This window comes from Homarus americanus, unplaced genomic scaffold (genome assembly GCF_018991925.1).
Source record: "Homarus americanus isolate GMGI-L3 unplaced genomic scaffold, GMGI_Hamer_2.0 scaffold43243, whole genome shotgun sequence".
Taxonomy (NCBI): domain Eukaryota; kingdom Metazoa; phylum Arthropoda; class Malacostraca; order Decapoda; family Nephropidae; genus Homarus; species Homarus americanus.
The window spans coordinates 1-120,000 of NW_024721459.1; the positions used below are offsets into that span (position 1 = coordinate 1).

General features: G+C 39.7%; 6 protein-coding genes and 1 non-coding gene across 14 annotated transcripts; 2 read left to right on the forward strand and 5 right to left on the reverse strand.

Moving 5' to 3' along the window:
- Nucleotides 1-4,101: 4,101 nt before the first annotated feature.
- On the reverse strand, nt 4,102-9,096 carry LOC121861704 (uncharacterized protein K02A2.6-like). The gene is made up of 2 exons (XM_042359606.1): nt 7,393-9,096; nt 4,102-5,754 (listed from the first exon to the last, which is right to left on the reverse strand). The coding sequence occupies exons 1-2, from the start codon at nt 7,813-7,815 to the stop codon at nt 5,179-5,181; spliced, it is 999 nt and encodes a 332-aa protein (XP_042215540.1). The 5' UTR covers nt 7,816-9,096; the 3' UTR covers nt 4,102-5,178.
- A 274-nt stretch (nt 9,097-9,370) lies between these two features.
- LOC121861703 (pre-rRNA-processing protein ESF1-like) lies at nt 9,371-19,844 on the reverse strand. The gene is made up of 12 exons (XM_042359605.1): nt 19,714-19,844; nt 18,125-18,197; nt 17,591-17,770; nt 16,691-17,066; nt 16,054-16,280; nt 15,209-15,458; nt 14,211-14,425; nt 13,292-13,477; nt 11,782-12,318; nt 10,911-11,084; nt 10,255-10,407; nt 9,371-9,777 (listed from the first exon to the last, which is right to left on the reverse strand). Exons 2-12 carry the CDS (start codon nt 18,152-18,154, stop codon nt 9,667-9,669), a joined length of 2,439 nt encoding a protein of 812 aa, XP_042215539.1. The 5' UTR covers nt 18,155-18,197; nt 19,714-19,844; the 3' UTR covers nt 9,371-9,666.
- A 647-nt stretch (nt 19,845-20,491) lies between these two features.
- Trnag-ccc lies at nt 20,492-20,562 on the forward strand. Its single transcript has one exon. It is a non-coding gene; the product is annotated as a tRNA-Gly (tRNA).
- Nucleotides 20,563-21,854: 1,292 nt separating this feature from the next.
- On the reverse strand, nt 21,855-36,342 carry LOC121861706 (bolA-like protein 2). 4 transcript variants are annotated; one of them, XM_042359616.1, is made up of 3 exons: nt 36,137-36,338; nt 28,848-28,942; nt 23,406-23,757 (listed from the first exon to the last, which is right to left on the reverse strand). In XM_042359616.1, exons 1-3 carry the CDS (start codon nt 36,200-36,202, stop codon nt 23,661-23,663), a joined length of 258 nt encoding a protein of 85 aa, XP_042215550.1. In that variant the 5' UTR covers nt 36,203-36,338; the 3' UTR covers nt 23,406-23,660. The 4 variants fall into 4 exon arrangements, with proteins under 4 accessions (XP_042215548.1, XP_042215550.1, XP_042215549.1 ...); XM_042359614.1 differs by lacking the exons at nt 28,848-28,942; nt 36,137-36,338 and adding an exon at nt 25,224-25,267 and having other exon boundaries at nt 21,855-23,757; XM_042359615.1 differs by lacking the exons at nt 28,848-28,942; nt 36,137-36,338 and adding an exon at nt 24,624-25,217.
- LOC121861707 (PAXIP1-associated glutamate-rich protein 1-like) lies at nt 27,690-38,926 on the forward strand. The gene is made up of 4 exons (XM_042359618.1): nt 27,690-27,815; nt 37,066-37,190; nt 37,774-37,927; nt 38,384-38,926. The coding sequence occupies exons 1-4, from the start codon at nt 27,706-27,708 to the stop codon at nt 38,580-38,582; spliced, it is 588 nt and encodes a 195-aa protein (XP_042215552.1). The 5' UTR covers nt 27,690-27,705; the 3' UTR covers nt 38,583-38,926.
- A 2-nt stretch (nt 38,927-38,928) lies between these two features.
- On the reverse strand, nt 38,929-50,877 carry LOC121861705 (acyl-coenzyme A oxidase 3, peroxisomal-like). Of its 5 annotated transcripts, none has more exons than XM_042359612.1 (14): nt 50,801-50,877; nt 48,071-48,163; nt 47,523-47,702; nt 47,035-47,242; nt 46,338-46,509; nt 45,295-45,458; nt 45,025-45,188; nt 44,364-44,497; nt 44,074-44,186; nt 43,765-43,919; nt 43,027-43,222; nt 42,308-42,430; nt 41,303-41,446; nt 38,929-40,877 (listed from the first exon to the last, which is right to left on the reverse strand). In XM_042359612.1, exons 2-14 carry the CDS (start codon nt 48,136-48,138, stop codon nt 40,725-40,727), a joined length of 1,974 nt encoding a protein of 657 aa, XP_042215546.1. In that variant the 5' UTR covers nt 48,139-48,163; nt 50,801-50,877; the 3' UTR covers nt 38,929-40,724. The 5 variants fall into 5 exon arrangements, with proteins under 5 accessions (XP_042215546.1, XP_042215542.1, XP_042215543.1 ...); XM_042359608.1 differs by lacking the exon at nt 50,801-50,877 and adding an exon at nt 49,367-49,468; XM_042359609.1 differs by lacking the exon at nt 50,801-50,877 and adding an exon at nt 49,315-49,444.
- A 2,167-nt stretch (nt 50,878-53,044) lies between these two features.
- LOC121861708 lies at nt 53,045-99,840 on the reverse strand. The gene is made up of 4 exons (XM_042359619.1): nt 99,060-99,840; nt 68,573-68,761; nt 66,533-66,637; nt 53,045-57,160 (listed from the first exon to the last, which is right to left on the reverse strand). The coding sequence occupies exons 1-4, from the start codon at nt 99,148-99,150 to the stop codon at nt 56,151-56,153; spliced, it is 1,395 nt and encodes a 464-aa protein (XP_042215553.1). The 5' UTR covers nt 99,151-99,840; the 3' UTR covers nt 53,045-56,150.
- Between the last annotated feature and the right edge of the window lie 20,160 nt (nt 99,841-120,000).

Sequence of the window (120,000 nt, forward strand, 5' to 3'; positions counted from 1 at the left end):
ACTACTTTTCAGGAAAATGGACCTCGATTTTCAGGGGAAATATTACCCGTGTTTATGATGCAATTTTCCCGTTTTCTGATAATCTACTTCACAAAATTAGGTCATTTTTCCCAAAATCGTTAATCTGTACCACCAAAAAGTCGATCTGCTTTCCCGAAAAGTAGATAATCTACTTTTCGGAAAGTAGATAATATTTCCCGGAAAGTAGATATTTCCCATTTTTATGATACAAATTTCCGTTTCTGATAATCTACTTCGCAAAATTAGGTAATATTTCCCCCAAAAATCGACAATCACTTTCCGAAAATCGATAATCTACTTTCCCGAAAAAGTAGATAATACTTTTCGAAGTAGATAATAACTTTCCCGGAAAGTAGATATTTCCCATTTTTATGATACAAATTTTCCCGTTTTTCTATGATAATCTACTTAACAAAATTAGGTAATATTTCCCCAAAAATCGGCAATCTACTTCCCGAAAAAATCCGATAATCTACTTTCGAAAAAGTAGATAATCTACTTTTCAGAAAATGAATAATAACTTTCCCGGAAAGTAGATATTTCCATTTTTATGATACAAATTTCCCGTTTTCTGTTCTACTTCCGCAAAGTGGGTCATTTTCCCAAAAATCGACAATCCTGCCCCCAAAGTCGATATCTACTTTCCCGAAAAGTAGATAATCTACTTTTCGGAAAATGAATAACCAACTTTCCCGGAAAGTAGATATTTTCCCATTTTTATGATACAAATTTCCGTTTCTATGATAATCTACTTCCATAAAATTGGTAATATTTCCCAAAATCGACCAATCTCTTTCCCGAAAAATCGATAATCTACTTTCGAAAAGTAGATAAATCTGCTTCCGATAGATAACCAACTTTCGGAAAGTAGATATTTCCCATTTTTTATGATACAAATTTCCCGTTTTCTATGATAATCTACTTAACAAAATTAGGTAATATTTCCCCAAAAATCGACAATCTACTTTCCCGAAAAATCGATAATCTACTTTCCCGAAAAGTAGAAAATCTACTTTTCCGGAAAGTAGATAACCAACTTTCCCAAAAAGTAGATATTTCCCATTTTTTATGATACAAATTTCCCGTTTTCTATGAAAATCTACTTCACAAAATTAGGTCATTTTTCCCAAAAAATCGATAATCTGCTTCCCCAAGAAGTCGATAATCTACTTTCCCGAAAAGTAGATAATCTACTTTTCCGGAAAGTAGATAACCAACTTTCCCGGAAAGTAGATATTTCCCATTTTTTATGACACAAATTTCCCGTTTTCTATGATAATCTACTTCGCAAAATTAGGTCATATTTCCCAAAAAATCGACAATCTGCTTCCCCAAAAAGTCGATAATCTACTTTCTCGAAAAGTAGATAATCTACTTTTCCGGAAAGTAGATAACCAACTTTCCCGGAAAGTAGATATTTCCCATTTTTTATGATACAAATTTCCCGTTTTCTATGATAATCTACTTCGCAAAATTAGGTAATATTTCCCCAAAAATCGACAATCTACTTTCCCGAAAAATCGATAATCTACTTTCCCGAAAAGTAGATAATCTACTTTTCCAGAAAGTAGATAACCAACTTTCCGGAAAGTAGATATTTCCATTTTTTATGATACAAATTTCCCGTTTCTATGATAATCTACTTCATAAAAATTAAGTTCATTTCCCAAAAAATCGACAATCTGCTTCCCCAAAAGAATAGTAATCTACTTTCGAAAAAGTAAGATAATCTACTTTCGGAAAATGAATAACCAACTTTCGCGGAAAGTAGATATTTCCCATTTTTTATGATACAAATTTCCCGTTTTCTATGATAATCTACTTCGCAAAATTAGGTAATATTTCCCCAAAAATCGACAATCTACTTTCCCGAAAAATCGATAATCTACTTTTCCGAAAAGTAGATAATCTACTTTTTCGGAAAGTAGATAACCAACTTTCCCGGAAAGTAGATATTTCCCATTTTTTATGATACAAATTTCCCGTTTTCTATGATAATCTACTTCGCAAAATTAGGTCATATTTCCCAAAAAATCGACAATCTGCTTCCCCAAAAAGTCGATAATCTACTTTCCCGAAAAGTAGATAATCTACTTTTCCGGAAAGTAGATAACCAACTTTCCCGGAAAGTAGATATTTTCCATTTTTTATGATACAAATTTCCCGTTTTCTATGATAATCTACTTCACAAAATTAGGTAATATTTCCCCAAAAATCGACAATCTACTTTCCCGAAAAATCGATAATCTACTTTCCCGAAAAGTAGAAAATCTACTTTTCCGGAAAGTAGATAACCAACTTTCCCAGAAAGTAGATATTTCCCATTTTTTATGATACAAATTTCCCGTTTTCTATGATAATCTACTTCACAAAATTAGGTCATTTTTCCCAAAAAATCGATAATCTGCTTCCCCAAAAAGTCGATAATCTACTTTCCCGAAAAGTAGATAATCTACTTTTCCGGAAAGTAGATAACCAACTTTCCCGGAAAGTAGATATTTCCCATTTTTTATGATACAAATTTCCCGTTTTCTATGATAATCTACTTCGCAAAATTAGGTAATATTTCCCCAAAAATTCGACAATCTACTTTCCCGAAAAGTCGATAATCTACTTTCCCGAAAAGTAGATAATCTACTTTTCCGGAAAGTAGATAACCAACTTTCCCGGAAAGTAGATATTTCCCATTTTTTATGATACAAATTTCCCGTTTTCTATGATAATCTACTTCGCAAAATTAGGTCATTTTTCCCAAAAAATCGACAATCTGCTTCCCCAAAAAGTCGATAATCTACTTTCCCGAAAAGTAGATAATCTACTTTTCCGGAAAGTAGATAACCAACTTTCCCGGAAAGTAGATATTTCCCATTTTTTATGATACAAATTTCCCGTTTTCTATGATAATCTACTTCGCAAAATTAGGTAATATTTCCCCAAAAATCGACAATCTACTTTCCCGAAAAATCGATAATCTACTTTCCCGAAAAGTAGATAATCTACTTTTCCGGAAAGTAGATAACCAACTTTCCCGGAAAGTAGATATTTCCCATTTTTTATGATACAAATTTCCCGTTTTCTATGATAATCTACTTCGCAAAATTAGGTAATATTTCCCCAAAAATCGACAATCTACTTTCCCGAAAAATCGATAATCTACTTTCCCGAAAAGTAGATAATCTACTTTTCCGGAAAGTAGATAACCAACTTTCCCGGAAAGTAGATATTTCCCATTTTTTATGATACAAATTTCCCGTTTTCTATGATAATCTACTTCGCAAAATTAGGTCATATTTCCCAAAAAATCGACAATCTGCTTCCCCAAAAAGTCGATAATCTACTTTCCCTTAAAGTAGAAAATCTACCTTTTGGGAAAGTAGATAACCAACTTTCTCAGAAAGTAGATATTTCCAATTTTCTATGATAAAAAATTCCCGTTTTCTATAATAAAATTTCCCTTTTCTATGACAATCTAATTTTCGAAAAATTCTGTGATCTACTTTCCTGAAAAGTAGATATTTCCCATTTTCTATGATAAAAAACTTTGTTAAAAAAAGTCCCGTTTTCTGTCAGAATTTCCCATTTTCTATGATCTAATTTTCTGAAAAATTATATAATATATATATATATATATATATATATATATATATATATATATATATATATATATATATATATATATATATATATATATATATATATATATATATATATATATATATATATATATCTTAGGGTGTAAGAAAATCACAAATTCAACTTCTCTTTGTATTACAGGTCCAAGGAATAGATCCCACCAAAATCATAACCTCATTACTATGGGGTATATTGAAATACATGCAGTAGTTTTAATTACAGAATATATTATCAAACAAACAATAAAACAAATATATCAGTATGTACAAAAATAAACAAATACAAATTAAATCTGATCAAATAAATGACTCAACCGAGTGACAAAATAATGAACATAAAAGTAAAGACTTATTTAGTCTAGAAACTACCAAGAACAACGTGGTCTATCCACCACACGAAACCTCATAAACAAGTAAGTTATTTTCCATGGAACTCTAAAATATGATTAACAATAATCTTTCACAAATAATACTTTACTTGGTGTTATAAAAGTCGAGCAAGGTTTACACGTTATACCACTAGAAACATATTGTACAGTAAGAAAGGAGATACTCTGTACTTAACTTATCACTGCCGGCCCCATACTGGCGGTAAACAAAGGGAATGGAAGCGGGCAGAAATGACGTCACAAACAAAAGACATTCACGTTGCGAATCCACAACCAACCATGGAACTCTCACTCGTAACATCTCCCCCTTTAATTTAAAAGTTTAAGCTCTGACTAAACTTTTTTACTCAACACGAGATAGAGTGTCGGCAATTATATTATCACAGCCCTTTATGTTTGATTTCTATAATATAGGGTTGAAGAGCTAATGACCACCATAACAGTCTTTGATTCTTATTTCTCATATTATGAACAAACTGAAGTGGATTATGATCTGTATAAACTATCACTGGGTAAGGTGATCCAATTACATACACCTCAAACTTTTCCAGAGCTAACAAAAGGGCCAATGCTTCTTTTTCTATTGTGGCATATCCACGTTGATGCTTTTTCAGTTTGGCCGAGAAATAACAGTTCGGGTGCAATATTCCATCTTTTCCTTTTTGCATTAACACAGCACAATTCCTGTGTCACACGCATCCGATTGTATCGCAAACTGTTTCTTAAAGTCTGGGAGTTGCAGTACAGGTGCCGTCGCCAACAGCCCAAGAACCTTTTCGAATGCTCTCTGGCATTCATCAGTCCACACAAACTTTCTTTTTGGGCTGACCAAATCTGTCAGGGGATTGACCACCCTGGCAAAATTTTGACAAAACCGCCTGTAGAATCCAGCCATCCCGAGAAATCTTCTGAGAGCCTTTCGATTGCGAGGTGTGGGTAGATTGAGAATATCGGCAACTTTGGCATCAATTGGAGCAATTTTCCCTTGTCCAATGACATGACCAAGGAAGATTAAGGTGGCATGTCCGAATTCACTCTTGGGTAGGTGTACGGTGAAGTTGAACTCTGCTAGACGATTGAAGAGTTCACGGAGTCGGCCAAAGTGTTGTACCCATGTGTCACTGATGACGACCAGATCATCTAGATAGGCGTACACTCCAGGCAGGCCTGATGTCACAACAGGGTATATGCATCGCTCGCTGAAATGTTGCTGGTGCTCCTTTGAGGCCGAAGGGCATAACTTTGTATTGCCAAAGCCCCTCCGCAGTGACAAAAGCTGAAATCTGCTTTGCTTCTTCCGAGAGTTTGATTTGGTAGTAGCCTTTGAGAAGATCCAGCTTGGTGACAAATGATGCTTGACCCACACTATCAATGATGTCGTCGATGCGCGACAATGGATATGCATCAGTACGTGTCACCAGGTTGACCTTCTTGTAGTCAGTACACATGCGGACACTTCCGTCGGGTTTAGGCACCAGCACACAGGGTGACGCCCATGCACTACTGCTCCTCTCCACTAGGTCATGTTCCAGCAGATACTCCACCTCCTGCTTCAGCTTCTCCCGCTTATCAGGGCTCATTCGGTAGGGTGCATGCTTGATGGGAGATGTGCCAGGCAGCAGTACTAGGTCATGTTCCAGCAGAGAACACTGGCCCAGCACATCGTCGAAGAGTGGCTTGAACGACTGCAGCAGTTGCACCACATCCTGAGACTGTTGTTGTGAAAGATGGGATACTTTAGAGGTAGGGTCACACAATATACTGGAATTACAGATTTTTATGGGGATATCCACTTGGAAATCAGTATCTGGGACCACCTCCTCTCCTCCTGCTACTGAACAAACCACTTCACTCCAACCAAAATACGGTTTCAACCTGTTGATATGAGTCAAACTCTCCAATTTTCTTTTACCTACAGTCGCTATGACATAGTTGAGGTCATTTAATTTCTTGACTATAGTGAATGGACTCTCATATTTAGCTTGAAGGGGATTTCTATACAGGGTTATAAGTGCTAAAACCCTATCTCCAGGCTTAAATTCTCTAGCTTGACAATGCTCATCATATTGCTTTTTCATTTTCTCCTGTACTTCTGACAAATTTTCACAAGCAATCTCACCTACTCTCTTCAGTTTCTCTTTAAACTTCTCTACATACACTGACAAAGGGACTTTTATTTGATTACTTATCCAACTTTCCTTCAACACAGTCATAAGACCTCTTACAGCATGACCAAAAATCATTTCAAAGGGACTGAATCCTCGGGAATGTTGGGGACTCTCTCTTATGGCAAACAACATACTGTAAGTGGCACTCCTTCATCTCAATCCTTATCAGACTCCATACAGTATTTCCTAAGCATAGATCTAAAAGTCTGGTGGAATCTCTCTAGGGCACCTTGGGTTTGAGGGTGGTATGCAGAAGCTAAGTATTGCTTAATACCCAATTCATTCATCATCTGCTGGAAAAGGAAAGAAGTGAAATTAGTACCCTGATCCGACTGTACAACTCTAGGACTGCCACATTTAGTGAAAAAGTTAGTCAGAGCCTTTACCACACTCTTTGCTTTGATGTTTCTCAATGGTATAGCCTCTGGGTACCTGGTGGTAGTACAAATGATTGTTAACAAATATTGGTGGCCACATCGAGTTTTTGGGAGAGGACCTACACAATCAATTATAACCCTGCTAAATGGCTCATCTACCACAGGAATGGATTTTAGGGGGAGCAGATTTTATGACCTGATTTGGTTTACCAGCCAACTGACATTCATGGCAAGTTCTACAGTATCTGGCAACATCACCTTTCATTCCAGGCCAGTAAAAATGCGACAAAATCTTTTTGTATGTTTTCCTAACTCCTAAATGTCCTCCCAAAAATTTGTGTGCTAATTTCAAGATTTCTCCCCTGTGACATCTGGGAATCAAAACCTGATGCACAGCATTCCACTCATCAGCAGGATCAGATACAAATCTGAACTTCCTCATAAGTAACCCTGAATCCATGTAGTAACAAACAGGCAAGTGAGCCGCTTCTTCCATATCCACAGCCTTCCTACATAGTTCAGGTAATTCGGAGTCACTCTGCTGATCATCTATCAGTTTTTCCCTAGTGACAGGTATTTTCTGAATGGTAATGTTGTCACCAGAAGAGAGATCAGCTTCAGATTTTGGGGAATGAATGTTAACTGAATCTTTAGCTTCACTCACATCTCTCCCACCAATGTCACTATCAAATGAATCATCCTGACTGTCAAACAGATTCTCAATACCTAAATCATTTTCATCATTGCCAGGTGTACTACTATCAGCAATACAAAGCTTAGGGTCAACTGAAGGAATGGTCTGTACCTTATTCCGAAGAGTCTGGCTCCTTGTAACTGCACATAAAGGAAATAAATCAGGGTATTCTTCTTCAATTAAACCAGTATTATTCTCCACTGTAGGGGTCGAAGATACCACAGGATCTGGCACCACGCTGGCTCCTGCAATAACATTACCCAGCAAAAAAGTAACCCCTGTCACAGGAAGAGAATCTTGAACACCAATAGTCACCCAACCAGTCACAAGTGGAGTTCTCAAAAACACCCTACACAAAGGAACAGTGATCACTCCAATGACACCCTTAAGCACCAAATGCTCTCCAGTATAGGAATCTTCCACGCAGGGAACAGATCCTCTCAACTGAATACTGTGGGAAGCACCAGTGCCACGCAAAATCTTCGCAGGGTACTGATCACCTGATTCTTCAACTGCAACTGAACAATCAAACATGAAAGGTTCAAAAGAATCCTCCTTCGATTTCTCACTAAAGTTTAGTCAAACTTCTCCAGAGGTTCGAATGAGAGCACTGGCTCTTGCTTCTTTGCTTCCAATTTAGAGCAATTCGCAATCACATGACCTGGTTTCTTACAGTAAAAACAGACAAATGCTTTAGTCTTGGCATAGGTCTTGGAAAGCTCACCCAAGTTTCCACGAAAATATACTTTACTAGAAGAAGCAGTACTACTATCCTGCCTACCACCCTTTTCCTTGGTTACAAAACCCTTTCCACCTGAATGATTTTGAGATTTAACATGATGCATTTTGTGAGTAAGGGCATAGCTATCAGCTAATGCAGCAGCTTTATGAACATTACTAATATCTCTCTCTCCTAAGTACAATTGTATATCTCTCGGAGTGGCTTTTTTGAACTGTTCTAAAATCACCAACTGAACAAGTTCCTCAAAAGTTTCTACCTTGCTAGGATGGTAGTTGGGATGGATAGTAAGGATGGTAGTGAGGATGGCAGCTGGGATGGATAATGAGGGTGGCAGTGGATGGTAAGAGGATAGAAATGTTAAAAAATATGTGCAAGGAAATTGAGTACTGTTTTAAGTGCATGCTACGAATGGTACACATGTTGATCGCCTACTCTAACGTACCCAAATGTACCCTGATGATATGTACCTGTACACCAAATAAAACTCAAGTATACTGTGTGAATATTAATCTCTTTCCATTATTCAATAAAAATTTACACTGAAACCAACACCGGCATAAAATTTAGACTGAAGCCAACATTGACATATGATTTAGATTGAAACCCGACACCCTACATATGACAGAGGCTCGTACCACTACAGTAAGGTGAACCAACGTTAGCTAAAGTACACCAGGAACATAAAAACAATAATTGGAAACTAATTAATTATGAGTGGAATTTTACCTGTCAGCCAGCAGTATCCAGTAACATCAGCCAGCAGTATCCAGTAATGTCAGCCAGCAGTATCCAGTAACATCAGCAGTGTTCACCAGAAGCAGTAGAGAGAGAAAAACGAGCTGATGTCCGTCAGCTGTCCAATGTAAACTGTTATAAGTTCACAGCGTAGCTTCGAGACGTGTGAATAAGGCCTTGACTCACCCCTACTAAACCATCTACCGTCTGAATCCCAGTTTACTAATGAAGATATGAACACTATTACTGAACCAAGGGCGAGAAAGTAATCTTAAGTAATAATAACAAACTTATTGGAGCTTATTTGCTTACTACTTTACTAAAAATCATAAAGGAAATTGATTTACTGTTTAGGGTTTCGTTCATGGCGTTTTGTGGTCCAGGTAATGACATCATCAGTGGGCGGGGTTTATAAACTAGGTATTTGGACTCAATTGATTGCTATGCTCATAATTATTTTGGCAACAGATGGAAATAATTGTAAAAATATGATACACTGTATTTGTTTATCAACTTATTCTTGTATTACCTTTCATAGGGCCTGAGCATTTCATATATATCCTATGAGCTTTTCACGATTATATACAATTATGGGGGGAAATTATATACATATTGTACAATAGTTCTGAAAAGACTGTATTTAACAATGTAAAACAATTTACAACATGCATCACAACTTGTAATCTAATTTAATTGAATATTCTGGATGATGGCATCAGTGCTGTATGTTCAGATTCTAATCTTTGTCTTTATGAACAGTTCACATGAAACCTGCAGCTGTGACACTCATGACTAATGTATTTTTTAGAAAACATCTTATTACTGCTAAGTCAACAAATTAAACAAAATATCCAGTAACTTTTTTCCTGATGTCCTTGTCATTTATTGATAACTGTATGAAGTGCTCACTAAGGCTTCTTCTTGGGTTTATTTGTCTTGCTCTTTACTCTCTTAACCAACAGTGATAATTCATGGTCTTTGTTCTTCTCTGAGTTTGTATTCTGCCTCTTGGCTTCAGGCTGAGAAGGAAACAATTATTATGATTTATCAACATCAACATAAACTTCAAAGATAACATTTATATCAAATACATAGTGTAACTGTGAAATAAAAAATGGGTAGAATTTACAGTTTTACATAATTAATAACTAAATTTGATCCTTTTGGGGGCCAAAGCTACTCACTGTTCTCAACATGACTACTGAGGCAGTGTCTTGTGTGCGTAATTGACACCTGTTCCCTAATGGTCATGCTGGTTCACAAGTGAATAACAGAAAAATAGGAAAAAATGGCATTTGAAATATTCAAAAATCCATTAACAAAGGAGAAGGAAGTGATATGAGTTAATGATTAGGAGAAAGTCTTAACAGCAGTATAATCCTTACCAAGTGAACTATTCTGTTAATTTTGACCAATCCCATTCAATCAACCAATTACTGCACTAGTTACCCATCATAACAAAACCGGAGACTGGGTCCAAATCATGCAACACTTACAACATTCTCAAAAGACTGTGCCATCCTCTTCTGCTGCACGGTACTGATGAGGTTATCCATAGCTTTGGTGCGCTTGAATTGTGGATGTGAAGGGTCAATGTTATACTCTCCTGAAGTAAGCAGTGGGACAAATCTTGGATCAGCGATATTAACCTGAAAATACCCACATGTTTTAATACACATAATATACATCAAACAACAGATCACCAATGTACAGTTCATGAGTCTTACTAATGATCCTTGAACCACATAAACACACAACATTGATTTATCTATGGTAACATCAACACAGCCAGACAGTTGTTATAAATAAAAGATCTTCCCAATTCACACCAGAAGGTTCAATGTCCCTCAGCTAAGACATCCACAATACAATACATATCACCCTATCTTGCTTACAGAAGAAAATGATTGAGTACCTGCAGTGAAACCTCTATTTAATGAACTAGATAGAGAGGAAAGTCCATTATATCAAGGGTTCATTGGATGTGAAACTCCCCAGCTCAATGAATACATGGAAAGAGAAGTACATTAAATGGAGGTTTCACTTTACATAAACTTTGCTTCAAGGGAAAAAATTGGATAGTAATTACGTGGGAAAAAGTTAATAAATTAAAAAATTATACTGGGTACCTGAAAACCTTTATGCTTCTTACCTTAAAATCATCTATAGCAGCTTGTTGTTCCTGTGGCTTTAATTGCTGTTTCTTCTGTGCCTTGTTTTGTCTTCTCTTCTTCTTCTTCTCTTTATTTGTCTCTATAATTTCTCTCATACTGAAGTGCTTCTTGTTTTCGGCATCTTCATCCATAAGCAGAAGCTCTAGATCTCCCTGTGGAAGTGAAATGTGGAATAACTTACCTAAAATACTTCATCAAAACTAGAAAGGGTCTTAAGAGCTTAATACAGCATATTACTAATTGTTCATGAATTCTACACACACACACACACACATCAAACATCAGCTTACAAATATATAACCATTCAAGTTCAGTTTTGGGAAATTGGCAATACATGTATTAGGTCTATATGCCAAGGTATTCCATATGATTGTCTTTTTTCATTCAACTGTAAGAGGACTCGCCTGAACTTAGCACCAAACTGAGGTATAATACTTAACACACTCCAGCTTACTAGTGCCCCCCCTCCCCTCCCCCCCCCTCACTCACACTCTCCTCTCCTGTTCTGACTGTGTATTCATCCTTTAATTGTATTGTACTCCTATTCCATTGCTAACTAAATATATAGAGTAATGGGAAGATTAACTTATGCCCGATGTGCCCACAAGTGAAACATGGCATACACACAACAGGAATACTTTATGCCTGTTTCCCTATGCTCATTAAAAACATCCACCAATGAAACTGCCTTCTCCAAATATGTTTCGACATTCACACACAGCATCATCATCATCAGTGTCATCATCATCATCCTCAACGTTTCATGGCCACTTTCCACACTTCAAACCTCACTGGAATATTTCAATACAAGCTAAACAGAATAATTCTAGAAAAAAATATCACATTCACCTGCTCGTTGCCTTCCTTCCCTTGAGTTTCATCTGAATCTTTCTTAGTTTTCTTTTTCTTGGAACTACTACTACTACTTGCATCCATTTTCTTCAGCTCGTCAGCAAAGAAAGGGTCATTGTACAAATCACCAACACCTTCTGGAAGTTCATCATCTGATATAACACCTTTTGATTCACTTTCTTCTTCACTACTAGAATTGACATTCTCATTTTCTTCCTTTTTCTTCTTTTTTCTTTCTTTTCTCTTAGTTTTTCTCTTCTCCAGGTATTTTTCAAAAGGATTGAGTTGTTCCTTTGTTTTTGATTCTTTTACCACTGGTTCTTCCTCCTCATCAGTGTCTTCTTTCAATTGGAAAGTTTCTTCCATATCAATATCTTTCTCTTTCTTTCTTTTGTCCTTCTCATCTATCTCACTTATTAATGCTCTGAACTTGGCTATTCGGGAAGCTTTGGTGGCTTCATCATCGCTGTCATCATCTTCCTCCTCGTCTAGACTATCCTCATTTTCCTCTTCACTGCTTGATGCCAAGAAGCCCTGAAATGACAAAGTATTTGTTCAACCATGTTGTTTTTACTCAAAATGTATTTCTGTACTGTTTACAGTATATATTGTATATGTGATGAATTCCCAATAAAATTATTAACTCAATCTACTTGAAATTATTTAATTGTGCAAAAACAGGAATAATTATAAAAAAAAACATGTTAATTAAGGATATAGTTTGGCAAAAATGGTAAACAAATTTTAAAGCCGAGGACCCAAACCTTTTTCCCCATGACCTCTAAGTTTGTGCTTTACAGATTTGCATATCACAGATATTTTCAAGAATGTATCCCCCAGTGAATGGCAAGGACCTGCTATATTTCAGCAAGCTTGTATTAAGAAGTGGCAGATAAGATATCCTTGCTTGCAGATCTAAAAAAAAGTTCAATGGTTGACCATCTCACCTCTACAGCAATCATTCAGGTTTGTATAAAGTAAGTGGGAAGAATGAAGCTGTAGTGTACAATGTGTAAATTCTGCTGTATTTTGTTGAATGTGAATATCTACCTTGACAAAGTATTTAATTTTTTACAGTAAAAAAAAGTTGTAATAATTTTTTCAAGTAAATAAATCTAATATAATTCAGTTTCAACACACTTTTGTAATGAAATTTGAAGTTATTTGAGGGATTACTGTTCCTCTCACTGCTCTCTGTATCTCCAACTCTGACTAAAGAAAAATCCAAATATGCAATACTGTACAGTACTTGTATATAAAGGACATAATACTTACAATAAAAAAAAATTAATATGAGGCATCTGCTGTGTGTTCTTAGTTGTTGTTTCACCACCTTGTTGCTTTGTACATCATCTCACACTATTCTACCATTTCCTTCCTTTCTTAAGAATTGTTTCCCTCAATCTAGCACATATAAAAAGTGGGAGAGAAGGACAGATAATATCCTTCACTTAAATAAATACTGTACAGGTGTGGAATTTAAAACTTGAAGGTTACATTAACTAACCTTCAAACAACCATCATCTAAATCTCCTCCTTTCATTGCTTTACTCATGGCATTTGAGAGAATTTTCTGTCGTTCAGGGTCAGTCTCATCCCAGGTCAAGATGGGTCGGGAGTCATGTAGAGCTGTTGTTGTAAAATTCTTGACTTCGTATGTCTTGGGAACCATTTCACAGACATCATGTGGCATCTGTAACCCGAGTTGAGAAGAGAGCTGCAGTGTTTATTGTAAGTACAGTAGACAAAAAATATGAATGATCAGATAAACTGGTCTTGAACTTGACAAAACAGGAAAAAATTAATACTGTACATAAATAAATAAAAATATAAACTTAAAGCAAACTAAGTGATTTTAAAATTATCTAAGAATAAAGATTTATGTTTCAGGATAAGGCACAGGTAATATGACTTAACTAAAAGAAAACCTGTAAATCTTGTTTGTTTTTTCCTGTCAAAACTTCTTTATCCTTGCTATTTTCTGAAGAAACTTGACATAACAAAGAAAATTTTAAACTATACTTTTGATGTGCCATTCATCAAGGAATCTAATGCAACAAGTCCTGTCCCTCTAAAATATTTCATCCAAGTTAAGAGGCATTCAGTATACTGGCCCTCTCAGCTCCCTCTGATCTTCATTATATCTCCTACTACCACTTTAGGGGACACACAGGCTACACCATCTTGGAACAAATCCTGTCCATGTGCTGCTGTCCAACACCACATCTGTATTAGGTTAACAAGACCAACCATCCTGCTGTAGTTTCCTTCTCTTTTTTGTAATGAAAGCTTTTGTTAAATGACCTATCCCCCAATGTTACCAAATAAAATCTCTTTCCATTGTGTATTTTCAGTTTTGGCTGGTAATTTCTCTCAATAAACCATTAATATTTATTATTATCAATGTTAAACCTATCCCCACATACCTCATCAAAAGTCATATCTGAAGGAATATATCTCAGATCAAGAAGAATTCCAGCTCCCTCATATGGCTTTCGATCACACTCTTGATAGAGAACTTTGGCAGTGTCAATAGAGTTGCACTCAACCACCGCATAGAAATAACGAAGACGATTACGTTGATATCGTCTCAGAGCCTCATAGTGCGTCTTGGTTGCTCCAGCATTTTCATCTAGTCTACCTGTTATTAATAAAAGTACAGTATTCAGTACAGGTTTATCAACTTAACATGTTCTTATCTACAGCAAAAAAAAATAATAAATAAAAATCCTACAAATTATTATTAATGTTCAATCAATAGCTTCATTCAACCATTAACACCTGGCAATGAAGAAAGACTACTATAAGAATTATTGCATTAAATAAAGAAAGTGCTATAACGAATCTAATTGGTTCTAGAACCATGTTCGTTATAGCATTCGTTCGTTATAGGATTAATACGTTCCAGGCCCCCAAATACAACCACTTAACACTGAAAAATATAATATAAAATTGTAAAAATTGTAAAAAAGTGCATAAATATGCATCTAAACTCCTCAAATAAAGAATATCATTAATACTTGTAATAAAAAACAATTAGTAAAAAAAAAAAAAAAAATACTGTTCGTTGTAGGAGTTTCGTTCATTATAGCATTCTCAATTTTATAGGTAAAACCGTGCATATACTGCACTGGTGATAACGTTACATTATTTTATCTAAACAGGCTATTGTTGAAGGAGAACATTTCCCAGTTAAACACAGGCCTTAAATCTGGTATAAAGTCAGAAAATATTGATTATCAATGTCAAAATAGATAATCACGGGTGCAGATGGTTACAACTTAAAGATCAAGTACAGTTCAGTATGTCAAGTCAATCATATAATATTCTAAAACTAATCAAGAAAAAAAATATACCCTACTATACATATTAACATAATACTTTTAACATGGTTCACTTGTGTCAGATATATGAACAACTTTACCTTTTTCAAGTTTATCAAGATCTACCAGGTTGAGGTCAGTATCCTTCGTCCCGCTACTAGGTACAGACTTCAGCTCCTGTGGTCCAGTCAGATTCTCCTCCACCATACGTTGCTTGCCGTACTCAGAGGGGTATATAGTAACTCTCTTGATGGATCCCCCCCTTGGACAGAAGGAAGAAAACAACACCATAATATCTGCTGCTTTAATGCGGTCCCAGTCAAGGTTACAAACGGCAATACGAGATGTTTCCTGAAATTGGAGATGATTTGTAAGGGCTTGTAATTCTCAGACATTCATTAGTCATTTAAATCACGTTTACTTACAGGTCACTTTGAGGTGCTTTGTCAGAATCAATGTACAGTACAGTATTAATTATCAAATGTCTTTCATTCTATATCTCCTAATTCTTTTCTTTTAGAGTATCAGGAGTAAATCTATACTTTTATACTGATCTTCTAAACATAATCTTCTATAGTGGACGTGGAAATAACACCACTTCTGGATATATTGTCATGAAGTCAACTTATCCATAAAACTCCTCTATTATTTTTTTTAGTACAAATTTATAATTATCTAACCCAAACAAAAGATACCAGACAGACAGACAGACAGACAGACAGACAGAGAGAGATGTATAGATAGATATTAGAAAGATAGACAGGTAGATAGATATGACAGAAATATATTTAGATAGATAAATAGATAGACAAATATATAAATGGATATACTGTATAGATAAATAAACAGATAGATAGATAGATAGATAGATAGATAGATAGATAGATAGATAGATAGATAGATAGACAGACAGACAGATAAACAAATAAAATATAAATCTACTCACTTCCACGTCACGATCATCATTATCCCACACGGCATCTTGGTCTAACTCTCCCCACTCAAACTCTTCGGTGTAGTCGTCTTCATCAGTTGTGGTGGAGTCGTCGTCCGAGGAGTCGTCTGAGAACAGCACCTCGCCTCTCGCATAGTCTAGGTTCAGGTCCTGCAGTCGTCTCCGCACTTCACGTGGTATTTCACTCCTTTCTTTTGCTTCTCTCTCTTTCCTGTTTTCTGTGAGATGGTTGTGTAACTATAAGTTCTGTAGCTTTGGAAGTTTAAGTTAGGTTAGGTTAGATTAGGTTAGGTCAAGTTAGGTTAGGTTTGGAAGTTTCATTATCTTTACTACTGGATATAAAACTCATTCCAGACACTTGTACATTCAGAAGACAATTCACAAAAATTCATCAGTCAGAACATGACATTAACACCTCATGCCTCTCCATACTGGGCTGAAAAACAAGATCTCACTATCGACAGTAAAAAAAAACAATTGTATATAAAGGATTTTTTATGACATTTTAGTAACTATAAAAAAAATGAGCATTAATCACCATGTTTAGTATTAACTCTCAGTATGAAGTCTAGGAAAACTTTAAACTATATATATTCAAAACTCTCAACACAATACAAAGTTCCTCTACCCTCATTAAGCAAGTTGTCCTCTTCTATCTGATTTTGGTCTGATGTCACCCCCTTTCTTTCTTCTGCTGGAGTGGGTATGTCTTCCCCATTTTCTTCATTCTGTTCATCTTCATCTACCACCACCTTGTCATCACTGTCCTCTTCTTCGCCTACTTCATCATCTACATCATCATCATTATCATCCTCTTGTACATTTTCATCTACTTTGTCATCATCATCATCATCATTTGAATCTTTTTCTTCATCTTCATCAGCCTCGTCACTTGAGTCTTCATCGGAGGACATGTGGTAAAATTTGAGTAGGTCTTCTTTAGTGGAATAGTTACCCTTCCTGCCACGTGGATCCATGGTGGATTTTTCATAGAATTTCTCATCCTGTCCAAGTTTAAGCAAATATTAGTAAGTACGCTTCCTTTGTAGTTATCACAGAATTATTTATTTTTTCTAATTTAAACCTTAAGTAGAGGCCATTATCAGCTGAAGTTAGCTGTAGGGACGTCCATCATGAGTAAATGTTTCATGTCCCTTGCATTACATTTTTTCACATCCATAAAGAGGTGGAGTTGGGAATTCACAGCTGCCAGATAAGGGTTAAATAAGTAACAGTGATCCTATATAGATGAATAAATGATGTGTAATCAGACTACTGCAAAGAGGGACTAATAATGATGTCTATTAACCGATACAGATGGAATAAACTGTCTGTCTATAGAGTGAAACAGATACAGATTTAACTTACTATCTATCAACAAACTGATAAGCAGACATGAATATATCCCCTTGGACCTTTTCAGTTAGGGAACCAGAATGAATTCAAATTACATTGATATTGTCATAAGAGAAACACTGAATTAAGATTTACAATTTAAACCAGAAAATGTGTTTGTTTGTATACTCACTGTCAGTACGGAATGGAAACGGCTGTCAAGTTTGATTTTGCGCTCCTCCTTGGGTACATGTCTAAGCTTCCGGTCAGAAGATATATGGGCAAATCTTGGGTCGGAGAGAATCTGATCCATGTCACTCTTGATATTTGAACCCTTTCTGTACTTCTTGTCTTTCTGCTTCTTTTTTGACATCTGTTACAGGTATAACTTTAACATTAGAATTCTTGTTACCACCATCGAAAATTCACACCCGATATCATGAAAACAGGAATAACCCAGGACATGTGTTAGTGGGTGTGTGTTAAACCAAAATTTGTCAATGGAAGTAATCTTATAATTTTGAATAATTTAAAACATGTTATGGATCATTACTACCCAAAGATTGTACATTTCTTTTATCAAGGTCACACTACCTAACTAACTAACCAAGGAACTGTTCAGTACATGGACTTTGCAACAATTATTGAAAAACATGTGACACTCATCCTGCCTGTATTGATTAATTTAAAGATCTAACACTTCAGTAAATTCTGTACAGGTACTTACTGGTTGAGTCTCTAATTCCTTGTCCGTCATCTTTGTCACTTTCTAGTTGCACGAGGCTGTCTGACACTGGTACCTTTGTGACGGAATAAAACAGAATAAATGGGGATAATATTCTCATGTCCGGTAAATCGTAAAATTATACAAGGCTTCGATCTTTTGACAAGAAAATAGATCAATTAAGCCCCCACAAAAAACAAAAAGTCTGGAATGACAGGATGACTTCTTCCAGAACTGGTGGATGCCTTAGATTATTATTTATTGTATTATCTATAATTATGTAAACTCTATGTTATGCAGTAAATACAATCCAACAGAAACCACTAAGGAATTCTTGTCCGAGCTGTATGTATCATATTCACTCTTAACAAACACATAGTTAAACCCCAAACAAGAAACTTCCGTCAATACAACGAACCAGTAAAGGTGGAAAAGATACTTACAGTACTACCAGAAGGACTTCATGGAATGGCACCAAATGTTCAGGAGATGTTGTGTGGGTGATACTGAGTACAGTAATAAAATCCAAGTGACAATATTGTAGTATTTTTTCTTTTAGCCAATTTCTTGATCATATAGTACTTGTTAGTGGGCAGGGCATAAGAGAAAGAGGAAATAATGGGGTAAAAACACTGTGAACACTGATCATATGGCAGTAATTTCACATCTCTACGTCCTTGTTGGAAGAAAAAAAATTTTACCGTAATTTTGGCACCATCGGATCTACCGTGGCGACCATGTTTTGGTTCACGTTGGCTGTTATGCGGAAACATTCACGGTCTTTATTTACACGTTGGGAAATGAACGACGATCTCATTGGGCGTATTTATGATTTTTGTTGGATTGCATGTGTTAATAATTTTTTCGAGTGATGCTGTTTGGATGACGGTAAGGTTAGGAAGTTAGGTGAGGTGAGGTTAGGTAAGGTAGGTGAGGCAGGTTAGGTAGGTGAGGTAGGTTAGGTAGGTGAGGTAGGTCAGATAGGGTTAGGTCAGTTTCTAATAAGTTCTGTGCACTCTCACTTCCATTTTCATGTTCATCATCAAGGCAAGAGTATCTCCAGAAAATCTGGTTCAACTTTGCAAGTTATTTCGGTAAATTTTTACTTTAGGCCACGAGTCCTTTGGGGTTGACCAATATGTTTTTCCAGTGTACTTTGGTGTGTTTTAAATGAATCTGACCTTCCAAAACTTGTAGTTCATAGAGATTGTGTTTATACAGGTTAGGTTAGGTAGATTTTTCTCAGTCTTGCACAATGTCAGCAACGGCACTCGTAATTTACACACGTTTTAAGTTTACATAAATGACTTTGAATTTACCTTAAAACAAAAAGACCATGAATGCCTTCACCATACTGAAGAAAAAACCTCACTAAACTATATCAGTACTCAGAGGTATACTTCTACTTAAATTCAGACATAATTCATTAAGAAAACTGTAAAGTAGTTTTGTCGTTGTTCTCAGCAGTTTTGGGCCATAGTATATAAAGCACCTTAAAAAAAATGGAAAACAAACCCTTAATTAGACAGCGGAGCCTCCGTGTTAACTGAAAATTAAAGGTTACTATGGAGTACGAAGTTGTGAATATTTACCTTATTAAATACCGCTGTTGATTCCTTTATGTTGACCTTTTGTGTTTAATTAAGGAGCAGCAGCACTAACACGCCTGACCCCACGTGTGACCTGGCCAACTGTTCCTTTACTGCAGGAATATAAATCGAATTGGTTTTACTTGCGAAAGTTTTATGCTCCTGTACGATGAACAAATTATCATTTCTATAAGTTCAGTTTGTATTTATTAATATTTTAATTACAAATTACCAAATTTTATGTATGATAAAATATAAAAATTTGCCTAAGCCATATACAATATAACCATTGAGACACATTGTTTACATGTACGTTATGGTAAATATCATTTCTATATTATATATATATAAACCTTTTTAAATGAACCCTTATCATTGTGATTATGTTATTAATGGTGAAAGTTTATGAAATATTTAAATACATAAAATTTTAACAATACGCAGATGGAAATATTTCACTTACTAGTTTGCTCTTATCAACAATATGCTAACTTTATTTTCAGGAATTATCAACAATAGGATTATGTTGTTAGAATTTATATGCTTAATGGTATTGTATAACATTAAGGCAGAGTATAATAGAAATACCAATACAGTGGATGTGTTTTCTTTAGCATTATATTGCGCATTTAATAAACGCAATTTCTTGTTAAGTAATTAGATAATTAAATATTGTTTTCATTTTTGTTATAAAAACAATTAAAACATAATTATCCTTCCTTCAAATGGAGATAATTAAATAATCAGATCATATTCAATACAACAGTTGCTTCTGTTAACGGCGCCGCTGGTGTAGTGGTATCATGCAAGATTCCCATTCTTGCGACCCGGGTTCGATTCCCGGGCGGCGCATTCGTTTTTAAAAGTTTATTGTGTTATTAAGAAGAAAGTTTTGTCTCATGTATTCACTGCGATTAAAAAAGAATATATAATACATTGTATTTTCAAAACAATTGAACAAAAGTCTCATATATATACAGATTCATAGTGGGAAACAAACAAATATCTTGAGCATTCATTGGTTGAATTAATTTACTGTTTATTATCATTTGCAAGCATATATTGTATTGTTTTCTTGCACCCATGATGATTTTTATTAATAAAATATTCATATTGATCTGTCAGGAAAGTCTTCACCATAGAGAATGATGGGTCATCCCCCCCCCCCCCGTTGGCCTCACTTTTCTGGAAAAATCCAGCCCTAAAAAAATAAACAAATAAATAAAATAAAAAATACATATAAATATAGGTCCTCCATTTCCCTTTAAAACAACCTTTCTTCATTTTGTTTCACCATTTAAAATGTCCCAGAAATATATCCTACCCCTTATTAATACACACAGACTATAGACTATTAGGAACTTGTCATCATTCCCTTATCTGGTCTAACATGAAATATAGTAAATTTCAAGCTTGCCTTTCCTTCTTCCATTAATCCATATCACTCACTGTTACATCACTATCTATACAGTATACTGTAGGACTTGGTTCATCTTGTACCGACATAAAATAGTCGACACAACCTCTCACTTCACACTACATAACTCATTTGTCACACTAATATTACAGCCTAACTTTAATTTGTCCATCTGTGTATTTAGAAACTTTTAACTTTCTACAGTACCTTACCTCTTCAGTTATGTAGAATTCTAAAGTAAAAAAAAAACGAAGAAACAAACAGAGAATCGGTTACTGTTTCCTCAGCAGCCAATACTATCCACGTAACTGAAGACTTTACCAAATAAGTTACCATTTACTTTCTCACTTTCATAAAGAGTGTTTTTACTTTGTCGACTACTGAACCATCCAGCCATTGAAGATACTGATTTAGGTGTTTATACAGGTGACACTGAGGCAGTTATTGGCTGACTAATAAGTGTAAGTGACTTAGAAAAAAAAAGAGAGTTTGAAAGACACATCTAAATTTAAGTCTAGATTAAACCACCAACTTTAATACTGTACTCTACTGTCACTACGGGGGTAATAACTGTAAATGTACTGTATTGTGTACTTAAATCTCTAATTGTACAGTAATTTGATTCTAAATAAAGCATCTGGATATACCTTTATCATTATACTGTAGTAACTCACCTTGTACAAATCATATAAAATAAAATATTGAAGGTTTTGGCTAAATACAGAAATGATATTAGTGATTTTATTGCCGTAGACTGAGTAGCACCTCTGTATAATGCATAATTTAGTGTTATACTGGAGTGATAAGTCTCCACCAATGCCATGATTCTCTGTAACTATACACAAAACTTATCATCCATGACTAATACTGAAACATCACTTTTATCATTATTCAGTTTATTATATTTGTGGACACAGACATATACAGTAAAGTTCTAATGACATTTAATATTAATTAAGGAAAGCATCGGTAAACAACAAGACCGTCAGAAACTCCGTTATACATGAATTGAAAAATATTTTTTTTTTTACAATTTTAAGTTAACATATTTTCTGAGACTTCTATGTTCTATCACAGTATGTAAACACAGCCATAAGAGCTGGCAGAGTGGATATTGATGCATGAACTAGAGATTACTGCACTAGTAAGTTTTAATACCATAAATATTCAACTGTTGTGTTAACTAGACATGAATGAAGCGAGATTGTTGTTACAAGAGTCCAGCAGCAGTCAATGAGGTTGGTGGAAAGTGAGACCAGGTGCACCTAGGGAAGTTGTCCACACTTGATAATTTGCATCTTCAAGTTCCTTGCGACAAGCAGTGACTTTATCTTCAGGCGTGGCGCGTCCTAATACAACAATGCCGAAACCACCACCACCTGCACCAGTCAGCTTGGCATTCAGGCTGTGAGATTTTGCGATGCTCATCAGGCGATCCAGTCTTGCGTGTGACACACCTAAGGCACACAGTAGTGCTTGATTTATATCTACCAACTCATGAAGTATGTTATAGGCAGAGTCACGTTCATTGTCATCTGTTGCAGAAGCAAGTTGACGCAACACTTGGAGACCACGGTCGGCAAGTACATCAAGTGACTCGAGGATTGGGTCCACAATTGGCATCAGTCGCTCTCGCCGCTCACGAACCCCCGTCACCAGTGCCTTTGTGCTGCGTGGCACTCCTGTATTGACTAAAAGCACTTGTAATGGTGGCACTTGCAAAGGTGAGCTATTGCCACATTTGAAGCTGACTGCCCCTCCATAAGTACAAATGGAATTATCTATACCTGATGGCGTCCCATGAACTATTTGTTCACATCTGTACGCCCAATTACAAACATTTTTCAGGTTACTAAAATTAGTAACATCAGTGCCACCGTCACCAGCTGCAGGAGAGGACAACTGGCACGGGTTCAGACTACCAGATATGTGGAGCAAAGCTGCAGACAAACATACAGCATAAGCTGCTGAACTACCCAGACCAGCACCTGTGGGTAACTGGCTCTTAACGGAGATGGTGAGGGCTACTGGGCAGGGTAAGATAGATAAATACTGATGCAAACATGTAAAGAGAGTCAGCTTCTGTGGAGAGGTCACCTCCTCCTCAATACCAAGGAATTGACGTAAATGGGATGCTTGGTCTGCCGACAGAGGCGTTGCATCGGATTCCTGTTTACACCCCAGTCGGCTCCAGAGGTCGTGCATGGTTTTCATCGTCCAAGATTCACTGACTCCAACATCAGGTAGATCCAGAGTGACAGCATCTCCGCCTGTGGTCAGTGTGAGATGTGTTCGGAGATTGAGACTGAGAGCCACTGCCTGTTTACCGTACACAACCGAGTGTTCACCGTGCAGGATGACCTTCCCTGGTGCACTCACCCTCACCACACGGGACCTCACCTCACCACCCTCATTACTTGTTGCCATGGTTACAATTCTCTTAGTCATATAGTTCTAAAATTCACTCAAACTTCCCTTTTAATGAGTTTCATATTGTGTCACTATAGGGTCGAGGAATCTTAATGAGGAGCCTCTACTTCTGCTGTTCTTCCCACTGTTCTGGTGTTAACGTCTTCATGGAAAATGCATGGATGGTCTTGAGTTCCTCCTGCAACACACCGTTCACAAGCCTGAAACATGACAAATAAATGTTACACTAGAGAAATATAAACTAATCGTATAATAACTCTTCTACTGCTAACATTATGATGAAGATGATGAAAGAGGACATTATCAGTAACAGGAGTAGAATATATTAGTATTCCATCAGCACCATCGTACATTATAAAACTGTCATTATACATTTACCCCACACTCCCATCATCCATTATACAATACACAAGCATCATACATTATTCATTACTTCACACTAAATAGCATCATGCACTATACGCTACTCATTATACTTTAATACATTGGTAACACTATATTAATACACGCATCATACGTGATAACACCGCCATCACAGTGCTGTCACCAACACTATCAACTCACTGACGAGATAACCAAAGTAACGTTATCAACTGTTATCAACGTCTCTGTCAGCTTCAGGACTCATAACACGGGAGTCTATGGTGTCTTCATTACAGAATAGTCACCAATAATATTTTAACAGAGATAAACATTAATTCAGTAATGTTATGTAAGTTAGCATTGATTCAGCGTGGATTTGGACACTGCAGGGTTCAATATACAGTACAGACGGGGGTCAAAGGTTCGTTCCCTCTTAAACTGAAGCAGTATCGACCCCAGATGAAATAAAACACACACACCCGCACCAGTCAGGGAGGGTAGGTAGGTTCCCGTGACTCAGTTTCACTACGGGGAGAGAACTTTTGTACGTGATTTTTTTTTTTCGCCATGGCAGTTACGTTGAGAGTATGGTCTATTTTAAGATATTGGAAATCGTCGAATATTTGGAACAATTTTCAAGTATTCTTTACAGAAACTCTCAGTCTTGATTTTTTTTCACGCAGGATGTGACTGAATGACTCACCCCCAGCTTTGTCGAATCACATGGTAAACTGTTTTGTTCGGTTCGTTTCCTGCATGAGTCTGCGTTAAGCTGTGGAGTTTCATGGAGTCTGACAGTTATTCCGTTATGTGGCAGCACCTGTAGAGCCCAGCCAGCCAGCAGCAGGTGGTCGACGTCACTGCCAGGCCTACGACACAGCTCAGTCGTATATCGCGTCCTCTGGAAGCTTCCTCTTTTATTAAAGTATGACACCAAAACACGATCCACAGTCAATCTTGATGTACATTTTTTGGCTTCACATATTTTTTTTCTGTACCCGGTCAGTTTGGCTTCTCTTGGGCAGCACATGAATCCAATCCAGTATATATAGTCGGTGAGTAATTATGCGAAATAAGGCAAAAATAACCAAGATATAAGCTTGTCCATATAAACACTGTACTCGACATGGCTCGTGCATAGTGACTTCACCTATCTACGGCTCCACTCACTGTAGACACACACCACCTAAGGAAGAGACACTCCTCTATTTCTTTTCACCCCCACCTTCAAGAGACATCCGTAATGCCTCTGACAAATTCACACTCGTCCACCTCCACGGAAGAGTACACACACAGCACCTACCCATCACGGGCTCCAGAGAGGAAGTGTTTGAAGACGACACTTAGAAGGCCCCGTTAACCTGTCGCGCCCGAGGATGCCAACGTTACATTATTTTTGTTTTTATTTACACCTCTCTCTCCTCATTCCTTATATTTTTTTTACAAACCGATAATTAAATAAAATAAATATTAATAATAGTTAAGTGAGGAGGATATTGATGATATATAAACACATTGACAACTGTTGTAAAGGAACGAAACAGAGAGAAAACAGTACAGAACCCACCTGACTTAGGCGAGGAAGGTGGAGTCCGGAACTACCATTACCGCTATCACTCCTCTCCACCGTCAACTTCTGCACCATACGCTTAATGCACCTCACCATAAATGAGCTCCGTGTCCAGGACAACCACCACAACCACTACTACCACCACTACTACCCCTAACATCACCACTATTACTACAACCACCACCACTCTTGATACCCCCTAAAGTACACGATACAGTACATTACGTTCAGTTAAACATAAGAACATAAGAAAATAAGGAGTCTGCAATAGGCCGGTTGGCCTGTGCATGGCAGCTCCTGTCGAGAGTTACTACCACTCTCTATCATCCATGAATCTATCCAGTCTCCTTTTGAAACTTTCCAGCGTTCCAGCACTTACTACATAGTTGCTAAGCTTGTTCCACTCGTCCACCACCCTATTTGTGAACCAGTTCCTTCCTATCTCCCTCCTAAACCTAAGCTTATCCAACTTAAATCCGTTGCTTCGAGTCCTATCCTGCTCGGATATTATAAGAACTTTATCTATATCCCCTTTATTGATTCCTTTCACCCACTTGAATACTTCTATCATATCTCCCCGCACTCTTCGTCTTTCTAGGGAATGCAAGTTAAGTTTCTAGGTTAGGTTAGGTTTGGTTCCGTTACTTTAGGTTGGGTCAGGTTAATTTGCTGTTAGATTAGCTTAACCAAAATTAGACTAGGAACTTTAGATTTGATTCAAGTAATTAAAAACACTATTAATATTCTCCAGTTGTTAACAGTTTAATCTCCCCATGCCACATGGTTACCCCCCCCCCCTCCAGCATCTCCTCCCTATCAACACTTCTTGTCATCACAGGCAGGGAGGAACTATCACCATTCTCTGCCTAGATGCTTGTCGTTTCCGCTCACAATGGCGTCATATTTCACCTTGTCTCGACCGACCAGTGTAGTGTGTGTGTGTGTATTACAGGGTACGAACTACGAACACAAACAAATATGCATTCAAACACACACACACATACAGTACATATACAGACATACAGACAGACAGACAATGCTAGAGTTGTTGTGGAATTTACATGATTTTCCCTAATAGTGCATAAATCAATCAAATGGCTGAGAAAATCTAAACAGAAAACTCCAAGAGGTGAAAAAGTCAACATAATACGTCGCTTACCACTTGGCTTATGAATCCCACACTCTCAACCTCTAAAGAAAGGGGCTTCATGATGCCACATATATCCTCAGAGATGAATAAATGTAAGGAAATCAATATATATATACCCCTTGTATACGTGGCCGGGTATATATATAAAACACACCTTACTTCCGTTTGTTAAAGGTGGAACGACGAACCTCTGTGAACATTAAAGAGCCGCTGAGGTAATGTGGGGTGAAGACTGTGTGTGTGTGTGTGTGTGTGTGTGTGTTGAGGCTCTTCCGTCTGGCACACGACACTACTGAACTGCACTATATAACCTGTTGAATATCTCTACCACCAATGAACCTGTACACACCACCACCACCAAACCATTAATACCAACACTATAGTACACTACACCATAATCACCAGCACTACTACAACACCACCACCGTCATCACACACAGCACACCACCACTAACACCATCACACACACACACCACCACTATTACACCACCATCACACACCACCACATCACCACCCTAAGGATTATCACCTTTACTACATTGCAAATTCCACTTGGCTTTTACTGAGTGACCTTGGTCGAGGACACCACCACTCAGGTCCCTGCCGGCTCATGGTGGGTGTTGGTTCAAATGGACCCCCACACCTAACAGGCCCCAAAGTAACCTAACCGGGGCCCACCTCACACACACAGCTGAGAGATAAGAGGACACCTTTACCTACACTAGATTCACAAGGACAGTAATTCCGAAGCTATTCTGTCTACCGTTGTTGCGTATATATTTGCGTCAGGTGGGTTCTTGCATCACACAATACGGGGAAGGAGGAAGAGAGGGAAATGAGAGGTGGTGGGAGAAACTCAGAGAATACGAATCTAAGAAAAGTTATCCTTGTGTCGTAACTTAAATGAATCCGTTAGATACGTTTTTATATTCTCAGTTAAAGACATTAATTAATATTTTTTCACTTAGTGAGTTATATTCACAGTTAAGGGTAAAAAAATAATAATAATAAACCCACGAGCCTTTTGAGAAACTGCTTCCAGGCGTTTGCGGTCACTCCCTGGAGATGTTATTATCGTCCGCTGCTGCTGCCCTCTACACTACACTGCGACGTCGGAAATACCGCCCCGTCTACCACCAGATCACCACCACACTGTACTCACCCGCCACACAAGGGTCTGTTGATTAACACTTGGTAACTTTACTCGTGTGTGTGTGTGTGTGTGTGTGTGTGTATACCACCCCCCCCCCTACACTATGCCACACCTAAGCTGCGAATACCAGCAGGAGCTTAATGAACAATACCAGGCACGCCCAGCACCGCCCCTCACACGCACACACACGCTTCAGAAATATAAATAGTCACACCTGTACCAGTTCCTTACCTGTGGCCATGTAATCCATCATCATTTCAAGGGAGACAACGTAATCAGTTATTCATATGTATGTATGTATAGTGTGTATGTATGTATGTATGTATAGTGTATGTATGTATGTATAGTATGTATGTATGTATGTATGTATGTATGTATGTAAGCATAGTATTGCCATTTTTCTGCTTTCAGATTTATTTGTGTCTGTGGGTGTTTGTGTGTGTGTGTAGGGTGTCGTGTGTGGGGGGTGGCGTGTGGGGGTGGCGTGGGGTGGTGTGTGTGGGGTGTCGTGTGTAGGGTATGTGTGGGGTGGCGGGGTGGGGTAGTCGTGTGTAGGTGGCGTGGGGGTGTCGTGTAGGGGTGGCGTGGGGTGGTGTGTGGCGTGGGGTGTCGTGTGGCGGGGTGGGTGGCGGGTATGTGGGGTGTCGTGTAGTGGCGGGGGGTGTGGGGGTGGGGTGTGTGGGGGTGGGTGTGGGGTGGGCGTGGGGTGGCGGGGGTGGTGTGGGGTGGTGTGGGGTGTGTGTGGGGTGTGGGGTGTGGGGTGGGGTGGAAGGAGGTGGGGTGGAGGGAGGGGGTGGGAGGTGGGTGTGTGGAGGGAGGGGGGGGTGGGGTGGGAGGGGTGGGGTGGGAGAGAGGTGGTGTGTGTGGGGTGGGAGAGGGCAGGGAGGTGGGAGAGGGTGGCGGTGTGGAGGTGGGAGGGTGGCGCAGGGTGGGTGGGAGAGGGTGGCGGGAGGTGGGAGGCAGTGTGTGTGTGGAGGGGAGAGGGTGGCGTGTGTGGAGGTGGGAGAGGGTAGGGGGAGGGGGGTTGAGTTATTATGTACACCTGTCTTCTTACCTGTGTCGCTGGAGGAGAGGTTTGCCTGTGAACTTGGGGGAGACAACCACCACACTAAACTTGGCCCCACATCCATCACTCTGGTCCTCCACACCCTGTGTAAAAAAGACAAAAACTTGTATTAGAAGAATGGCTTTGTAAAACACACTTTTTGATACCTTCTACTTTAAGCCACTAAAACTTGTTACTTACTGATATTATCCAAAGTGTGTTTATTAGTTCTGATTCATCTAGGAATATAAAATTGTGGGCTTCAGATTCATAAGTTGATGACAGTTGATTACCTTAAAGTAGAATTGGACAGAAGAAATAGGAACGAAAATGTAAACACGATTTTTTTTTGTCAATTTATTCTATTTTGTTCCCATCGTGTTGTCATTTACTTTCCCCATGATATTGTTTTTCTTTGCTTTTTACCATTGTTGTTTGTTCCTTTATGTTCCTTGCTTTTGGATATCCATGCAGAACAGTACCTCGTGAAAGTAAAAAAATTTTCAAGGTAACATCATCTCCTAAAAATCTAGAGGTAACACCTTAACCCCACAGATATAAGAGGCATCCAGTAGTGAAGAGGTTAAAGCTGGCTGTGTGACCTTTAACCCCATGGCACTGACCTTTATATTAAATGCAGGGATAAACCTCTGTTGGATGTCAGATGATGTAGCAAAATACCAAATTAGAACTAGAAATGTCAGGTATAATTCCCACGGGAGAAAATCTATTTCAGATATAAACTAAAATATTATCTGAGAGTTTCAACCCAGCCAATGACCTTCAAACCTGTAACCTTTTGACCTTAAGAATTCACACTAAAAAAATATGAAGGTTGAAAGTGTTGGAAGAGGATTCACTCATCATTGTTGACAGAGATACTGAGGATTTGTAATGGTCACTCATACTTTTTGAGACATCAGACCATCGATTATAAATATCTGTTAGAAGTGGGTTTATAAATATATATTCACCCATAAGACACACACACACACACAGACTGTATCTAATATACCCTATCATCATCAGGAAATATAATATAATTCATGATATATCCAAGATAATCCTCAGTAATGAATTCTTTTTAACTCTCTCAATCAACCTAAACTGTGGCATTCCCTACAACCAGATGTTATTGTTGGTGTTGAAAAGGTTAGCCTTGTGTCATTTTAACATTATCAACTTCTGTAGTCAGCTATTGAACTGTTCTTCATTTTAACCACTGGAGGTAGCCATTACAATATATTCCCCACACTCAAATAAAACAGCTTATGAAAAAAAAAAAGGACATTGGAAAATATATCAATAAAATATCTCATCTTGATAGGAAAATTAAATAATATCAAAGGCACTGGTGAAAGAAAAACAACAACTTTATTAATAATTAGTTCATATTTCTTATCATAAAATACAAACTTTGTACATTGATATCGGGTCTTATTAAAAGTACCATTAATAAAATCCCAACAACACAATCTCCAGAAAAAAATAAAAGTTATCTTGTTTTATTTAGTAACAATAAGCATCAAAAGAAGTAAACCTTTCAAAACAAACTTCATGTCAACTTTGTAAATATAATACAATACAGAGTGACCTAGAGAGCAGACTTGTATCTTTCATATCTTTGGTCTCCTCAACATTACCATCAGCCCGACAACATCTCAGGAGTGTATACTAATTAAAGTGGGCATGAATGTATATCTTATATTTAGGTCAATATCTTTTTAGTTTAAAGTATTTTCAACACAAAAGATCTGAATTATTCAAACAAAAGCTGATGTGTTTAACCTTTTGAGTGAATTAGTGGGTAATTTTTTTTAGTGTGTGTGTGTGTGTGTGTGTGTGTGTGTGTGTGTGTGTGTGTGTGTGTGTGTGTGTGTGAGAGAGAAGAAATACCCCACATGAACTATCCTATGACTGTATTATCTTGTACATTTTTATAGTGAAATAATACATCTATACCTTAAGTACTGTGGGTCTACCTCCTAAAAAATCTCCCCAAACACATACTATATAATACTCGACCTGTAATTCTGTACCATCACACATTGGTCCTCCATAAATACAGCACAGTACATACAGGTTGGTTGGTCAGTCCCTACAGTAAAGGAAACACATATATGGTCTTCTAAAGAGTACAGGAGAATATGAAGCACTGACTGGCTGTACGGTTCACATTTTAATGAAAAAAATTGGAATAAACACACCTACTACTGTTTCTTCTCTTATAAAAAGTTTCAACATAGTATTTCCCCATTGAGCAGAGACTATTTCACCCCCTGTATAATATAATCGATAGTTCATACCCAGTCTATGATACCTGTTTACAAATTTTTGAGGAAACTTGAATGAGAAAATCTTCCTCTAACCATCTTAGCTATTACTGTACTCCTCTTTACATCTTCACACACACTGGAATAAAAAAAAATGAACAATGCTTGACATGATAAAGCAAAACAGATAACACTAATTTCAACTACAAAATTAGAATGTTTAAAAAATTACAAGCCATTTTGTAGGAACTATCACCACAAGTAACAAAGAATACAGGTGAGAGAGTAGCAAAGGCATATCAGTGTAAGTAGTTGTACAAACAACAAATTATACAGAAATAGGAATGTCAGGTTCGTATATATTTGGTTAGGGAGAGTTAGGTTAGGTCAAGCTAGATTAAAATACTGGTAGCTAAGTCACATCAGGTCAGGTTAGGATGCCAGCAAATATACTAAGAGACTCTGAGTTGACACAGTACAGTTAGCTACCAGATGCAATTGTAGTGTAGATGAAATAAGACTACAATGACCATCAGTAATCACATATTGTTATCCAAAGTTTTGAAGACTATCCCATTTACTATGCTGCCAGGGGTCTATTTGTAGCCCAAATCTCCAGGTTCATGTGTTAGGTATGTTATGTTTAGAGGGAGACAAAGAATTCTGCTAAATGAATTTCAAATAGGCAAAATAATACAGTATTTGGACAAAGGAGAATAACTTTTGAAGAAAGGTTATACTGGTTATTTCAAATCATATACAGTAATGTAAATACCGCACTAATTAATACGATAAAAAAAAATTCACCTAAATATTAAATATATACATACAGTATAATTCACTGCACAGTTCTCATTTGTTTTTCATTAAATTTTAGGAATTCTAATAACATTTGCATAATAGCTCCTGTATATTCATATACTATACCAAACAATACAAACTATAAGTGTATTACAGGACAGAAAAGGAACAATGGTTTGGGATATGGCTTCTTAGTCCAGGCATGAGGGTCTACCAGGCCAAGGCTCTCAAAATCTTTTATATCTGGGTTTATTGGGAGTAATCAGGAGGCACTGCTCAATGCTGGCAGGCAGTCTAAGAGCCAATTCTGTTCCTAGACAACTGTAAATGTTATGGCTCTACTGCAATAGTCTTGCTACCAATGATGAGAGTTTCATATATAGCATTAATGTGTAAGTACAGTACTATTTTTATTTGCCAAGATTTTATACTCCAGCTACTGCTAGAGATTAGTTTAAGTATTGTACCTGGGGTGACAAAATTCTAAATGCACACCCTAGGAGACTGGTGACAGGTTCTGAGCAAGAAGTTCCTCTACGGTATTTCTAATAATCTGATCTCACTGTTATCATACCGAGTAGTATCTTTTGGATTAATTAACTGTAGTGGAGTTAGTTGCTATCATATTTAATTCTGATTTATCTTAAGTACATTACAGTCATATGCAATTTTGTATTATCTGAAGTGGTTACATTATTTCAGTTTGTATTATCTAGTTTGTCTTCATTTTAGATGATGAAGGCTTATTATACTTAACAGTAAACTGGCAGAAATGGAAGTAGAGACAGAAGAGACAGTAGTGAACACAGGAGTAAACAGAGAGGAGCACTGGGAACAAGTCTGGCAGCCTGGGTGGTGGAGTCATGGTCAGAGACACAACAGTCAGGGAAAAAAATCCGGCCAGAGAGAGACGGAAGGTCCTTTTTATCCATATCCAAAATGGATTCTTGGTGGATGGTTTTGAATGTGAGGAGCTCCCAGAATTCTGTCTAAAATGTAATATGGCATACAAAAGAACTGTCAGAGCAACCATAGGAACTGTCAGACCATCCTTGACCAGAAGAGGCAGCATACTGACAATGGACACAATGAAGAACCAGGTCACCATGAAGGGTTCCTCACTAAAGATCAAACAGGCAGGTATTGCTACAAGCAGGATGCTCTTCTCATGAACATGGTAACTCATCAGGAAGAAAACAAATGACCCGTTAACTAAGGCATAGCGCAGGTGTCTTGGTGTGGGATTTATAAAGAGGTGTATACTTGATGGAATCATGCATACTACTGTGGATAGCAAGCAGATCAAAGCCATGTTATTATTATCAATCAGTTTCTTCAGCTTCACCAAGACTGATATGCTACACCAGAAGCTGGCCACTTTGTCTTCAAATAACCCTCGGTCAAGGGGAAATAAGCGATGAACAACTTGTAACAGCACTTTTGTGTCAGACAGAAAAGGAGACCAAATAATACCAAAAGTTAAAAGAACAGAGATACCAATCTTAGTTATCTTGAAGATAAATCCCATTATGCTTCCTTGTTTGAAACATATTCCTAACAAATAAAAGAAGATTGGGAGAGCATGATACAACTCCATTTGTTTATAGTTCAAGGCTAAACAAAACAAAACTGATCCCAAACAATCTCGACCCTTTATCAAACAAGCAACTGCTCCCACAAAAAACCCAAGTGATGCATTATTGTACTGAAAATGACCATAGTCTATAAGGTATAATCCTGGGTAAAGGATCAGAGACAAATACTCTAGTTTCCTATACTTCCTTCTAGGGGGAATACTAGAGAGGGCACAGAGGAACATGTAAGCTGCAGGAATGTATATCAACAGATCTACCACAAAGACGGTGTACCTCATGAACAGCTTGTGTTCGTAACTCTCGTAACCGCGAGATTTGTGCAGTTCAACAAAGCTGGGGTTTAGTTTTCTTGCCACAAGTCCACACAGGTAACTATGATATGCAGTAAGAGGGGGGTAGTCCAGACCCCAGTACAGTAAATCATTGTTGGTTGAGTTCATGTACCACTCTTTAACCGGTAAGTTAACTGTCACTTCCTGCCAGTGACGCTGGGCTTCATAATCACCAAACATTGGAGGTTTACCAGCACCTGAGTATGGATAGAGTGACACACACCATCTCAAGAAAACTCCCAAAAGAGTTATTATAACTAGATTTCCCATTTTCTAAAGTTTTGAACTAATATGTTTGAATATATCTCTGAATATCAAGAAACTGCAATTACAAAGCAGAATACAACATCTATATGAATGTAGCTACTGTATGACTTATTCAGAAGTGCAAAAAACTTAACTGTATAAATGTCACAGAATTTTTTTTTGTGAAAAACAAACAGAATTAAGTTCCAGGCTTATTCAGGTACCGTAAGTCACATAGACACAAGGTGAGACAGTCAGTTTCACGAGAAGCTTATGTAATCTTATGCATTACATCACAGAAGAGAGTTGATGAGATGCCACTACAGAATTCTCTTTCAGTATAAAGATGATGGTGAGCTGTGCTTCATGTCCCTCATTCTTCTCAACACTCCCAACCATCCTAGAAACAGACAAAAAATCAGTTGGTTTAAGGAACATGGCAAATGATTTTCTGTCTATATCTAATTACCTTACACACTTCTCCCACTACATAGCGTGACCTGGATTCTTTAAGGGCTTCAGAACTGACCAGTACCCAGTACATGTAGCTACTTCAACCCTTGCCAGCTGAAATGTAACATCTTGGCAATTTTTTTATATAAAATATGTGAAGGAAAGTGGGTCCTATAGGCAACTACTGTATCTGCAAAGAACAGTGTGGATACAACACAATGTAGGGTACTGTGTAGTAAGCCTTCAATATGCAAGGAAGCAGAAGTCGTCATGTTTATAATCAACTAAGGGCCTTAGTAGCACCCAGAACCCCCAACCATTATTGAGAAGGACTGTACAGTACTGATTAGTTACAATAAAGTATCTCCTGGTACAGTATAAAAGATTCTGAAAGCCTATAAGAATGCACCTAATTTATTCCATTCATCTGTAATAACAAGTTGAAAGTCATTACAGCACTGAAAATTCCTCAGCAGCTACAGTAGGTATGTTCTCCTAACCTCTATTACAGTGTATGAAAACAAAACTATTATGTTAAGTTTTATGAACCTTGGCCTAAGGTACAACACACAACAAGCTTCCTCACATAACACATGCCTGGCCTGGGATAGATCTATTAACTCTTCAGGTAGACACTTTCCTCCCATAGCTATACATACATTCACAGTCACTCCACTACAAACACTGATCATATGGCAGTAATTTCACGTCTCTATATCCTTTAAAGGGAAAGAAAGAAATATTTATTGTAATCATGGCATCGTTGGATTTCCCGTGGTGACCATATTTTGGTTCACATCGGCTGTTATTTGGGAGCGTCCGTGGTCTTTGTTTACATGTTAAGAAATGAACGATGATCTCATGGGGCATATTCATTACGATTTATATGGAATTAATTCAATAATTTTTTCTAGAGATATTCTTTGGATGACAGCATGAAAATCAAAACGACAATGCACTGGTTAGGAAGTTAGGTGAGGTTAGGTAAGGTTAAGTAAAGTTACGTAGGTAAGGTTAGGTTAGGTAGATAGGTTAGGTTAGGTAGGTAGGTTAGGTTAGGGAGGTAAGGTTAGGTAGGTAGGTAAGGTTAGGTTAGGTAGGTAAGGTTAGGGAGGTAAGGTTGGGTTAGGTAGGTAAGGTTAGGTAGGTAAGGTTAGGTAGGTAAGGTTAGGTAGGTAGGTAAGGTTAGGATAGGGAGGTAAGGTTAGGTTAGGTAGGTTAGGTCAGATTCCAATGAATTCTGTGCATTCTCACTTCCATTTTTGAGTTCAATATCATGCAAATAGTATCTCCAGAAATTTTGGTTCAATTTCATATATTATTTCTGGAGCTAACTGTCTCATCCACCTTTACCCGATATATAGTATTTGATAACTACCATGCAACAGTTATAAGAAAGACGAGTAATATATGTTAGCAGCAAGACTCAAGAACAAAACTTCCATGCTTTTAGAAAATTAAATGTAAACTATAATCTTAAACTAGGAACAGCAGCCACAGTACGACGACAACAACGAAAAATTAAATGGCTTGTTCATCATCAGTTAAGATTTACTTTAACACTTTAAAACTGTTGCTTTAAAGGGAAGTTAACTTACTACATGAGTAGCCTCCAGTTCCTTGGTCAGTTTCTCTTGTATATACTCTTGAGTGTAGCCCGACATTACTCAGATACACAGTAAAGTCTGTGGTAATCACACCGACGTAAATCACCCGGTAAATCACAGTAATTCTTGGTTGACAGTTAGTGAAGATTACTCTACCATGATAACGCGGCAGTCACAGTGTTGAAGAAGTACCACGACCACAGTCAGTCAGCCTCAATCATGATATTTTTTAGAAGGCAGACCATACAAAATGAAACCTAACGTAACCAGATCACCATAATGTTCGTTGGTGTAGGTTTATTTAATATTGTGTAGGTTGTATTATCTGCTTTTAAGAAAAGAGATAAAGAGAATATGTAGTCGCCATGTTTATTTTCAACATAGCACATTGTGTCCAGACGCTGCAACTTCATTTTATCATAAATATGAAGAAAAAATTAGGACTAATTTCGATAGTAAAATAAATTACACTAAATTAATATAACTTTACGTTATCATTAATTTGTCATTGTTTTCATTGGTATTTACCATTACGTAAACCAGAACGTGATGTATTATATGTATGTAAATAATTATAATCTTCATATAATTCGGTAAATAAATTGTATTAAATATTTAAAACGTTTATTTCTCAGGAAGATTAACTAATAATCTTTGACGGCCAACACAAAAGAAATCCGAATACAAATCCAGGTTCAAAAACATTGAATTAGTTCATGTTAAAAGAACACTACCAGCTATGAAAACGAAATAAATTCATGGACGATACAAGACTAACTAGCTTAATAAAATCTATAAAGAAGCATTATATTAGATTTGATTTATTTATGTACAGCACAAATTATTTATTGCTTCCTTCATACCATTGTGAGTCTCTTGTCACCCCAGGTCTGATACTTCACCTTCATCTTACCTTTCAGCTGTGCTTCTAGTAACTGGGGGAAGAAAAACCCGTCAAATGCAGGAACAACCATGGAACAGGGAGACTTTAATATAGACTGTAGTGACGAAGAAGTCCAAAAGGAATTTACGAAGACTGTGTATGGTAGGTGTTGCCTGTGATTATTTCTTCTCAGTCAGCAATACTTAAGTTAGATTGCATGACACTTAAGACAATTCTCAGGTAGATGATTTAACCTAACGTATGCTTGAAAGGAGCTCCGATTACTACTAAATACCTCCCGAGATATGACATTATGAAAGCTCTGCATACTGAAACATCACTCAGATAACAATCAGGTGTCTCAGTTCCTCCAAGACCTGTGTTACCCCACAATTGTTCTCCCTTATGCATAGCAGCTGTGTACCTAGGCTGTGCAGATTATGTGGGTCACATATGTACTTGCCAGGATTTTTTTAACTTGACAGATTTGTATTGATTTTTTTTTGTTTATTTCTTTTATTGTGTGTTGTAGCAGCTTCCCAACATGTTTTCATTAACTTTAACCCCAACATACAACATCCTGAACCCTTTCATTTATGAATATGATGACTTAGCCTTCAAGTATGATGACAACCCCTTAATTATAATGATATCACACGGAATGGGATAGGTAGACGTATTGAAAGAGTTAATGAGATATAAATGAATTTATTTTAAACAAATTGTGTATGTTGTTGTGTTTCAGGTATTGAGCCGAGTCCCTCTGAGATTATTAGACTTTATGAGGCCCTCGCAAAGGATGGAAATCTCTCTATAAAATGGAAGTGGGGTTTGGGCAGACGCCTTCCTACACCATCCCAAAGTGATTCCGAGAGTGAGAAGGAAGAGTTGGCTGAAAAGTATGTTAAAAGCAATGTTATGTATTTCTTATGTTTTTAGAGATAGAATCGGAAGAGCTGTAATAATTCTTTATGTGCAATTAAATAAACTGTATAGTACAATATTTAGTAGTGAAATGACACTTGTTACTTTGTTCTAGTATTTATAGTTCTTCAAGGCTTCATCTCAAGACAACCACACGATTTAGTTTTTGTAGTTGCACCTGCATTTTTTTCCTGTAATTTTAGTATTTACTAGATGGTAAATATTTAGAGAATTTTTAGGGATGATGGCTGGTGGTACAGTATATGAGATATGCACATGAAGGGAATAATGATATATTTACTGTAATTTTAAATTTGTGTAATTTTTCAAGTCTTTTGTAATTGTGGAGGTGGTGTAAAAGAATAACAGACTCATGGGGAAAATATTTTATGAGAAAGGGTTATAATTGAAAAAAATATTCCAACCAACAGAGTTGACACTTCAGGATTTGACTTTGATGATGAACCTGCCTCTGTGAGATTCACACCTCGCCGTACCCCAGGCAGTGCTGGACCAAAGGGCAGTGCAAAGAAGAAGACCACAAATTTTGAAAACATTCTGGCAAGTGTTAGAAGACAAAAGAAACTTGAATTACGTGAAAAGAGCAAAAGTCGAAGAGACAGGAAGTAGATTGTAAGATAGTTGTTGTTAAGTCAAGATGGGTACAAAACTATTATCTAAGTGTGTAAGAAGTGTATAAACATATGAAAAAGCGATACTAACTAGGAATTCAAATTGATTGGACACTTTGGACAAAATTGATGTGTATATTGTTTAGTAAAGTTGGAAGTGTACAATAGTGTATCTTAGGAAACCTTTCACAAAAGCTCCAGTATTTACAAGAGCAGAAAAACTGTTAGGGGGGTTATATATAAAACTGTTTTCTAGTTCATTTTTTAGATTATCCCAAAGATGCATTTTGTAGCCAAAAAAATGTATATTTACATTGGAATAAAATGATAAAAAAACACAAATCTTTGTTTATTACCAAATGTTTATTTATTTTTTTTACACTAACTTATAAGTAATTGCATTGATAGATTTGTGGCTTTGCATTGCAACTGTTACACTGAAATCTTTAACAGAGCCTATAGCTACAGTTACAGTATGCTTCTCCCTCAGCCTGACCGTAAGGAGCACTTTAAGAAATAATCGGTTATCTTTTATGACAAAACTATAAAAAGTTCTTGAAAAGTCATGTATCATTACTAGTCTAGAGCATCTCCAATGGGTTTTGCAGTGGATGAAATGTTTTAAATCTCTTGCCAACTCTGACGGGTTCCCAGCAAAGAGTCCCCAGTCACTAGTGAAAGTGGAAGGGGTACCTTAGGATTAAACCCTGCCTGCCCATTTATCAGTGTTGGACTAGCTACTACACGAAGACAAGAAGTAAACAGATGCAATATTACGAGTTTCTACATATCATAAGGTTACTTGTATTGACGTAACAATGTCTCTTAACTAGTTTTTCTGGATATGTTAGACTCGACAACAAATTCGCTCATTGAGTGAAAAAATATTGCAACACATTGACTACAGCAAAATAACCAGAAAGAGAAATTTTGCTTGTAGGTTTTTTCCAACATCCACATTCCGTTGTTTTTTGTCGCTCAGTTAGATAATTTGTTCTTTGAGCCTAACAAATACACCCAATTCAATTTAATGTAAAGTGGTCTGGATTTATTGTCTGGGTGTTTTTAACATTTGTCTCATGAACTGATACTTAATGAAACTTCAGATAATATATACCATCACCAGAGAGTCTGTGATAAAAGTCACAAATGGAGATCAGATGTCGTAAGTGGCAGCAAGTATATGATGTACAGTACACTTATTTTATTTGGCACAAACCTGTCACCAATTCTCCACATGTGGCAACTGTCCTATTGAAGTGTTTACAGCCACCCAATAAGGATAATTATTTTGCAACTGTGTTTTTATAAAGTTGTAAAAAACATTACTGCCTCTGGTGTGTAGCAGGAACAAAGTTTGTCCACATGAGTACCTGGACAACTTTACCTATACCTGTAGTATCTCATAGGAGTTGGGTATAGTTCTCAACAAGGGTGGAGAGACTCGTGTTAAAATTAACTAAGCTTAATACACTTGATTTGTGGAGACTTGGAAAATATTGGTTGTGTAATTTTTACATCACAAAACTGCCAGCAAGATATTTTCACTACTATAGCCCTATTGGCACTTGAAAAAATACTTTATGTACAGTATAACATTAAGTTACTTATTTACATTCACCATTAGCAATCTATCTGTAACTAAGTTCAGTAAAAGTGAATTCCAATATACTGTACTGTAGTTTAATACAAAATACCTAAAGATAGAAATATTACTTAATATATTCTCAATAGTAAATATTATGACACTATCAGCAGTCCCCATAGTGAAACTTAAAAACATCTTTCTATCAAATATTCAATCATGCTAAAAGTTCATCAAAAACACAAAATAAAACTTTCAAAAGTTACCTGAAAAACACCATAAAAGTGGGTCACACAGGCTTGATGGTCTGTTCTGGGTAGAGCAGATATAACAAAACGACTACTATGCCATCAGTAAACAAGGAGGCAGTGTAGTGATTGCAAATCCCTTCCAATAGAAAACAATTTTGCACCAGAATTTCAAAGAGAAGAAGAAACTTAAAAATATTAGAACCGAGAGAAACAGAGATGTTTAAATTCAATAATCCTTTACCAGGTTATAAAATAATAACTATTGTTCACAGTAAGTAGAGTATTTACAAACATGCAATAAGTTCTACAGCTCACCCTGGTTATCCCTCACATTGTACTCCACCCAGTCTAGGGCAATGGGTGCAGATAACATTTGGTCACTTATAGCAAAGGCTTCAGAGAGAGGAAGAGCATCTGGCCCAATTTCCCTACACAAATCACGGGATACAGCAACAGCCTGGGGAAAAAAAAAGCCAGTAAGTCATTTAATATTAAATTATCATTATTAACAATACATTTATGCTACACATCCATTTCAAATACAGTCAAAAAGAAAGAATTAAACACACACACATACACCAAACCATAATTAAGAAGGTATTAAAAACCAAAAGAAAGTGGATTACCTTATATGAAACTATTAATGTTTTTAATCTTAGCTGTAAAAAGCTCTTGATGCAGCTCTGACATACAGACTTAGACTTAAAAAACTGATTCAGTCCTGTTCTTTAACTTAGAAAAACTAATATCCTTTTCCTTTCATTAGTACTGTAAATGTCTCTATACAGTATTTGATTAAGTCCTCTTTCAACACACCACAGAACACAAATAAATTTAATACAGTCTTCTACATGTTACAGACCAGAGACAGGTGCTGCCTACCTGTTTGGCTGCCTCTGGGGAAATCAGTCCATTGATAATAAAGCTGCCCATATTCTTTTCCAAAATGTCCAGAAGGTAAAGGTGATACAGCTTAGTCAGTGAAGGTGTCAGGCTGCTCTCACAAGTCTTAAGCACTTTTCCAAACTGTTGACAGTTGAAAGTGTATAATTTTTTTATAGTAAACTTCTTTTTTAACAAATAATGCATATGCCATAAAGAACAGTTGCAAGAGGACTCATGAAGATTTGGTATAGTATGACTGAGAACTAAACTGAATGAAAACAAAGGGATAAGGAAGGATAAGGAAACAAACTATGTGAAACAGATGGTATGATGTTACCAGTGCTTGAAAATGTATGCACAGGTAACAGGCAACACTGAGAGAAAGTTAAAAAGTAAGAAGCCATGACATTTGTGAAGGTACCAGGAGAGCAGAGTTAGGATCAGATAACCAGAGAGGTACTGAACAAATTACTCTCTCATGCAGAATGTTAAAGCTTGGAATGATAGTAAATTATGTTGTAAAGATTGGATGTACTGATTGTATCTTTATAAAGGGAAAGTTCTTAAGCATCGAGCACTGGGGGAGATGTTACATGGAAAGAACACCAGTGGAGAAGATGACAGATAACAGGTGGCTGTGTCAGTGAGAGCTTCATGGAGACAAGTGGCTGATGAAACAATCATTTAAAATATGGAAAACAATTAAAAATATATTGTAAGACACCAATAATCTGTTGCAACTGAATGTAAATGGAAAGTGTGTCCAAGAAGATAGCAGACAGATGTCACTAGCTATTATCATTTCTCTGTAAAAGTAAAAGTTAATTGAAATTATATAAAACAAATACTGAAAAGAAAGGACAAATCTGACTGACATAAATATATTTAAAGTGAATTATATACAGTACAGCATTGTATAATAAGAAATCATTTTACACCCAAGCAGTTATCATGAGACTTTAGTAATTCTGAAAAAAAGTAATACCGTAGCTGGTAACTTACCTGTTCAGAGATGAGCCTTTCTCCATAGGCCCAGGCAGCATCCTGAATTAAGTCAGCTTCTTGCATCATCCATGTATTAAACAGACCGGCCCTTCCTACAGTCTTCAACTTCTTCCCTAGTGCCTGAAGACGGGAAATTACTTTACTCCCCACAATACAGCACATACATCAACTCGGCTTCAGCAACACCAGGGTAAATAATATCTGACTTTTTAACATGAAAGGAATTACAAGTAAGTAAGATTAACATTTCCAAAGCACCACTGCTCTCTGCTGTGGCTGGGGTAGAACTAAAAACCCCTGCACCTGATTTTCTTTATGAAGGTGGAGGAGGCACATGCAGTTACTAAATGAGAGGTTCCAGATACCCGGTAACTCTGCTTAATTCAAATAAGTGTCAAATCATCAGAAGCATAATTAGGATTTAAAACTTTGTAAATCTGCTTGAGCTACCTGCAGTTTGAACTAATGACAATTCACACCTGTCATGTTAGAGTAAGTTTGTAATCTACTGAGTTGCCACTGAGGCTTATTTGACCAGTGACTAATTAACTTATTACTCTCCCATACTGAAAATAGTTACATCAATATTCACAAATATCCCTCTGAGGCCGCCAGGACTCTTAACAAATAACATTAAAATTTGCCAACGATATAAGGAGCATGATTAGTATTCTGTAACCGAGTAAAAACTTAAATACAGGGGTACAGTACTGTACCATGAAGTAGAGGTTCTCCCTTCTGTTAAGGAGGTCATGCAGGAACTGAATGTTGGTGGGGTCTTCTGGAAGGTCTTTGTTTGTAGCTAGAGGCTTGAAGGCTTCCAGTCTCTCTTTTGCTACTTTCTGCATGAGGACGCAATTGTCCCCCTCGGCTGTCATTGCTGCATGGGCTAGACCCAGGAAGGTGCCAAACCTAAGAAAGGAAAACATTCTCATGTTTAAGATCACATTATTTAATTTTTTTTTTCACTCTTTCATGTGCACTCTTGTGAGCTGAATATTCATCTCACCAACAATATGTTTTTCTTTGGACAACTAAAACTAACACTATACTATAACAGAGATCTGGATAAACAAGACCTTACCTGATCTATCTGTAACTTTTTGTGAAAAAAAAAATATATATTCTTAAAGATATTAAGTTCTGTATTTATGTTGGGGATACATTCCAGGAAAATAAGATATTGAACTAGGCAAAACAATGTAGAATTAACCCTATATTAATATTGGTTAAATGATAAAAAATTAGGAAGTGTTTATGTTCCCACATTTTGATTCATCACAAAATCAGTCTGGGCTACGAACAAGTCCAGTTTACTGAGGGTTTCCTGTACTGAAGAACTAGATAATCACTGTCAAACATTACTCCATGTACAGGACAAAAGGTGTGACAGGAGGATGGAGAAAAAGACATATGGTTGAATGGATAAGCCAAACATTATTGCCATGACCCACCTGTTGCATGAGAGGTATCCCTGTCCTCCACAGCGCTCCCGGCTCACTGAAACAACATTTTCTGAATTCCAAGATGCCAAGGGTTTGATGACACAGCACATTGTTACAACTTCAGGGTGTTCAGAGCCATCTGGTGCTTGGAATGCCCATCGTTCCTGTTGAAGACAAAAGCACATAGTAGAGGTATTGGAACGCTAAGTCATGTAAAGAGGATCTTGTAAGACAATTATTTAAGTTTGTATGGTGATAAATATGAAAGTTTTAACCTTGCCTGGTTTCCAAAGTTTAAGCAGTGGTGGATAAACTCACCTTCACATAGTCTAGTCCAAAGTTGATAGCATATGTCCTAGCCAGAAGAGGCAAAAGGGTTCTCTGCTGCAGCTGGTACTGAAGAATTGACATGTCAGATTTACCTGTTGGACCTGTTGACAGTACCACAAGATAAAAGTAATGAATGGGTGCAGGTGTGTGTGTTGACAATATTCACTACAGTACTTATAACAATTTGCAAACATATCATTTTTCAGGTACTTCTGACCTTTAGATTTATCAACTACTAATCAGATTCAAGTTAAAAAAAAAAAGTATACATAACTCACCAACGGTCAGGCGAGATGCTGCATAACGTAAGGCAATGGCGAGGGCAGCTTTAGAGACACCCATGGACATACTGGCAATACAAATACGACCCGACAGCAACTGATCTGCCACTGTGAGGAACCGAGCACGGGAGCTGAAGTCAGAAAAGAGCAGCATTAGATAACTTTCATATGTATTCCTGCAACTGACTTACAGGTATCACCGATGTCCAAAATAACGTAATAGAACCAAATCAGCAACTTGATGTATATTTGTGAAATGGTTAGCTATGCCTGCTATGGTGCAATAACCAATCAAATAAGTTAAAAGTTTAATGAGCTAATTCAGGTACGGTATAAAGGACGTGGAGTACACAAGATTATGAGGAGGTTGGTGCCTTTATTTACTGAAAAAATTCCTATTCTCTAATGTTGGTACTGAAGTAACCACTATCTCTATAATATAACATGTAAAGTACAGTATATGTAGATGAATTAGATTTGTGTAAAATTATGGGACATGAGGAATAGCAGCCTGAAAATATGAGCATAAAATATATAATGATGAGTTTAATGAGGTAGAGTACAATGTTTAGAAAGTAAATAACACATGGTACAGACCATGGAACAATATGTTATGAACTGAGTACTGTATACATCTAACACTGTAGAGTACTTGTACCTTTTAACTGAAGACGTGAACTCTCCTTCTGGTGACACATCACTGTATTTATTTAGCAGATTCTCTCGTGGCACTCGCACGTTATCAAACACCAACTTGGCATTGTCTACTCCATTCAAGCCCATCTTGTACCCCATGTCCTCCACACGAACATTTGGCAGCACCTGAAGGAATTAAGCCCCATTCATATTTTTGGTTCTAAACACAGTTATATAGCTATATAAAGGACAATTATAAAAAGTACTGTTTTACATATAAAACCCATCACACCTGTAAATTGTCATCACGAATGCGAACAAGAACACCGTGGATACCATGATTCACGCCCTCCACAATCAGCTGTGCAAACACAACAATGTGCTTGGCATGAACAGCCCCGTTGGTGATCCAGTACTTCTGTGCCAGAGTGCTGGGTGTATTCACAATAAATTCCTCTGAAAAAAGAAAATTCTTTGTAAATATGAACCTCAAGAAACTGTGCATTTAAAATCCCTTCATAAATTCATCATTTACTAAGAAATGGAGCCTACAGAAAGGAGATAGAACCTTATTTGGAGAAAAAATATATGAAACTATTGGAAACTTTTATTTGGGTTATTCTGCCACAAGTAAAATTAGGCATCTGGTTCACCTCTATTTGATGCTCGAAATGTCCTCATTAGGAAAGGATAGAGACTCAGCAAGGTGATATTTAAATGCTGTTCTCTATCATATATTAAACTTCAGATGCTGTACTCACACTGACGAATTTGCTATAGACATAAATTACACTCCATATACGTATTTGCTTTAATTATTATATGAAAGCTTGTACCTGTACGTAACCCATATAAATTCTTGAGTGTGAAATTTCTGTGTATGGGGGTGGGTGGGTGTGGAGAGGTGGGATAGAAAAACACCAACCAACCCCAAGAAAATCCTTGAGATGAGAATGGTTAACTTAGTGTATGGATTTGATCAGGTCCAAGATTTCAAAGATTTAGATCCACTGTAATTTAAAATCCTACCACATACAAAGTGAGTACAGAATACATATAATTATAGTTGTACCTTCGGGTAATTAAAATACAATTACGGTATTACTATCATCTTTGGATCATTGTTTGAGAGAGAAAATGAATAAATTAATAACATTCTGGAGTTACCTGGCAAAAAGACACAGGTTAAGTACTGTATCTAATTTTTGACAAATATAAACCCAGGCCTCTGCATAAGAAAGAGAACATCTTGCCTGTTGAACCATACAAGGAAATAGGAAAATGACAACAAGAGTAAAAGTTAAAAAGAACATGATCCAACAACGGTCATCTCACCAGTCTCCTTATCATAAACAGCGGTGGTCTCCATTTCCACGGCATTGTTACCATAGCCCAATTCTGTGAGGCCAAAACAGCCAACATCCTTCAAGGTATCAATTCCGGCGAGAAGTTTATCGTGGTGTCTCTTGGTGCCCAGCTTCAAAACAGTGCCCCCGAATAAGTTGAACTGGAATAAATAAAATAGTAAATACACGCAAGTTATTGGCTATTTTCAATTAACAATAAGCATGTTCCAAAAAGTATCATTATGAATTTGTTTGAGACAATATGACACAACGGACGAAGGATTTTGACAACCCTACCGAGGTGTTCGTTTTGAAATTCATCGGACCGTTCCGTAAAGATACCCTTAGGAGAGAGCGTACATGAATCAATCTCTAGACAATCACATACAGAAGGAGATTCTATTGAAGACCTCCTCAAAACTCCATAATCACAGTACAGTATATTTCCCTCAAGAGATTATCCCTCCTATAAAATTTTCAGTAAATTTTTCCATCCAGTATATTTCCTACATCTGGTTCTATTTATTCTTTTAATTTGTCTGTTTTCAATCTTATCATTATATTAAGTTTCCAAACATTACCCCTCCTTAATTCATTTGCTGAATACATGATATCCACACTAAAATCATTGCCATATTTAATATTTATATGTATACCACCAATGAGGAGATCTAAGCCAAACTCACCTGCACTGTCATCTTGGTAGCCATTGCAGGATCAATAATGGACGCTAACTCGTGGGCGGCAAAGATACGGAGTGGGTTGTTCTGGAAGTCGAGTACAGAGATGAACCCCGAGTCACAGATCCGTTGGAGTCGAGCGAGAGCTACATCACGCTCCTCATGAAGGGGGATGTTGTAGCGAGGTTTCATAACTGGATCGCTCATAAATTCTCTGCAATACAGTAAAGATGTTTATGATACTCGTCACATCAAGAGTGCAGATAGGACTCGGCAACTGTTTGTAATAAAGGAATTCTTATATAAAGACATTTATCAATTTGTTTGAGGATAATCTTACACATGATGTATTTATTAGTCTGTATGTACACTCCTGCATAATAAGTATGATTAGATGTGGATGATTTGTAGAGAATGGGAGAGAACAGGCAACCTTCATACTGACTAAATACTTCACCACCATGAGCCACATGACACAGTAGAGTGAAAATTACCTAAACTTGGTCCTCATCTCATGGTTATCATGATCAAGGAGTGCTGTCATTTCCTCAATATTGAAGTTACAAACACTCTGGGCTGAGCGCAGGTCCATAGGAGGGGACTGGTTGCTCAGTGACCCATGGGGGTGGGTGGCTGTTTCTGCTGTTGACAGCCATCTCTGAATATCTGTATACCTGGTAGGAAAATGCATACAATACAATACCTAAATATGCAGTAGGTCAAGTAGCTTATACAGTATATGGATTTTATTCCAAAAATACCAAATAAATGAATGACTATATATACCAGTAAGTGAACTTTCTGTTGGGAATAAAAAGGCAATCATAAGTCTGCCAATGATTACAAATTTTGGCACATTACTGGACAAAATATAAGGATATAAATAAATTGTATATATATATATATATATATATATATATATATATATATATATATATATATATATATATATATATATATATATATATATATATATATATATATATATATATATATATATATATATATATAATGTGTCATCAAATCATTCGTCAAAACCAACCTGGTAGCAGCTGTGCGATGGTGACGTACAGCTGATGAAACCAAATGTGACGACAGTGTACGGAACATGATGCTCTCTACTTTAATGTGTAAACTGGAAACAATTGATAGATTACAATACAATGGTTAGTACTGTAGCCATCTGTGAGTGAGTAAATAAGACAAGAAAGCTGAGTGGAAAATGTGGGGTCAAAATAAATGCAGAATTTAAAGAAAAAACATGGCCAATTGTGGGAATCACATTAAAACTATACAATAATGCTCGTTTGTGAATTTTCGGGACCATGATAAAATTATTGTCAAAAATTATCATGATAATATTACAAAAAATAAAAATACTCACAATTTTTTTGGATATTCTTGAGGTAATACAACAATTATCTTCTATACCACAAATCCCTAAATTTGCTGCTTAATCCATGCCGTTTGTCGCTGACTCTTCGAATTCCCCAGCCTATGCCTCGTGGTCTAAGGTTGGCAACCAGCGCTGCCTAACAAAGCAGAGGTCAACTATCAAGCCACTCCTACCTCCGCTATATAAGACCTCACCTCGCCGTGACCTGCCCCTTCTTCTAACTACAGCCACGCAGCACGCAACACCTCCTCTGAACACCTCACCAACCAGCTCTCTACTCCACGCTGCCACTTCCCAGTACCCTAACTGCACTGTACATCCAATACAATATGTATACACAGAGTGCATTGTGAGTTTCCTTTCTCCAACCCGTCCTGAGTGTGAGACAACATCTCGAAACCCCACAATACCTACCTAATCTACACGTGACATCGGGGTGATAAGGCTCTTTGTGTTACGTGCCTGCCTTATTTATTTTACAAGAGGGTAATAGCAGATGACAGTATAAACACAAGGCTGTACACTTCTGACTGTCCTTTATCTATAGTCACATGTTAAATCGACTGGACAGACATCTATCATGGACACTTCCATTCAAGAGTCAATAATGAAATATATTATATCTATTATATATATATACGTCAAATCTATAATTATTTGGGGATATTCATTACAGCCTGTTAGTAAACATAAACACATGTTATTTAAATATTCACAGCCTTTTAAATAACGTAAATAAACAAATGGGTCGTCGTATTTAAAAACCCCGAGGACGCATTGGGTACAAACTGAATTAAAACTTTATCGTTTCTCAACTACCAGTGATTAAAAACCCACACATCCTACCAAATACATCTACCAACGATTCCAAAACATTATCAAGTACTTACTTACTCAAATAAAGGAAGAATAATGAAACAGGAGATGGAGAAAGTTGGTTACCTGCGACACACTCAGTCCTGCTCCCTGGTTTGTTGACGACACTGATCAGCTGTTGGGTAAGGGAGCTACCTGCCCGGCGAGTGAGCTATAAACTGGCGAGATCGTTACGGGGCTCAAAGGAGTTTTTTTTTTACCCTTATCAGAGAAAAAACGAATTAACTCTTATTATATAAGACTACATCTTATTATATGAAAATTTAATTAGATAAAGGAAAGTCTCACAAACAATATTTATATATAATTCTGCACAGTTTGTAGCATTAAGTTTTTCCAAGATGAAATATAAATGATCCATTAAGTTTAAATATATATGCTATATTGTGTATAAATTCAGGAATGGTTTTACTGTTTACCTCAATGTATTCACTATCAGTTAAGCTACTCAATTGGTATCATAAATTTCGGGAGACATGCAAACGTTATATTTTCTTTCCGATCGGTCAGTGACTTACTAACCTTGGCTTCCTTATCACTGAGTAATATCAACATTGTGATAACCGATAAGAGTATAAGGGTGAAACTGTACTTAGAACTCTGACAAAAAACAATACATAGATATTATTACTGCATCTTAGAGTGGAGAGGGGAGGGAGAGGAGGTAAGTTTTCCTTGGTGGGATATGCGACACACCCCTCCCACGGACACGTACATCTCTGCAGTAATTCAGAAGAGTACTGTAAGATATAAATAGAGACATCTAAGACAACAGACTGGTGACAGTATGCTCCTGAAGGAAAAACAAAACAAAGTAAATTCAGGTTTTCTCTGTAGTAGTGTTGTGGGGTACGGGTTTGTTTGGTTCACACTCAGGATGGGATGGAGAAAGGAAACTCACAATGTGCTCTCTGTATACATGTTGTATTGGATGTACAATGTAGCTTGGTGCTGGGAAGTGGCAGCATGGTTACAAGCGTGATGTAGAGAGAGCTGGTTAGTGAGGGTGCTCAGAGGAGGACAGCTTGTGGGTCGCCATGCTCGCCGGCGGGAGCGAGGACCGCCAGGCAGGCGGAGGAGGAGGAGGTGTTGCTGGCTGGTTGGTGTAGGTCGAAAGAGAGAGATCACCACGAGGTCAGGTCTTAAATAGCGGGGGTTGGCGTGGCTTAGTAGTTGACCCCTGCTCCGTGGTGTATGGCGGCGCTGGTTGACCTAGACCACGAGGCACACACTGGGGAATTCGTGGGGTCGGCTAGGCAGCGACAAACAGCGTTTGTAGGGGAGAAATCCACTACAGTGTAACCGCCCCAATGAGCGACTGCGGAATAATTGAGACCCTTGCACGTAGGACTCGATTGTCTTTATTCGGTCAAAACCGGCAGAGTACAAATTACATATGTTACGTATGACATAATTAATTCACTCGTACGTTCCTTCACTATTAACGACTACATATAATTTATTTGAGTAGAGTACGGTGTTAAACCATATAAAACTTACGTGTTTCGTGTCTAATGTAGGACTTATTAACTCCCTGACTTGATGGCTCACTGGATGGCTAGAGACTGACTAGTTGAACTAGTCAGCCCGAGGCGAGGACAATCTGTTTCACACTTAACACCTCAGCAAAGCTCGTTGTAAACACTCCCTCCGTCTCTCTCCTGTCCCCCCCCCTTATCTCTCTCTGTCTCTCTCTCTCTCTCTCTCTCTCTCTCCCTTCTAGTTTATCCTACTGTGGCAGTAACAGTAGTATCACTAGTATGTCTGTTAGATCACTGACCATGCACGTCTTAATGAGGACTAGTCCCGAGATATGCTAGGGACTGTCAGTTGGTTGAAAATGTTCAAAGGAGGGCCACCAGACTGGTGCCTGCACTTCGGCACCTCAGCTACCCCGAGAGGCTGGAGCGCCTGAACTTGCCTAGCTTATACTACAGACGGGCAAGGGGCGACCTAATTGAGGTGTATAAGCATCTCCAGGGGCACTACTCAGACGAGTGTCCTTACTTGGAGCTGGCGGACGCTCGCCCCACAAGGGGTCACAGCTCAAGATTGAAGAACCCGCACGTCCAGAAAACTACGAGGGCAAACTTTTTCGGAGTGAGAGTTGTAAACTCTTGGAACAATCTGCCAGAAAGTGTTGTGACGGCACCGAGTGTGAGCTCTTTCAAAACCAGGCTTGACCAACACTGGAGCAGGTTCAGATACATTCAGTAGCCGGTGCATACCCAGTACTTGCCAACAGTTAGTAACAGAGACCTGACCGATCGCCCAAGCGGCTAACGAGCCGATCAGTGGTGAAGAGATTTTTTTTCCAGGGATTAGCTCACCCTGGCACAGGTCACTGACTCACATCGGGGCCTGGGGGCCGAAAATGTAATAATGATAAAATAATAATAATAATAACAACAACACTGATACTACTACTACTACTACTACTACTAAAAATAATAATAATAATAATAATAATAATAATAATAATAATAATAATAATAATAATAATAAAAATAATAATAATAAAGAACCATAAAGAAAAAAAATCAATAGTGTATGTATGTTGTGTTCTCAAAGTAAGAGAAACAATTGAGACCCTGCAATTGTGTGTAAATGAGGCAGAAAGTCAGATCATCAACCTGGGACTTGGTCACAATATTTGTGATGCCATATGGCAGCAGGGTCTACCATTAGACAACTCATTATGCTTCCAATATCTAGCCAGGCGGTAGTACCTCCCTGATTGATAGCTGCCTACTACCTACTTCCCATGCTAAAAGTAAAAGTAAAATATATATATCTTATCTCTGGGATGTAAACTGATGGCGTATGCACAACGTCTGAGAAATGGATTATACTCCCGTGTTACTGTTTCTGCTTACTTTTGGGCAGGTTCATAACACACGGTCTATTAACGCGTTGTATTAACTATAGCATCCAGTCATGTTAAATAAGGAGATGAAGACCTATCTATACTAACATGTGGCTTTCGTACGGGATGCTACTAAAAGTATTGTAGATTAGAAGTAAATATTGAGAGAATCTGACAAAGTTCTATTGAGTTTATAGCTCTTACTAGACACGCGGAGGTTGCCAAATAGAGCTAATTTTAGCATATTATGAACTGGTACCCTCTGACGTCAATCTGTCATTCACTAATCGTTACGTACCATGATTCTCTAGATACCATTACCACACAACTAATGCCGGTTATACTGTAATATAACATAATGATATGTATATATATATATATATATATATATATATATATATATATATATATATATATATATATATATATATATTGTTCCAACGGCAGTAATGTGAATAATAAAAGTTTATGTTAAGTCAATCCAATTTATTCGGTTGGCATCAGATCTTATTAACTCTAATTTGACTTAACTAGTTAGAAAAATGCCATCTCTTAATGAATCTCAGCCTTAATGATAAGGTAAACTTAGGGTCCATAAGGAACAAGACTTAACTGGCGCTCATTTGTTTTTATCTGAAACTTAATTGTTGTATTATATAATCTATTGACAAAATATAATAATCATCCATGTGTTTCAAATAATCCTGGTGTAATTTACGACACAAACATAAACTTTTATATTATTTTTGAGTTATTTGTTTAAATTTCTGTGTAACCTTAAGCGCCTTTAAATATTGTCTAATGATTAATTCCAACATTGCTTCTTAAATTGTACACAAAATTCTCCGGTCACAACTACTGGTAAATAAAAGACAAGGTTTTATAAGTGTTTATTTCAGGCATTACATAATAGTAACAAGATCACCTGAAGAATAGACACCCCAGATTATTTCACCTAATGAATAAAACACCGTAACGTTGTCTGGGTGGGCAAGTGTTAGGTTAGGTTAGGGTGGTTAACATTAAGGTAAAATAAGCTGGGGTAGCTAATCTTCAGGTGATCCCAATAACATAATAGAGACAACTTTGTAAATATTGACAAATAACACCGTCAGTCCGTAACTTAGTGAATAACTTTGGTGCTCTCATGTAGTACAGTACAGTGTTGCTGTAGTTATTACTGTGTGCACGCGTGACACAAGAGAGAGAGAGAGAGAGAGAGAGAGAGAGAGAGAGAGAGAGAGAGAGGCGTAGGATGGATACATAGAGAGAGAGAGAGAGAGAGAGAGAGAGAGAGAGAGAGAGAGAGAGAGAGAGAGAGAGAGAGAGGCGTAGGATGGATACATAGATAGTGCAATTCTACTCCTTGTCTCATTCATCGTTAATCGTCTTATTCGTTTATATTTGAGAGAGAGAGAGAAAGAGAAAGCAAGAGAGGGAGAGAGAGAGCGAAAATATCCCTATAGGTGGTATATCAAAACCCCGACAGACATAAAAACACAAACCATAAGTGTAAGTGTACGTCTTATGAAAAAGTGAAAACCGTATATATATATATATATATATATATATATATATATATATATATATATATATATATATATATATATATATATATATATATATATATATATATATATATATATATAATTTCCTATTCCTATAACACTTACAACTGTTACCGTGGATACTGGACACACACACATGCATTATATAACACTTCACACATCGCTCACTAGTATGCTTGCTGTGTCCGGTAAAGCTAAACTACATGCTATGATATTAAATATAAGAAGAGGAAATATTATAGCTGTGTGTTTGTTTTTTGAACGTTTATCCTAACTGATGGAGCTTTTCCCGCCTCTCTCACTTGTTTTCTTTAGTCTGTCCTCATTACGTCACTAATTCATTTTCTATGTTAACATCTGTTTATCTCGTCGTGCGATCGGTAACTTGTGTGTCTTAAGGCTGCACAATAGGAACACAAGTCATTGAATAATATTTTATGAGCGAGTGGGTAACAAGCAGGATGTAAGTATGAATGTTAAAGATAAATTATCATCATTTTTAAAATGTAATATGATAGTGCATTAGTGAAAGAATAGGTGTGGGAAAATAAAGATTGAAAATAGAATTAGATATATAATGTTCAAAGGGGAGACTGAGATATCGGATTCCTTCTGTTGTCACTTTTTACTTTACTTTTATCCTCTTCGCCACTGATCGGTTACGTCTCTGTCACGCACGGCCGGGTTAATTGTTTTGCCTTAGGTATGAGATCATAAACGCAGAGGTGGAGGTGGAATGTAGGTTCTCTGAGACCCCTGGCGTGTGAATGAAGGATTGGAACGGAGGAGGCGGAGAGATGAACCAGATGAGATAGAACCGGTTTTGTTGAATCGTCATGGATGGCAGCGAATTACGGTAGCGACCAAGGAACTTTTCGCGCCAGATGAAGGAGTGTAAATGAAATTGATTATAAACCTTTTAGCTCAGGAATGTTGCTGTATCATTGCACAACTAAAATAGACATCACATATGAACAAGAAGGTAGACAGGTAACCTTGTCTCAATGTGGCGCCAAGTAAGGAACACTTTAACACCGGGGAAGGAAATATAATTATTTTAGTTAAATCAACATTAACTTCATCAATATAGACGGAATGATAAATTAATTCAATCAAATATACAGACGGAGTAGCGATACAGATTTTACATATATATATATTTCTGTACCTGTGTAAGTTAAGGCACCTGTATGGTACCTTAATTAGTTACCATACCTCTGCTGGTTGTACATAGATTAAGGCACAAGTTTCGGCACACCACCACATGAAAAATATATCACCGTAATTATATAACAAAATCTATACTTAAGTTGTTGAATATAGTTTTGTGTCTTTATTTTCATTATTAATTAAAAATAAATACATTTTATAACTAGAACGAATGTAGATATTTAATATTTTTGTAATACTAAAAATGAGAGCATACAACTTCGAACTTTAGAGCTTAGGAAAATAGAGATGAATTTAGCTCTCCTGGAGATAGATATTAGAGTATTTTTGGAGATAGCATTTTTTTTTAATTAAGTTACGCAGCATGGTTCTCATTATAGACAGACAGACACAAACCAGCAGAGGGAAATGCTTTAACGTTCTTGCTAATAATAAAATGTACTAACAGATAATTGCCACAGGTACATGTGTGTGTGTGTGTGTGTGTGTGTGTGTGTGTGTGTGTGTGTGTGTGAGCTGAGAGGAGTAGTGTTGGTCACATGATCCACCTCACGTGAGATTTCGTGACTGACTTTAACATACAGGTATTCACTGATGATAGAACGACTTCTAAAGGATAGTGTATATAAGAGCTACTGGTGTCAACACATACACAAGTTTGCAGCAAGTTAAAAAAAATGTTAGAAAATTTTGAACTTAAAAGAAATTATATAATTTTTGGGGTCTATAACGTATTATATGTCTAATTTACATAAGAGTATATATATATATACATACATTAAAGTGTCACAATCTTTATAAATCTGTTTACAAAGTATTAATTATAAAACATGTACAATATATATCTTCGGGTCCACAAACACAACTTGGTGCTGTGTCTCACTGTGTTAGGAAAGGTGTCCAAGACTTCTACTGTACTCGCCTTGATCATGTTAACAAGTTCAGGAGGCAACACGGCCACTATCAGGTAGCAACACACACACACACACACAAACACACACACACACACACACACACACACCGTCTCTTAATGTAACCATACACTGTGTCTGTTGGTGTATAGTGACTCTCTCGTGTATGTTATTTCGTTTTATAGTTTTATCATTCAATGTTCCGGTTTATCTTTGGTACAGTTCTTTTGGGATACATATTGTGTTAACCTCAATGGCCCTTATCTCACCAGCGTTCATAAAATATCAATAAAATACGACTGATCCTCTGAAGAAGTGGACTCTCTTTGTTTTGATCAATCTCTCGTCACCTGGCCATCACCGCCGTTCCTCCGTGCATGCCTTACTCGATGACCCTTCACATACAGAGGCTTTGGTTTCCTGTATGCCCGTGTACGCTTGAAATTCACCATCTCTCGAGGTCGGTTAATGTAGAAAAACTTGTTACTTGTGAGAAATTGATCTGAGTTGTTCTTCTCGTGTTCTTCAGTTTCTTCTAGGAGTGAGAGTTTTATTCTCTCTTCGACTCGACGAGGTTCATGATTTTCAAGATGTCTGTTGTTGTTCTTCACGAGGTGGTCTACAGGAGTGTCACCTTGTATACTCTGGCCCTCCTGGTTAACGGCGGACGTACGGGCAGGTGTTGAAGTCCCCTTTTTCTCTTCGTTTCTATGTCTACCTTTTTTCCGCCTTCTGCAGCCTCTCCTGCCTTGTTTACGATCACTGCGGCCTCGAGGGGGTGCTCCTGCCTTTCCATCACCACCTTCAAGCTTTCGGTTTTTATTTCTGTTTCGTCTTCTCTTTTGGTTTCTTCTACGGCCCTTATGTCCCCTTCTATCCTTCCCTCCAACATTATCGTTTTTTTTGCCCCTTCTTCTCTCTTTCCTTCTCATGTATCTTCTCCGACAAAGATTTAGATCATCATCATCATCATCATCTGGAGGTGTTGATGAGGGAGACCGAACCTCAGGCCCAGAGCTGACGGCTGCACTAGGGCTCTCCGTTCTGGGGTGAGAGGCAGGTTTATCTGGCCTTCTGGTGATTCTGTCTATAGAGGTCGTCAGCGTTGGTGCCAGTCCTGTTCTGTTGGTAACTTCAGAGGTATCAGTCATCTCGATCGTGGTCATAGAAGTCGTTTGGACGGGTAGAGTCGTCGAGGTCGTGGTGGTCGTGGAGATAGAGGAGGAAGGTGATTCTTCATCCTCAGTCCGGTTAACCTTCGGGGATGTGATGGTCGTTGTCTTCGCCGCCGGGAAGACAAGCGGTGGACGTGTGGCGTAGATACCAAGCTCCTCCAGGTCATTATCTGAAAGTGAAGAGAGGGTTACACATTAGGATTAAACCTCAACTAAATCCTCTAGATTATCCAAGTAGACTGAGGACCTTAGAACAAGACACAATAGGGCAGATATTATAGCGGCAGTCACACCATTGAAAGGGCTGGGAAACGTGAACCCAGCACAGGAGGACACAACTACAAGCTCGCCAAGGTGTTATGAAGGACGAAGATAAAGGAATATTTCTTCACACAGAGGCTAGTAGACCTATTGAACAGTCTAGCAGTTGAGGCCGTGGAAGCGAGAACATCACTGGGCTTCAAACTAGTCCTAGGCAAAACCACTATTAACAAGGAGCTGACCAATACACACACAAACCAGTGACCATCTTCCTGCGTCATGGTCACCTCCAGATGGGGCGGTTATTAGGTTTATTAGGAAGGCAGGTGCACAAAATATCATCGAAAAACCTGACGAGTCAATTTAAGTAAACACATTAAAGTGGCATGGAGGTTTGTAAATAATGTGGAAATTTAATGATCCACTTTGTACACTGTCTGCTTTAAGTGTGTGTGTGTTTGTATGTGTGTGTGTGTGTGTGTGTGTGTGTGTGTGTGTGTGTGTGTGTGTGTGTGTGTTGTCGTTATCCTAGAGAGTCATTGCCTTAAGGTTTAATTGATCTCCCATGTATTCAGTCTTGAACTTTTAGTGAATAGAAGCTTTGTGGAGGAAAGGACTGGCAGGTAGTGGAAGTGAAGTGGTTGAATAACAGTCGGACCTCACACACACACACTGGGCCCCCCACACACACACACATATGAAATAAACCATTTTAGAACAATAGGTCCATCACCACCTGGCCCCTGCTGGGCTGTCAAAACACACAACCTGCAGTTTGGGCCAATAACTGCATACAACATGCAACTACTAGTACCTGGAGCATCATGCCGTGCCTCTGCCTCCCCACTCCCTCCTTCCCTCCTTCCTCCTACTCATACATCCTCCTCTTCCCTCCTTCCTTCCCTCCTTCCCTCCTCCCTCCCTCCCTCCTTCCCTCCTCCCTCCCTCCCTCCTTCCTTCCCTCCTTCCCTCCCTCCTTCCCTCCTCCTTCCTTCTCCCCTCCCCTCCCTCCTTCCCCTCCCTCCCTCCCTCCTTCCTCCTTCCTCCCCTCCCTTCCTCCTCCTCCTTCCCTCCCTCCCTCCCCTCCCTCCCCCTCCCTCCCCTCCCTCCTTCCCTCCTCTTCCTTCCCTCCCTCCCCTCCTTCCCTCCTTCCCTCCTCCCTCCCCCTCCTTCACTCATCCCCTCTATTCCCTCTCCCCTCCCTCCTTCCCCTCTCTCCTTCTCCCCTCCCTCCTTCCTCTCCTCTCTCCTCCTCCTCCTTCCTTCCTCCTCCCTCCTTCCTCCTCCTCCCTCCCTCCTCCTCCTTCCCTCCCTCCTGCCTTCCCTCCTTCCCTCAGGCCAAGACTATCGCCGATAAACCCGACAATTATTAACACTTAAAGAAAAAATGTAACTTCATGCAATATAATTATCATAATGGCTATAGGAAGAATATACAATAGGCCTATTCTAATTTTCGTCATGTTATTCAAAGTATAGGCCTAGCTGTTGTTGTAGACCTAAAGGAATCATGATTCTATATTTCGTGTTTTCTTCTCTAAATTGATGTTGAATGTTGGGATGTGGTTAATGGGATGTTTGGATGTGGTGGTTGGCTCTTCTCGCTGATTTAATAGAATAAGGTATAGTTTGAAGGGTTATTAATGTGATTGAGAATTGATGATTGATTGATAAACCATAGGCATGTATTGTACTGACATGTTCCTTATACCACATTACTGCCCCATCACACCATACCCACGCCCTCTTAATACTCCGCCCCCATCATACTATACTCCCCCCCCCCACCTCCTCATACCCCCTGCCTCGAGGTACAGCTTCAAAGGCACGCATGATTTTGTAATTTGTATTCAGCGGTGTGTGTCAGGCTGAGGGCGGGGGGTTGCTAGCACTCACAAGAATTTTCGCACCTCATATTACCGTCAACTACCTCACTTTACCGTCAACCACCTCATAGCAATCACCGAAACTTGGATGAATCTGGCGAGCAAAATTTTTTTATCAGAGTACCACATAGAAGGGTACAACCTTTTTCACAAGGACAGGGAAGGTAGGAAGGGGGGAGGGGTCGCACTCTTCGTCAAGGATACATTTAAATGTTGTACTAATAATTCAATAAAGGGTGAAATAGGAACCGAGTCTGTGTGGGTAGAAATTACGGTAGGAAGAGAAAAACTAATTATGGGAGTGATTTACAGGCCCCCAAGTCTTGGCAAAGAAGCAGCTTAGCCCATATGGCAAGAAATGAGTAGGGCAGCAAAATGTAACAACCTATGCATTATGGGGGATTTCAACTTCAGAAATATTGACTGGGACAACATTGTAGGCGACTATAAATCTGAAGACTTCCTAGACGCAGTACAGGACAATTTTTTGAAACAACTAATTACAGAACCTACTAGAGGTGACAATATATTAGACCTAGTATTAACAAATAAAGAAAATATTATCAGAGATATCACAGTAGGGGAAGAACTAGGTAACAGTGATCACAGAGAAATCAGGTTCACCCTAAATTGGGAAACGAAAAACAATGACAATATGGTCAGAGTCCCAAACTTTCAGTTGGCGGATTATCAGGGGTTAAGAAGGTACCTAGGTGAGGTCACCTGGGAACAGTCACGTCAGTTCCCAGTAGGAAGGGGTGAGGTCATAGATGACACAACAATTGATCATGACTATAATATATTCACTAGTATACTACATAAAGCACAAGAACAAAATATACCATACAGAAAAATTAGGTCAAATAAGAATGAGCCAAGGTGGATGACCAGAAAACTTAAACATGACATAGAAATAAAGAAAGGAATATATAAGAAATTAAAGGGAGGGGAGGAGCAGCTCAGAAACAGGTATAATGAACTATCTAGGAATGTTAAGAAAAATGTAAGGAAAGCAAAGAGAGACTATGAAATCAAAATAGCAAGAGAATCCAAGGCGAATCCCAAGGGATTTTTCCAGGTATATAGGACAAAGGTCAAAGACAAAGATGGGCCTTTAAAGTCAGGGAGGAGAGAATTGATAAATGGCAGTGAAAAAATAAGCAAAGCATTGAACAGCTACTTCTTATCAGATTTCACAGAAGAAATTTGCGATGAAATTCCAGAGGTGGAACTGATATTTAAGGGAAAGGAAGAAAAGAAATTAAAGAATATCACTATCAGAAAAGAGGATGTTCTTAAGAAGATAAATAAACTAAAGAATACAAAATCCCCAGGGCCGGATGAAATTTTCCCTCGAGTCTTAAAAGAGTGTAGGGAACAGATTAGCAGACCCCTCGTAAACTTATTTACAAAATCATTAGACACTGGAGTTGTGCCAGAGTTGTGGAAACAGGCAAATGTAGTACCCATATTCAAAAAGGGAGACAGAGCATCAGCGTCAAATTACCGGCCGATCAGTTTGACGTCAGTAGTGGGGAAATTTCTTGAATCAATTATAACAGATAGCATCCGATCGCATCTAGAGAAAAGCAAATTAATCTATGACTCTCAACATGGGTTTACAAAGGGAAAATCTTGTCTAACAAATCTGCTAACGTTTTTTAGGAAAGTCTTCGAGGTAGTAGATAATGACGAAAATTACGATGTTATTTACTTAGACTTTAGCAAAGCATTTGACAGAGTACCGCATCAGAGGCTTCTGAGAAAAATTAAGGCTCATGGTATCGAGGAAGTTTTAAATTGGATAAAATCATGGCTCACCGATAGAGGAGGTCAGCGTAGATGGTGTTAAATCTGAGTGGGGCCGTGTAACCAGTGGGGTTCCCCAGGGGTGATACTGGCCCACTCTTGTTCATAATCTATAAACGATCTAGATACTGGGATCAGCACAAAATAGGGCAAGATTAATTCAGGGCAGGATGCAAATGCATTACAGGAGGATCTAAATAAACTGCAGGGGTGTCTGAAAATGGCAAATGAAATTCAACACCAGCAAGTGCAGCGTACTTAATATTGGAAGAACAAATACTTATAATGTATACAGCCTTAACAACATCAACCTAGAGGTCGACTTGTGAAAAGACCTAGGGTACTATAGCCCGGACCTACGGCAAAAACAGTTTAATGTTCGAAATAAAACAAACAGTATTGGGTTTTATATCTAAGTGTAACAAGAGTGCAGAGGTCTTATTGCAACTATATCTTGCGTTTCAGTTCTGGTGCCCCTATTATAGAATGGATATAAATTCACTAGAGTCGGTGCAGCGATGAATGACGAAAATGATTCCGGGACTTAGAAACCTTCCATATCAGGATAGGTTAAAGAAACTTAACTTGCATTCCCTAGAAAGACGAAGAGTGCGGGGAGATATGATAGAAGTATTTAAGTGGGTGAAAGGAATCAATAAAGGGGATATAGATAACGTTCTTATAATATCCGAGCAGGATAAGACTCGGAGCAACGGATTCAAGTTGGATAAGTTTAGGTTTAGGAGGGAGATAGGAAGAAACTGGTTCACAAATAGGGTGGTGGACAAGTGGAACAAGCTTAGCAACTGTGTAGTAAGTGCGGGAACTCTGGAAAGTTTCAAAAGGAGGCTAGATAGATTCATGGATGATAGAGAGTGGTAGTAACTCTCGACAGGAGCTGCCATGCACAGGCCAACCGGCCTATTGCAGACTCCTTATTTTCTTATGTTCTTACCTTACCGTCAACCACCTTAGCTATGATTTATTTATTTTATTTATTTTTAATGGCGTTGGTGGAGTATTTGTTTCACCAACCATTAAAGTCATGAGTTCGAATTCCGCCCAAAGTAGAGGGTTTGACCCTTTTCCTTGTATAAACACTTAAATAAGGATAAAATTTTGTGTACAGTATACAGACACAAACAAAAGCACATCGAAAAGAGGATCAGATTCTACTTACTTTGTATAAACATCCTTGCCTAAAAAAACACATCAAGTGGAGGATCAGATTCTACCCCCTTTGTATAAACATCCTTGCCTAAAAAAAAACCACATCAAGTGGAGGATCAGATTCTACCCCCTTTGTATAAACATCTTTGCATACAGAATAAAACAAAAACAAATCGACTAGAGGACTAGATTCTCCTCCTCGCAAACAAATCCTTCTCTCCTTATATAAACTCTCAAATAGATGATAAAAAGAACCAAACACGTTCCTGAGAGGCAAAAAACCAACTTCCCCCAAAACCACCAGAGAGCGTGAGGCGACGATAAACTCACGCATGCAGAACAAATATCCAGAAAGCTTTTACGCTGCGTTAGACATCCAGGGACGAAGCGTCGACTCAGCATCCTGTTGGAGTATTTTCAGCCATTCTCACGTTCCATTTCACTTCCCGACTCCTGATCTCAGTTTTTGTAGAGTCTGAGTTATATTTCGATGTTATTTTAAATGTGTATCTTTGTGTTGTAGATATAAGAAGTGAATCAGGTTTATTTATTTTATTTACATTTCAGTTGCGTAGAAAGATCAGTGCCGTGCCTGAAGATAGTCCAGGCTAAGACTATATTAAGTACAATAGGATTCGTTTCCCCCGACATAGCCTCTATTATGGCGGCTTTAATGTGAATATAACTCTTAACGCTAATTACTCCGCTTTAGGTGGCAAGTACAGGCATGAAAAGAAATCCGACAGGTTCACTTACGCTACGACACGAGTATTGCTTGCCTTCAATGACGAGGAAATTGCTCTGAAACTGTTTTATAATTTAGGCACGTTGTCGCGAGTCATGAAGGAATGCTGATGCACCACCTACGAGCTTTAGTTGTCTGGTTCAAGGTGGTAGTTTTGTAATATTTTCCACTACTTACAAATCTCATAATTGGTTAAATAATATGATTGACTTTCGTTACCTCGGGTTTCAGTAAACTTAAATTGGGACATACAGATGAACAGACGGACGGGCGGAAAAATCAAACAGACTAATATATTCACATGTCCAGCAACAAGTTCATTGATGGGGGGGAAGTGTTGTAGGTGTAACACTGTCTTGAGGTTGACGCCATGTGTCTCTCGTGCAGCTGCTAACAACCTTCACTGGTGGGACATTAAATACTCTGGTGAAGAAGCCTCACAACACGTAAACAACAACAACAATAGATAAACAACATATACATAAACTAGACTATCTGTGTTCTGTTATCTTCCTGCGGCCGCTGAGGACAACTACAGGTCTCTCTCTGCAATATACATAGGCAAATCTAATACGTAAATGAGAGCATACCGATATATAATGATATATACGTAACGCAAGCATACATATATACATATTGCATAATACATATACTCATACACACGCTTCCTATACAATATTTTACACACATAATAGGTATTAAACAGGATGACGCCTTGAGGAACGCCATGACACCGCCTTTCTTTTGTTAACCATGTATTCAATTTCAGATGGATGACTACCAGACATGGGGCCGGAGCCAAGCCTCCTGGTTCGAAGCTAAAGCCGAAGCCATTGGAAAGTCACAAAGCTGAAGCCGAAGTCAACCATTTAAAATGCCATGAAGCCGAAACCAAGGCCATAACATAAGAAAATAAGGAGTCTGCAATAGGCCGGTTGGCCTGTGCATGGCAGCTCCTGTCGAGAGCTACTGCCACTCTCTATCATCCATTAATCTATCTAGCCTCCTTTTGAAACTTCCAGCGTTCCAGCACTTACTACAAAGTTGCTAAGCTTGTTCCACTCGTCCACCACCCTATTTGTGAACCAGTTCCTTCCTATCTCCCTCCTAAACCTAAACTTATCCAACTTAAATCCGTTGCTAGGAGTCCTATCCTGCTCGGATATTATAAGAACTTTATCTATATCCCCTTTATTGATTCCTTTCACCCACTTAAATACTTCTATCATATCTCCCCGCACTCTTCGTCTTTCTAGGGAATGCAAGTTTAGTTTCTTTAACCTATCTTGATATGGAAGGCTTCTAAGTCCCGGAATCATTTTCGTCATTCTTCGCTGCACCGACTCTAGTGAATATATATCCATTCTATAATAGGGGCACCAGAACTGAACCGCATAATCGAGGTGCGGCCTAACTAGCGCAAGATATAGTTGCAATAAAACCTCTGCCATCCAAGGCTTCACAAAACTTTAACACCATTATTTATTACTGTATATTGTGTCACCTTACATGTTGATGGAAATATACATAAGTTGCAGCCAGACTTTGAGATAAGCTGACTTTATTTTAAGCTGGGGGTAAACTTTGACTCTCCCTATACACTGAAAATTGTTGTTTATAGCAAAAATTAATCTATCAATTATATTTTATTATTTTTTTTTACTTTACTAACTTTTTCATGTTATTAATTTATTTCACTCAAAATAAATCAGTACGGTAAAACAAAATATACCCAAATAAATGACAACACATAAACTCTGTAATTTATAGTCAACAAATCACAGAGGAGCCTTATAACTAACCATCTTAAGACTTTCAAAGGTTTTGTCAGCCAGCCAACAGCGCCTGGTTGTGGGGGAGGCAGAGGTGGGACTTGTCCGGGGTTCAGGTTAGGTTAGGTTAGGTCAGGTCAGGTCAGGTCAGTGTGAGAATAGACCAATAATTAATAGAGATAGGTGGGATCAGCTGTGACGTCACCGAGGCTATAATACACACTTGGGCTTTCTTATCAGGTCAGGTCAGGTTAGGTCAGGTCAGGTCATTCGTAGTAGGCGGAGTAGCGAGGCAACTCCTACTGAGAGACAGTTATAAACCAGTGTGTAGAGAACGTTCTTAACGCCAAGATGAACTGCTTCGATAAGGCGGTGTTTATGACCTGTGGAAAGTTTTACTCAATATTACTCGTAAGTTAAAATGTTATTGGCCAATGTATGAAATATATTTAAAGGGTTGATGCTCATGTTTTCCGCGGGATAAATAATTGTTTTTTTCTGTTTATTTTATGTCTCGAGCATCATTTCCACAAGTAAATTAATTGTACTGTACTGCATTAAAGTTCCACTGACACACACGGCATCCGGGAGAGTGAGTTTAGGCGTCTGTCTGGTGGTGCCATCTGGTGTCAAGATTATGTACTGGTGGTGGCAGATGATACCAACCACAGTTCTACATCCCGTACCACAACCTACACCACTAAGTCAGATTATGTACTGGTGGCGGCAGATGATACCAACCACAGTTCTACATCCCGTACCACAACCTACACCACTAAGTCAGATTATGTACTGGTGGTGGCAGATGATACCAACCACAGTTCTACATCCCGTACCACAACCTACACCACTAAGTCAGATTATGTACTGGTGGTGGCAGATGATACCAACTGTGGACATTTTGAGATACAGTCTATGGTTGTGGTAATATTTGTCGAATTAACCAGTCACTTCCCGCCTCGACGCTGTAGACTGTAGAGTATAGACAGAGTCAACAAGCTTGAAGAGTAGGCAAACACAATGCTCACTTGTTACTTATTCAACAGTGCGTGTAAGGGATTTCTCTTTATCTTGTTAAAATTAAACTGACCTGACGCAAGGAATTATTAAGTAGAAAAAAAAAAGAATAACTCTAACATTATTCTTATATATGCAAGAGGAAAGAAAACGAACAAGACTTCATTTGTTTTCTTAGTGATAAAAGTTGAGATATCGTCAACTTTAACAACTGACGACTCATCCTGGCTGTGTAAAGGACCCAAAAAAATTCACCTCCATACCCAGGCAATTGTTTCCAGCGATATCAAAATGTTTAAAACAGTTTCAAATAGGAGCTGAATCCCCCAACACACTGTATACATGAATATATACGACTTGTCTTAACCAATCACTCGCTCGTCTATAAATCTTGAATGGTCGTCACACACAACCGCCACCACCACCAATTTACATCACTTAGGGAGGAAACCTTTTAACCAGTAATTATCGCCAAGGTGTTTTATTTGGAGACCTAGAGCGATATAAGGATTCAAGTAGGTTTTATAAACGATCCAAGGAGTAAACATTAAGTGCTTCATTATGCAGCGTTCATGCATATTCAAACACCAAGATTCTCACAGCATTTTCAGGTCTCTAACGTGACTCTTCATTATAATTCTATTTCTTTTATCCATTTTCTTTTTATTGAACAATCTAATTTCTACTAAATACTTAAAAAAAAGTTTGGGATGTTTTAATTTTGTATTTATTGAATATTTTAGCAGATAGATTGAATTATTCGTCATTTATACTAACTTTTGTTTTGGAGCTTAACACTTAGATGATAATGAGAGAGAGAGAAAGAGAGTAAGATATAACGAGAGAAAGAGAGCGAACAATATAAGTCACTCACTCACTCACCTGGAGGCTGTTTGATACACTTGCCGAAGAAGTTGACGAAGTCGGGGTGACACGCCGAGCAGTAGTGCTGACCCAGACACTCGACGCAGCCTCGCATAGTGCATTCTGTTAACATAATTCCTTCATTACAATGGTGAAATAATAAACATTACAACCGTTAAAATACTAAGCTATTGAATTAAACACCACCTCTTTATTATCCGTCCACTAAATTGACCCATAGATAAACATTTGTATTATAAAGATTACGATTTAGTTGGTATAAATAAACTATATACATTCCTATCACAATATAATGTAGATTTATATGAGGCTTGTATGAATATTACGAGTCATAACATAGGAATGATATTACACATCATCAATACATTGTTTCTTAATCACCTTAAAGAATTATAATACGTGATACAACAATAATAATATAACACTTAGTGAAATTAACCTTAATATAATTTCTCTTGAGTTTTAAACACTGATGGATTTAGTTTTTGTTATGGATCTTCACTCTAGGTTTGGTTAGGTTAGGTTAGGTGGGGTTAGGTTAGGTCGTTCCGATTATTATTGTTGTTAATGTTAAAATAAATAAAAGATGTGAGGTCTTCAATTACCCTTATGGTGGCAAATAGGTTACACACACACACACACACTCACTCTCTCTCACACACACACACACAGGAAGATAAGGAGACCAATTTCCACGTTAATTACCTGATAACAACACTCCCTCCCTCGTCTCAACAATATATTCAGTAAATTACACCTCACGAGCAATCTCAGCCAGTTAGTACACAGACCAACCTCACAGGAACAAAAATAAAACATAAATCAGACTTCAATTATCTTTCAGCAGACTGTATGTGGAATTCGCTTCCTTAATTCATGTTTACTTCATTTACCTACAGTGATTATGAACGAACGTCAACAAACACCTGAAGAATTGGAAGAATCGGTATTCGTATGTTTGTCATTAAGGAGAGGAAAAAACCCGTCGAGTTAACACGTATCAAGGGACTTTCATTTCCATGTTCCTCTCATAGCTAAAATGGCGGGAAAAAACCCCCCACCAAATTGTATAGTATGCGATTTTTTTTAAGATGGTTTCCTTGTATGGTTATAAAATCAAGTCGTTTTCTCTTGTGGTAATGTATCAGACGATAACTTTTACGTCTATTTGGGAAGGGGGAGGGGGGAGTGATGTCATTCCCGCGAGAAGTGTTGAACTCCCCGCACGATATGCTTGGTCATTCTGACTTCATAAAAACACGCACACACATACACACCTCCGGGTCAAGTCTCCGTAACATAGATTTACTAGCAGTGGCCAGACTGTTTACGAGGCTCAAGCTGGCAGTAAAGGTGCAGCCAAGTTCCCCACCACGCCACAATAACGTCTAAGGGCCGGCCCATAATTCTATACAGTAATGACGTAAACTAATGACTCTTCCCTTCTACGCCACAGCAAAGTCCAAGACGCCATAAATCAGTTCAGTAATAATATGAAATTGTTGGTCAGGCGTAAAAAAAGTGAAAGATCATGGTGTGGTGTAACTAGGGTAGAGTTGGATTAAGATTCCCTCCTACATCTGTCCCTAAAAGACGCAGGGCAGGGATATATGTCGTGACGCAAGAGATAAGACAATGGTGTAGTATTTTGCCCACATCTGATGGTGTCGGTCTAGGCCCATGACAGCTGTGATCTTGTTAAGTGGAGTTATGTTGGTGGACCTCCAGGAGATGTTGTCTACCGCCTGGGTGGAACAATGTGCTCTCTTACACCTGCTTGTGGTAGTGAGCGTGTTGATGTGGCTTTACTATATCACGCACTTGCCTGTTTATTGATCTCTCTCTATCTATGTGACTTTAATTTTATTATATGTAAATCTCACTATACCAGAACCAGATACTTCCTTTACTCTCTTCAGTTCTGTCCATTTCTTCCCCTTTATTGCTAAACTGCTTCTCTCTACATCTACCTGTCCAGTTACGCATCACCTTCTGAACCCAAATTACAGGTGTTGTAGATTACCACATGAGACTCACTGGCACAGAAACCATTCCTCTTCTTTTTAAGTTTGTAGAAGCCCCTGGGGCAGGCCGGGGTACAGGTGGCCGTCTGTCTCGTGCCCTCCCGGTGTAGCAGTAGGAAGAAGGGCGGCTTGCACGCCAGACACCCGTTGACGGGGGAACACTGTGTACACCCGTAGGAACACCCGACGTCCACCACCACACCTGTGAAGAGAGTGAAGGAGATTGTGAGGCTCTGAGACACAGTATGGACGCCTAGAACTACTGCTGAGAGAGAGGGGGGCTATGGGGTTCTGAGACATTATTTTAATGAGAGAGAGAGAGAGAGAGGTAAATTTATACATCTACATTAAACACAGCACAAAGCCATCATTAACGTTACGAGTCACCAAATATCAACAATATATCTTGTACCTTAAAAAAAAAGAGCATCGTGTGGGCTTGTGAGAGAGGCAGGAGGACCACACACACACACACACACACACACACACACACACACACACACACACACACACACATTAATCTGATAAATGTACCATGACGTTTCTTTATCTGATGTGTGGGTGACTGATGATGAAGACTCGTTTTAAATCACCTGAGTTACTTTTAAGTCAATCCTGAGTCAATTTAAGTCATACTGAGCAACTTTAATTCATCCTCCCTTACTCTAAGTTATTCATACGTCAGTTTTAAGTCAATTCTGATTCACTAAATTATCCCAAGTCATGTAGTAACCTGGAGACATTCACTGGCATTTAGTAGACGCCAGGAGAACGTTCGTCTGGCGTAGTTACCCTTAGAGAAGATGATGATCACTCTTATAGGTTTAAGGTTTGTTATTCCAGGAAGAACTGCTTTAGATTCTATCCAGCAACGGCGCTAAGACAATAACCACAACACCTCCTACTGTTACTCTTGTTCACATACGCCGAACTGACCTTGCCTGAATACTAAAAGGCAATGAACTCTCGTAAGAAATAAATTCACATAGTTTAGTTATAATTTAAGATCTTTTAGAGTTAATGGTTCGCTCTACGGTGTGATTAGTGTAAGTTGTGTTTAGTTCATGTTTGTTATAATTCACACACACACACACACACACAGACACACACAGAGCAGCTGACGTAGAGATATTGAGGCCATGTGAGGATTATAATGAACCTACAGGAGGAGATGTCAGCAAAATAGAGCACAGGAGGACAACAGCTGACGGTGACGCAGCATATTAGGGCGGTGCAAGAGGGATGGCTGATGTAAGTTAACACCTGCTAGAGTGCTTCAGTAATTCGTGGGTGCTTCAGTGACTAATATTTGGTGCTTCAGTTGGTGCTTCAGTAACTCCTAGAGATGGGTATTGGCTGTATTAACATTACATTAGGTTAGGTTAAATTAGGTCTGGTCATGTTAGATTAGGTTAAGTTAGGTCATGTCATATCAGGTTAGGTTAAATTAGGTCATGTTATATCAGACTTGGTTAGGTTAGGTTAGGTTAAATTAGGTCTGGTCATGTTAGATTAGGTTAAGTTAGGTCATGTCATATCAGGTTAGGTTAAATTAGGTCATGTTATATCAGACTTGGTTAGGTTAGGTTAGGTTAAATTAAGTCACATCTGGCCATGTTCGATTAAGCAAGCCAGATTAAACGCTGAGTAGTTACAATCACTTTGCATATCAACAAAAGACTCAGGTGATTTAGTGGCGGTGAGACTCTTCAAGATTATATCAGGTAAGTATGTCTATAATTACCTCATTATTCTCTCTATAATTATCTCTCCCCATTAACCTTTTATCTAAGTTTACTTTTAGTCTAAGCTTATCTCCTTTAGTCTCTTATTTATTCTTCTTTATCATTATTCGTTTATTTCGTGTTTATTGTTATTTTTATATGTGTAGTCGCAAGGTCTGAGGGTAAGGTTGATGTATGTATGTATGTATGAATGTATCTATGTATGTATGTCTGTATGTATGTATGTATGTATATATGTATGTATGAATATATCTATGTATGTATGTCGTTATGTATGTATGTATGTATGTATGTATGTATGTCTGTATGTATGTATATATGTATGTATGTATGTATGTATGAATGTATCTATGTATGTATGAATGTATCTATGTATGTATGTCTGTGTGTATGTATGAAACCTTAGTTGTTGGAGTGTAGTAATGCATGATGGCACATTGCAGAGTCCTTTATCAGGGGAAAAACTAGGGAAAATATGGGAGAACTAGGGAAAATATGGGAGAACTAGGGAAAACCCACAATATTTTCTCAATAGTTAGGAAGGGAAGGGATTTTTTCTTCATAAATTACTATTGGCACCTGGCATAAGTTATATGCACTTGATATAACTTATTTCACATGATATAACGTATAGTCACATGGTATACGTTGTAAGCTCCTCCTCACCCCACTCATCAGTAGTCAGCTCCGGTAGTCAAGAGGTACTGGCAAAACTTAACAGGCTTTTGACCGCATAAATATCGAAATGCTGACTCACTCCCATCCCATAATTCTCTTGAAGGGTTATTACGTGTACCTGATGGTTACCTGGAACACCTGATAGCTAATTATAACTCTTTTTCCTTTTTACCTGTAGTGTTTAGAGTGAGCTGGCTGGAACAACTGCCCTAAAAAAAAGTGAATTAATGCTATGAGTTTTTTTTTGTCGATGTTTGAGATGAAATATCGTATGGGTTTTAAAAAATGAGGGAGAATGTTTATTAGTCTGATGATGGATGTAATATGACACACACACACACACACACACACACACACACACACACACACACACACAGACCAAACCAAACAAAAACACAAGGACTCACAAACATACACCAAGCGGGTTTTGTTTTGTTTTGTTCTGTGTTTACAAGCAAGACAACTATGGGGGGTTCCTCCTCAACTCGTGTCTAGTGAAGAACCTCGACTTGCCTGACTAAAGTGCATGTAGGTGCAAAATATATGATGCTGGATATAACTGACACACACGCTAGGCTATCACATGGATGATGTGGGCCAAAACTACGTCGAGAGAGAGAGAGAGAGAGAGAGAGAGAGAGAGAGAGAGAGAGACTTACACTCAGGTGATGAAGAATCTTTACACTTGAGTAGTTCTGATGAGGGTCTTGATACTCTTTGCTGAGTCATGCGAAGAATTATTAAAGTCTTGCATATTGAAAAGAAGTATATATATATATATACTGTATATATTTTTTTCCTATGATGTGTGTGTGTGTGTGTGTGTGTGTGTGGCCCCAAAACGGCGAAGGTAGCAAGCCTCCAGAAGAGGTTTTAACACTAAGCGTCTGGAGGATCCAGTAGTAGCACCTGCTTCCAGAGAGCAGCTCGCACATGGGCTTATAAACAACCCGACAAAAAACAACGCGAATGCCAGTGCTGAATGGAATACTCTCAACACTGTTATGACAAAGACCTGCAGAGACCCTCGGCCAGATCAAAAGAATACACCAGGACTGGTTTGATGAAAATGACCCGGCAACCATAGTACTCATTGATGATAAATGTGCTGCTTTTACCACCGATGTGGATGTCTTGACTACCCAGCAGGTCCCTCAGCATCCAGAGCTGACCCACCTCAGCTATCCTCCATCCCTGGATGAGGTAGCTACTGCCATCAAACAGATAAAAAATAACAAAGCCTCAGGGCCTGATGGAATTCCAGCCGAGGTGTATAAAGCAGGAGGACCTCTGCTTACCAGCTGTCTCCACTCTCTGCTGGAGAATATTTGGGAAAAGGAAGAAATCCACCGAGCTCTTAAAGACACCTCCATTTTCAATATTTATAAGAACAAGGGCGACCGGTCAGACTGTGGCACCTACCGTGGGATCTCGCTGCTCTCCGTATCTGGCAAGATTATCGCCCGAGTCCTTCTAAACAGACTTCTTCTTGAGGCGGAAAATTTCCTCCCTGAATCTCAATGTGGTTTTAGACCATCACGTGGCACCACTGACATGATCTTTGCTGCCCGCCATATACAGGAAAAATGCAGAGAACAGCGTCGTGACCTGTACATGGCTTTCATCGACCTAACCAAAGCTCGACTCGGTCAACAGGGAAGCCCTCTGGTGGACCCTCAGTCGTTTTGGCTGCCCACCAAAATTCATTGCCATTGTGAGGCAACTCCACGATGGCATGAACGACAGTGTCCTGCACAACGGCACCCAGTCAGAGTTCTTCCCCATCCAAACAGGGGTTAAACAAGGGTGTTTACTGGTACCAACTCTCTTTTCCATCTTCTTGGTTGCCTTCCTTACTCGTGCCAGTGCTAATTACCGGGTGAAGGGGGTCTTTTCAACATAAAACGACTCCAGGCAAGAACAAAGGTGTCAGCAGCTTCCATTATTGAACTTCATTATGCAGACGACCTCACTCTTGTTATTCACACTGAACACGACCTACAAGAGATCCTGAACACCTACGCAGACGCGTATGCACACTTCGGCCTTGAGGTGAATGTACGTAAGACTCAGATTCTCTTTCAGCCAGCCCCTGGTTCAGCCACACCTCCACCATCCATCCAGCTTAACGGTACTACCCTCTCTAATGTTACCCACTTTCGGTATCTCGGCTCCCACCTGTCCACCAATGCAGACACCGATGAAAAGATTTAGCATCGGATCAGATTTGCATCTCAAGCCTTTGGCAGACTCCGAAATCGTGTCTTCAGCTGTAGGAAGCTGAAATTATCTACAAAACAGCACGTATATCGAGCAGTGGTCCTCCCCACCCTGCTATATGGCAGCGAGATATGGGTCACATACAGGAGGCACCTCAAGGTACTTGAAAACTTTCACCAACGTAGTCTACGTTCCATCCTCCGAGTTCGCTGGGAAGACAAGAGAACAAATGCCAGTATTCTTGCTGACACCAACTGTAGGAGCATCGAGGCTACCATTATCCATGAACAACTACGTTGGACTGCCCATGTTACTCGCACGGACGACAGTAGACTGCCAAAGCAGATACTTTACAGTCACCGAACGAATAGTAAACGTAACGCCGGCGGGCAACTGAAAAGGTATAAGGATAGTCTTAAGACAAACCTGAAAAAGTGCCAAATCGACCCCCTCACCTGGGAGACGATTACTCCACACCGTAACGCTTGGAGGAGCACCACACGAGAAGGTGTCAATACTTTCGAGTTAGTCAGACTGAAAACCGAGGCAGACAAGCGCCAACGCCGTAAAGACGCTGCCACAGCCCCTCCCGCAGTAGATGGAGCCTCCACGTGTTCAACGAATGTGAACGACTCTGCGGGTTCCGTTTCGGTCTCTTTAGTCACCTCAAAACTCCCCAACCTAGGTGACATCCCTAATAACTCATATCATTGTATCATAACTGGATGATCGTCATTCTCGATTCCGAGCTACAGCAAAGTAGTAGTAGTGGTGTGTGTGTGTGTGTGTACAGTATGGAATAAAACTGAATAAGGTTTACTAGTCAATAATAAAATCAGTGAACCCTTACCCTGGTTATCTTAATTAAAGAAAAAAATCCCTACAGGTAAAAACCCTCTAAATTCTATACCTGGCTCTCACAGCTCTCAGTATAGACCAGTCATTATGGTGGTCTGATAAAGGCAGGTGTGGGAGAGGTGTTCTACTTCCTCACCTGTGTTGAGATTATCCCTGATTAAAAGTTTCACAAGCATAGAGTATACCTCAATCATATCACACAACAGTAGTCCCCGTCTTGTGTATTCGAGTAAAAAAGGTAAAATTTGGCAGAGAATTAGAATCCTGAAGGGCATTTTTGTGTTAATTTATACATTCGAATCTACCTGGAATTATGGAGTTTGGTTGGACAGGTAGGTGAAGGTATACAGGTGTATGTGTGTGTGTGTGTGTGTGTGTGTGTGTGTGTGTGTGTTTTCCTTCTTCTCGGGGTATTTGTGAGTCAATTGAGTTTTTACGATGTGGTTAAAATGATGCCGCCCTTACAGGAGACCACAGGAGACAGGGTGGTAGGGAGACGGGGAGACAGAGGGACAGGGAGATAGGGAGACAGGGAAATAGAGACAGGGAGACAGGGAAGCAAGGAGACAAAGAGACAAGAAGACAGACAGGGAGACAAGGAGACAAGGAGATAGGGAGACAGGGAGACAAGGAAACCGTGAGACAGGGAGATAGGGAGACAAGGAAACCGGGAGACAGGGAGATAGGGAGACAAGGAAACCGGGAGACAGGGAGACAAGGAGACAGGGAGACAGGGAGACAAGGAAACTGGGAGACAGGGAGACAAGGAAACCGGGAGACAGGGAGGATACAAGAAAATGCTTGTTGGTTACCTCACGGGATTCCCAACTCCTCGTCTTGTGCTCTCTGTATACTGGTGTGGGGCGTGTTAGGGGGTCTGGGGTCTTCCTTCCTTCCTTCTTCCTCCTTCTCTTCTCCTTATATTCTTCCCCCTTTCTTCTTATTTCCTCTCTATCTCCTCTTTCCTCTCACCCCTCCCATCATCCTGCTTCCTTCTTTCTCCTCATCCCTCATCCTCTCTCACCTCCTCTCCCCCATGAGTGACAATCTTCCTCAACCCTAATGGCATCGTCTCTTAGGTTAGGTTAGATTTGGTTAGGTTAGGGTAGATTAGGTTATGTTTGGCTATGTTAGGTTTGGTTAGATTTGGTTAGGTTAGGTTAAAGATATTATTTTTTTGTTCTTGAATCTCGGAGACAAAAGGTAACGTTCCCCTTTATCTCTCGTTTGCTCTTAACGATGGCCCAATTAACTGTCTCGTTCTCTGCCCGTGATATTTTTTTATTTTTTTACTATTTTACTTCTCTCTCTCTCTCTCTCAACACATTGCATATTTTACAGTCACGATTCTTGGTGTCTTTTATCGCAGTCTTGGGCAAGTCCCTCCTCTTCCTCCTCCTCTTATACTTCCCTCTTTATCCTCCTATTGCTCTTCCTCCTCCTCGATTTATTCTGCAGCTGCTGTCTTCACCTCTTTCATTATCTCCTTCTCTCTCTCTCTCTCTCTCTCTCTCTCTCTCTCAGTCGTTAATCTCGAGTTATTTACAGCCACAAGGTGATGATCAAGCAGCCAACACAAGGAATAAGATGCTCCATCACTGAGAAATATGAGAGTTAAGCTGAGACACACACACACAGACACACACCTTTATGGCATTTATGAAGAATAACGACGGCTGCAATACGAAATACGTAATAAGATTAGACGTAATAAGTCTTAGTGATAAATGCGGGTTTTATTTTCTCACAACGAAGATTATTATTTCTTTTTTTCTTTCTTGAGAGAAATAATGGAGGAGGAGGGAGGGAGGGAAGGAAAGAAGGAGGGGGGGAGGGTAGGTAAGTAGGGAGGGAGGGAGGTGAGAGAGAGAGAGAGAGAGAGAGAGAGAGAGAGAGAGAGAAGAATATTAAGGTTTGGTCATGACTCATCAGTGACCTCTCTTCACCCAGCTCACCCGTGGCAATCACCCATCACACACTGAACTTGTCTACAGAAGAGTGACACATTACAAGGTCTTGCTAGGTCAAACGTGGCAATTCCTAGAGATTTGACCACTCTGTATCTGTATTTTTCTGGCTAAATAAACTGTTACAATTCAATTCCTCCGTGTACTACTACTACTACTACTACTACTACTACTACTACTAAGGCTCGGAACATAACGATAACTCAACCAAATCACAAAGAACAGATAAACGCGCCAAGCTGACCAACAACAGGAAGGAGACTAATGGACCTTCATACCTCAGAGAAGAAGCAGATAGGTAGGTAGGTAGACCCCAGCTAGCCAGCCCATGTCCAGATGTGACTTATTATGGGAGTCTCACCGGCACACGTCACCCTGGGGCCAGAGAGAGAGAGAGAGAGAGAGAGAGAGAGAGAGACTGTTTGCACCGTCAACCACCGTGCAAATTAATCACTCGTACACAACCTGGAGTTAAACAAGTGACGTAACCCGAGAAAGAATTACGAGCCTAAATTACTTTATCGTTCCTCTTAAAAATATCTTTTATATCGTCTATATATAATTTGTTATAGGTATTTGTTATAGGTGTATCATAATTATTGGGTAATCTATATATTTATAAAGAGTCAACGTAAGAATTATCTCCGAGTCACCTGAAGATTAGACACCCCAGCTTATTTCACCTGTTGCTACCTGGGTGAGTTAGGTTAAGGGGGTGAGGGGGAGGTGGAGTGGGGGGTGGAGGGAGGGGGGGGGGGAGGTGGTTATGGTTTTGGGAGAATAACTTGGCAAGACCTACACTTACGCAGCCTGGACCTGTGGTTGGCTGAATACTTCTAGTCGCGCCACATTTAATCCCCGCTTATACTGTGACGTGTGTTGATTGGTCCTCGCCTACCATAGCGTGTGTTGATGTGAATTGATTGGTCATCGCTTATACTGTGACGTGTTTCGGTCTTTGCCTACCATAGCGTGTGTGTGTGTTGATTGGTCCTGCTCATCACAGCGTGTGTTGGACGTCCTTGCCTACCATAGCGCGTGTGCTGATTGGTCCTGCCTCACCATAGCGTGTGTTGATTGGTCCTTTGCCTCACCATAGCGTGTGCTGATTGGTCCTTGCCTACCATAGCGTGTGTTGATTGGTCCTTGCCTACCATAGCGTGTATTGATTGGTCCTTGCCTACCATAGCGTGTATTGATTGGTCCTTGCCTACCATAGCGTGTGTTGATTGGTCCTTTTCACACAATCACACCTATTTGAAGTTAATATAATTCCAACTAATTCCAACCTAACCAAGCTCACTGCATATATATTAAAGATGTATTAAGTGTAGGTTTGTGGTTCTACTTCACTGCATCTTGGGTTCATGACAAGGCGAAAATTGTACGCCATTGGGTATGTGGAGAGGGTGAGGTGAGGTGAGGTGAGGTGAGGTAAGGTGGGGTGAGGTGAGGTGAGGTGAGGTGGGGTAAGGTGAGGAGAGGGTAAGGTGAGGTAAGGTGAGGTGGAGGTGGAGGTGGGGTGAGGTGATGGGAGGTAAGGTGAGGCAGGTGAGGTAAGGTGAGGTGAGGTGGAGGTGAGGAGAGGGTGGTGAGGGAGGTGAGGTGGGGAGGAGAGGGTAAGGTGGAGGTGAGGTGAGGTAAGGTGGGGGTGAGGTGAGGTGGAGGGAGAGGGTGAGGGGTGAGGTGGGAGGTGGAGGTGAGGGAGAGGGTGAGGTGAGGTAAGGTGGGGGGAGGGGGAGGGTGAGGTGAGGAGAGGGTGAGGTGAGGCAAGGGGAGGAGGAGGGGTGAGGTGGGGAGGTGACGGGAGGTAAGGTGAGGTGAGGTGAGGTGAGGAGAGGGTAAGGTGAGGTGAGGTGAGGTGCTATTATGCCTGTTGTGTGTCGTTGGTGTTGTGTTGTGTCGAGGGGTATAACAAATTGTATATATGCAGTCACTAACAAGGATGAGATGTTAATGCATACATACATCCATACATACATACATACATACATACATACATACATACATACATACATACATACATACATACATACATACATACATACATACATACATACATACATCCATACATACATACATACATACATACTCAGTGTCGGGTGTCTGAAGATGTGAATAGTCATGATGGTGCTTGGATTTTCCAGTGGGCATTTTAAGGTGCTTAACAACACACACACACACACACACACGACTGCACACACACACGACCCGCCACACACGTACACCACACACACGACCTCACAAGAAGAACTCATCCCTTCCAACTCATAAACAACAAACTTGACTTGTAAGCAATACTATACCACTACCCCGGCACACACACACACACACAGACAGGTAACTAGTGAGTGTCATCAGGCGTTAAGACCTCATCCACAAATTACCATATTAAACAAATTCGCTATTATATCCGGGATGGTGTTATAGCGGCCCAAACTAGCTAGTGCTTAGACACCCTACTGTTGCTTTAATGGACCTCCTGTTGTGTGTGTGATGCTTCTCCTTAGCTGTAAGAGGTTGAAGGGTAGTAAAGGACATAGATATTGATCATTTTGTTAATATTCATATTTGTAAGGTTGTGTACAGGGTCAACAGAGGTCAGGAGAGGTCAGTTGTAGGCGTGTTAACATAACATAAGAAAATAAGGAGTCTGCAATAGGCCGGTTGACCTGTGCATGGCAGCTCCTGTCGAGAGTTACTACCACTCTCTATCATCCATGAATCTATCTAGCCTCCTTTTGAAACTTTCCAGCGTTCCAGCACTTACTACACAGTTGCTAAGCTTGTTCCACTCGTCCACCACCCTATTTGTAAACCAGTTCCTTCCTATCTCCCTCCTAAACCTAAACTTATCCAACTTAAATCCGTTGTTCCGAGTCCTATCCTGCTCGGATATTATAAGAACTTTATCTATATCACCTTTATTGATTCCTTTCACCCACTTAAATACTTAAGAACATAAGAATGGAGGAAACTGCAGCGGGCCTATTGGCCCATACTGGGCAGTCCCGTTTACACCCAACCCCTATTGCTCATATAAGCATCCAACCTATGTTTGAAGCTATCCAGTGTATTCGAGTTAATGATGATATTTGGTAACTTGTTCCATTCATTCACTACTCTGTTTCCAAAACAGTGTTTACCTATTTCACGCCTAAATCTAAATTTGTCTAATTTAAAACCATTGTTACGAGTTCGCTCCTGGTTGGATAATTTGAGTACTTTTGTAATGTCCCCTTTGTTTAGCCCTGCCTTCCACTTATACACCTCTATCAGGTCGCCCCTCGCTCTACGTCTCTCGAGGGAGTGCAAATTAAGATGCTTTAACCTGTACCTATACTCAAGGTTCCTAATGCCCGGGATTAGTCTTGTCATTCTCCTCTGAATTCTTTCCAAGGATTCTATATCCATTCTGTAATACGGTGACCAGAACTGAACTGTGTAATCCAGGTGTGGTCTCACAAGAGCAAGATACAGTTTTAGGATGACCTCGCTAGTCTTGTAACTAACACTCCTTTGTATGAACCCAAGTACTTTATTAGCCTTGTTACGAGCAAAAACACATTGTTTACTTGGCTTAAGGTTCCTACTTATCATTACTCCTAAATCTCTCTCGCAGTCGGATTTCTCTATGGCATCGTTGTTCATCTGGTATCTGGTTTCCCTGTTTACATCTCCTATACTGAGTACTTTACATTTGTCCACGTTGAATTTCATCTGCCATTTTTCAGACCATTCGAAAAATTTGTTTAGATCTTCCTGTAGTTTTGCGGAGTCCTCGTCAGATTTAATAACACGTCCTATTTTAGTGTCATCAGCAAATTTGCTCATGTTGCTGTCTATGCCTATATCTATGTCGTTTATGTAGTTTATCATATCTCCCCGCACTCTTCGTCTTTCTAGGGAATGCAAGTTTAGTTTCTTTAACCTATCCTGATATGGAAGGTTTCTAAGTCCAGGAATCATTTTCGTCATTCTTCGCTGCACCGACTCCAGTGAATTGATATCTATTCTATAATAAGGGCACCAGAACTGAACCGCATAATCGAGGTGATAAGAGGAAGTACTGGTAGAGGAAGTAGTGGTAGAGGAAGTAGTGGTAGAGGAAGTACTGGTAGAGGAAGTACTGGTAGAGGAAGTACTGGTAGACCGAGCGTACTAAACAGAGCGAATATACCCGTGAGGCTAGAACCTTCTCTGCCTCTCCGGGGTTCTTCTATTAGACGCCTACGACCATTTTCTTACCCGAGAGGAATATCAACAACTACGATTGACTTAGAAGTTTATCACCACATTTTTCCCCTCCCGATTATGTAACCCACCTTTACGTCTCTCAACCTCGGGTCAACGAACGTACTATAACTACCTATTGTTCTTAGATCTGCCTGCATACATTTGTTCTACTGTGACGTGGATGTTTACGTGTCTGAATCTGTTTTGAATCCGTGTGTTTTTTTCTACGGTGTGAATGCTTTTGTTTTTGAATCCATTCCTTAAGAGTAATATATATATATATATATATATATATATATATATATATATATATATATATATATATATATATATATATATATATATATATATATATATATATATATATTTATATATAACCAATTTAACTTTCAATTCAATAAAACAAATGTTAGACAGTGGTTGAAAATTCATTGATAATTCTTAAAAGTCTAAGAAAGTATAAATAATTACTTAAAAATATACGAAACAAAGGACTTATCATTGTGACGTTTAAAACCTAACATTACGGAAGGATAATGACCATTTTCTGTAAAAAATAAAAATTGTAAAAGAAATCGTTAAATACATTGTGGATCTGAGGACAAACCAAACAGGATTTTCAGTTACGTCAACGAACTCAAGCTGGGAGTATTTACGAACAATTATATGACCTTCCTAAAGTACAAACAATAATAACTCGCCCAATTATATCTTCTACTGGTTCGTTTAATTACACCTATGCATAATTCCCGTGGTAATTTCCCCTCTGCTGACAATGAATGAGAATGCTATGGACACTTCTGATAACTTGGTGAAAGAAAACAGTGGAAGTAAACCAAGTACATAGAAAAACATAGTCAGTTTCCATTCTCAAATATTCCTCTCAAAGACACAATGAATATAATTACCGAACAAGTATGTAATAATAACAAAAATTTTAGCAAGACTTGACACAAACAACTTACGATTTTTTTTAGAAACAGCATGAGAGGACCGTGGTTATGTTCAGCCATGTTACGCATTCTTACACAGACTCGGTTAAATAATTATCCTCATAATGTTCAGTCGATAAACACAAAACACATATGACTCGTTTCTTCTTTTTGACAACCTACCATATATTAACCAAACTTTTTATTAGTTGACTTTAAAACATTCAAGCATTAAATTCACTTGCGAAGGAGAAAAAACCAAACTTTCCTAACTTATGAACCTTGAGACAATGTTCTGTGACCCGACAACTCTGAACAGTCCATTTTATTACGAGTGTTTTCCACAAATCTCCCTCCACCCGCTGGTTTTAAGACTCGGTTACAATATGTAAGCTTTACCCTGAAGTTATACGAGTTAATAAACGTCAAGACATTAATCAAACATTTATGTAAGATACGAGCTTAAATATATTAGATGAAGACATTAATCAACTGTTCTATTCGTTATGGTTACCTCGGTAATTAATTCTCAAAATCCTCAGGTAATTAACTGATAATAAACTTCAGCCCAGAACGTGAGGTCTGGTACAGGTGGTAAAGACATCAATGACCTCACCTGGGATAAGTGAGTGAAGTGTTGATGCAGTATAATGAGGTGTATTTTATCACTTTTTGGTAATGTATAACGCAGTAGTTCTCGTTTTGTATAATACAGTAGGATGTATGGAGAAGGGAGTAAGTTCAACACTCATCGTCAGGTTGTTTGCTGGTGGCGCTCGTTAACACCCACTGGAGAAGGACCAGCCGTTGTCGTGTGGATATATCAGGCTAGTATCCCCCTCCACCAACACCCTCCACTCGTTAACTCATCGTCCGCAGTTCGACTTGATCACCATTAACGACCACTTGAGTACTTCTCACTTCTTCAGTTGTAATTAATACACGTTATTCAAATTTGATAATATTAACGTAACCAACTAACTTGTTTTAGCTATTTTTTTCTAGTTTACCTCAGCAAGTTTTTGTCCATGTTCAATTTTTCATATTTTTTATTTTGTTTTTATGTGAGTTTTAACATTGTGTTTATAAACCGCATCACCGACTGACTCCTAACTTTAATTAGTTGTTTATGAAGGATAAAATTTTTCGTAAAGTTAAATTTATGTTTGATCAATATTTTATTCAGTCGTTTTTATCTCATACTGCCATGGATTGTGTATCTGTTAACATTATATTATATTGTATAAAAGAGTCATGTTGCTTAACCTAACTGGATATTATTCTTCAGTATTTGGCAGCAGATACAAATGTTACCACACTATAATTATGGCTCCTATAAGGCAGATCTCATAACTGTTATATATATATCTATACCTTAATCACCAGTACAGACTTGACTCTCACTAACACTTGATATAACTTGTCCTTTATCAGCTGTAACTCTTCCGTGTTTTTCTTAGTGAGACCATTTTCTATGATAACACAAGGGTAGACTACTGTATCTCTCTCTGTACCTGGCGCCTTAAACTGCGGAGAAAAACTTGCACAAATCCTCGTCTCAGGAGGTAATTGATGATATAAAAACACTTAAATAAGTTCTGTAAAGCACTACATAAGGATAAACACGAAAATAAACACCGAAACTGCACAAAGAGTTTATAATACGTTAGCTTATAATCTGATCGGTTAGACTCCGTTAGAGAACCAAGTCATGATGAATCTGTGTTTATATTACTGATAAGGATTCAGAGTCTCAGATTTTTATGCAATGAGTATTTTATCTTCACCTGTCGGGTAATAAAACACAGGTATGTGTAATGAGCTACTTAACAATGACACAATTTCAACACCAACTAGAGTCTATTATAATAATCTCTCTCTATCGCCCACTGAACCAGTTTAACTTGTTTCCACAGACGTAGTTAAAAGAGGGGGAGGGGTGGGGGAGTCAAAGTACGTAACCTTGAGAATCCGGTTGTTCTACCATCAACCGGATTAACACCAAGTCATGGAACCCAGCCATCGATCAAACCTAAACTGACCACCAGAGGGAGTGTTGACAAAAGAGAGTGTTGACGTCATCTCTGTCAGTTTATAAATTCTGTCTACGTAGGTATTATGCAGCGAGAGTTAAGAATTTATTGTTAAGTCTTATGGTCGTAAATATCAACAACATAAAAATCAATTAGGTATTTAATGACGAAAATATACAATGACTTTCATAACCCTTTCATAATTCGTAATATTATTCAAAATATTTAGTTAATATTTTTGTTTAGTCATTTTTATTATGTATTTTCCATAGGATATAACGAGGGGAAATCAGAACTATTACACATCTTTCTATTACTGTTAATCATTCACTTTAAATAGTTATTGCAAAAGACGCGTTCAAATTTGGTGCCCTACAACAAGCCGCGCCCTTCCCTCCCAGTCCACCAATAAGATGTTGATTTGGGTCCTGTCTGCTGCTTCACATAATCCAACACCACAAGTCGACAACAATTCCACCCAATGCTATTATTCTCCGTGGTAAATAACTAAATGCACCCCTAATCTTAATGGGGACGGATCTAATAGACTCGGTCGTAATAGTCTTCAAATTTTAATGGGCCCCAGTCCTAATGGTTCTTTCCCCTTAATGGGTTCAGGTCCTAATACTGTATGCACTAGTTGTAATTGGGTCCTTACTGTAATGATCTTTCTTTCTTTCTTTCTTCAGTCCTCTCTCTCTCTCTCTCTCTCTCTCTCTTTCCTCAAGGCAGCGTCGACCAGTAAGGTATTATTGGAGACAAGAAAATTACGATGTAAAACCAATGAGAAGAGAATAGATGATGATGGAAGAGAAATAAACGAGAGACCATTACTCCTGACGCTGACGAAGAAGAAGATATAAGGAGAAGCATAATGGAAGAAAAGATAATTATGACGATATACTGAGTTTGTGATGATATTGAGAGAGAGAGAGAGAGAGAGAGAGAGAGAGAGAGAGAGAGAGAGATATGACTAATTTATGGAACAGATTAGAACTACCTGTACAATATTTCATACAAATTATGTGGTTTGTTTACTAAAAGCTTTTTCGACTCAGGCTTAGCTAGAACCAGTTTATAGCATGGTAGTTCTTCAGTATTTTAACTATCGTATTTATATTATGATATTTCAAGGGATAATAACTATTCTGTATTGTTTTCTAATAAATTCTGCACTTAGAGGAGTAAAATATAGCATATGAAACGCCCGGGTAATAAAAATACCATAGAGAGAACACGAACACGGTTAAGATATTCTGAGTGATAAATTCCTTCTCGCATGCAACTGAAATTTTGCAATCTCTTCTTTTGTTCCCTTCAATTTATCTTTATTACCAGAACTAAAAAAAAAAAAAAACCCAGAACTTTTACATGACATATTTTACTCCCCAAAGTGAAAAAACTATCAGAGATCAACACGAATAGTTATTATGCCTCAAAATATTAGAGTATAGATACGATGAATTGAAAACTAAACAGGTGTAGCGAATTTTCGTTTGTTCGTTCGCCATCCAACCAGCGGCATGACTTAATAGCACAACCCCAGGCCTCAGTTACATGATTCTTGCGTACAGGCTGAACACTACAACACTTCCATGAATTAAAATGAAACAAAAAAAAAACGTTAAAAAAAAACCTTTCATGGATAACTAAACTAACTAGATAAACATTTTCCTTCCCGATCACAATGTAAATTTTGTGTTATGCATTAAAACGTAAGAGTAAACAGTGCATAAATAATGAGATGGTTGAATAATATCTAGTAAGTATGCAATGATTAGAGGAATATATACCATTATGATAATACTCGGAAGAACATTAACAATTATGATACAGTAATGGACATAATACCTGTACTAAGAATAATAATGTTAATATTGTTATTATTATCATCTTCGACTCTGTAGCTGTGGTCTTCTGGCTAAATAAACTTTTTCATTATCAATATTACTACTACTACTACTACTACTACTACTACTACTACTACTTCTACTACTACTACTACTAATAATACAAGAGGATAGAAGCGTACAGAGGTCGTGTGCGTGTGCGTGTGTGTGTGCGTGTGCGTGTGTGTGTGCGTGTGCGTGTGTGTGTGCGTGTGTGTGTGTGTGTGATTGTCCTTCATGGTTTTCCCAGTAAGGTCATCACCCCTTTTCAACATGCAACACACTGCCTCCTCCACCACCTGCATGGGGTGACCTTGGTCCATATCCTGTTGAGTCAGAACTACTACAATAATGAGTGTCCTGGGCTGACATATAAGTACCTACCACAGTCTGTTTGTGTACTGAGGTCAGGTGGTAGATGTGAGGGCGGGGGGGAAGGAGGAGGTAGGTGGATATAGAGATAGGCATGCATAAATATATAGGGTTATCTTGTGTCATCTGATTGAATTACCATCTCTCTCTCTCTCTCTCTCTCTCTCTCTCTCTCTCTCTCCCTGGTCTCAAGGTGTCCCTCTGGTGGCGTCAAGGAGAACAAGATCTACTAAGCAATTTTTTGTCGTCTTTTTTTAATCACTCCTACAGGATCTCTTACATGCCACTCGGTCACTGTCTAATTCACTCACTCACTCGCTCACTGATCGATAAGTGTTTGTTTACTCGTTACAGTCGATGGAACTAGAGTCTGTACATAATTGAGTTCGGTCAGTAAAAGTAATCAATGTTTTTGGTCCCTTGAGAGTACGTAGGTTTGGTTACTCCACTCTATAGAAGTTGGTTATTTAACGCCCAGCAGGAGATAGATGGTTAGCCCTTCGAGACAAGTAAAGGTTTGGTTCTTTCGGCAGTCTTAAAGTGTTTTGTTGACTAGTTGAAACACGTCTCCTCCGTTAGTCCGCTCCGGGTCCCTGTTACAAGAGTCAACCCGCCAAAATAAACAACATTTTCTCCCATTCTCGGTCCTGAAGGATTTTTTGTGGTCTCGTTGGGCGGCGTTAAGTGTTGGTGGCGAGGGTGTAGGGGGTCGGTCTTGGCAAATTATGGCATTTCACTCCTTCATTATGGCTACTCACAGACGGAAAGGGAAGGGCGGTGTTTTCCGGAGGCGAGAGTAGGGTAAGGCCTTTCTATAATCGAGTATGGCCCATTCATGACTTTACATAAGTGATAGGTGTGCCACTAGGGTCCTGGGGTTCTCCTCATGGCTTCCTGTCCACATGACGCCTCTCTAAACCATGGCTGGAGGCTGTCTCATGTGTGTGTGTGTCAGGTGCAACACTTACTAGGCAGGGGATTAAGGTCATGTTCTTACAACTCCAGCAATTTGTTCTAATTTGTAACTTATACACCTGAAGCTATAAATAACTGAGGTTGAACTACACGCACATGAACCTCTCACCGTCCTACACACACACACACACACACACACACACACACACACACACACACAACACACACACTGACCAGAAACCTAATATCCACACAGGAAATAACACAGATCCAAGATAGCGGTCAATAAATTTCACCAACTAAGCTTCGTTACGCCCTCACCAACCTTCGTCTTCCACTCGTAAAGGAAACAAGTCGTCAACTCCTCCTGCAGAAGTGACACCCTGACGTAATTTAAAGATCTCTGAAGAAAAGTGAGACTCCCATGACACAATTTAATCCACAGTAGAACCCGTATATGGCTGGGCGACGACAGTACTTTACGAAGAGACTGTCGCTACTGTGTTAGATATGGGTTAAGTAGGTGAGACAAGGTGAGACTGTCAGTGTGTGTGTGTGTGTGTGTGTGTGTGTGTGTGTGTGTGTGTGTGTGCATTATGAATCCATAAAATAATAAAGGGACATATCTTCGACACAGCTGATTGGGAGCTAAGTGACAAACAAACACAAGAGAGAGAGAGCTAAATCAATGTCACTCAATAACAACTTTAGCTGTGTACACTTAATGATTAATGGACACACGATAACAACACGTACACACACACACACACACACACACACCAGTAGTTTATCGTTTTCTTCTTCTCATCAAGTCCCAGAGGTCAGCCTTATGGATCCTCTCTCTCTCTCTCTCTCTCTCTCTCTCTCATCTGTCTGTCTGTCCATCTTCCTGTCTGTCTGTCTAACTCATTGTCTGTCTCTCTATCTCTCTCTCTCCCTCTATCCACACTTGACACTTGGTTATATGACACTCAAATACGTAACATTCTGATGATATGACACCCAATTCCTAAATATGTGACACTTTATCGTATTGTCACACCTCATTATAGTGTGACACCTCATTATATTGTAACACCTACACAGATCATCATCATCATCATTAACAACAACATATCATCATTAACTCACTAATACAACATGACATTATAACTACCTTCAACAACCATTAACTAAACAACCACTCAATAACATTCCAGTAGTGAGTCTAAGGAACTGTGTGTGTGTGTGTGTGTGTGTGTGTGTGTGTGTCTGTGTGTGTGTGTGTGTCTGTTGTTTGGTTTCGTGTGTATGTTTTGCTTTTCGTTTGGTAGTACAGTCAGGTAAGCACTTGGCAAGTTCATGACGCAGTTTATGCAAGTATGCGTCCCGCTGCGTGCCGAAAGCGTGGCCGTTAGGTCTGTGTGTGGATATGTTTTTGTTTCTATTCTTTTCTTCGTTTTCCTTATGTTTTGATTGCTTTTTTATTTGCTTGTGTGTTATCTTGATTTGTTTTGTTTGTTATCTTGGCTTGTTTGTTATCTTTGCTTGTTTGTTATCTTGGCTTGTTTGTTATCTTGGCTTGTTTGTTATCTTGGCTTGTTTGTTATCTTGGCTTGTTTGTTATCTTGGCTTGCTTGTTATATTGACTAGCTTGTTATCTTGGCTTGCTTGTTATCTCCCTTGGCTTACCTGTACGTCACCCTGACTGGCTTGTGAGGCAACGTAACTTACTCTTTGGCTGAACTAAATCAACTTTTATTCCAGACCCGAATACAAATGAACCCATCGAACTAAAGAACCAAAACAAACCACGAATCCGACTATGAATCCGTCTATGAATCCGACCAACAGGACATACCGTTACCAGCTATGTCTGTGTGTGAGTGCACTTGATTGTCAGAGCTTGAGGCAAAACAATTATAAGCAACACACATTTTCATTCCTTACACGTATAATTTCCTAATTACCCCAGGTAGTAAAATATGTTTTAGGATTGCACTTAGTCATGTTGTCTGCAAGGTTTATGAATCTGCAATGTCGTTTTTGTTAACGTAATCCGGTAGAATCCAACTCTATTGTCCGGGTTTGGTATGGGTGTTTTTGTGAACGTGATGAGTTAAGTTTATTATTGTTTTTGTTGTTGTTTTTGTTGTTGTTATTGCTGTTATTATTGTTGTTGTTGCTGTGGTTGTGGTGGTGGTTGTAGTTATGGTTCTGATTGTTATTATTATTGTTTTTGTTACCATTAATAAACAATGATACAAACAAGAGTCCACACACACACACACACACACGAAAGGCTTCACTCCCAGATCTCTTGGTGGCTAAACTCTATTTGTGTTATGTTTTGAAGGAAGAGTGGATGGAGGTAGAGGAAGAGGGTAAGGAGCAAGCGAAGGGTGGTGTGGGAAGAAGAGGAGGAAGGAGTGAGAAGAGGAGGAAGAGGAAGGGTGGGAGAAAGGGAGGTAGGGGAAGGAGGGAAGATGAGAAAAAAGGGAGGAAGGAAAGGGTGAAAGAGGAAGAGAGGGAGAGGGAAGAGGAAAAAAGAGAAAAAGGAGGTAGAGGAAGAAAGAGAGGAGAAAGGGGAGGAGGAGGAGAAAGAGAAAAAGGAGGAGTGGGAAGAAGAAGAACAGTAGGAAGTGGAGCAGAAGGTGTAGTAGGAGGAAGAAGCAGAAGATGAAGAAGAATATATACTCTCTCCAAAAGGCATCTTCACTATTCTGTGTGAAACAATATGACACAACGAACGAAAGATTTTGACAACCCCATCGAGACAACAGGAGTCGGAGTGTTCATTGTGAAATTCATCGACCACCTCCATATACACTGTAGATACTTGTTGGAGCGATGTAACCTAATGTTTATATTCATGGCCAAAATGAATATTCTAGTTCCAATGTTTCTTATTTTTTAGAGTACAAATGTATACTCAAACAAATACACAGAAAGAGAGAACTGGTTTAGTAGTTTTAGTGTTCCTGTGGATGATAAAACTCAGTTAAACCTATAAACCTTGTCTAGACTTGACCTGAAGCGACCTAAAGTGGATTTAAAGGTTTAGCCGGGGGGGAGAGGTGTGAGCGGCGAGATGCTAATTGTAACAGATACAAGTGGTTATCTGGAGGTAGCATATGGAGGAGTTTATGGCTGTTGGTCGACAATTATATGTTACCTCTGACAAATGCTTCAATTATCTCATCTGTAATGTGGAGTTATTATTGCTGCTGGAAGTTTTTTTTACAGAGAGAAACACACACACACACACACATTATACACACACACACATTATACACACACACACACACACATTATACACACACACACACACACACACACACACACACACACATTATACACACACACACATTATACACACACACAAACATATACACACACACACACACACACACACACTATACACACACACACACACATTATACACACACACACACACACACACATTATATACACACACACACACATTATACACACACACACACACACATTACACACACACACACACACACACACACACACACACACATTATACGTAAATATGAAGAATAAAAAAAAACTGAATCATTTTCCCTGACTAAAATAGCTAAGATTATTCTATTATTAACTACATGAATAATACTCCAAATGGTGACCAAGTCTTACTTCTTCCATCTGGCGGAGATGTCTATTACCATGAACCAAATGATCATGAGAGGGAAGAAGTTATTTAACTGTTCTAATTTGCCACTTAGGGAATTATGTGATGGAGAGGTCACGCTAGATAAAGACCCCAAGATTATAGGTGGCAGCGGTGGAAAGATGGGAGTCAACCGCGGGGTATAGCAGCTGGGTTATGAAGGATGAACTACAGCCTGTGACATACTGTGATCAATGTGTCAGGTGGAGACAGAGAATAAAGGAAGATTGAAAGTGATGCTGGATGATTGTGAGCCATCACCTGGATAATCTCGGATGATTCTAACCCATCCACCTAGACAATCTCTGTCTTGGATGACTTGTGCTGGATAGGACAATGAAAGATGAGGCGGCAGGAATTGAAAGTGGTATGACGAGGCACACAAGACTCTACCCCGATGATACGAATCGTCGGATGAAGAAAAGTAGATAATGAGAGCTCAAATAGATGGGAAAAAGGCCAAATTATGGCCTTCCTCTGATGATAGATAATTAGAATAAAGATAACAAGCCCCTTAAGGTATTTCCACTCGAGAATGACAGCTTTTGAGACGGTGGCGGTGGTGAAGAACATGAACTAGATGGCAGAGTCGATAATAAAGGGCAAGGTTATCATACTTTTGTGGTGCTGATGACAAGACTTCTCGAATGATTACAGTTCTTGAAGTCTGATATGTGTTTGGGGATGGGGGTGGTATCTGGGGTGGGTTGGAGAGTGGGTTGTTGTGAGTTGGGAGTGAGTTGGGAGTGTGCTGTGGTGGGTGGTGGTAATACTGGAGGCTACTGTAGAAGATATTGAAGGCATGACGTTGTCTCTTGTAGGTGGATAATGGATTTGGGAGTTAACGAGTACCTAACCTAACCTAATCAAGCTATGAATAAGGGTTAGATTTCCCTCCCTGCCTACCTCCCTCCCCCTCTCCCTCCCTCCCTGACCCCTTATCACCCCCCTCCCTCCCTGACCCCTTATCACCCCCTCCCTCCCCGACCCCTAATCACCCCCCTCCCTCCCTCCCTATCACACTGCTCAGTCACAACACCTACCCCCATGACGTCACGCGTTGTCATGGTGATAGTCGACAATAACAAACATGGCGCCACGTTATCAATGTAAACATATCAACAGGTATAGTCTCTGTGTTTCTCTGTGTTTTAAGTTTTAAAGTGGATAAAATCATGGTTCACCGATAGAACTCAGAGGGTCAGCGTAGATGGTGTTAAATCTGAGTGGGGCTGTGTAACCAGTGGGGTTCCCCAGGGGTCAGTACTAGGCCCACTCATGTTCATAATCTACATAAACGATCTAGATACTGGGATCAGCAGTGACATAAGCAAGTTTGAGGATGACACCAAAATAGGGCGGCAGATTAATTCAGGTCAGGATGCAAATTCACTACAGGAGGACTTAAATAAACTGCAGGAGTGATCAGAAAAATGGCAAATGAAATTCGACACCAGCAAGTGCAGCGTACTTAATATTGGAAGAGCAAATACTGTCAATGTATACAGCCTTAACATCAACCTACAGAAGTCGACTTGTGAAAGAGACCTAGGAGTACTTGTAAGCCTGGACCTATGGCCTAGAAAACAGTGCGTTAATGTTCGAAATAAGGCAAACAGAGTATTAGGTTTTATATCTAGAAGTGTAAGTAATAAGAGTGCAGAGGTCTTATTGCAACTATATCTTGCGCTAGTCAGGCCGCACCTCGATTATGCGGTTCAGTTCTGGTGCCCCTATTATAGAATGGATATAAATTCACTAGAGTCGGTGCAGCGAAGAATGACGAAAATGATTCCGGGACTTAGAAACCTTCCATATCAAGATAGGTTAAAGAAACTAAACTTGCATTCCCTAGAAAGACGAAGAGTGCGGGGAGATATGATAGAAGTATTCAAGTGGGTGAAAGGAATCAATAAAGGGGATATAGATAAAGTTCTTATAATATCCGAGCAGGATAGGACTCCTAGCAACGGATTTAAGTTGGATAAGTTTAGGTTTAGGAGGGAGATAGGAAGGAGCTGGTTCACAAATAGGGTGGTGGACGAGTGGAACAAGCTTAGCAACTTTGTAGTAAGTGCGGGAACTCTGGAAAGTTTCAAAAGGAGGCTGGATAGATTCATGGATGATAGAGAGTGGTAGTAACTCTCGACAGGAGCTGCCATGCACAGGCCAACCGGCCTATTGCAGACTCCTTATTTTCTTATGTTCTTTATTATCTTTAATCTCTCACACTTTCTTTCTCTCTCTTTGTGTCTCACTTTCTCGGTCACTATTTCTCTTACTACTTGTGTTTCTCTCTCTTTATCTCTCTGTCTTCCTCTTTCCTTATCTTTCTCACGATCTCTTCCATCTATCTATCTATCTATCTATCTATTAATACTTCCCCTTTCTATTCTTCATTTTCTCCCCTTCTTTCATTGTTTCCTCTCTTATTTCATTTCCTTCTCTCTATCTCTCCTCCTTCTTCTTTTTAACGTTCCTGAAATTCAACCCATAACACTGTCAACAGTCCCACCGCCACCATCTTGCCTCTCCACACACCCAACCTACATAACTTAAATGCTCAAGCTACTTCAGGCAAATATTCCACATAACCAATTCGATAATATACCATCCCAGCGACGACTCTTCTTTTCACCTTGTAAGTTTATTTTTCCATTTGTCTCACGTGTGTATGTATGGATGTACTGTATGTATGTATGCATGTAGTGTATGTATGTATGTATGTATGTATGTGTGTGTGTGTATGTATGTATGTATGTATGTAATAGGGTGTGTATGGCATCTACTTCAAAATTTCCAACTATAATCAAGGGGAGAAACGCTGAATCTAACCTAACCTAACCTAACCTAACCTAACCTAACCTAACCTAACCATGCACTTGTACTCTGATGTGCTTGAGATATGTGTGTATTGAGGATGTGCTGAGGTGTACTAGGCAGCTGAGGATACGACCAGAATGTGCTGGGACTGTGCTGGAGTGTGGATGACGTTACAGTGTGTGGGGGGAGTGACCGGTACTGATAAAACACCTGTCTGAGTGTCACCGGAGCATTGGGTTTGTCCTATGAGGTAAGACTGAAAGAATTTGTTTATCATTGCGTTTGTCTGTCTGTCTCTGTTTATCAAGAATATTACGGCTTAAACTTCCATTTTTGTTTATGTTATATTTGTCAGTTTAATTCTCATTGTGATTGTTGTTGTTGTTATTGTTTTTGTTGTTGTTTTTGTTATTGTTTTTGTTATTGTTGTTGTTTTTGTTGTTAATATGATTTTCTATTTTTATTACTATATCTCATTTGTTCCCTTATTTACCTGTAATATATGTCACCTCACCCGTTTACCTCACTCACCTGTCACCTCACCTGTCCCTCACTAACCTGTCACCTCACCTGTCCACCTCACTCACCTGTCACCTCGCCTGTCCACTCACTAACCTCACCTCACCTGTCCACCTCACTAACCTGTCACCTCACCTGTCCACTTCACTAACCTGTCACCTCACCTGTCCACTTCACTAACCTGTCACCTCACCTGCCCACCTCACTAAACTGTCACCTCACTGTCCACTTCACTACTCCCTCCTGTCCACTCTACCTTCCCTCACCTGTCCCCTCACTAACCTGTCACCTCACCTGTCCACCTCACTAACCTGTCACCTCACCTGTCCATCAATATTAATGACAGGTATTAACTCACTAATTCAGTTCATGAACACCTTTAGTGTTATGAGATTTAATTTATTGCTTTGACGGATGAGTGGTGGATGACAGTGATGGATGACAGTAATAGTGACAGTGGTTTGGAAGGATGGTGACAGTGTGACAGTGTGGATGACAGTGAAAACGGATGACAGTGGTGGTTGACAGTGTTGGATGACGGTGATGGGTGACAGTGGTTGTTGACAGTGATGGTTGACAGTGATGGGCAGTGGTGGTTGACAGTGGTGGTTGACAGTGATGGGTGACAGTGTTGGATGACAGTGTAGGATGACAGTGATGGATGACAGTGGTGGTTGACAGTGTTGGATGACGGTGATGGGTGACAGTGGTTGTTGACAGTGATGGTTGACAGTGGTGGGTGACAGTGGTGGTTGACAGTGATGGTTGACAGTGATGGGTGACAGTGGTGGTTGACAGTGGTGGTTGACAGCGATGGGTGACAGTGTTGGATGACAGTGTAGGATGACAGTGATGGATGACAGTGGTGGTTGACAGTGTTGGATGACAGTGATGGGTGACAGTGATGGTTGACAGTGATGGGTGACAGTGGTGGTTGACAGTGATGGGTGACAGTGTTGGATGACGGTGTAGGATGACAGTGATGGATGACAGTGGTGGTTGACAGTGTTGGATGACGGTGATGGGTGACAGTGGTTGTTGCTGTGATGGGACGATGGGTGACAGTGGTGGTTGACAGTGGTGGTTGACAGTGATGGGTGACAGTGGTGGTTGACAGTGGTGGTTGACAGTGATGGCAGTGTTGGATGACGTGTAGGAGGTGATGGATGACAGTGTGGTGACAGTGTGGATGACAGTGATGGTGACAGGATGGGTGACAGTGGTGGATGACAGTGATGGATGACAGTAATGAGTGACAGTGGTGGTTGACAGTGATGGATGACAGTGGTGGTTGACAGTGTTGGATGACAGTGATGGATGACAGTGGTGGTTGACAGTGTTGGATGACAGTGATGGGTGACAGTGGTGGTTGACAGTGGTGGTTGACAGTGATGGGTGACAGTGGTGGTTGACAGTGGTGGTTGACAGTGATGGGTGACAGTGTTGGATGACAGTGTAGGATGACAGTGATGGATGACAGTGGTGGCTGACAGTGGTGGTTGACAGTGTTGGATGACGGTGATGGGTGACAGTGGTTGTTGACTGTGATGGTTGACATGGGTGACAGTGGGTGACAGTGGTTGACAGGATGGGTGACAGTGGTGGTTGACAGTGATGGGTGACAGTGATGGGTGACAGTGGTGGTTGACAGTGATGGGTGACACTAGGTATGTACAAGCTAGAGAGACAAGTGATTGATAAGTAAAAATAAATAACAATAAATCACTAAGAATATAAGGTGAGGGTTAATTGTGAACTGACCATGTATTTAAGTTTAGTGTGTGTGTGTGTGTGTGTGTGTGTGTGTGTGTCCAAAACTCCCCAAAAGCGATAATTACAGAGCAGTTAGCCTAAAAATACAACAATAATAATAATAATAATAATAATAATAATAATAATAATAATAATAATAATAATAATAATAATAATAATAATAATAATAATAATAATAATAATAATAATAACCCCGGTCTCTTAACCTGGTCTATAAACACTTGGGGAAAAACAAATGAGTATCATATGTTTACGTGGTGTGTGATATACAACCCTTCATTAAACAGTAAGAATTGTTTAAAAAAAATACTCTTCCTCGTATTTCTCAAGCTTCATATTTTATTGCCTCTCTTGTATGATGGTTTATGGCGCCAGAAAGTGTGCTGCTGTTAAGAATCCACACACAAAAAAAACTAAATTTACGATCATACTAAATTTTACTTTTTTCTTTGGCAGCGATGTCGTGTAATAGGAAACACGATGCCATTCTCCTGGTAGAAACTATCGTACATAACAGGTCTGGCGGAGGTGCGACCAACTAGGCAATATACACGGTTATAAATGTCTTCATTTTCAAAGGAGCGTTTTCTCTCGATATCTTCCTCAAGAGTAACGTATAGTGAGTGATCCTATCTGGAAACACGATGGCACTCTTCTAGTTGAGGATATCGTACTGCTCGTTGGAGGGAGGGGAGGGGGGGGGGGTTGATCGAATAGGTGATATCCATTCTTACAAAGGTTTAATTTTCAGTAACTATTTTTTTTTATCTTCAGGCTACTGTGTCTCAACTCTCCAAGGTTGGTATCTACCTACCTTGCAACTCTCCACCACGGTCACACCACAACCAGCAGTCACCACAAATTCAATCAGTGTCACTTGAGGGACCGAGTGAGCATGACGTCGGTGTAAAGGCAGTCCAGTCACACAGTTAATATACCTACATACACATTTCACCTATAATTTCTTCACATATATAGTGAAAACTTAGTTGTCTCATGTTTTACGAGCGATAATATCAGTTTTCTCCCCCCTGACACTCTGTAATTAGCGGCAGTCAGACAGTCATAAGTACTGACCATTGGAGTACCTCGCGGGCAGTTATTTTCACCGCAAAATATGTATGTTTTGTTATGAGTGAGGACGGTGAGGGGGGGGGGGGGTCAAGTTAGTTATTTGCATCGACTTTATCTACTCTAGGGATGTGTTTTGAGATGTGAAAGATGTGCAGTGGTCAATTTTTTTAGTTACGGTAATAGTAGAGAACGGCGCTACGGCTGTAAGTTAATGGTGCTATTACGTTTGGTTAGATTAGGTTAGGTTGGGTTAGGTTAGTTTAGGTTAGGTTGGGTTCCAGGTCTCAATATGTAGCCAACAGTCTAACCATTAAATAATCTTATATTCACCACTAACACCTTCACATCTTGATACAGGTATTGTAAAAAATAACAACAACTCAGCTTAACGATGATTGAATGCACCTGCCTGATTCTGTTAACACGGCCATCCATCACCCACGTCAGGTAACAGGTAAGATCTTCAGCCAGGAATTAACTCTTTTACCGATAGAACGCAGAGGGTCAGTGTAGATGGTGTTAAATCTGAGTGGGGCCGTGTAACCAGTGGGGTTCCCCAGGGGTCAGTACTAGGCCCATTCTTGTTCATAATCTACATAAACGATCTAGATACTGGGATCAGCAGTGACATAAGCAAGTTTGCGGATGACACCAAAATAGGGCGGCATATTAATTCAGGGCAGGATGCAAATGCATTACAGGAGGATCTAAATATACTGCAGGGGTGGTCTGAAAAATGGCAAATGAAATTCAACACCAGCAAGTGCAGCGTACTTAATATTGGAAGAACAAATACTGACAATGTATACAGCCTTAACAACATCAACCCAGAGTAGTCGACTTGTGAAAGAGACCTAGGGGTACTTGTAAGCCCGGACCTACGGCCTAGAAAACAGTGCGTTAATGTTCGAAATAAGGCAAACAGAGTATTGGGTTTATATCTAGAAGTGTAAGTAATAAGAGTGCAGAGGTCTTATTGCAACTATATCTTGCGCTAGTCAGGCCGCACCTCGATTATGCGGTTCAGTTCTGGTGCCCCTATTATAGAATGGATATCAATTCACTAGAGTCGGTGCAGCGAGAATGACGAAAATGATTTCGGGACTTAGAAACCTTCCATATCGGGATAGGTTAAAGAAACAAACTTGCATTCCCTAGAAGACGAATGCGGGGAGATATGATGATAGAAGTATTTAAGTGGGTGAAAGGAATCAATAAAGGCGATAGATAAAGTTCTTATAATATCCGAGCAGGATAGGACTCAGGCAACGGATTTAAGTTGGATAAGTTTAGGTTTAGGAGGGAGATAGGAAGGAACTGGTTCACAAATAGGGTGGTGGACGAGTGGAACAAGCTTAGCAACTTTGTAGTGAGTGCGGGAACTCTGGAAAGTTTCAAAAGGAGGCTAGATAGATTCATGGATGATAGAGAGTGGTAGTAACTCTCGACAGGAGCTGTCATGCACAGGCTAACCGGTCTATTGCAGACTCCTTATTTTCTTATGTTCTTATGTTCTACCTGGCTGATAGCGCGTCAAGGTAAGTGATGGGGGGGGGAGGGGGGAGGTGAGTTTTGTGTTGTTTTAGATACGAAAAAACCCGAATCTAATTAGGTTAGAGTATCAAGGTAAATTAGGTTAAAGTTTCAAAGAAAATTAGGTGAAAGTTTCAAGGTAAATTAGGTTAAAGTTTCAAGGTAAATTAGGTTAAAGTTTCAGGGTAAACTAGGCTGAAGTTTCAAGGTAAATTAGGTTAAAGTTTCAAGGTAAATTAGGTTAAAGTTTCAAGGTAAATTAGGTTAAAGTTTCAAGGTAAATTAGGTTTAAGTTTCAAGGTAAATTAGGTTAAAGTTTCAAGGTAATTAAATGCCGATGATGACATTTAGATAGTCGTATTTGTGTGGCTGTGTAAGGTAAAACAGTTTGGATACATTCACATATATGTAGTTAAGATGAAGGAAATGAAAAATGAACGAGAATCTATTTTTTCTTTCTCTGCCGTAACTTAAGTAATGCAGTTTAATTACGCTCTTAAGATCTTAAATTAGAGTAAAAAAAATAAGCAATGACTCTTTGAGAATTCATGATTGTGACGTAACATAAATGATTTTGGTTTAGAACTTAAGGTAAAAATTGTCTTATCTTGAGTTATGAGGAGTATGTGATTTATGGCGCTTTGAGAATCCGTCACTTGGAAGCTTAGACGTGTAAGGAATGCGGCTGAGAGGTAAAGGAGCCCCTGAAGGAACCCTAAAGGAACAACTGAAGAAACCCTAAAGGAACAACTGAAGAAAACCTAAAGGAACAACTGAAGAAAACCTAAAGGAACAACTGAAGAAACCCTAAAGGAACAACTGAAGAAAACCTAAAGGAACAACTGAAGAAACCCTAAAGGAACAACTGAAGAAAACCTAAAGGAACCGCAAAGGAGTCCCTAAGATGGTGATGCTTTGGTCATGAACTGCAAACTGGTTCTTAGTTTACGAGGAGTTTGTGCATTTTGGATTGACTCTGTCGGTGCTCAAGTGGTTTATATATTGTGTATGAGAGAGAGAGAGAGAGAGAGAGAGAGAGAGAGAGAGAGAGAGAGAGAGAGCGGAAACGTATACATACACACACATACATACACAAACATACAGAGGAGTACAATAATATGTGTGCATCCTGTATACACGCACACACAGATATAAAAATTCATACATGGAAAAAAATATACAAATGAATACAGATGAATAAAGTATAATGAAAGAAGAATAAGAAGAAGAAGAAGAAGAAATAAGATAGAGACTTACTGTTGACTCCCGAGAAGACTCCATGGCCAGGTGAGTTATGTGTGAGACTCATTAAGAAGTGGTTCATTAACACCAGGTGAGTGGCCACCATCCTGACACCTGCCACCACCACCTCCACCACACCTGGCAGTCCTCAACCATCCCACATCCCTTCTCCAGTCTCACCAGCCTCTGTTTTCTTCTCTTCCTGAGGGTGGTGGCAGACGGCAGACGCTGAAGGGGTAATAATTCTCGACCTTCCCCGCCCCTACTTCTCTTCCTGAGGGTGGTGGCAGACGGCAGACGCTGAAGGGGTCTCTTCTTTTCACTCAGATATGTAGAGAGTTTCAAAACAGTTCACAAGACGTTTAAAAAAAAATACGCCACTTCACTCTCTAATGAACAGGTGAACAATATGAACACCGAGAGAACATAAACAGAACACCAACCAACTTGAGAAACATTCCGGGATAATAAGAAAGTCTCCAATTCTCTTCACTTTGTCTCTCACTCTCTTCACGGTTCATTGTTCACATAACTCGCTGAGGCCACTGTCTCACTACACCTGTACATCATCCACCACCACGCTTCTTGGCCGGGATGAACTGCCATGATCTGATGTTACCTCTTCCACCTTATCACGTGAAGAACACCAAAGAAAAGTTCATATTATATTGTTCACTGTTCACCTCCCGCATTGTTCTTGCGAGGGAGAATCACTGCTATTAATAAGAACTTTCAAATACCGGAGTAATTTATTATTTCTGTATTATTATTGAACAGAAAGAAAGAAAGGTGTTAATAATATTACCTAGATACACTACAGGTACTTCACTACAGCCTGTTGTGTGTGTGTGTGTGTGTGTGTGTGTGTGTGTGTGTGTGTGTACGACAAATCTAGATAGTATTGAAAACAAACGATTTTATACAGTACCAATGTCTGTCTGTCTGTCTGTCTGTCTGTCGGTCTGTCTGTCTGGGTTTCCTTTAAATGACTACCTATGCCTCTCTTTATCTTCCTCCCTCCCTTCCCCCCTCTTTATCTTCCTCCTTTCCTCCCTCCCTCCTTCTCTCTCCCTCTCTCCCTCCCTCTCCCTTCCTTCTTTTCTTCCTCTCTCATTCCCTCTTTCTCTCTCATAAAAAAAAATAAATAAACCCCCAGTGATTAGAAACTCTGGGTCAGTTTCTCCCGCACCTTCAGGAGACATTCATATGCACATTCCAGCAAAGTTTGAACGCTGGGTCGAAGTGTTGTGTCTCCTCTCCCTCCTTCAGAACAACATACAACACCCCCCTCCTTCAGATCAACACACAACACCCCCCTCCTTCAGATCAACATACAACACCCCCCTCCTTCAGATCAACACACAATACCCTCTCCTTCAGATCAACCCTCCTTCAGATCAACATACAACACCCTCCTTCAGATCAACATACAACACCCCCCTCCTTCAGATCAACACACATCCCTCCTTCAATCCACCCCCCTCCTTCAGATCAACACACAACACCCCTCCTTCCAGATCAACCACACCCCCTCCTTCAGATCAACATACACACCCTCTCTCCACCACCTCCCCCGTGTTCGTCTTCTCTGTTTTTATCATAATGGAAGAACAGTGTTGGATGGTAAGGTCCGATTGCATGCAAATATGAATGTGTGTGAATTCCTGGCGTGGTTGTGTGTGTGTGTGTGTGTGTGTGTGTGTGTTTTATTTGATTGTTTTTTTAAGTATGTTGGTAAGAATCATAATTATACTCTTGACAAAATTCTATTAAAAGTTTAATATTATTCCTTGATTCACGAATTTAAGTTAAATTTGTCTTCCTTACGTACTCAATGCCACCACTGTATGTAACGTCCTTGTCCGTTCCACACATCAAATTTTACGACTTTAGTCCGTAGTTAAGTAATTCCTTAAAACCAATTTGTAAACCTCTTGAGTACAGTACACTATCATTACCAAAAGTACAGTACTACGTTCTTAAACCAACCCCAGTTCATTTACCTCTCCCCCACGTACCCTACCTTACCCTACCCTACCCCAAGTCCTTAAGTTCCTCTCCTAGCTAAGTACACTAACAAAAGCCAAGGACCACTCCCTCACATAGATACATTCTTACAGGTGAATAGTACACAAAATAATGTACCTGCCACCTGTTCTACAATTATGTGATTATGGTCCGGACTCCAAGATTATACCACGGAGATCACCTGAGAACACTGTCGACAGGTACACAAGAAGTTACTAATGCAGAAAAACACAATGGGCGAATTTATAATTTCTTTCTTAGTCTATAAAAGAATATACGAAAGAAATTCACGAAAATATTAAATAATTCGCGTTTGAGAAAGTGAATTTGAGCCTTGAATCTATTATATAAACAATACGAATTATATCTACGGGTTACATAAAAGAGAATACTAATTAGGTCATTACTATAGTAAAAATTAATTCAGGTGTTTAAAATAATTTCATAGAATGATTTAATAATTTTACTATTAATTATTATCAATATTAATTGTGTTTTTAATGATTTAGATGATTTTCTCAATAGTAAACATATATAATAGCATTGTTGACACAGTTACACAGCTTTTTATTCTAATTTGCATATACCTTTGTGCGAGGGATGACATAACATTAGTTCTTTATACTGCTAATATTATACCTGCAGCCCACCACACCTGTACCCAACCCACCATTTATGTACCCAACCCACCATTTATGTACCCAACCCACCACTCCCGTACCCAGCCCACCACTCCTATGCCCAGCCCACCACTCCTATGCCCAGCCCACTACTCCTATACCCAGCCCACCACTCCTATGCCCAGCCCACCACTCCTATGCCCAGCCCACCACTCCTATGCCCAGCCCACCACTACAGCTCTGTCCGAATTCAGGTTTTGTGGCTGTTGTCTCATTTTTATAATATTTTTTGTGGGTTGGGTTAGGTTAGGTGAGGTAAGGTTAGGTTAGGTTAGGTGAGGTAAAGTTAGGTTAGGTTCAGGTGTAGGTTAGGTTTAGTTAGGTGAGGTAAGGTTAGGTTAGGTTCAGGTGTAGGTTAGGTTAAGTTAGGTGAGGTAAGGTTAGGTTAGGTTCAGGTGTAGGTTAGGTTAAGTTAGGTGAGGTAAGGTTAGGTTAGGTTCAGGTGTAGGTTAGGTTCAGGTGTAGGTTAGGTTAAGTTAGGTGACGTTAGGTTAGGTTATGTTCAGGTTAGGTTATATTCCTTGTGATCACAGAGTCAATTTTTAGTTATGATAAAAAGTGGTAATTTTATTCATTAAACTAAGAGGGACACAGCCTGTCTCCTTGGTGTACACCCTTACCTACCCTACCTTCCTCTCCTCCCCTCCATCACACTGTCTAATGGTGAGATGGTCAGGTGGCGCCCTCTATCACGTGGGGTCAAATGGGCCCCAGGATTAATAGACCCCAACTTGATTTATTCATTACAATTGTATTTCATTAGGGTTTGGGCCCATTAGGATACGTGGATATTAACACTGGGGCCCATTAGGTCAGGTGGATATTAGCACTGGGGCCCATTAGGATAGGAGGATATTAGCACTGGGGCCCATTAGGATAGGTGGATATTAGCACTGGGGCCCATTAGGATAGGTGGATATTAGCATTGGGGCCCATTAGGATAGGTGGATATTAGCACTGGGACCCATTAGGTCAGGTGGATGTTACCACTGGGGCCCATTAAGACACAGGGACACGAGCACTGGGGCCCATTAGCATAGTGAGTCAGACCTGTTCTTTCCCGACCATGTATGGGAGCAATTAAGGTGTGTAGCCTAGAGACCTCTCACCCAGGTACTGAGAGAGAGTGTTTGTCGTTGTTGTTGTTGTTTGTGTTGTTGTTGTTGTTGTTGTTGTTGTTGTTTCTCGTTGTTGTTGTTGTTGTTGTTGTTGTTGTTGTTGTTGTGTATACGCAGGTAATATAAGCTTCATTTCTAACTTAACTTAACCTAACCTAACCTAACCTAACCTAACCTAACCTAACCTAACTTAAGCTAATCTAACCTAACCTAAACCACGATTAAAGATACCTCCATACCCAACCCATAACCTAGGTGGGTAAAACAAATAAAATAAAAGGTATTTGTCAACATTACTTCACCATGCATTAACTCCACGAGGTTCATTTGCATACGGGTGTTATTGTTCTTGCATACTAATTAAGGGTTGAGGAAGAGCCAAGATATGTGTTATGCTAAAGGTTATGCAGTTCGCTTATGTAATAGAGCGTGTTTGTGGGCTATTACTGCTTTTGTAAGTTGTTTTATTGTGTGTAATTATATGTTATGCTACTGTGTGTGTGTGTGTGTGTGTGTGTGTGTGTGTGTGTGTGTGTGTGTGTGTGTGTGTGTGTGTGTCTGTGTGTGTGTGTGTGTCTGTGTGTATATTCCTCTTAATAAACCCTTGACAAATTTATCAACAATCCAACTTCATATCGTAGCTTAAGTGGACCAGGTCGATACGTTCTCAGGTATTCCAATTAAGGTAAAAAAAGTGATTCCACCAGCCATTGTGAATCGTTATGAGAGAGAGAGAGAGAGAGAGGGTGGGGTGTAATGTGTTACCTGCAACCAAGGTGAGTACACATGGATGGGTGTTGGGTGGTTGGTCAGTGTGGACAGGTGTACTGGGTGTAACAAACTGATGTGTAAGGTGAGGGAGTGAGTTTATTTTACCTCTGCTTCTTGTTCTGTTGAATCTCTTAAGGGAAGGTGTCAGATAAATTCGTAAAAGTTAGTGTGGTCTCTTTTCTGTCTGTCTGTCTGTCTGTCTGTCTGTCTCTCTCTATTTCTCTCTATCTCCTTCTCTCTTTCTGTTTCTCTCTGTCTATTTCTCTTTTAGTTTACATGTCTCCCCCTTGTTTTGTGTCTCTGTCTCTCATTCTCCCCGTCTGTTTCTCTCTCTCTATCTCTGTCTCTCTCTATCTCTGTCTCTCTCTATCTCTGTCTCTCTCTATCTCTCTGTCTCTCTCTATCTCTGTCTCTCTCTATCTCTGTCTCTCTCTATCTCTGTCTCTCTCTATCTCTGTCTCTCTCTATCTCTCTGTCTCTCTCTGTCTCTGTCTCTCTCTCTATCTCTGTCTCTCTCTACCATTAATAACATCAGGCCAGCGAAACTTAGTCTTCCGTATGTCCCGTGAACATATTACTAAAGCTAGGTAGTGGATGAACGCCAGACGCTGCTAGTTTGCTCGCACTAACGATAATACGAACACACACTTAGGAACTGACGTAGAAGAAAACTCTACTACTACTACTACTACTACTACTACAACAACAATTATAAGTAAAACCTACACGTAGACTTGCACTTAGAAACGTATTCAAGTCATAATCTTCTACGTCTCCATGTGCCCCACCTGCGTCTACCTGTGCCTTTACCTGCGTCTACCTGTGCCTTTACCTGCGTGTACCTGCGTCTACCTGTGCCTTTACCTGCGTCTACCTGTGCCTTTACCTGCGTCTACCTGCGTCTACCTGTGCCCTTACCTGCGTCTACCTGTGCCTTTATCTGCGTCTACCTGCGTCTACCTGCCTTTACCTGCGTCTACTTCCGTCGTTTGTTGCGTCGTGTGGTCGGGGTCGTAAAAGATAATGTGGTTAATTTCTTACAAGGTTTTTAATGTTTTTTTTTATGAATGTAATTTAACGAGTGGCTCCCAGCACGTGTGGCTCTTATAGGCTAATATATGGAGAGCGAGAAGTTACTTTACCTGTTTTCTCATTCTTACTGCTGAGAACTGTGACCTCGGGGTGATGTGTGTGTGTGTGTGTGTGTGTGTGTGTGTGTGTGTGTGTGTGTGTGTGTGTGTGTGTGTGTGTGTGTGTGTGTGTGTGTGTGTGTGTGTGTGTGTGTGTAGTGTGTGTGTGTGTGTGTGTGTGTGTGTGTGTGTGTGTGTGTGTGTGTGTGTGTGTGTGTGTGTAGTGTGTGTGTAGTGTGTGTGTGTGGTGTGTGTGTAGTATAGTGGTGTTTGTAGTGTGTGTGTGTGCCCTTATGAAACACACACACACACACACACACACACACACACACACACACACACAAGTGGACTCTAGTTTGATTAAAACATCTGAGAAGAGAGAGAGAGAGAGAGAGAGAGAGAGAGAGAGAGAGAGAGAGAGAGAGGTTGGTGATGTATCAGTCTAATGGTCAAACAGACTCAGGCAGGAACACCCCGCCCTCCCCCTAATGGCTCTCCCTCACTGGCTCCACACCCTCCTCCTCCCCCACTGGCTCCACACCTCCTCCTCTCCCACACTGGCTCCACACCCTCCTCCTCCCCCTCACTGGCTCCACACCCCTCCTCCTCTCCCCTCACTGGCTCCACACCCTCCTCCTCTCCCCACTGGCTCCACACCCCTCCTCCCTCTCCCTCACTGGCTACACACCCTCCTCCTCTCCCTACTGGCTCCACACCCTCCTCCTCCCCCCGGCTCCACACCCCTCCTCCTCTCCCTCACTGGCCCACACCCTCCTCCCCCTCACTGGCTCCACACCCTCCTCCTCTCCTCACTGGCTCCACACGCCTCCTCCCCTCACTGGCTCCACACCCTCCTCTCCCTCACTGGCCCTCCCTACAGGCCCACCCACCTGTAATTATAGGTAAGGTTACAGGTGGTATTATCTCGTATCTAGTTTGTATTCCGTTATATCGAGGTTCGTTAGATGTGAAAAACCTCCATATACCGGACTATTGAAGATTATAGTCCGTTATATCTACGTCCGTTAGATGTGAAAAACCTCCATATACCGGACTATTGAAGATTATAGTCCGTTATATCTACGTCCGTTAGATGTGAAAAACCTCCATATACCGGACTATTGAAGATTATAGTCCGTTATATCGAGGTCCGTTAAATGTGAAAAACCTCCATATACCGGACTATATCCACTAAATTAAAACCGGTAAATGGAGGTATTTACCCAAGATTAAATCCTTAACACAATAATTATACAAGATACTGAATAAATATATGCAAATCAGTTATTGTGAAGTATGATCAGGAAGAATGATCAGGTAGTCTGATCAGGTAGTATGGTCCAGGTAGAATGATCAGGTAGTATGATTACGAACGGATGATGATACTCTTGATGTTTATGTATGATCACATGAGTAAGATTTAGGGATGATTGAGGTGGTGATGTAGCCAGACCGCTCACTGGTAATCATGCTGGAATGACTGAGATGAACGTAATTTTTCCAGCACATAATCATTCTCTTGATAAATGGGACAGACGACACTTGTAGATGCACTAAAAGGCTTGTTGGTGGCTGGTGGGTGTGGTGTGTGTGGTGGGGGTAGGGGTGGGGGGTAGGGGTGGTGGTGTGGTAGTAGGGGTGGTGGTGGTAGGGGTGGTGGGTGGGGTGGTGGGTGGGTGGGGTGGTGTAGTAGGGTGGTGGTAGGGGTGGGGTGGTAGGGTGGTGGTGGTAGGGGTGGTGTGGTAGGGTGGTGGTAGGGTGGGGTGGTAGGGGGTGTGGTAGGGGTGGGGTGGGGTGGTATAGGGGTGGGTGGGTAGGGTGGTGGGTAGGGGTGGGTGGTGGTAGAGGGTAGGGTGGAGGGTGGTGGTGGTAGTAGTGGTAGGGGTGGTGGTGGTAGGGGTGGTGGTGGTGGGGGAGGTGTAGGGTGGTGGGTAGGGTGGTAGGGGTGGTGGTGGTGGTGGTAGGGTGGTGGGGTAAGTAGGGGTGGTGTGGGTAGTGGTGGTTAGGGGTGGTAGGTAGGGTGGTGGTAGGGTGGTGGTAGGTAGGGGTGGTGGTAGGTTTAGTGGTGGTAGTGGCTGATAGTGGTGGTAGTGGCTGATAGTGGTGATGGTGGTAATAATAAGATTTTTTGGTAATAGTGATAATCATAGAAATTTAATACGTTCATTTACTTGTGTTGACATGTAGACGAGAGGCTGAACGTGTGTGCGTGTGCGTGTGCGTGTGTGCGTGTGCGTGTGCGTGTGTGTGTGTCTGGATAACGTATTCAGAAGGCAGCATACACAGAGATTAATTAACATTCCTTTTATAAGTCTTGGTATTTATTTATCAAGAGAGAGAGAGACAGAGAGAGAGAGAGAGAGAGAGAGAGCAGGTTTACCACACTCACACCAACGAACTATATCAACCAATCTATGGAGTAGCAATTTTTTTCTCTTCAACGTACTCAGTGTCATCGCCATGGGACTAAGACAACAACAGTCACTTTTAGCCAAGATAAAGGCGATACCTACCCAACATCTTATAGTTATCTTAATCTTGTGGTTATCTTGGTCGAATATAACAAGTTGAGCTGCTTATTCCACCCTATTACATCCCTTCACCTTAGATCCGGTTTCAGGACAATAGATCGATGCTTTTTTTTTTGTTTTCGGAAGGTAACAAAAAGCTGTAAGACTTCTTTTGTTATTTACGTCGATATTAAGATGTCTTTTGGAGATAGTCTCAAGAGTATAATTGTTGGGGGTTATATTCTTAAATCCTTCTTCCTCCTCATCCCTCCCCCACCTTACCCTACCCCACCAGCCCCTCCCCCCTCCTCCACTCCCCTACCCTTGTCACTCTACCACACCCCCTACTATGAATAATCTCTCTCTCTCTCTCTCTCTCTCTCTCTCTCTCTCTCTCTCACTCCAGTTTTTATAGCAACCAGCACTAACGTTCTTGTCTGTCCTGTTTTTGTGGGTTTTGTGAGTGTGGTGGGGGGTGGGTGATCTGAGGTGGGGTAGTGGTGGTGGGGGTGTGGTGGTGGGGTAGTGGTGGTGGGGGTGTGGGGGGTCAACGAACTCTATTTTTTATTTTTTTTTATTTATTTTTTTTTGACTCGAGTACATGAACTAGTTTTTCTTGAAGTGGTTTTTGTTTTTGTTTGTGTTCTCTATGATCTACCGTCCCTTCCTCTGTCTGTCTGTCTGTCTTTTCTTAAATCATCTCTGTCTTTTTGTATGTCTGTCAGTCTGTCTCTCTGTCTCTCTGTCTACCCTACGAATTTAAATACACACACACACAAAAATATATATATATATATTTATTTTTATTTCCTGTTTTTTTCTTGTTTATTTCTTTTATTTATGATGGCCTTATACTTATCTCTATATAAATCTACGGAATTGTTTACTATAATTTGCTTAGGCTATAAAAACAACAACAACAACACGACTACTACTACTACTACTACTACTACTAATAATAATTTGCATTGTGTCTCTGTCAATGAAATATGTTTGAATAATACTACTCTCTCTCTCTCTCTCTCTCTCTCTCTCTCCCTCTCTCTCTCTCTCTCCTTCTCTCTCGCATATACTCTCTCATTCTCTCTGCGTCTGTCTCTCCCAGTCTCACTCTCTCTCTCTCTCTCTCTCCCTCATAAACGTTAAATTAAATGCACCGAGTAATAAATATTTATACATTAATGAGATAAGTGATTTATTTCCCCAGTGTTTTGCCTTAGCTGGTTCTGAGGAAATTTACAGCCTCTTCCTTGACCCTCCCTCCTTCCCTCCCTGGACTACCCTCCCTCCTTCCCTCCCTGAACTACCCTCCCTCCTTCCTCTGAACCACCCTCCTCCTTCCCTCTGGACTCTCCTCCTCCTCCTTCCCTCCCTGGACTACCTCTCCTCCTTCCCTCCCTGACCTTCCTCCCTCCTTCCTCCTTTCTGGACTATCCCCCATCCTTCCTTTCCTTCCACATGAACGACCTTCCTCCCACTCCTTCCCCTCTCCTCTCCCCCTCCCTTCCTCCTCTCCCTTCCCCCTCCTCCCTCTCCCCCCTCCTCTCCCTTCCTCCTCCCTCTCCCTCTCCACTAATTAAAGATGTCAGACTCACCTACCTGACTGTACCCTGACTGATTCATTTTGAGCAAAGATGACTCAATTCTTACCTGACTGTACCTGACTGATTCACTTGAGCTAAAGATGTCAGACTCACCTACCTGACTGTACCTGACTGATTCACTTGAGCTAAGATGTCAGACTCACTTACCTGACTGCCTGACTTGAGCTAAAGTCACTGTGAGCTGACCACTTGACTGATGTCAGACTGACCTACCTGACTGTACCTGACTGATTCACTTGAGCTAAAGATGTCAGATTGACCTACCTGACTGTACCTGACTGATTGACTTGAGCTAAAGATGTCAGACTCACCTACCTGACTGTACCTGACTGATTCACTTGAGCTAAAGATGTCAGACTCACTTACCTGACTGTACCTGACTGATTCACTTGAGCTAAAGATGTCAGACTGACCTACCTGACTGTACCTGACTGATTCACTTGAGCTAAAGATGTCAGACTGACCTACCTGACTGTACCTGACTGATTGACTTGAGCTAAAGATGTCAGACTCACCTACCTGACTGTACCTGACTGATTCACTTGAGCTAAAGATGTCAGACTCACTTACCTGACTGTATCTGACTGATTCACTTGAGCTAAAGATGTCAGACTGACCTACCTGACTGTACCTGACTGATTCACTTGAGCTAAAGATGTCAGACTCACCTACCTGACTGTACCTGACTGATTCACTTGAGCTAAAGATGTCAGACTCACCTACCTGACTGTACCTGACTGATTCACTTGAGCTAAAGATGTCAGACTCACCTACCTGACTGTACCTGACTGATTCACTTGAGCTAAAGATGTCAGACTCACCTACCTGACTGTACCTGACCGATTCACTTGAGCTAAAGATGTCAGACTCACCTACCTGACTGTACCTGACCGATTCACTTGAGCTAAAGATGTCAGACTCACCTACCTGACTGTACCTGACTGATTCACTTGAGATACGACACAATGATGGATTTTTTCTTCTATTTTCTATGTTGTAAGGGTCAGGTCGTGTCTGAGTCCCTTGTTATATCAGATAAGGATAGATTCTTAAGGTTTCGTTCGCTGAATTTTTCCTCCGAACTAAAAGATGTGAGACGATAAGAAGGGAAATTATTCACGAGGGATATTACAGTATTTTTCCCCCATAACCTAACCTAACCAAACCAAACCAAACCAAACCAAACCAAACCTAACCAAACCTAACAGTAGCTCTAAAGAGATATCAATCTTCCTGACTTGGTTAAAATGGCAGGAAATATTACACGAAAACTCTGCCGTAACAAGATGCTTATGTAGGAGAAGTAGATGAGATTTCAATTAACCAACAAACACCTAATAAAGGTATAAATATATCCTATTATCATTTTACAAAGTTATTTTTCTTTATTTGTATTATTTATTATATTAATTTCACCTATTTCTTTGTATATCTTCGTTTATTTTTAATAGTTTAGGTTCGTAGTGCATCAACAACAACAAACAATCGACGAGTCAGCGTTCGTTTTAAAAATCCGGATTCAGTATTCAAGGTACATGGTGGATTTTTTTAAACTGAATCTTGTGTGCATCTTAATAATCCCTGTGTGAAGGCTGATTTTTTTCCTTCCACTTCGGTTCATCTTTTTGACAATAGATAATCGTCATTTTAAAACCTGATCGACGAGACTTTCAGCAATACGTAACAACTCGACTCTTGAGCTCAACAGTCTGACGTAATTGCCTCTCTTCCTCCTATACGAACGGCACAGTGAGAACTAACACACAAACAAACAAACAAATTTAACAACAGAATCAATCACTAACAACACCCCCCCCCACCCCGAGGTTGTGCTTGATAACGAACGAGTGATTTAGCGAACAACCCCAAGTCATTGTTTATCACAGATGAGCAACACGATAACATCTGCTGTACGTGTAAGAGAAATTGATATACCAACCTCGCTATAGTGTGATATTTGTAGGAGTGATATTGTAGAAGGGTTTAAAGACCTTTTTTTAGAGAGAGAGAGAGAGCTGCCTTGTCCCATTAAGTTACTCTGGGTGAAGAGTCGTTTACCTTGAGATTTCTACAACACACTCCACCAACAGACACTCCACCAACAGACACTCCACCAACACACACTCCACCACCACACACCACCACCACCACACTCACCAACACCTCCACCACCACCACCACACACCACCACCACCACCACCACACCACCACCACCACCACCACACACCACCACCACACACCACCACCACACCATCACCACCACTCCTCACATATCAACTAAATAACATCCAAACTATGAATTAAATCCCTTAAATAAATCACAGTAGCAGGAACAAGTAGCACAATCACTACCCCTCAAAAAAATCACCATAATTAGAAGATATCAACTAGCTAAAAAAAATAAATAAATCACGAGGCATCATCAACCACGGTGTTTCGGTTCTCAGGACGACCAGAGTAAGGAGGCGATAAGGACCTCAGCTGATTGATTCTAAGAGGCATGTGAATTCACCTTTATGTTGACGGTAATGAATCTTAATGAATGAGAACCTCCAGGTGAGAGTCTTAAGCATCAGGGTTCACACACACGAGAGAGAGAGAGAGAGAGAGAGAGAGAGAGAGAGAGAGAGAGAGAGAGAGAGAGAGAGAGAGAGAGAACAGGTTCATTTAAGTGTTTTTTTGTGTGTGTGTGTGGATTCAGTAAATATTTTCCAATATTTATTATCTCACCTGACATTTAAACCTGTTGTCGAATTAACCACACTCATTGACTTCCTTGTAAGCTCTTTGGTTCATTAATTCACGTGCTTATCGTTTCACTAACTCATTAGCACACAAAGCATATTATAATATATCCAGTTATAAAAGGCATGGCACAGCTAATAGTGTGTGTGTGTGTGTGAGTGTGTGTGTGTGTCTGTGTGCGCGCCTTGGAACCTGTACGACATCTTGAACGAGAGTTGTGGCAGCGGGGAGCTTCTATTAACGCCACTGCCGGGTGTACGATGATCTTACCTCAAGTGAAGGTATTCAAAACATTATGACGACCGAGGGTGATGCAAAGGTGTTTTTTTTCTGATAGAGATTGTAATACACCTGTCAAGCATACACCTGTCAAATTACACCAGTCAAGCATACACCAGTCAAGCATACACCTGTCAAGCATACACCTGTCATAAAATACACCTGTTAAGCATACACCTGTCATAAAATACACCTGTTAAGCATACACCTGGCATAAAATAAAACACCAAACTGACACAATAATTAAAACACACACAAAAAACACATTGTTGTGGGTCTGTTTTGAAGACATAAAAGTTTATGGTCATCACAACCCACATTTCACTAACTTTACACACCTTTATCTTTTGAGTGACCTTTCCTGACCTTTATCTTTTGAGTGACCTTTCCTGACCTTTATCTTTTGAGTGACCTTTCCTGACCTTTATCTTTTGAGTGACCTTTCCTGACCTTTATCTTTTGAGTGACCTTTCCTGACCTTTATCTTTTGAGTGACCTTTCCTGACCTTTATCTTTTGAGTGACCTTTCCTGACCTTTATCTTTTGAGTGACCTTTCCTGACCTTTGACCTCGATAATGGAACTTAATGGCGAGGGTTTGTTAGTTAATATTATTTTTTGTTTTGTTTATGTTTTAGAGGTCGAAAATTTTCAGAGATAGTTTGTCCAAGAGTTGATAACCTAACCTAACCTAACCTAACCTAACCTAACCTGACCTGACCTGACCTAACCTAACCTAACCTAACCTAACCTAACCTAACCTACAAAAGGTAAGCACTAATTACACACGTTAGACTTAGATACGAACATGATCGCCTACCTGAGATCACTTCATTAGTCTTATTATTATCCCAGCTCACCTGAGACTATCGGCTCATACATCAATAATAATAAAAAAAAATAGTAGGTCCTCAACCTCCTCGTTAAGTCTTTCAATATCATCTTGTTGGGGGAGTTTATGGCTGTTTTAACGATCGTTGGACTTGATACTGGTCATTAAATCCTGTGAGTCCTGTGGTGGTTAGTCTTGTGGGTAAAGATACTGTGTTAACAAGCCAAGAGGTGAGAGTTGTGGTCATGGGGAATGTATAGTTGACTAACCGACCTGCCTACCTTACAGACCTGCCGACCTGCCGACCTGCCGACCGACCGACCGCTCTTACAACACACTGTGGTTTTCCATTTGGTTTTGTTTATTAGAAAATGGTGTTTTAACTGTCTCCGTTTTCTTTAGCCTTACGTAACCTAACTTAACCTAACCTAACCTAACCTAACCTAACCTGACCTGACCTGACCTGACCTAACCTAACCTAACCTAACCCCTCTGTTTCCTTCCTTTCCCTCCCTCCTTCCTTCTCCTCCTCGTCTCTCACCATAGAAATACACTACACACTCAAACATTTTCCCTTCATTCAACACAACATCACACACACACACACACACACACACACACACACACACACACACACACACACCCTCAAAACTTCTCAAACACTATAATCACCAAACAATCTGAAAAAAAATGAACACAATATCTGAAACCATTCTCACAACTATCGTACCCAGGTGTTCGAGGATTTCTTTTTGTTACATATATACACGTGTGATGACAGTAACAGGAAGATCAATACGTCTTATAACAACTAGAGCTTGATAGGAACACAACTACTCTCGACCTCTAGGATGGGTCAAGTTGCATACGCGAGTCTCAGATCCTAGCTAGAAGATCGAATGTAAACAACTATTTTTTTTTTTACGTTACTGGGCTATGATATTTGATGACGGGGAAGGGTGTCATAATTTTGTCCCTACGTTACCCTCTGTTGTCCCCAGGGTCATTATGCTACTCCCTATCACTCGTCAGGTCCAGAATACTCACCTCCCCAATACCGTCAGGTCCAGAATATCACCTCCGCTCGTCAGGTCCAGGAATACTACCTCCCTAATACTCGTCAGGTCCAGAATACTACCTCCTAATACTCGTCAGGTCCAGAATACCACCTCCTAATACTCGTCAGGTCCAGAATACCACCTCCTAATACTGTCAGTCCAGAATACCACCTCCCCAATACTCGTCAGGTCCAGAATACTACCCTAATACTCGTCAGGTCCAGAATACTACCTCCTAATACTCGTCAGAAGTCCAGAATATCACCTCTACTACCTGCTCGATCCAGAATACTACCTCCTAATACTCGTCAGGTCCAGAATACTACCTCCTAATACTCGTCAGGTCCAGAATACTACCTCCCTACTACTCGTCAGGTCCAGAATACTACCTCCTAATACTCGTCAGGTCCAGAATACTACCTCCTACTACTCGTCAGGTCCAGAATACTCACCTCACTACTCGTCAGGGTCCAGAATAATACCTCCTAATACTCGCTGTATCCAGAATACTACTCCCACTACTGTCAGACCAGAATACTACCTCCACTACTCGTCAGGTCCAGAATACTACCCCTAATACCTGTCAGAACCAGAATACTACCTCCTAATACTCAAGGTCAGAACCAGAATACTACCCCTAATACTCGTCAGTCCAGAATAATACTACCTCCTTATACTGGCCAGAATCCAGAATACTACCTCCTAATACCTGTCAGAATAGAATACTACCTCCTACTACTCGTCAGGGTCCAGAATACTACCTCCTAATACTGTCAGGTCCAGAATACTCACCTCCTACTACTCGTCAGGTCCAGAATACTACCTCCCTACCACTCGTCAGGGTCCAGAATACTACCTCCCAATACTCGTCAGCACCCAGAATACTCACTCTCCTACTCGTCACCAGAACCAGAATACTACCTCCTACTTCACTCTGTCAGTCCAGAATACTCACCTCCTACTACCTGTCAGTCCAGAATACTACCTCTACTACTCGTCATCAGGTCCAGAATACTACCTCCTAATACTGGGTCAGGTCCAGAATACCACCTCCCACTACTCGTCAGGTCCAGAATACTACCTCCTGCTCACTGTCAGGTCCAGAATACCACCCAATACTCGCTCTGTGACCAGAATACTACCTCCTACTACTCGTCAGGTCCAGAATACTCACCTCCTACTACTCGTCAGGTCCAGAATACACCTCCTACTACTCGCTGTCAGAACTAGGAATGTTACCTCCTACTACCTGTCAGACCAGAATACTACCTCCCAATACTGTCAGGTCCAGAATATCACCTCCTACTACTCGTCAGGTCCAGAATAACATTATTCTCCTACTACTCGTCAGGTCCAGAATACTGCCCCTACTACTCGTCAGGATCAGAATACTGCCCCCCCTTACTACTCGTCAGGTCCATAACATTACCCCAGGTCGTCAGGTCCAGTAATATTACCCTTAATCCCACTTCACTGCGCCCCGTAACACTACTCAGGCGGACTGGCCGTAAGTTTGTACATTAAAGCAACAACAATTGGCTATTTCCGCCAGGTCATAAAAACGCAGCCAAGTGGTAATAACTTTCTGCCCTAATGACGAGAAATAATTTACTATTCGTACCCGCATGAGATTTTATTGTGAGATATGTACGTACTAAGTTTGGTTGATATATTTTTTCTGGTTTACATCGTGTTAATTAATTCACAATCAGACAGACAGACACACGATCCAAGGACCCTGCTTTAAAATTGGCGGGAATTATTACAAAGACGTCATAAGTATATGATCCCAAATATAAAAACTAAACATCGTTTTTTCTATTTTTATGAATTCTTCGCCAGACGGACGATCTCCAGCTTCTTAACTGTAATAGAATTGTAAGAAAAGATATATTAACTTGATTAGATTACTATTAATACTTCCACATCGGTTTGTTTACGCCGTTGATAATGTTGGTATTTATCCCCGTCACATAAAAAACTCTAAAAGGGCCATTGACCTACTAACTGGTTAATGTATCAATAGTTAACCACTGGTTGAATATCAATAATCACGGGATAATGTAGGGAATTATTGTGTTACCTGGAGAATTATTAAGAACAGGTTAATTAGAAGAGTGTAGTGATAATGAGACACACCTGACGCCTGAGACAGATAGGAATTATGACGTCTAACATTAAGTGGACAATTACTACACTGGCTCCTTGTCTCTATTTAACGGACTATATGGAGGAGAAAGTCCGTTATATTGAGGGTCCGTTAAATGTAAAAATCTCAAACTAACGATCTATATAGAGAAGAAAGTCCGTTATATCAAAGATTGTCCGTTAAATATAAAACCTCCATCTAACGGACTATATGGAAAGAGAAATCCGCTAAATGGAGGTCACAGTCACCGTAACCGACAGAAACCAGTTAACAGTCGACCTACTGAGGGTATTGACTGAGTTAAGATAGCAACGTCAGGCGCAGTTAGTTCTCGTGCTGGCATTGTTTTCATGATACGAGTTTCCTTATAGTCTGTAGTTTTTTATCAGCTGGGGCCTGTGTGTGGGGGGGTGGGGGGGGTGGGAGGGGGGTGAGGAATGTGTAAATTAGGGTGTGTCAGGGAGAGTGTGTTTAGGTTAGGGTGTGTGTGTGTGTGGTAGGGTGTGTGTGTGTGGTAGGGTGTGTGTGGGGGCAGGAGGTGCTGAGATACCGTGAGAGTGCAGCCTATAATCTCGCTTAGTGTTTACTGTCTCGGTATATTATTTACAACCTTTTTATAGAATTAAACTCTCTGCAGAATGAGTGGACAACAGCCAAGTAGAGAGAGAATGTCGGTCATCACACACACACACACACACACTTGAAGTCCCATGTGCAGAAATGCCTTAGAGATAAATATGTACAATAAATAGCCTCACCTGGCTAGACTTACACCTGGAAATGATTACAGTCTTACCTAAACGCTTGTAGGAGGAGGAGGAGGAAGATGAAGAGGAGTAGGAGGAGGAGTAAGAGGAGGAGGAGGAAGAAGAGGAGGAAGAAGAGGAGGAAGAGGATGACGAGGAAGAAGAGGATGAATTTAATTAATCTGCATTCACCATCCCACCCACCCCACACCCACACACCCCATCACCCCACCCCACCCACCCACCCCACCCACCCCACCCCAAACCCACACCCCACCCCCATTCATAGTATGAGTATACATGTCATTGACCTTTCCTCCTGTAGTTTGACCTTGACAGTCCTGGAGGGTGGGGGAGGAGGAGGAGGAGGAGGAGGAGGAGGAGGAGGAGGAGGAGGAGGAGGAGGAGGAGGAGGAGGAGGTCATCTTGCCATTCAGGATTCTTGCTAGAGAACAAAGACACACACACACACACACACACACACACACACACACACACACAACGGGTATGACTTCTTTATCGTCCTTTGCGGTGCATAAAGACGGAATGAAACTGTTTAGCCAGACAGCTAGAGCAGACAGATACAAGCCGTGTTGGACAGAGGCGTCAAGTGGAGGTGTTGGAGTGAGTGTGTGTGTGTGTGTGTGTGTGTGTGTGTGTCTTTAATATACGATGAAGGCGGCGCTGAAGGTGCTTGTGGTTGTCTGTGTGTGAGAATGTCGTATCTGGTACAAAGCGACCGAGTGACATTCCAGAAATCAGTCCGAGGGTCGTAATGCTGAGAGAGAGAGAGAGAGAGAGAGAGAGAGAGAGAGAGGACCAAGGAGGGTTAGGTTAGGTTATGTAGATTATAAAATTCTAGCATTCAGAATCTACTTCACCTCGAAACAATATGACACCATGAAACGTAGATTTTTGATAAAGTCCCATGAGGAGGCATATTGTTAGGCATACTGTTGTTTATCAATTATATTACAATGAATTTATTTTTATATATATACAGTATATTGAATGACATAATTTAGGCCAATCATACTGGATAGGAAATGTCTCATAATCACGCCTACCAACCTTACCGAGTATAAGTACAATGATCACATGTTTGTGTCTCTCTGTGGTGTAGGACTGACACGCCTTGAGGGGAATATATACAGTACACAAAGGCTTCAGGAATCGAATCCGTGTGGTGGAGGAGGATGGAAACGATTCGATACTTTTTTGTTTTTTTTCTTACGTTATTTAGTTCTTGTGTTTATTGTTGTTGTTGGTGTTATCCTGTATTATTTTATTTCCTTATTTTTTCTTATTTAGTTATCTTTAATATTTGTGTTGATATTATTTTACTACACTAAAGTATTATAACAGAACAGAGTCAATCTTTACACAGTGTGGCTTGATTACAGGTACACACGTTCCTTCACTCACACGTAAGGTAAAAGCATTGTAGTGAAGACATAGAAGTTGGTAAATAACATGGCTTTCACTACATATGGGTTATAAAGTAAATAAATAAAGATAAATTCATCAAATAGTGTAAATAACAGACTCCATTTTGGTTTCTGTGTCACCAGGGATCCTATGTATAAAACAACTCATAATCTCGCGAATAATTAAATCAAAACTCATAATAAACTTCTAAAATAGTATGAGTATTATACCTTTTGTTTTTATTTCCATTCACGAGAAAAAGTTGATTTAGGAGGAAGACGAGACCGGCAGTGAGTATCTGACAACTTACAAGAGACAAAGATTCTCTCACACACACAGCCACATTGTTTCCTTAAGATATCAAAAGTCTGGATTCAGAGCCTCTAACCCTTGAGGACGATGACATTATACTCAAGAGGTTAGGTTATCGTACTCGAGGTATTATCGTTATCGTAACTCAAAAGGGTTAAATCATCTTACTCAAAAAGTTATCGTACTCAAGGTTAAATTATCATACTCAAGGTGTTATCGTACTCAAGGGGGTTAAGTTATCGTACTCAAGGGGGTTAAGTTATCGTACTCAAGGGGTTAAGTTATCGTACTCAGGGGGTTAAGTTATCGTACTCAAGGGGGTTAAGTTATCGTACTCAAGGGGGTTAAGGATTATCGTACTCAGGGGTTGGTATCGTACTCAGGGGTTAGTTATCGTGCCAGAGGTTAAGTTATCATCTCAGGGGTTAAGTTATCGTACTCAGGAAGTTCAATTCGCTCGGCTATGGGGGATTTAAGTTATCAGAGTTGAGTTATGTATAAAGGGTTAAGTTATCGTACTCAAGGTTTAAGTTATCGTACTCGGGGGTTCGGTGCTATTGCTCAAGTTAATTATCACTCAGGGGTTAAGTTATCGTACTCAGGGTTAAGTTATCGTACTCAGAGTTGATTATCGTACTCAAGAGGGGTTGTTATCGTACTCAGGGGGTTAAATTATCGTACTCAGGGGTTAAGTTATCGTACTCGGGGTTAAGTTATCGTACTCAGGGGTTGAATTATCGTACTCAGGGGTTAAATTATCGCACTCGGGGGTTAGTTATCGTGCTCAAGGGGTTAAGTTATAATACTCAGTTAAATTTATCGTACTCAGGGGGTTGGGTTATCGTACTCGGGGGTTAAGTTATCTCGTACTCAAGGGGTTGGGTTATCGTACTCCGGGGGGTTAATTTATCGTACTCGGAATTTGATTATCGTATAGGGGTTGAAGTTATCGTACTCGGGGTTAAGTTATCGTACTCAAGGATTTAAGTTATCATTACTCAAGGGTTAAGTTATCGTACTCGGGGTTAGGATTATCGTACTCAAGGTTTAGTTATCGTACTCAAGGTTGATTATCGGTGCTCAAGGGGTTTAATTATCGTACTCAGGGGGTTAAGTTATGTACTCGCACTCGGGGGGTTAAGTTATCGTACTCAGGGGTTAAGTTATCGTACTCAAGGGTTAAGTTATCGTACTCAGGGGGTTAAGTTATCGTACTCAGGGGGTTAAGTTATCGTACTCAAGGGGGTTAGGTTATCGTACTCAGGGGGTTAAGTTATCGTACTCAGGGGGTTAAGTTATCGTACTCAAGGGGTTAAGTTATCGTACTCAGGGGGTTAAGTTATCGTACTCAAGGGGTTAAGTTATCGTACTCAAGGGGTTAAGTTATCGTACTCAGGGGGTTAAGTTATCGTACTCAAGGGGTTATTATCAAACTTTTTGCTATGTATTTCATTTTCAGTAGAACGTGAGGTGTGGCTGAGAGGACAACCCAACACACCCTTTGATAAATCCGGCTTGAGTAAGAGAGATCATTACCCAGTATGACGCGAGGGAAGTGTGTAACGTA

Bases quoted from the DNA above. Each gene is read 5' to 3' on its own strand.
- LOC121861704 (XM_042359606.1), bottom strand. From the start codon at position 7,815: ATGTTTGATTGTTCAGTTGCAGTTGAAGAATCAGGTGATCAGTACCCT. The intron at 5,755-7,392 runs GTACAGACCATT...TCACAACAACAG, and splicing joins GCCAGACTCTTCGGAATAAG to TCTCAGGATGTGGTGCAACT.
- LOC121861703 (XM_042359605.1), bottom strand. From the start codon at position 18,154: ATGACGGACAAGGAATTAGAGACTCAACCA. The intron at 17,067-17,590 runs GTGAGTATACAA...AAACTTGGACAG, and splicing joins GTTTCCATTCCGTACTGACA to GATGAGAAATTCTATGAAAA. The intron at 9,778-10,254 runs GTAAGTGTTGCA...TTTCCTTCTCAG, and splicing joins CACAGTCTTTTGAGAATGTT to CCTGAAGCCAAGAGGCAGAA.
- LOC121861707 (XM_042359618.1), top strand. From the start codon at position 27,706: ATGTTATTATCGTCCGCTGCTGCTGCCCTCTACACTACACTGCGACGT. The intron at 37,191-37,773 runs GTAGGTGTTGCC...GTTGTGTTTCAG, and splicing joins ATTTACGAAGACTGTGTATG to GTATTGAGCCGAGTCCCTCT. The intron at 37,928-38,383 runs GTATGTTAAAAG...TCCAACCAACAG, and splicing joins AAGGAAGAGTTGGCTGAAAA to AGTTGACACTTCAGGATTTG.
- LOC121861706 (XM_042359613.1), bottom strand. From the start codon at position 34,109: ATGGGAAATCTAGTTATAATAACTCTTTTGGGAGTTTTCTTGAGATGG.
- LOC121861705 (XM_042359612.1), bottom strand. From the start codon at position 48,138: ATGTTCCGTACACTGTCGTCACATTTGGTTTCATCAGCTGTACGTCAC. The intron at 44,187-44,363 runs GTGAGTTATGTA...TACTGTCAACAG, and splicing joins AGCATCTCGCCTGACCGTTG to GTCCAACAGGTAAATCTGAC. The intron at 41,447-42,307 runs GTAAGTTACCAG...AACTGTCAACAG, and splicing joins AAAGGCTCATCTCTGAACAG to TTTGGAAAAGTGCTTAAGAC.
- LOC121861708 (XM_042359619.1), bottom strand. From the start codon at position 99,150: ATGGTGGCCACTCACCTGGTGTTAATGAACCACTTCTTAATGAGTCTC. The intron at 68,762-99,059 runs GTAAGTCTCTAT...CTCTCTTCACAG, and splicing joins AGTCTTCTCGGGAGTCAACA to GTGTGGTGGTGGACGTCGGG. The intron at 57,161-66,532 runs GTGAGTGAGTGA...CTTCACTTTCAG, and splicing joins GTGTATCAAACAGCCTCCAG to ATAATGACCTGGAGGAGCTT.